The following is a 121,896-nucleotide window of genomic DNA, read 5'->3' on the forward strand; positions in this document are numbered from 1 at the left end:
ATCTTAAGAGGTTCTGCCCTACTCCTATTCCAACCATGGAGATCATGTGAACCATGTGTCAAGACAATCCACTAAAACCAAGAGGTGATAAAAACATATATTTAGGACCTGTCCTGCCAGAGGAATGCAGTGGATGGGTAACTGTTTGGAAAGGAAAAAGAGATCCATTGGAAAGAAACTTGATTTAGGAGGTCACCAATCTTGGTGTGAAGGTAACTGGCCACCCCAGAGGAGTTATTGCCACTTTTGCTCCCACTACCTGAGCACAAAATGGCTGTTGGAATTATAGAACTCATATTTACATGTTAAACAGAATTATTCACTTACAAGCTGTACTAGAAATTATTATTAATCAGACTGCCACAGCCTTTGACCTCCTAGCCATACAACACACCAGATGCAAATATCTAACTATCAAAACCGCTTGGCATTAGATTACCTACTGGTTGAGGGAAAAGAAATATGTGGAGAGTTCAACAGTTCAGATTGTTACATCCAAATGGATGACAATAGACAAGCAGTTAAGAATACAGCCTGAAAAGGTCGGGCAAACGTCGGAGGAAAAGACCACCAAGAGACTGTCTCATGCAACAGCAAAGGGTTTATTGGGGGTCCAGCATGCTGGGGCTCTGAGCTTACTTCAGAGGAGCAAAGAACAAAGAGCCCCAAGAACAATTTAAGCAGAGTATATATACATTCTTTGGAGAGGGGGGACTTCACATACATCATAGCCTCTTTTAGCAAATCATCACACACCACGGGAAAATCAAATAACAACTCTAAAACATGATTAGCACATTCACTGGCGGGAACAGGTCGGGTGGGGGTGATTGGTCAGTACTAAGATAGGGATATATGTAAACTGATTGGTTTAAGCCCTGAGGTGTATACGTGCTGGACTGCACGGTTTCTTTCTGGGAGGGTGGGTTGTTTTTACAGAACAACCAGATAGTCAGGGGAGATTTCAACATACATTTACTGGTCTCTCCAGGAGTTGTTTTAACTGCCACATGAATTTCAGGTTTTGAGTGCGGCTTAGAAGCTTTACAAAGCCTGGTCCTTTACATTTTAACTCCAATTCCTTTCAAGCCAACAACACAAGAGAACTAGCACATGTGTTAGTTCATACCTAGAAGGGCATTAAAGTTTGGGTCCCAACATGCTTTGAGGAGATGGTTTACAACTCTTGGTAGATTTAAAATCTTAACTGGTATAGTGGGTATTCTGCTGTTAACCTGTTTATTGCTCCCATGTTTGGCTCCACTGTGCATTAAAACTATTGGGTCCACTAAAGAAGCTGCTGTTGAAAGGATGACAACAATTAAGTTTTTGGCATTATATAAGACTTTAAGCCAAGATAATGGTAATGATTCTCTTAAATTTAAAGGATTAAATTATGGGGAGCATCATTAAAGGGGGGAATTGAAGTGGCACCCCCTTTCTCCACAGAAAAGCCCTCTTCACCATGGCTGATTTTAGGACTGTCAGAAAAAGAGTCCATTGTAGATAAACTTCCTATTTTCATGTCACCCTGTTTACTTGGCCACTGGCCCAGAAGATAGCAGCACTCCAGGTGCTGGACACCCCCTTACTAGTTTTTCACAAATGTATCAGTATAGTACTTTGAAGAAATGTGCAAACAAGGCCTCTGGCCTTGAGCTGGGCTTCACAGAGATGTCTACATTTTTAAGATAAGTTACAAATGGGCTCCATGGTAACAGCTGGCAGGGGGAGGAAAGAAAGGGGAGAAGAAGCTCTCCCCTTCTCAGGTGTTGTCCTTGAAGAGTTAACTTGCCCAGAACAGTGAAAGAAAAAGCTGCTTTTATGTGAACTTCTGCATACTGTGAACTTCTGAGCCTCTCCCCTTACATGCTGAGTATAAAACTCTAAAACTCCCTGAACTCAGAGTTCAGGGGATTAATTGATTACAGCAAAGGCAGCCAAATAAAACTGTTTCCTGCTATCTTTGGTGCCTTGCTTCGTTTGTCCCTACAACAGTTGAGTACCCCTGAGTTCAATTCCTGATACCAAAAAAAAAAAAAAGAAAAAAGAAAAAAATTACTTAAAAAAAAATCCAAGCCCAGCATATTCTAGACAACACTAATATGCATCTCCAAGAATCTTATTACTTGGTCATCTGGGGTGGGGAATGGTGCAGAACCAAATCAAAAGGTACCATTTTTTCCCAGTATTTTTTTTCCATTCTTTAGACAAAGATCAAAGAGAAGAAATCATATATTTAAATGTAATAAAGTTGTTACATAGAAAAACACCAAAGTGTTTTAAATAACCACAATATCCCATAATTATTCCATTTACACAATGAAATTAAATGTGGATTATTAATTTCATATCCTCCCATAATGCCATAACATGGTTACGTACTCTTCAAACAAATGGCCTTGCTTACAGAGCACCCTGGCAGTCATGGTCATGTCACTGATCACACTATATCACACCCACCTCTTATCACAGCCTGGGATCTCCCAGGGAAGGCGCTCTGGTTAGGAGTAGGGGTGGGAAGCTGCTCATCACAGCTGAGCACAGGCCTCTAATGCCATTATCACCTGAAGAGTATTGAGACAGAAAGAGGCCACCCATAAGTAGCCAGGGAAAGTGTCAAGGTGGAGGGTTGTGTGGGGAGATGGGTAACTCAAGCTTCTGAAGCCAGGTGGCCCCAGCTCAAGGACAGTTCCTTAATAGTCCCTTGACATGACCAACCCCAAAAGGAACAGACCCTCGCCCTGCTTAAAAATCACTTTTCTCCAGGTTTTCTAAAAAAGGCAAAATAGAGTTCTAAACCTTACACCCACTAATCATTTATAGGAACAGATCAAGCTCATTAAAAATCCCTAGACAACAGACACCCATTGGCCTCCCTCTCTTTGGACCTTCCCTCTTTGGGAGCTCTGCTTTCTTCCTGATACTCTAATAAATCCTGTGAATTTGCTTTCACCCTTGTGACTGAGGATTTCATTCTTCAAATTTGCATGACAATGAATCCACCCATCTAACCTCTATATTATAGTATCAGGTACAAAATGTGGACCATGAGAAACTTTGGACAATGTTTTGGTTCCTTGGATATCCAATACTGTAAATAAGTTACTAAACCTGTCCCTGGAATTTTGAAAATATAAATTTTATTTACTTATTTGTTGTTTATTATTATCATTATTATTGCTATTATTATTATTATCATTATTTGTGTGATGGTATTGGGGATCGAAACCAGGGCCTCCAACATGCAAGCCAAGCATTCTACCACTGAGCTACATCCCAGCCCTTTTTATTACAGTGTCTCACTAAATTGCCAAGCCTAGTCTAGGATTTTTTATTCTCCTGCTCAATTTCCCTAGCAGCTAGAATTACAGGTGGGTGCCACTATAATGCACAGACACTGAATTCTTTATTGCCTTTCTGGTCAAATTGTGTTTGGTGCTATTTCCTCATATTATCATTTTGATCTCAACAAAGAAGATTTAAGAAAATTTTGTCCTTGTCACAGTGGCAATCCCATTTCCCCATTTGGCAACCAACATGGACTGAATATTATATAGGACTTGAGATTCTTTTCCAAGGATATGCATGCATGTTACATGTTCATTTATAATACATACAAATGAACACTACTCTGCCTCTGTTGGGGTATAAATGGATAATCATAGCTTACTTTTCTATAAGTTTTTGTTACTTTAGAAAAGTAAATGCTTTATATTTGGTCATTCCATTAACTTGAGAGTTATTAGGAATTATTAATGGAATGTTTTTTGTAGCAATCCTATAAGAAGAGGAGAAGAAAGCTAGGCAAATTTAGCTGGGCACATGGTGCATGCTTTTAATCCCAGTGACTTGGAAGGCTGAGACAAGAGGATCAAAAATTCCGGGCCAGCCTCAGCAATTTAGTGAGGCCCAAAGCAACTAAATGAGACCTTGACTCAAAATAAAACATAAAAAGAGCTGGGGATAAAATCCAGTGGTAAGCCCACTGGATTAAATCCTCAGTTCCGAGAGAGAGAGAGAGAGAGAGAGAGAGAGAGAGAGAGAGAGAAGAGAAGAGAGAAGAGAGAAGAGAGACAGACACTGACTTTGAGACCCAGGGTTTTTTGTTTTTTGTTTTGTTTTTCTTTTTCTTTTTTGACCTAACAGTCCTGCTAACCATCCAAATGATTCCAAAAGTATATTTTATCTCCAAGTCCAAATTTTTACTTAAAATATAATTCAGTTTACATGAGTGATGTACACATTTTATGAAACCATTTGTTGTGTAGATAAAACTTTAATAATCAATTAACACATACAAATTAATTCCTCATGCATCACCTTCATTTTCTGATTCAAGAGGATGGTGGTGGTGGTGGTGATGATGGTGATGATGATGATGATGATGATGTGGCAGCAGCAAGGATGATGATGAAGCCTGATTTAGTCAACAGCATGGTCTCTGGCCAGGCACAGAGTTGCTTGCCTGTCATTCCAACTATTATGGAGGCTGAGTTTGAGGTCAGACTGGGCATTTTAGAGAGGTTCTGCTTCAAAATAAAAAAGCCTGCTGCTGTAGCTCAGTGACTCAGTGTCCCTGGGTTCAATCCCAATGCCATATAGGGTGTGTGGGAATCACAGTTAGTGGAAGTGGATTGTTTGAATTTGAATTACTGGCTCTTACTGCCTATGTTGTCCTAAATTACTTAATCTCTGGACTTCAATTTCCTTGTCTATGAGAGGTGATGATGATGATAATGATGATAATGATAGTACCTGTCTCACAGGACTGTTATGAGGATCAAATGGATTAATATCTGTACAATTTTAAAATAGTGCTTAGCACATAACTTTTTGCTAAGTTAAAACAGTGCCTAGCATGTAGCAAGCACAATGTAAATATTTATTAAAAACAATGATAATTGGGGCTGGGGATGTGGCTCAAGTGGTAGCGCGCTCGCCTGGCATGCGTGCGGCCCGGGTTCGATCCTCAGCACCACATACAAACAAAGATGTTGTATCTGCCGATAACTAAAAAATAAATATTAAAAATTCTCTCTCTCTCTCTCCTCTCTCTCTCTCTCTTTAAAAAAAAACAATGATAATTAATATTCACCACAAGCACACCATATGCCAGATTCCAAATTTAGTACTTTGAACACATTGCTTTTCATTCTCCCAGGATGCTATATGAAGTGCTATTATTTAATCTCCAGCTTATAGATGAGTCAACCTGAAACCCAGAGTGCTTAAGTAATTTGTCCAAAGTGGCACAGCTAGTATATAGCAGAATTGAGGTTGAGTTAACCTGTCTTTATCTAGAAGTCATTTTACTACCCATCACATTTCCCTGTTGCATCTAAACCATTTTACTAATTGATTAAGTTGATTCTGTACAATTTGGGATCTTCTATAACCCTAATGAGTGGCATAAATATTCAACTTTGTCATTCTCTTCTAATTTTTCCTATTGAGATAAACCTTAATTTATTCATGTCTTTTTTATATTCAGATATACAAATTTTTTGAGACACTGTCTTCCTATGTTGTCCAAACTGTCCTTAAACTCTTGATCCTCTTGCCTCAGTTCTCCATATAGCTGGATTTCAGGCATGCACTGATATGCACAGCTTAGATATATTTAATGGCTGTATTTAATAAGCATATGATGACAAAGACTTGTTAGGCTTACAAACATTCTGTCTCTGCTTTTAAGGATATTACATCAATAATTTAATCTATCTGGTAACTGAATATTTATTCATATGACCTTAGATTGAATCCTCCTAAATTAAAGCAAGGCCAGGAGTGTGTATGTGTGTGTGTGTGTGTGTGTGTGTGTGTGTGTGTGTGTGTATAAAATATATTTTTTTCATCTATCCAGGGATTGACTCAGGGTTGCTTAACCACTGATTCATATCCATAGCCTTTTTTATGTTATTTTGAGACAGAGTCTCCCTAAATTGCTGAGAGCCTTGCTAAGTTGCTAAGGCTGACTTCAAACTTTCAATCCTCTTGCCTCAGCCTCCTGAGTAGCTGGAATGGCAGGCCTGTGCCATCTCACCTGGAAAAATCCATATATTTCCAGAAACACTGGGGTCATTATGAGGCTCTTGAAATGTCACAAAGGTAAACATGGCATTCTAATACTTGGGATTTTTTTCCTTTTGCTGGGCATTGAACCCAGGACCTTGTGAATGCTAGGCAAGTGCTCTATACCCCTAGCTCCTTTCTTACATTTGTAAATATTTTTAATTATTATAAGAGAGATTTCAATAAATATTTCTTCATCTCAGGGAGAAAAGGGAAGGAGAAAAGAAGTCTCCTACAGAGTCAAGGTACATTTATTTAGCAACCCTCCCCCAAGCAGAGGTGTTGAATGCTCCCTTACCCCTGCTCCATTGGAACACAGTCTAGACCACATTAGTCATTTTTCCCTCTTGGGGTTCCTGGTGGTGTTGTGTGCACTGGGTACTGAAGTGGACAGACAGTGTTGGTTAGCCAATTGATAGAGGTAGATGACAGATGAATGACATCCTCATGGACCCCAGGGAGAGCAGTTATCATGTCCTGGTATGGACAGTGGAGAATTTTCTTGAATGAAAGTAGAACTGCAGGTGATGGTTCAGTTCCCAAAAAATTCCTGGGCCAAATAATCCTCATAGATGTGCTTTCTGTGATGTGTTCGCTTTCGCTTTCGCTCTCTCTCTCTCTCTCTCTCTCCCCCCCCACCCCCCCTCCTTGGAGGGCGGGGGGGGGGGAATTAGACCTGGGTATGCTTTACCACTGAGCCAAATTCCCCATTCTTTTTATTTTATTTTATTTTATTTTGAGACAGGGTTTTGCTAAATTACTAAGGGTATCACTAACTTGCCATCCTCCTGCCTAGGCCTCCTGAGCTACTGGGATTGCAGGTTTGAACCACAGCTTCCAGCTACTCTTTTCCTTCTCCTTCTTAATCTTCTTCGTGATTCTGGGAATTGAACCCATGGACATTCTGTTATGGAGCTACACACCCAATCCTTTTATTTATTTTTTTTAACATTTTGAGGTAGAATCTTCCTAATTTGCCTGGACTGGCTTTAAATTTGTGATCCTCCTACCTTAGTCCCAAGTAGCTGATATTACAGGCATGCATCACTGTGCTCTATCTACTTGAGCAACTTTTCCTTGCTGCCAACCCTGACACAGATTCCACTTCCTCTTTCCCTCATCCTTGTATATCCTGTTGATCTTAGAAAAAATGCTTGTTTTTTTTTTTCCTTTCTAGACTTCCCTAGAATTCTTCTTTCTCTTCTTCAAACCTAGTCTTTATTCCTTCATGATAGAGTGAAGTACATTAAACTCAGAACCCATTCCTTCCCTTGTCTTTGAGAAAAGGGAGAAATTAACCATCAGACCTTTCTAAGGTAGGAGAAAATCATTCTGTATTAATTGTTTTTCTTATGATGGTTATAATGATATAGCATAAAATTATTTTTATTGCATTTTATATTACTATATTTGGATATTGTTAAATTACAAATGCTACAATATTGTTATTGTCTTGACAATATTGTTACATAATGATTTATAATATAAATTGTTATATTTTAATGTTGTGAGTTTTAGAACATAAGTTTAATATAAATATAAATATTACTTTTATATATTGTTATATTATAGCAAATGAATAATTAAATACACAGATAAATGAATGGATGAAAGGTATGTGGATGATGAAATGACTATATAATCTTTAATTAGTTACACAAGATACTGGACTCCTCAATTCATTAAAAAAAAAAAAAAATCCTATTAAGTTGAGCCCTTTTATCACTGTCCCTCTAGCCACCCAAGAACTAGAGCAGTTGTATCACTGTCAGAAATTTCTGGCTCTTAACTGAAAGTAAAGCTGAGTAAGATACAGTTTTCTAGTGCATGTAGGACAGTAGTCCCTGAGGTTCCTTCTAGCCCTGAATTTCTGCAATCATTCATTTTTAAGATATTTTACTTCAAGAGTATGGCCACTACAAGAAACTGTTAATGTCTTCTTCTTGGGATGGGTTACTTAGTCTTTATTGCACAAAGATGGGGTAGGTTTCTGAAAACAAAAATGTTAGATCAGATATCTGGGGGAGAGTTTCACGGTGCGTCTTCATCCACTGAGTGAGGGAAAGTTCACAAAAAACACTTGTCAAATGTGGCTTTCTACAATCATCAATAGGGAGTCAACTCTCTTTGAATCCCAGCCCTACTGCTTTCTTGGATTAATGATTTAAGAGCCTTTATTGCTCAGTGTTTAATCTGTAATACTGGGGTTATAAAGGCACTTTCTTCATAAGGTTTTTGTCAAGATTAAATGCTTAAATATGTTGAAAAGCCCAAGAACCATGCACATATTGATAGTTTCTTCTAAGCAAATAAACCACACCAGGTCCTCTATCCTCTTAATGGGCATTTGCTTTGTGGCCTGGAGGGTTTGAACTGACTCAACAATGCTGTTTCATCCCAGGACACTAGTGAGGAAGTTGGGATTAGTTAGGGTGGTTGTCTGGACTGAGAAGCTGAGAAAGTTATGGTAACACTTGATGGATTTTCATCAGGTCTTACCTGTTCCCTTATCCCTCTCCTTACAGCTGACTCCTGTCAGGAGGCTCTGTATTACTCCAGGACCAATGCTGACCTGGGCAAAAGGAACTTGAACCAGCTCTTATCTGACATGCTGTTCATGAATGAGCCATCTCACAAATAGCCTGTCCTGACGATCCATGCTTGTGCTCTGTTCCCCATGTCTGTGATCTTCCCAGAGCTTGGTTATTCCATCCCAGCTCCTGCCTCACCCTGTTCATATCCCCCACTCCTACTCCTAGTTTTCCTAAATACTTGTTGGTCACTAGGTCTCTACTACTCATGACTGATTCCCCAAATTCCTCCTGCCTCCATGCCTGAAAATCTTGAGCACTTTGCTTATAGGTTGTATACCGCAGTCTGGCTGGGCACAAATCACGAGCCACTGCAGCAGGAACAAACTTTATTTTTGAACTGCAAGAAAAAACCTCACACACGCTCCTGGGGAAATCTCCCGAATGCCACGCGGCTCCTCCAGGAACCCCGCAGCCGGAAATATCTCCTCCGGAAAACCCTCCTCCTGCACTTCCCCAACCAATGGGAACTCTCGGGGAATCCCTGGAAATCCCCACGAGAGCTCGAAAGTAGTGCGAGAACTCAAAAGTAGGGGCAGAGGCGGATAGTAATGCCTCGCCTGTCAATCAATACTGTTGGCAAAATGCCAGGGGCCATGCAGACTCCGCTGGCTCTCAACAGTTGTATGTCACTATGACCATCCTGTCTTCTGGACACTTTCCTACTCCTATAAACCTAACTACTCTGCCTCATCTGTGGACTACCTTGTCTGCCTATGACATTGAACTTTCTCCTACTGTTTAAAAGCAGTGTGTCTTCTTCACCCCCAGCTGCTTCCTGGTACTGTTGCTTCTTTTAAGTGGATAGGATAGAGTTGCTATGTGTTCACCAAAACTTATTTCTTCTACCTCTTGAGTGTACAGTTAGACTACATTTTCCAACCTTCCTTACAGTTAGGTTTGGTCATGTCACTGAAGTTCAACTGAAGGAATGTGGGCAGAAGTGACGTCCTTCCTTCATGTGACTCCACACATTCTCTTTCTTCCTCTATGGATTGTCTAGATACAGTGTTGTAACAGGGGACTCCAAGGCCATACAGGAAGACAGAGCCAGGATGCAAGGAGCCTGGTTGTCTGAAGACCACAGGCAAGGCTCCCTACTGACTAGGAATTTTTATACTGAGCTTTATGTGAACGAGAAATAAACTTTTATTTTGCTTGGCCACTTTAATATTTTTTTAATATTCTATATAATTGAATGTTGTCCTACTTTATACTGTGGGCCTGCCTAAATCCAATCCTCAGCTATTCTCTAGTTTTCCTGTCCAGTTTTACTATAACTCTCCAGACAGGCCTGACTCGATTCTCTTCCAAAGAGAAATACTTCAAATGCACATCTTTGATTTCATAATCCTCAAGCTTTAACTGACATGGCTGTATCCAATTTTTCTATATGCTTTAAACAACCTTACAATCATAAATCTTGGACCCCTTTGGAAACCTGTTGAGAGGTGATCTCTCTCTCAAAAAAAAAGAAGAAGTCTGTACACAAATACATGTTCAAATCACCTGAGTGTTCAAAGAAACCTTAAGTTCACAGAGCTCATGCTCTAGGTATAAATAATCACAAGAATCAGTTTTATACCAGTTCTCTCCCACTGGGTTGCTTTGTCTTCCATATTGGATAAAAGCATTCACTAACTTGGTTGTAAATGTGCTCATAACGGCAATTTAATCTCTCTGGTCCTTCATTTTACCATTTATGTTACCTTTTTGTTCCCCGACTGGGAACGTAGTTTTTTTTCAGTGGTAGAGTGTTTGCCTAACACTTGTTAGGCTCTGGGTTTGATCACTAGCGCATGCACACGCACACACACACACATTTTTCCAGGGCTGGGGTTATAGCTCAATGGTAGAGTGCTTGCCTAGCACATGTGAGGCACTGGGGTTGATCCTCAGTACCACATCAAAATAAATAAATAAAGGTATCATGTCTATCTACAACTAAAAAAACTATTTAAAAGAAAAAAAGTTTTTCCAGATTTCTCCTAACAGAAAATTTTCCTTTCTTGCTATTTGAACAGGAAAATAATGTTGCCTAGGCTTGTCTGCAAGGCAGAATCTTCATGAAAGAAAAATACACATTTGGTGGACAGGATTTACTTGCAGGCAGTTTGTGTGGAGAAAGAAGCTCCTATTATAGGGTAATCATATGAAATTATATCTGAATATACTCTTCTGTGTGCAGTGAAATATTAAAGAGAAGAGACACACCTTTGTATGTTCAAATATGCAGGTTGAATGGCCTTTGTTTGAATGAGTCATTTGTAATGATTAGCATCCATTTTTCTCTTTATATTTGAAAGTTTTTCCTTTGTGTGTTAAGATAAACTACATTAAGAAAGAAGACTCACATATATGGAGAGGAAATCTGGTAGACAAAAAGAAGGCTTGGTAGAGGGTTTGAACACATAATGAAAATCAAAGTCTCTAAACTGGACTCTGGGCCTTGCTCCTGGTAACTGCCGTGCATTCAATCCCTCTGCAGTTGAAAAATGGAAAACAGAAAGTATCTTGGGTTTGAGGAAAAGCTTTAATTTCAACACTAAGACATAAAGTTGGACTAGACCAAAGGAACCATGACCTTTGTAACTACAAGGTTTATCAGATACTGGGGGTTCCCAATAAGAAGACAGGCTCCCCCTGCTGACTCCCCTCCCCTGCCCAGGTTTGTAAGCAACTGTGTACTGTATTAATGGCTCTGATGTAATCAAGCTGGCCACAGACACAGACCAAGTCAGTGGCCACCTCTGTGTCATTTGTGGGAGAGCAAAAGCCCATTTGATTGAAGATACTGCTCTCTACTGAAATGGCCACCCTTATGAACCTTTTTATTTCATTCCTTAAATAGTACATTGAACTAAACAAGGAATTAATTAGTACCTCATTGTTTAATAGGTTCAAACACTAGGCAATGAACTAACTTACACATAGATAGTTAATTTGGCCACATACAGTATAGCTAATCATTATGTATGACATGATATCAGCTATTTTCTTTTGACATCACTCATTTTTTAAATCTTTTTATATCATTCTGAGCTGGTCCTAGGAAAAAAGAAGGATGTACACAAATTTCTTTTGGCAGTGGGGATTGAACCCAGGGTTGCTTAACACTGAGCTACATCCCCAGCTCAGCCCTTTTTATTTTTTTAATTTGACAGGTAAGTTTTAAATACAGGAGAGGGTCATGAGTAAAATTAAAAGTATGAGATGCTGAAAAAGAGATCCAGATGAATGTTCATTAAAGCTACAGGCAACAAGGTGCAAATGAAAACCTAACTCACCAAAAGTTCATAGAAATAAACAAAACAAAACAAAAAGCTTGTTATGGAGTTGGGATGTTGTCAAAGACAATCTTAGGCTGGGCATGGTAGTGTACTCCAGTAATGTTAGGAATTCAGGAGGCTGAGGTAGGAGTATTGCAAGTACAAGGCCAGCATCTGCATATTAGTGAGGCCCTAAGCAAGAGGAAGACCCAACCCTGTCTCAAATTAAAAAAATAAAAAGGGCTGAGCTGGGGATGTTGATCAGTGTTAAAGCAATCCTGGGTTCAATCCCCACTGCCAAAAGAAATTTGTGTACATCCTTCCTTTTTCCTAGGACCAGCTCAGAATGATATAAAAAGATTAAAAAAACAAGTGATATCAAAAGAAAATAGCTAATTGTTTTGTAACATTAAATGGTGATGCATTTTTTTTTCTTGAAATGGCTTCACCTCTACAGAATTTATTCATCAACTCATTAAAATAAGGTGGCCAATTTGCAAGAGTTGATAAAATAGTAGCTCTGCCTTGCAATCTTTTCAGAGAAAACCAATCATCTACCTATCTCATCCAGTCTCATGAATACGGGCTTCCACAATGCTTCCGTCTCCTTGCCTTTCCCGTGAAGAACTAATGTAGCATCAAGGGCCTCTTTAGGGACATGGAAATGCCAACCCTAGGGTAAAAGTGAGAAGGAGTGAGGCTGGTGTAATCTTCTATAAGACTGAAGATTTAAAAAGCAAAACAAAAACAAACCATAAAACGTATTGCTAAGATCAACAGACATAAAGAAAATGTGTGTCTTTATTGTTAATTTAGATTAAAATTAATGTTTATTGAATTTTAGTGGGGGCTGGGGATGTGGCTCAAGCGGTAGCGCGCTCACCTGGCATATATGCGGCCTGGGTTCGATCCTCAGCACCACATACAAACAAAGATGTTGTGTCTGCCGAGAACTAAAAAATAAATAAATATTTTTTAAAAATTCTCTCTCTCTCTCTCTCTTTAAAAAAAAAAGAAAAAGAAAAAGAAATTTAGTATGATCCTTACAATGTTTTACAAATGTCCCATGAGTTAAAACATTTAAACCTACCTCCACTTTACAGCTGGGGAAACTGAGGCACAAAGAAGGAAATTGCAGAGTTGGAGAGGAGTGGAGCCAGGATCCAGACCTCAGTGATCCCACAGTGGAGCTCGTGCTCGTGCCCAAATTCATTGGGATATTGCAAGCACAGTTATTTTTAGAGGAGTTTAATATTTGAATCAACTGACTTTGAATAATGCAGGTTATGCTCCATGATGGGACTTATCTAATCAGTTAATAGCTTAAGAAGTAGGGGTAGCTAGAGATCTCTTGAGGAAAAGGTTTCCTCTTGGTTCTGTTACTCTGGAGAAACATGACGAACATCAAATACTATTAATTTTCTTTTTCTTTTTGTGGTTCTGAAAGCCTTTTCCTTGTACTTAGCCATAATCTGTGGTAAGCAAAGCTGTTGCTGTATCTCTATTGATCAATGAAGGTTCTGAATTGATTCTGTCCTTTTTTTCTTTCTTTTCAGTCTTGTGATCACAATTCAACTGACTCACAGGAGGACTGAAGGGCAAATTACTGGATGCCATTAGATTCCCCAGCCCTTCCCCATATCCCTTTAGTCCCCTCACCTGAGAACCAACTCTTGAGGATGGCAAGAGTCATAATATCTCTGAAGCAAAAGTCCAGTACAAAAATGGTTGAGAAATTATGTGCCATTTTTAGAAAGAACATAGAAGGAACAGCCACCAATTAATGGAGAAACTGTCCCTGTAACATATGCTCTGAATATATTCCTTGCTGCTCTGCCACTGCAACTGATTTTTCAAATGGACATGTTTCTTTCCCTTCCTCTCTCCCTGCTCTTCCCTAATCTCTCCTGCTCCCTAATCTAGAAACAATAATACTTTTCTTCCCCATTATGCAGAGAGTTTTCTGTCCTTGAGTACACATCCACCATAGGAACAAAGTAATCCAGACTTTGGGGATGGTACCAGAAGATCTCAAATAGCTATTTCCCAAACTAACAAGTGAATTACAACTCCAACAGAGAACACTTGGAATGAACCCTTTGAATCACCTCTTTAAAAGCCCCCTGTTCCTGCTGATGGGTAGAATCACAGCCTTTGAGACAGCAATAAACCTTCTTTTTCCTTTTTCTCAAAACCATGTCCTCGTTATTGGATTGGCATCAGGGGGAAAGACTTTCAGTAATATAAATTCTGAGTGATATTCTATTTATAGCCTATGATAATTAAATGTTTTTCACTTAAGTTTCCTGGTTAACAAAGGTTTTCTGTCTATCATCAAATTTCAAGTGAAAGGCTTTTAGTGCCGCTGTCTGGCTGGGCACAAGATCACGAGCCACTCAAACAGGAACAAACTTTATTTGAAAAAACCGCCAATAGCACGTCCCTGCCCGGGAAGCTTCCCGATCCACCCACGCGGCGTTCCGCCGGTTCCTTCCCGGAACTCCAGCGCAAGCGCCTCCCCCGGAATTCCCTCCTACTGCACTTTCCCAACCAATGGGAACTCTCCAGGAGTCCCGCAGCAGGAGTCCGGTATCCATATGAATGTAATTTTTAACATAATCATATCATCTCAATGGCTAGCTGGCATCACCTTTCAATCAAAAATGCCATGCGTCATATTAATTGGCTGTGGCTCCCAGCATCTCCCCCCTTCTGTTTAATTAAGCAACAAGTAATGTGGCTAGGGACCGTGCCTGTTAGGTTTGTCCAATTCAACATATGGTTCTTACCCGTCATTGGAAAACTGACCTTTAGGCGTCAGCCTCCTGTCTTAGGTTGATACCACTGCAATTGGATCATACCCGTCACTGACTACCGGTCCAGCATATAGCCATACTTGTGGATAGGCCTATGCACCAGTGGGGGGGTGAGGTTCTTTGCCTCACCTCTGTTGGCCCCCAGATTTGGCCTTGGTGCCAGTGGGTGGGTGAGGTTCTTTGCCTCACCTCTGTTGGCCCCCAAAATTAGACCATCACTAGTAGAAGGGAGGAGGATACAGAAATGCCACAATACCAAATCAATTGACGACTCCTAGGGAAAATTGCATCACTGGTGACACATCAGCAAAGATACGCCAGCATTACCATAATTTGTTGTATCAACAGATAGATCACAGTGCATACAAGTGATACATAGTCCAGGCAAGTTTTGTAAGCAGTTCAAAGTGGAGGAATCTATCAATATGTCCATTTCCTCCCAAGATCATTGATGTATCAGTTTATACAGTTTGTTGTGATAATTATCGAAGAAGTTGTAGTTTGGTTTCATCTTTGTCTTCACCGGCACTGGGATGAAAAATAGGAATTCTGACAATGATGTTAAAGAGAGAAAGAAAAAAAGTGTAACATTTTAACAGGTACTAAGAAAACATTTTTTTTTTAGAACAATTTACATTATCTTGAACAGAATTATTAAATATAATGAAAAGGAAAGATGAAAATAAACAAACAGATTTGTTAACCTGCTTATTTGTACACATATTAAAATAATTTTTAACAGCTGTTTACCCAATTTAAATTAAACCATTAAAATTACGTGAATAATAAAATGTACTTGGATCCATTTTTTTTTTTTTATGAGCACTCCTCATATGATCTATGGACATACGCACATATAGACATATAACACAAAACAGAAGTGTGCACATATAACATACAACACATAAGACAATAGTAAAGGCCTTGTAGTTTCACCTAGGTGAAATCTCCATTGCAATGTTAAAAACTCCACAGTCAAAAAATAAAACTGATCAGAAAAATATCAACCTAGGTCTGTATGAGCTCAAAAATAAAATAGAACTTTATGATGTGGGAAAAAGCAATAATAAAATAGATATTGAAAAAAGCATCCTGGTTAATCACTGTCGCAGATGTAAGAATGGCCAAGCTGGAGTTCTGGATATCAGCTGTTATGGATTTGAGTCAAATCATCTTCTTTTCTATCTGTAGCAATCGTTTTGGTTAGTCTTTCTGGAATCCAAATCGGCTGCTGTTCTCCCTGTGGAAACACGCAAACAGAGCCCCGACTCCAGACAATTACTGGGTCGGGACCTTTCCATTGTCCTGTTAGAATGTCTTTCCAAAGAACTTTAGGCTTATGCACATTTTTTGGATACATATGCCTTTCCGCAGCACTAAGTCCTGATGAATCCAAATTTAAAAAGTTTAGAGTAAAGAGGGTTATTTTAAGTTTATCTTTGGGGGATATATACCCCTTTCCAATTCCCTCCTTTTGTTTTAATAAGTACATTTTAATAGTTTGATGAGCTCTTTCAACTATGCCTTGTCCCTGTGGATTGTATGGAATTCCTGTTATGTGAGTAATGCCAAATGATGAGCAGAATTGTTTAAAAGAGGTAGAAGCATAACCAGGACCGTTATCTGTTTTTAACTGTTTTGGAACGCCCACAGTGGCAAAATTTTGTAAGCAATGAGCTATAACATCTTTAGTTTTTTCTCCGGCATGAAGGGAGCCCATCAAAAATCCAGAAGAAGTATCAACTGTAACATGCAAATATTTTAATTTTCCAAATTCTGGCAAGTGTGTGACGTCCATCTGCCAAATATGGTTAGGTATCAGTCCTCTAGGATTGACTCCAAGATTAACTTGTGGTAAAAATGTCACACAATTTTGACATTGTTTTATTATATGTCTGGCTTGTTCTTTAGTTATTTTAAAACGTTTTTGTAAAGTATTAGCATTGACATGGAACCTTTTATGAAAATTTATAGCTTCTTCTATTGTGGAGAAAATATGTATGTCATGTGTAGATTTATCTGCTAAATCATTGCCCAAACTAAGGGCTCCAGGCAATCCTGTATGTGCCCTGATATGTCCTATAAAGAATGGATCTTTTCTGTCCCAGATTAGACTTTGTATAGTGGAAAACAAAGAGAAAACAGTAGAAGAAGGGGAAATCCTACCTGCATCTTCAAGGGATACTATAGCATTAACTACATATTGACTATCAGAAAATAAATTAAATACAGAATCTTTAAACATCATAAAAGCTTGTAATACTGCATTAAGCTCTACCTTTTGAGCTGATTGTTTGGGTACTAAAAATGTAAAAGTTTGATCAGGGGTAACTACTGCTGCTGTACCATTATTTGACCCATCAGTGAATATATTTGGAGCATTCATGATAGGGGTCTTTCTTGTCATTTTTGGAAAAACTACAGGATGCTTAGACCAAAAAGACAACAAAGGATTAGATGGCAAGTGATTATCAAATGAAACATTAGATTTACACATGATTATTGCCCAAGTATTTAACTCGTTGGCTAACTCATCAATTTGATCCATAGTATATGGAGTAATAATTTTATTGGGAGAAATCCCAAACACTCCCTTTGCTGCTTTTATTCCTTTGAGTATTAATTGTCCTACAGCCTCAGGATATCTAGTAAGAATAGTATTAGGAGAATAAGATAAATGTATCCACAATAATGGACCTTCTTGCCAAAATACTCCTGTAGGAATATTTTTTGTTGGTAGTACAATAAATAATAAAGGCAAACTTATATCAATTCTATCCAAGTGCATATTTTCCATATATGTTTCAATGATTTTTAATGCCTTTCTTGCTTCAGGCGTTAACAATCGGGGTGAATTTGGATCTGATGGACCTTTTAGGATATCAAATAAAGGTCCTAGCTCTCCTGTTGGTATGCCTAGATAAGGCCTTATCCAATTTATGTCTCCCAATAACTTTTGAAAGTCATTAAGTGATTTGAGTTGATCTACTCGTATTTGAATTTTTGGTGGACGGACCATGGTTGAGGATAACAGGACTCCTAGATAATTAATTGGAAGATTTAATTGTACTTTATCTATTGCTATCTCTAGATTATAACCTTTTAATAAATTTGTAAGTGTGGCATAACATTCTAGCAGTGTGTTTTTATCTTTATGTGCCAATAACATATCATCCATATAGTGAAATATTTGTAGTTCAGGATTTTGATTTCTAAGTGGTTGGATTGCTTTGTTAACATAAATTTGACACATAGTTGGACTATTAGCCATCCCCTGAGGGAGTACTTTCCACTCATATCTCTGATCAGGACCTTCATGATTTAGTGCAGGGATAGTAAATGCAAAATGTGGACTATCCTCAGGATGAATTGGAATTGAAAAAAAACAATCTTTAATATCTATAGCTAAAACATACCAGGTTTTTGGTAAAGCAGACAATTGGGGAATCCCTGATTGAGCAGGTCCCATAATAACCATCTCATTATTAATGGCTCTTAAATCTTGTAATAATCTCCATTTACCAGATTTTTTTTTTAATGACAAAAATGGGAGTATTATGGGGAGATATGGAAGGTTGTATATGTCCTTTCGCTAATTGTTGTTTGACCAGATCATGGGCTACTTGTATCTTTTCTTTAGTTAGGGGCCACTGAGGAACCCACACTGGTCTTTCTGATTTCCAAGTAATTTTTATTGTCTCAGTGGCCCTTTCTGAAAATCCAACCCATGTCTGTCTGTTCCTTGATCTATTTGAATTGGTGCTGCTATATTTTGTCCTTGTTTTCCTAATCTTTTTTCTTTTTTAAAACCTTGTCTAGCCCTAGTAGTGGGCGCATTAGGATTGATGTTATTTGTTAACGTCAAACCTAATTGATCTAGGACATCTCGTCCCCATAAATTTATAGGAAGATGATCCAATACATATGGCTGTATAGTTCCCTCACATCCTTCAGGATCCTTCCAATCTAATACCATTGCACTTCTATGGGGATTAGTAGCCACTCCTAGGCCTCGAAGCGTTTGAGTGGCTTGTTGTAATGGCCAATGTTTTGGCCATTCCTGACTAGATATGATGCTAAGGTCTGCACCTGTGTCCAGTAGCCCATTAAAGTCGTGTCCTTGAATATTTAGTTTTAGCATGGGGCGAGAATCTAAATTTAAAGACAGCATAGCCCAATCTACACCTGTGGAGCCCAATCCCCTGGTACCTCTTTCTACAGTACGACTGGAAAATTTATCATGTAGGCTGGGTATTATTAGTAACTGTGCTATTCTATCCCCTGGTGAGATAACTGATATACCTCTTGGAGAACTAGCTATAATTTTTATTTCACCTTCATAATCGGGATCAATTACCCCGGGACTTATCATAAGTCCTTTTAGTGTAGAAGAACTGCGTCCCAATAATAAGCCTACCGTTCCTTGGGGAAGAGGTCCTTTTACTCCTGTGGGAATGATTTGAATTCCCATCTCTGGAGTTAGTACTGCTCTTGCAGAGGCGCAGATGTCCAGCCCTGCGCTCCCTCTAGTTTGTCTGATGAGGGATTTAATGGATAATGTGTCCTGGGCACTACCTTGATGGTGCTGCTAGGTTCCTCCATTGCCCCGTATATTTGTGGTTTTGGGCCCCGGAGCATTGGGCCCTCCAGTCCGTTTTTTGGCAATGGAGCCTGATGCCTTTCTCCACGATATCGTGGGTAAACACTTGATCCTTGTCCGTTTTTTGATAACGGAGTGCCCTCTATGGTGGTTTGAGAATGGCATTCATTAGCCCAATGTCTCCCTCTACGGCATCGTGGGCAAATACCTGGTATTCTATTCCTTTGATACCTAGCTTTGTTAAACCCTCCTCCTATGGGGCAATTCCTTTTAAAATGTCCTGTCTGATCACAATTGTAGCATGTTTTTGACCTGGCATCTAAAGCCTGTTGTACTGCTGCTAAGACTTGTCCTTGTTCATTAATGTCTCTACATAATTTAATATATGTGTTTAAATCTTCATGTTTCCATGGCCTAATGACCTCTCTGCAGCAACGATTTGCTTGGTCATAAGCCAGTTGTTTTATAAATGGCATTGCTTGTTCTACATCTCCAAATATTCTAGAAGCTGTCTGAATAAGCCTATCTACAAATTCAGCGTAAGGTTCGTTAGTTCCTTGTATTACCTCAGATAACTGTCCTTGTAAATCTCCATGCCCCTGTAAAGTTTTCCATGCCCTAACTGCATCTGCAGCAATTTGTGCGTATACACCAGGATCATATTCAATTTGTTGCCGTTGACCCTCATAAGGTCCCTTTCCTAACAACATCTCCAGATTTCTTTGAGGGTAACCGGCTGCTGTATTTCGCCTAGCTGTCTCCATGCAGAATTCCTCATTGGCAACCTTCCATAACAAATATTGTCCTCCATTTAGCACAGATCGACACATGTTAGCCCAATCTGCTGGTGTCATGTCTAAGTTGGTAATAGATTCGACCATGCTTATGGTGAAGGGTGCTTGCGGGCCATAGGTTGTTACAGCCTCCTTTAATTGCTTTACTGTTTTGAAATCTAAAGCGCGGTGAATTCGTTGCCCTCCTGCCTGCTCAAGTACAGGGCATGCTAGTCTTTGGGATCTTGCCTTAGGATTTTGTGCATCAACTACGATAGTTGAGGGCCGCTCATCTGTTACGCCCTCTGGTGATAGAACGGAGTTAGTAGCAGCCTCCTGTTGTAACTCCCCAACTGATGGTCGTTTTTCCTCTAAGCTTTCTTTCTTCAAATTTTCCTCTGTCTGACTAGCTGGAGAGACCTTCTCTTTTGCTTGACCTGACATGTTTTCTACCACAGTTTGGACCTCTAACAATTTACTTAACAGTTTTTCGGTTTGTTTTTTACTAGTTTCTAATCTACTATAAAGGTAACGCAACCCAATAAGGTAGCATAACACAAAACCGAAACAGAATGAAACAAAAACGGAGCAAAGAATAGTTGTATCAATTTTCTCTTTCTCCGGGCCAAACAACTTCAAGCCTTGAGCCAACCATTTTTCCCAGTTTGCCTGAGAAAATTCTAGGGATAGGCAGCTTGAAACAAAAACAAAATAAATCAAAAGAAGAACACATTGTTTTTTGAAATGGTCACCCATTCTGTCGCCTTTCCTCAGGGGCGAGCAATTTTACTCACCTCCAAGCTTCAGGCGCTCCCCGTACGGGCCACCAGTTGCCGCTGTCTGGCTGGGCACAAGATCACGAGCCACTCAAACAGGAACAAACTTTATTTGAAAAAACCGCCAATAGCACGTCCGTGCCCGGGAAGCTTCCCGATCCACCCACGCGGCGTTCCGCCGGTTCCTTCCCGGAACTCCAGCGCAAGCGCCTCCCCCGGAATTCCCTCCTACTGCACTTTCCCAACCAATGGGAACTCTCCAGGAGTCCCGCAGCAGGAGTCCGGTATCCATATGAATGTAATTTTTAACATAATCATATCATCTCAATGGCTAGCTGGCATCACCTTTCAATCAAAAATGCCATGCGTCATATTAATTGGCTGTGGCTCCCAGCATTTTAGCTTGCTCATTTCTTTTCAATTAAACCAATTTGGAAGTCTCAGAGCAATGTCTTTAATTGGAAAGTGCTCCCTCATGCATAAATGAACAATGTGTCACCCAGGTCATTGATGAGAACCCTCAGAATGAGCAGGAAATTCTATGGTGGTGCTCTATTCAGGATTGCAGAAACATCTGGAATATTGATCCATAACAAGAGTAGAACATTGTGGAGGGAAGGAAGTCAGAAGATGAATTTTTTTTTAATATAAGAAATGAAGAAAATAATCATTAAAATGCAAAGCACAATGGATGGGTTCACTGATAGGTCAATGAGAAAGTCAGTTGTGAAAGAAAAGTGAGGACAGGACGGAGGAGACATTCAGGCACTGACATTCAGTGATGTTATTAGGTCTTTTATTTCCCTCATTATGTAACAGGGGTTCACTTGATGCTTTGACTACATCCTTGTGGCTTTGAAACTTACATTTTTTTTTTCTCAATCTTCTTTTCCCTAAAATTCTCCCTGATCTTCTGTCCCGTAAATTTCTCCTCCCTGATCTTCTCCTTTATGATCTCTCCTCCCTAATCTCATTTCTCTGAATCACTTCTATAAAAGCCCCCTGTTCTTGGGGATGGTTAGAATCACAGCTTTTGCGACAGGAGTCCTCTGTGTTTCTCTTTTGCTAGCCAAGCAATAAATCTTTTTTTTTTTTTCCTCAAAACTGTCCTCATTAATGGACTGGCATGGGGACAAAGGACCTAGCTTTTGGCAACAATTACAGAAGATGAATATTCTAGATGTATATTCTCAGAAATTTTTCTGACCTTTAAAATGTTTCTCTTAAAAATCACAATCTTAAAAAATGAAAACCATGATGAAATTATGAAGAACTGATCACTTATTAATTGAACCAATGTAGGCAAACAAATTTCGTAAGTAATTCAGGGTAACCCCTCCTAGGCCTGATCATCTTACATGTTTTTTATTTTTTAGTTGTTGATAGACCTTTATTTACTTATATGTGGTGCTGAGAATCAAACCCAGTGCCTCACACATGCCAGGCAAGTGCGCTATGGCTGCGCCTCAGCCCCAGCTCTTACATCTTATTTTTTATTTAATTCCATTTATTTATTCTTAAGCCATACTAGGGATTGGAATCTAACACTGAGTTACATTCCAACATTTTTTATTTTTTATTTTGAGACAGGGTCTCATTCAAGTTGCCCAGGCTGGCCTTAAATTTGTGATCTTTCTGCCTCAGCCTCCTGAGTCACTGGGTAGGCTAGTGTACCTTCCCTGCTTTTATTTTACTTTTTATCTTAACATTTTTTTGGTACTGAGCATTAAACCCAGAGGAGATTTACCTCTGAGCCACATCCCCAGCCCTTTTTATTTTTCTTTTGACACAGGATCTTGCTAAGTTGCTTAGGGCCTTACTAAATTGCTGAGAATTGCACTTGAGATCCTTGGTCTCACCTCCTAGCCACTGGAATGCAAGCATGCTCCCGGCTTATGCCCAGCTCTTGTTTTTTATTCTTAAATAATCTCACACAGTAACTCAGTTTCTCTTTCTCACTTTACTTTTACTTTCTCCTTATTTTCCCCTAGTAGTAGAGATAAACCCAGGGCTTTATGTATGCTTATTTTACTTTTTTAAGTACATAGACTTTAAATTGATCGATAATCATGTTTTTGCACTAACACATTTTCTAGTCCCAGAAATGACTGCATCTCTATATAAGATCTAACATTTATTCAACATTTATTATATATCATTATATATATATATATATATATATATATATTATACACACAGAAAACATCTTACAATGCTCAATAATTATATATTGAGCATTGTAAGATGTTTTCTGTATATTTTCTCATTTTATTTCATAACAATCTAACAAGGTAGGAAGCATTATTTTCCTCATTTGACAAATGAAGAAAGAGGGGAAGAAAGAGCTTAGCTTAAGACATGTCTTCAAGGTGATACAGGTATTCATACATAAAAGAAAAGAATTCACATTTTAGCTCAAGGTTGACTGAAAGAATGACCCATCTCACTCCTATTTATAATCCACTCCTTTGTATTACAATCCTTCCCCTTCTCTTTATTACCACCCATCCTTTTCCATCTTCCCTTCACACAAATCAAATATATCCATGGCCTGGGGGGAAAATATCTAGATAATTCAGTGGGATTCTTTTTGTTATTTTTTCAATAGAAGTATCTGGGGATTTCCTTCTTTCTAATTTCATTATGATTGTAGAGACCTGACTTGTGGCCTTTCTTATGTCTTCTAGGAATGAAGAAAACTCTTTCAAACTTGATGTTCTAGAATGATGGATGTACACACCTGTGCAGAGGAAAGAGATTGCTTTTCGGTATAGCCAGCTGCTGGCCAGATTATGTTTGGGCTGACCTCAAAAGCCCTATTCATAGAAAATTCTGCCTCACTTTCTCCCACCTTGTCACTTGTGCTTGTCACTTGTGGAAGGAGCAAGCTGTAACTTGTGAACAAGAGACACATTAACAAAACAAAGCTCCAGAGGGAGAACCCAAGGCCAGCCTGTGGCCATGACACCAGATTTATGACATCTGGCTGGATGAGGGATGCTCCCTGGAGTAGTTATCAAGTGACATCATCTTAATTACTCATTGAAAAGAGTGCTGCTTCCAGCTACTGGTTATTTCCGATCAATACTCCTGTTTTGTTAAATATGCTTTCTGGCCATTTACAACCAAACTTTCGATGTACTTGTCCTGAGAATCACCTTCTCAGCCATCTATACTTATCTGTAGCCCCATCCCACAGGACCCACAGAAGTTTCTATGTTGAGCTATTCTGAGTGGTTGGAAACTCATTATTTGGTCTGGGACTCTGTGCTATGGTAATCCAAAGGCAGTCATCTTCCCTTATAGAACCTTGTGTTATGCCCCTGAGGCAGGCCTCTAATGGGGGTTCTTGTGAGCCCTCTTTGAGGCTTCCTGTTGTTGCCTAAAGGCCTTGTGGCTGGCCTTCTGATGATGTGCTGAGATAGTATGGGAGGGGAGAACAGCCCTCCCTTCCTCTCAAGGTCATCCTCTCCCTTCTCTCCATGATATTACCTCATTGATTAGAAAGGTTATTGATGAGTACTGGAGGTTGAATGGTATCCTCCAAGAATGTCAGAATATGTCCTTATTTGGAAGTGTGATTAAGATGAGGTCACACTGGCCAGCATGTTGAATTCCCAGTGACTCAAGAAGCTGAGGCACGGGGCTAGGATTGTGGCTCAGCGGTAGAGCGCTCCCCTAGCACAGGCAGGACCCGGGTTCAATCCTCAGCACCACATAAAAATAAAGGCATTGTGTTGTGTCCATCTACAACTAAAAAAAAAAAAAAAGAAAGAAAAAAAAGCTGAGGAGGATCTTCCAGGCTCAGCAACTTAGCAAGGCCCTAAGCAACTCAAGGGACCTGTCTCTAAATAAAATACAAAAAAAGGGACTGGGGATGTGGTTCAGTAGTTTAGTGCTTCTGAGTTCCATCCCATCCCTAATACCAGAAAAAAAAAAATGGTCAATGGGTAGAGGCGCCTCATATCCGACGATCATTGCTGTTTTGATAAGAGGAAAGGACACATGAAGATAGAGGAGACACACAGGGAGAAGCCAATGGAGGCAGAGATTAGAGTACTGCAGCCATAAACACTGCCCTCCAAGACCATCTCTGAAAACTTTTTTTTCTTTATTAGTGTAAATATTGCAGGTTAATTAGATAGATGTATTTTCAGGGTTGCCCAGAAAAAAAGAACCCATGGGATATAGGAGATACATTATACCAGTAGAAGCTGGGGTGAGAACTACAAGCTTTAGCGATGAAGCGGAGAAAAAAGCTAAAGCCCTCCATCTTCCTCTTCCTGTTCTTTTCAGGTCCTAAGGGATTGGACCTTGTCCCTATTACCAAAAGATCAGTCCTTATGCCCTATGCCAATTCATGCCAATTTATGCCAATTTAATAATGAGGACATGGTTTTGAGAAAAAGGGAAAAAAAGGTTTATTGCTTTGTTAGCAAAGGAGAAACAGAGGGGGCTCCTGTAAGGTCCTTGCTTAGCATCTGGATGGCCATCTTAAGTGACAGCTGCCATTTTAAACAAAATTTTGCTTTCCTACCCAAGGGCGTTTCTGAGAAAGGCTCACCACTCCCTCATACCAACCCCACCTTTAACTCCTCACGTTAGGACCTGCCTGGCTCTAATCTCTGAGCCTACCCCATAAAAGTCTGGAACTCCAAGCCTGTTTTGCCTGTCTCTTCTATGGAGAGATGTGCCTTTATCTGTCAGCTCTGACAAATAAACTCTCGAGTGTATCTCTGCCTGTATCAGTCTTTCATTTCTTGTTTGCCCGTCTGCCGGTTCCTCGCTTTCCTTTCAGCTCTAGTCCCAGAGGCTGGGGTTCTGCCCATCAGGGAAAATAGAGAGTTGTTTTTTTTTTAATATTTATTTTTTAGTTTTAGGTGGACATGATACCTTTATTTTATTTTTATGTGGTGCTGAGGATTGAACCCAGTGCCTCATGTGTGCTAGGCAGGTGCTCCACACCCACCCCATATAGAAGCTCTTCAAAGCCTACATTCCTGGTGTGCCCTCTCAGGGGGTCCCAGGTTCATCCTGATGGTGCGCTGAAATTTCCTTGTTAATTTGAAAGACAGTCACTTCCTAGTTCTTCTGGCAACTTTTTCCTGTGGAGCACACATAACTTAAGGTAATCTTGTTCTTCAAACCAAGGTTGGAGAAAGGGAGAAAGAGGAGAAAAAAAAAAAATGTCCCTTTTAAAATAAACAGCAGGGGCTATATTCAAAAGGTAAAGTAGACCACTGTTACACCCCAACTTTGGGAAGAGTAATTCATTTTTTACTGAATCCATTGATTTAAATGATAATCTCATTTGTAGATACCTCACAGATACACTCAGGCATGTTTCATCTGGGCATCCTATGGACTAATCAAGTTAACACATGAAATTTACCATGATATTGATAAGAAAAATACCAAAATAAAATAAAGGCTTATAAGAAAAATCAAAGCAAAAATAACTACAAATATTTAAACTGGTATTACTAATGTTCTTGCAGGTTTTTTCCATATTTACAAATATCATTAATGTAAGAATTGGACTTTTTTTTAGATTTTTTCTTTTGTAGTTGTAGATGGATATCATGCCTTTACTTTATTTATTTTCATATGTGGTGCTAAGGATCAAACCTAGGGATTCACATGTGCTATGCAAGCACTCTGCCACTGAGCCACAACCCTAGTCCCAAGAATTGGATTTTTTGTTACCAAAAGCTTGGTCCTTATCCCCAATGCCAATTTAATAAAGGAGGACATGGTTTTGAGAAAAAAGAAAAAGAAAGTTTACTGCTTTGCTAGCAAAGGAGATTCACAGAGGACTCCAGTTTCCAGAGTTTGTGGTTCTGCCCATTAGGAAAATAAAGGGCTTTTAAAGAAATTCTTCAAAGACTACATTCCAGGTGACCAAGCTGGGGGATTACTATTTACTTGTTAATTTGGGAGATAACAATTCCTTAGATCTTGTGCCATCCCCTAAGGGTGAATTACTTGGTTCCTGTGGTGGGCAAGTGCTCAAATACAGATAACTAGGTCTAGAATGAATAAAAGGTAATCCTGTTCTCTGCCCCCAGGCTAGAATGGGGAAGAGAGAAAAGAGGAAAAGAAAGACAATTAAATTTTAAAATAGGCCTCATGGCAGTGAGGGCTATATTCAAAAGGTTTCAAAAGGTGAAGAAGACCACTGTTAAAATATTGTAAGTATTATAATTTGCTTTTTTTTTAATAATGAAAATTGAACCCATGGCCATGGCATTTGCAAAGCATATGCTATACCACCAAGCTACAGGCATAGCCATACAATCTGCTTTTCTTCCTAAACTATACTTTATGAGTATCTTTTCCTTATCAACAAATGTGCTTCCATATTTATGTAGTCAGTCCTGTGGTACATTTGTACTGTATCAACTTAAATGGAACTGTATTTCCCACAATTCCCTTCCCTGTACGGTTAGAGTTAACTCTGGGAGAAATCTATGTGAGTTAGAAATTTATGGAATGTAGAAATGAAGCTGTAGCCACTTTGTTGCAGACCTGTAAAGGGTGATGTGGGGCCAGGTGCTGTCACAACTCACCCAAATTGCCACTAATCTGCTAGTTCACTTCATTGGTATGTGAAGAGCACCACTTATTCTGCAGTTTATCTGCATCATTAAGGTTGAAGGTTTGAGCAACAGATGCAGTGTTCAGTTTGCATCTTAAGTTTCAGTTTGTCTTGACAGATTCCAGTTTGTTCTTACTTCACATTCATCCTTCTTTTCCAAAATGCTGGGTCTGCTAATTTCAAGTCCAGCATCAGTAGCAGAACTGTAGCCTTATAGAGACTGCTTACCTACCCCCCAACAATTGCATAGTGTCGTATCCTCTGGTTTTGCTTCTCCTAATGAACAGAAAACAATTTAGAATTTGGTACCAGAGACAGGGTGTTCTGGTTATCTATTGTTATGTGACAAAATATTCCAACACTTACTGACTTAAAACAACAGTAAATTTATTAACTCTCATTATTCCTATGGGGTTGGGTATTTTAAAAATAACTCAATGGGGTTATTCTGCTAATGATTTGTTCAAAGCTTTAAAAGACAAAGATTATCAGGCTGAATAAAACAGAATATGAAGCAAAAATGTACACATTTGAAAGTATTTAAAATAATATATTGTGGACTTCCAAGGAAAAAATTAAAGGCTAAAACTGTCTTCATTACCATTTCTATTTATGCAATCTTTTTGTGTGGATGGTTCTGAAAACTGAATCCAGGGCCTTGTGCATGCTAGGCAAGTGCTCTAAACTGAGCACCACCCCTAGTCCTCATTTCTGCAATCTTAAACAAGCCAAGAATTTTCTTTATTACTGTTTTTAAAAAAAAAAGTTCCTCCTTAAGTATAACTAAAATATTCATCTTAATCCATAATGAGGGTGTAGTGGCACCCTCCTCCTCCACAGAAAATCTTAACTGGCTTCTCCAGAAATCTTCACCATAATTGATTTTAGGACCATCAGCAAAAGAGTCTCTACAAAAGAGTTCAATGTACGAAAAACTTCCTATTTTCCTGTCTCTATTTTACTTGGCCACTGGCCTGGAAGAAATCAGCACTCCAGGTGCTGAATGCCCCCTTACTAGTTTTTCACAAACATTTATCCAGTATAAGTAGTTTGTAAAAAGTATGTTTGCAAATGCAAAATGTGATAATAAAAAGATCCTTTAATAAGGCCTCTGACCTTGAGCTGGAGCTGCACAGAGATATCTACATATCTAAAATAAAAGAAGTTACCAATTGGGCTCCAAGGTAACAGCTGACAGGGGGAGGAAAGAAAGGGGAGAAGCTCTCCCCTTCTCAGGTGTTGTGGTTGTCCTTGAAGGGTTTTATTGCCCAAAATAGTGAAAGGAAAAAAAGCTGCTTTTTTGTAATCTTCTGCAGTCTGTGAACTTGTGAGCCCCTCCCCTTACATGCTGGCTATAAAGTTCTGAAACTACTTGAACTTGGAGTTCAGAGGATTAATTGATTACAGTGAAAGTTGTACCCTCTGAACCTGGCTGCAGCCAAATAAAACTGTTTCCTCCTATCTTCGGTGCCCTGCCTCGTCTGTTCCCTACAGCAGGGGAACATGTTAAACATGTCAAAATAAACTTTGGAGGTCCCTTTTGTATCAGGTAGGGAGGTTTGAGTCTCTATATGGTTCTAGTTTACTTTTCTTCCCTCTAAGCCAGGAGGCAGTTTAAAGGTATTTCCTATAAGTCACTGATAGCTCTGTTGACACCACAGAAACAAGATAGAGTTATCAGGTTATCTATAGCTGAAACTGGTTTCTGTAAGAGTAAAAGAAATTGAAGTTAAAGTGTAAAGGACCAGGTATTGTTAAGTTCCTCTGCTACACCCAGAACCTGAAATTCCTGAGGCAGTTAAGACAACACCCTACTGGCCATTTAGCTGATTAATAGCTAATTTCTACATTCCATAAGTAGCAGAACTGTAGCCTTATAGAGACTGCTTACTTACCCCCCAACAATTGCAGCTTGTCACATAGGCATACAGGGCCCGAACCAATCAGTTTGAATGTGTACCCCCTTAGGAGTGACCCCCGGCCCGATCTGTTCTCGCCAATGAATGTACTAATCAAGTTTAAGAGTTGTTGTTTGATTTTCCCGCGCCTCATGATGATTTGTCCTGAGGTATGCAAAGCCTCTGCCCTCCCCAAAAAGTGTACTTAAGCACCGCTTGACCTCTGCTCGGGGCTCTTGGCTGCTCTCCCTTCTTGAGTAAGCCGGGAGCCCCAGAGCGCTGGAATGGAATGGATCCCCAATAAATCTCCTTCTGCAATTGCATGAGCTGTCTCTTGGTGGTCTCTTTCTCCGACGCTTCGCCGGACCCTTACATTTGGTGCGTTGGCCGGGAAATGCGCATCGCCGGACAAGGAGACCCCAACGGACTCCTTTAGGGGGTAAGTAAGGCGCCTCTTGCTTTTTCTTCTCTTGCGATCACTCAGAGCTCTTTGTTCAAGTTTGGTTTGTTCAGGTTCGGTTTTTCGGTTTGGGTTGGCAGAATGGCTGCCAGTGGAGACCGTGAGCTCTCCCTGGAGGTGGTGGACAGATGTGTCCTGAAGCCACAGGCCACGCCCCCAAGGGACGCCTTGGAGGGCTCAGGGAGGGACGGAAGTGCCCTCATCTGGAGGGACAAAAATGCCCTCATCTGGAGGGACAAAAATGCCCTCATCTGGAGGGACAGAAGCACCCTCAGAGGGACAGAGGCGCCCTCATCAGGTATACTCTGCTGCCAACCCATCTGGTTTTGCTGGCAATTCTTTTTCTGTTTTTAATCTTTGCTTCTGAACTCATGTTAAACGTTCACTGTGTGTTGGTGTTTATGTCACGTCTGTATTGTCCCTGTCTCTGTTTGAGTAACTTTCATTATGGGACAAGGCCATTCTACTCCTCTGTCCCTGACTCTTGAACATTGGACTGACGTCCGTTCAAGGGCCCAGAATCTTTCTTTTTCAGTGAAACACTGGACCTGGCAGATTCTCTGCGCTCCAGAATGGCCCACCCTCGGAGTTGAATGGCCCCCCAGCAGGATCCTTCCACCTCCCTCTAATCCGCAAAGTCAGAGATATTGTCTTTCAGGCCTTTTCTTGTCCCTGCCCCCACTCCGGCCCCTTCCCCTCAGAATCCTATCACTCAAACCTTCTGTTCCTCCCCCTCTTCCCTCCATTCTCCCTGAGTCACAAGATTGTAAATCTTGGGGTTGTGAAGGGAAGACCCCAGTTGGCTTGGGGCCAGCACCCACTCTCATTTTTTGACAATTTGAAAAGGAAATCTATGTCTTTGTGTGTCTATTTGTCCGTGTCTGTGTTAAGTGTGATGGCATTGTTTTACTTTGGACCGATGCAGAGTCTCAAATTCCAATCTGCCTTAGATGTGTGGAGATAACTTTAGCTAAATTTTAACCTAAATTGCTTAAACTCTTCTCAAAGCCCTGTCCTCATTATTAAATTGGCATTAATTGGCTTTGGGGATGGGGACCAAACTTTCAGTCATAAATTTTGGCGATCACGAAGGGACTTTAGAGGAGTCCCCACTCTGCTTTCTTGGGGAAGCCTAGCACTCGAAACAACTGCAAGCAGAGGATGAACTTTTTGGGGTGCTGACTACTTAAAAGTTAGGAGATATAGAGAATGCCTGGTGCCTGGGGTCAAACCAAACCAGAGGAACTAATCCTATAAGTAAAAGGTGGGAAGGGACTCCCAGCAGCTGCCAGAGCCATTTTGCTCTGGGGAACTGCCTCTTCCTTACCTGCACTTTAAGGATTACTCCACCTCTGTCTACTAAAGAAAAAAAAGGGGGGGGGGCAATAAATGCAGTAATGTGTTGATATTATAGATTGTTTCTTGGGGATGATCTTGGCTGAATGAGTATCTAAAAGATGATTTTTTTATTGTAACAATCTGGTATCTCAATGGGTTTCTAAAGCATTACACTATCTTGTAGTTAAAAGTTGGGTTTAAGCAATTGTTTAGTTTGATTTCAGATAAGTTCATGCTAGAAAACTTAAATACTTAGGATAAAAAAATAATTAAAGAGTTTCAATTTTGAACTGGGTAGCCTGAAAAAAAATTTCATTAGGTATTCCAGTGCATTAACTTGGACAAAGATAGTAAATTATGATATGGTATCTGTTCCCCTCAGTGTGTAAGATTCAGGAAAAGAAAGTGTTGGACTGGGACGTTGGCCTGGTTTATTAAAATGACATTAATTAGCAACAGTCTTGAAAATTTTTAAAGCTTAATTTTAGATATACATGGTAGTGTGTAGTTTTCTTTCAGATGATTTAATGTACCTTAATACTACTTTAGAAACTTCAGAACAAAGAAAGTAGCTTAATGATCCTAAAGAAATTTCTCCTGATGGTAGAGATCCTATTTTCAGTTTTGTGTGAGCAAGTTTTTCTAGTGTAAAAAAAATAAATAAAGGTATAAAATTTTGTAAATTGTATCCTAAACTTACATCATAATTTTCAACAACCAAACCTGAAAATTATGACTTATGGTTAAAATGCCTTAGGCATGAGGTTTCTGCTCAGAATTCCAGTCTTTCCAGTTTTCCAGACCTCAGCTAGGACTTAAGCTGATATGCAAATAAAAGAAGCCTGCAGCACTCAGCAGGGGACAGATCTCAGGCCCAAGGAAAAAAAAAAAAAAAAGAGTAAAAGTGTCTTTTTACCTGAACTCAAACTAGACCAAACCAAAAAGTAAATTGTATGGTATTTACTAATTACTGGCCAGTCATCTTTTTAGGACTCTTGCTTTTTCTTAGATTCTGTCTTTTTCTGAGCTCATGATTTTGATCCTACAGGCAAGTTAATGTTTTCTGGTCAGTTCTATTTTTGATCAACTGTGGAGTTTTTAAACATTGCAATGGAGATTTCACCTAAAAAAAAAAAAAAAAAAAAACAGCTACAAGGCCTCGTGTATGTGTGCACACTTAAGTTATGTGTTGTATGTCAGTATGTCTATATGTGTATATGCCCATAGATTCTAATAACATGTTGTAATGTCTATAAAATAATCTGCTTAAATTCAAAAATTTACAAGTATTGTTTCAAAATGTGAACAGAAGGAGGTTAACAGATAGAAAAGAAAAACTAGAAGGCTCTAGATATGGATTTAATAGAGGGAAAATGTGTTTCTGGATAAGAGAGTCTATGTGAAGTAATTAAGAGGGTTTAAGTAAGTGATAAAGAAGGTTTGTGTAAGTTGGTTATATGTGTAAGTTTTTGAGCAAGTAATCTTAAAGAAATTAAACAGCTGGTTAAACAAGTGCTGTTGTTTTAGAAAATTGTGCTATGTTATTTCTTTAAAAGCTAAATTTGGTTAATATAAAAACATCAGTGTAATTGTGGTGTTATTAATATGTTCATATTTTCCAGGTATACAAGTCTGTAAGGTAAAAGCTTCAAAAGAGCATTGTGTCAAGCTGGTGTTCTAAAGTCATATGGTAATTTTAGGCTTAAAAGAAAAACATGTTGAAGATTTATTTACATCATTTGTGTTCTATAATTGGACTTGTTATTAATAAGATATATAAAGTTCTATGTTACTTTTTACACTGAGATACAATTTAAATGTATTTTTAAGCTAATGAGAGCCTAATCTGTGTGAAGATTTTGTTGTAAAACACAAAAGTACATTACTACTTTTCTACAAAAGGTTAAAAGCTTTCAGCCTTTCTTTAATTCATGTTTTAGATGTGATATTATGTTTTGTTAGCTAATGTTCATATAAACTTGAGCAACAATTTATGTAGGCTTTATGAAATGATGTATAAAAAGCAAAGATCAGCTTCAGAACTATAGTACTTAAGATTTATGAAGAGCCCCGCCGTACTTGAGATAAGGCTCTATGTCCCACCTCATGTGAAAGAGACCATAAAAAAAGTAGACCAGATTTCAGTACAGTTAAAGTTGTGTCCAAAAGTTGGTTTTTTCTGTCACGATTGCCAGGACCTCAAACAAGGGATATATTCTGACGAAATTCAAGGTAGCTATTATATGAACTAAATGTTTTTACCCTAGTTAATTTTAGTTTGTAGTTTGCTTATAGATGGTCTAAGGATTGCCTGTTAATGATTTGCAGAGGTACTGATTTAAGAACTCACAACCTGGGTTAACTTAAGATAAGGAGTTACCACCTACAGGATAGAGAGATAGACATTAAAGCCCAGTACTCTTAATATAAGACTGTTAAAACTTATTTGCTAGATGTTTAAGATTAAGTTTTAAAATTAAAGTTAAATTAAAGGGCCAAGAGAACCAATATTTGGCTCTTGCCCTCTGAGTCAGTCTGAGTCAGGGAATAGGGGACTTCTCCAAAGAGCTTTGCAACTCTGGGCCACATAACTTCCCGATCAGGGAGATTAATGAGACCAGTGGAGGACAGAAAGCCAATCAGTGCATTTGCTGTGACGAGGAGGGTCATCAGACAAGGGAGACATCCCTGAAGCTTCTGAGGGAAGCCACATGGTCAAACAAGGCCTGGACTCATCCTAGCGTAAATGGCACTAGCAGCGCAAATGGCACTAGCGGAACTGAGAAGCTGCTGTAAGTTCCTCGAGGACTCCCAGGGAAACTCAGCTGACTGTTAACAATAGATAGAAACAAAAGTCAGTTTGACTTGCTTCATCTTAAACACTTAGCAAAGACAGTCAAAGCCAAAACACAGCTGTTCCTGGACATTTTAAATGATAATAATAGTTAAATGTAACTTCCATAAATAAGTAAACTGGAGGCTATGAAAGAGATTCTCAGACAGAAATGCCTGATAGCTATCAAAAGAAACTGCCAGAGTAGTTTTTTAGTTTAAGGCCTTTATTTCTAAACTACACAGGTAGACATAGTGTTTACTAGTATGATCATCCAGCCCTAAGTAACAGAATTAAAGATTTCTCTATTAGGCACAGAGGTCATACTAGTAAAAGGATTTTGCAAGATCAGATGACCTTAAATTATTAGACTATATCTTAAGGGAGAGGACATCTGTAAACCTAAATGTTAATTGTTGTGTTTACATCCCTGACATTTCTGGCAATGTGACAAATATCCTTAAAGATTTACATGCTCAGATAGAAGCCATGTCCTCAGCAACTTTGTCATGGAAACCATATCTTAGCTCCTGGTTCTTGGTACTTCCTGGTAGAAAACATTGTTAGTCTCTGTCTTTGTCATCATACTCAATAATTCTGTGCTATGGCATTTATTGCTGCATCAATCTGGTTCCAGTACTAATGAATTCTTGTTTCTCTTATAGACCACCCATCACTCAAATGGCCTTCCAGTCTATTACTTCTCAATTGGACTTTTATCATGGACCACTCGATAGACCCTATTTTTAAAGGGGGACTCCAAACTGCTTGCCCCACACCGTCCCTTTTCAGCCTAAAGAAGCCAGAAAGATCCTCTTCGCCCCCCTTCCTTACAGCAGTAAGGAGTTCCCAAATTAGAGGGGGAAAATGAAGCCAGATTTAAAGTTAGGTAGTCAGTGTAGTTAGATAAATCGGGGTCTAATACCGAGTGAAATCTAAAATGGAGGCCATGCTGAGAATGATTCCAGGGAACGCAAAACAACTCATGAAATGTGAAACCCTTCAATAATTATGATTCATTACTTTTAAGATTAAAAGTAGTCAGAAAAAGGAGTGGGGAATGTAAGAGTAAAAGAAATTGAAGTTAAAGTGTAAAGGACCAGGTATTGTTAAGTTCCTCTGCTACACCCAGAACCTGAAATTCCTGAGGCAGTTAAGACAACGCCCTACTGGCCATTTAGCTGATTAATAGCCTAGGGCCCTGTGCAGCTTGTCATGTAGGCATACAGGGCCCGAACCAATCAGTTTGAATGTGTACCCCCTTAGGAGTGACCAATCACCTCCGCCCGATCTGTTCTCGCCAATGAATGTACTAATCAAGTTTAAGAGTTGTTGTTTGATTTTCCAGTGCCTCATGATGATTTGTCCTGATGTATGCAAAGCCTCTGCCCTCCCCAAAAAGTGTACTTAAGCACCGCTTGACCTCTGCTTGGGGCTCTTGGCTGCTCTCCCTTCTTGAGTGAGCCGGGAGCCCCAGTGCGCTGGAATGGAATGGATCCCCAATAAATCTCCTTCTGCAATTGCATGAGCTGTCTCTTGGTGGTCTCTTTCTCCGATGCTTCGCCAGACCCTTACAGTTTCCACATAAAGATCTACTGAGTCTAGGCTCAGGAATATGAATCCTGAGAGAAACACCTGTTACTTTGGTTGCCTTATGTCTGTGTGTTTGTGTGTTCAAGTGTGTGCTTGCTGAAAATGCTTATTTCTAGGCTTCACAAAAGATTTATTGAATAGACTCTCCAGGGTGAGATTACATTATCTTTACCAATAATACTTTTCACTAAGAATTCTTATTTATAAAATCACAAATTGCATAATGAAACACTATCTAGAGTGACTAATATTTACAGATATAAAATACACATACCTTTGCTATGGAAGACTTGTTCACTCTCAACAGGAAATATCTAGAAAAAAGTTCTGTCTATAATGATATATCTGCACTGAACCTAAAACAGACTCTATCATACATTCTCACCTAAGTTTCTTTGATGATCCTAATGCAAAAGTTGAAAAGGGTAGTCCCAGGGTTTGAAAATCAGTGAGGCTAACAGGGACACCACAGACACCACAACTTTGGTTTTATTAGCTTGAAGTATATATGGTAAATCAGTCTCAGATACCAAACAACCAAAACATTAGAATTAGACATACTCTATTAAGTAAAATATTTTAAAATAATAGATTAAGCATATGAGAGTAAAAGAGTTAATAAGACCTTTTTCCTTGCTGTATTTAAATCTCACCTGTAGTTAAGCTTTCAAGCTCTTACTATGTAATTAATAAAGCTAAGAATGTCAATTGTATTGCTAAATGATTCCTGATTGCTAAATTGTGCCTGGACTGCTAACAAAAATTTGATGATGCCCTACACCCTGGCTTCTATTCTAGTTTAATATTCCTTTGAGTGGTAGCAACCACAGCAGTCTTGTGAGCTTGAGTGTTCAGCCTAAAGACTATTGGTAATAGTCACAAATAATTGCAGACATATTAACTTTATAATTATCTTCCAAATATTTAGTTAAGTCTAAAAAGAACACTTTAGTGGATGTAGTAGTATATCATTTCATAATATGTATTAATTTCATACCTTATTAATTTTCATCTTATACTAAATTTTAATTTATTTCAATTTTACACAAAATTATGAAATTATAACACAAAAATTCTATATTCACTTCAATTATAAAACAAGATTATCACATCAATTTAATCATTATAAGTAATCATTATAAGTAATTTACCCATAATGCATAATAACTTGAAAACAAATTATTATTATTAATTATTATTCACAAATTGAATAAAATACTATTGAATTCTGGGCATTTCTGTGATAGTACACAAATAAAAAATTTTATAAAATATTTTTTTTAGCAAAAAATTCCTTAAATCAGATTTTCTTCTCAGTTGTTTTTCTAAAGAATCATTTTATTTACAAATTTAGTTACAAATTTCTTTTTAGCACACACAGTATGTACTACATGCTAGAATCAAATACCTGAAGGAGTTGGAATCTTATGAATACAGCCAGGACAACAATGGAGAGAGTCATGAACAAAAACATCACAGTCCACACAGAAAACATTTTGGCACACAGTACAAACATAGACCTGCAGCAAAAAGAAAAAATACTTAGTGAATAAAACTATAGTTTCCTAAAGTACAGCATAGCTAGAAGAAATTCAAGTTGCTTTGCTCTTTTATATCCCTATATTTTCCCTTACCCATCTATTTTATGACTTCCAATGTACCATGCAATCTCAAATCTGGGGCAATTTATTTTTTTCCCCAAACCATCCCTTAGAAATGAGGAAAAGGGCATGGTGGCGAGCACCTATAATCCCACAAGCTAGAGAAGCTGAGGCAGGAGGATCATGAGTTCAAAGCCAGCCTCAGCAACTAAGTGAGGCCCTAAATAACTCAGCAAAACCCTGTCTCTAAAAATTTTAAAAAAGGGCTGGAAATGTGACTAAGTGGTTAAGCGTCCCTGGGTTCAATCCCTGGTACCAAAAAAAAAAAAAAAAAGAGAGACAGAGAAAGAGCCAGGCATGGTGGCACATGCCTGAAATCCTAGTTAATAAGGAGGCTGAAGCAGGAGCATCACAAATTCTATGATAGTCTGAGACACTTAAGAAGACTTTATCTCAAAATAAAAAATAAAAAGGGCTAAGGATGTAGCTCAGTGGCAAAGTACCACTGGGTCCAATCGCCAGTACCAAAAAGTTTTAAAAAGGAACTTTGTTATACAAAATAGGACTGGGGACGTGACTCAGCGGTCAAGTGCCCCTGAGTTCAATCAGAAAGAGAGAAAGAAAAGAAAGAAAGAAAGGAAGGAAGAAAGGAAGAAAGGAAGAAAAAAAGAAAGAAAGTGTTCTACATTAAAAAAAATTAATACATTTAGTTTTAAGAATGAACTTCTAATTACAAGTTATATCTCCCTTTCAATTAAAACTTTAAAGAATATGTCAATGACACATAAGACAGAAAAAAACTCATCTTTCTATAAAATTGAACAAAATCGTTTTATGAAACATGAAAGTAGAATAAATAAGAGATACTTTTTTTGTTGTTGTTGTTTTCCTTTTTCGTTTTTGTTTCTTCTTTTTTATAATTTATTGATTTTTTTTAAGTAATACTTTTTAAAAAATTTTTCTGTGGTGGAGATCAAACCCAGCATCTTATTAGCATGCAAAGTACAAGATCAACCACTGAGTTATGCCCTTGGCCCAAAACAAGCAACACTTCTAATTAAGATTTAATATAATTTATAAAGTACAGTTTTAAATGTCAACATGTAGGTTAAGTAGTAAAAAAACTAAAGCTAGAAACAATTTATATTATATATTTGCATATATAAAAGTTTACATATTCAATTTGGCTATATTCAAAAATATTTAAATTTGGGCTGGGGATGTGGCTCAAGTGGTAGCACGCTCGCCTGGCATGTGTGCGGCCCAGGTTTGATCCTCAGCACCACATACAAACAAAGATGTTATGTCCGCCGAGAACTAAAAAATAAATATTAAAAATTCTCTCTCTCTCTCTCTCTCCCTCTCTCTTAAAAAAAAAAAAATATTTAAATTTTTAGTTGTAGATAGAACACAATACCTTTATTTTATTTATTTATCTTTATGTGGTACTAAGGATCAAACCTAGTGCCTCATACATGCTATGCAAGCATTTTACCACTGAGCTACAACTCCAGCCAAGAATTTTTTTTAAAGTTTCTTTTTGTTGTTTTGAGATGTAGTCTAGCCACACTGCCCAGGGTAGCCTCAAACTCCTGGGCTCAAGTGATCCTCTTGCTTCAGTCTCCTGAGTAGTTGGGACTATAGAAGCACTCTACCATACCTAGCTCTGTCCTTAAACTTTTTAAAAAATATTTTCTCATTAGCACAATATATATATATATTTTTTTTTTATTAAGTTTTTTTTATGTGGTTCATTGGCACAATTTTTTATCTTTGGCAACTTCAAAATGAGTTATAACAAAACCTAAAGTATAATATGAAAAAACATCTAAAATGCTTCCAAGCTTAATGCAATATAGCTTGAAAGCAGAAGACAAGGTACTAAAGTATCTTTAGAGCAAAGCTTAAATGCAGAATGATGAAACTACTATTTATTTTCCCATTCTAAATTTACCTACTGTAATTATATTTAGAGAGTAACTTGATAAAAGCCTGATCTTCAACAACTATTGAAAACTTATTATTGTACCATTTTCTCAGTATTTCTCATATATTACTTAACTTTTAGAAAGCCATGAACTTACATGTTGGTCTTTCAACTCCCCCTGACATCCATAACAAAATCTGAAAAAGAGAGTTTAAGAATCAATTTCTTTCTTCCTTCCTTCCTTCCTTTCTTTTTTTTTTTTTTTTTTAAGAATTCACTCATTAAAGTAATTCAGCAAAGTCTCAATAATTAGAATCTTTTAATAAGTAATGAAAAATCAACAGTATTTAAAATCTCACAGTATGTTCCAAGGTCATTAGATAGCCTAAAATTTTGTTTTTTATTAAAGTTAAATATATGCACATGCTTTTTTTAATATTTGAAATATATGCACATACTTTTTAAAAAATATTTGTTTTATAGTTTTAGGTGGACATAATATCTTTATTTTACATTTATGTGGTGCTGAGGATCAAACCCAGTGCCCCAAGCATGCTAGGTGAGCACTCTACCACTGAACCACACACAACCCCAGCCCCCTGCACATGCTTTTTGAACTAGGATTCTGTGAAAGAATTAAGCTCCTCAAAATAAAATAAAATAAGAAAGAAAGAAAAAACTTGAACGAAATTATGTCATTTGTAGAAAAATGGATGGAACCTGAGAGCATTAAGTAAAATAAGCCAAACTCAGAAAATCAAGGGCCTTATGTTTTCTCTCATATGTAGAAGCAAAAGTTTTAAAAAATTAAAAAAAGAAAAGAGAAAGAAAGAAAAGGAAAAGAAAAGGTATTCAGGAGGATCACATGTAAACAGTAGGGAGACCAGAGAAGGGAGGAGGTAAAAGAAAGAGGAGCTACTAGGGAATGATATCAACCTAATTATACTGTCATATTTGTGCATGATATGTAACAACAAATCCCACTATTATGTATAATCATAATGCACCAATAAGAAATACAGAAAAAATAAAAAGGGCTGGGGATGTAGCTTAGTGATAGTTCACTTGCCTAGTATGTACAAGGCCATGAGATCAATCCCCAATACCACATACACATACAAAGATCTAAATATGCTTATATAAAATGAAATGACTTCCAAATGTTTTTTTACATGTAAAAGCAAGGAGATGGATGGATACATAATTGTCTGCTAGTCAGTGGTTTTTAAATCTTGGAATTTTTACTTTTATGTGTGTGTGTGTGTGTGTGTGTGTGTGTGTGTGTGTGTTACTGGAGATTAAACCCAGAGGCCTTCTTCTATTACTGAGCTACACCCCAGCCTTTCTTCTGAAACAGGGTCTCATTAAATTACTGAGGCTGCCCTCAAATTTGCAATCCTCCTGCCTCAACTGACCAAGTCAAGATTACAGACATGTGCCTTCATACTTGTACTGGATGGTCTTAAAAGTAAACCTTTACTTCTCTGTCTCTCTTTTTTTTTTTTTTTTGGTACCAGGGATTGAATTCAGAGGTGCTTAACCACTATCCCACATCCCCAGTCCTTTTTATTTTGAGACAGCATCTCACTAAGTCGCTTTGGGCCTTACTAAGTTGCTGAGGCTAGTTACGAACTTGCAATCCTCCTGCCTCAGCCTCCTGAGTCAATAAGATTATAGGCATGCACCACCATGCCCAGTTTACTTTTCTAAAACTGTTCAATAACAGACCACCTTTACTTCAGTCTTTACTAGTAAGATTTCATAGAAATATCACTAATGAAAATACTTACAGGTTCCAGATTAATTATGTTCTGCCAACCTCTTATTTTCATTAGTATGCTAGAGTTCAAGATAGTCAACTATTAAGTAATCAGAAATTTTGAAAGTTAAACTGTTAAACTGTTGTAGTTAAAAACTGGATATGATGAGAACATTTTACTAAAAAAACATGCTTTTTCTTTTTAAAGAACTGATTTACCAATATATCATTCTTATTACAATTAAGTGAGGTTAGAGAGATTAATAGATTAAGATTCAGATCTATTCAATAATGAGTCAGTCAGTCAAGTCATAAGGCTACATCTCATTTTCTGTTTTAGAAGTAATCTTACTCAGATTAATATGACTATCTTTTTAAAAGTAGTAATATTATATAGACTAATTTACTCAGTACTTGTAACAGATAATAAGTTAATTAAAACTCATATACCTTTCTCCTTTAAATTCTTCCAGGGGAATTTCTTGAAAAGCATCCAAAGGAAATAAATGATGGTAAGACCGTGCCAAATGGGGAGCAGAAACCAAAGTAAGACCTAACACATAAAACAATGACATGTTTAATAACCCAAACCTCATGAAGATAATGGCTGAAAAGCCAAATGTCACTAAGTATGTGACCTCTGTTGGCCTATCTGCTTACTCATAAATTAAATAAAATTCTATAATTCTGTTACTTTAATTCCTTATTCTACATACAAATATAAATTATATGATATATATGACATATATATATCATATATATATATATATATATATATATATATATATATATATATATATCATAAAGGTAGGTACTAGAAAAATGTCTTCTACATCTACTGCAATAGCTTGAAAAAATACACTTTTTTTTTTTTTTTTTTTCCCAGAAAGAGAATCAGGAAACTCTTCATAATGCTATGTTTATTCGTGGAAGTAGAGTACTGGGTACTCAATGAAAAACATAATCAATTTCTCTTAGCACATATTAAATCCAGAAACACAGGAGTCAACATTTACATTTATTTTAGCAGCAATATAGATGAGGAAGTTATTTAAAATTAATTTACCAAATAATAAATAATTGGTGTCTTACCACATATTTTACATTCAACAGGAAGTTCACAGTACTTGGCACGACACTGTGGGCAAAAATAGCCTCCTAATGTAAGTCCTGGCTCAGTGTTGTTATCCAAATGTCTATGGGGGAAAAAAATTACTTTGGAAAAGTGATATATACATAAAGATGAAAAAGTTGGAGCTAAAAAAAGTATATTACCTTTCTTTATCTTCAACTCTGGATTCTAATTTATAATCTATTAAAATTTATTTGAAAATATGTGAGTATATCTTATAGATCACTTAATGCTATATTCATTTTTTTGTCTTTTTTTCTCTTTTTTATCTTGACATTTGACTGTCTTTAAATTCACTAATCCTCTACTGTGACTAATCTGTTATTAATCCTTATCCTTTGTATTTTTTCAACTATCCTATCCAATCTAATGTATTCTTCATTTCTAAAATTTTGACTTGGACTTTTTTTATATTTTCATATCTCTTATCATTCTCAAGTTCTCCTCTACTTTCCTGAACTTATAGAGTATATTTACAATTGCTATTTTAATATCTTTGCTTACTAATTCTATCAACTGTGTTTTTTTCTAGCTATGTTTCCAGTCTATAATTTTTCTCATTGTTATAGGTCATATTTTGTCTTCTATGCCTAGTCATTTTTTTGTTTTTGCAGTACCGGGGATTGAACCCAGGGCCATTCTATCATTGAGCCTCATTGACCCATTCCTTTTTATTTTTGATTTAGAGACAGCATCTTGCTAAGTTGCTGAGGCTGGCCTGGAAATCACTATATTCCTCCTCAGCCTTTCCAGTTGCTGGGATTATAGGTGTGTACTACTAGGCCCAGAACCTAGTTTTTCTTTCTTTCATTTTTGATTGGCTGCTAGACAATAAGAATTTTACTTTGATTTGGGAAATAGATTTTTTTTAATGACTTTAAATATTTTGGGCTCTGTTCTGCAATATACTTAAGTAACTTGAAAATAATTTTATCTGTTCAAAACCTGCTTTTAAGCATTGTTTGGCTGGTCCGGAGCAGCCATTAATCTATGATTAATGTGGTTCTGTTATTGTGGACTCTATTAAATGTCTTCCACAAAAAGAGGTCTTTCCACAAACTGGTGAGAATATGAACTGTTCTTTGCCCTGTAGGAGCTCTGGGGATTGTTCTATTTGCTGGTTTCCAGTGGTTTCCCTGGTTTCCAACATTTTCCTCATACAAATATACTGATCAACACTCAGCTAAAGACTGATGAGCAAGTCTCTGCTCATGGGATCTCCAGAGAGTTCTTCTGTGCAACTTTTTCCTCTCTGACAAAATCATAGCTATCTCAGCCTCCCCAAATGCAGAACTTTGTCATTTAATGCCCAAACTCTGCACTACAACCTGGAAATTCTAGGTAGTAAGCTGAAGCAGGCATAGGACCTACCTCACTCATTTCCTTTCTTTTAGGAACCATTACCTATACTGCCTATTGTCTTATGTCTGAAAACCATTTTTTTTATGTATTTTGTCTGGTTTTGTGGGGAGGACAATAAATATGGGTAAATCTAGTCTGTTACTCCTTTATGAGGAGGTCTTGACTATGACTCTGAATATTCACTTTCCTAAATTTAAAACAAGGTATACTCAGAAAAGTCTATGTTCTATGACCTTGCCTTTTCCCACACACATCCACCAAGGTAAACTTTTTTTTTTTTCTTGAGAGAGAGAGAGAGAGAGAGAGAGAGAGAGAGAGAGAGAATTTTTTAATATTTATTTTTTTTTAAGTTTTCGGTGGACACAACATCTTTATTTTATTTTTATGTGGTGCTGAGGATCGAACCCTTGCGCATGCCAGGTAAGCACGCTACTGCTTGAACCACATCCCCAGCCCAAGGTAAACATTGTTTAGTTTTCACTTTCTATTTCCATTATTATTGCTTTTATTATTAACATGAACAAGTGTGTATATCTATTCACATCTCCACCTTATTTTTAGATGACTGGTAGCATATTACACACCTCTCTCTATCTTGCTTTTTAACTTAGTGATATATTTGAAAAGGTCACACCATAGAAGCATATAGTCGTTCCTTTTTATGGCAACATAGAAAGCAATCTTCTATAGAAGTCAACATATAAAGTAATCTTCTATAAAGCCAATCTTCTATATCTCAGATGCATTTAAAAATTTATAACTTAGCAGAAGGAATTTAAAATATTAAAATATCACTGACAATAGATCTTTACTTACGCCATGCTGAAAGAGGGTTTTGCATCTTGATCAGACAAAGAAGCAATGGTGTGCTGAGGAAACCCTTCATAGAAAAAAAATGTATTGATTTCTTTCTCCAAGCAAAGAACAGAATTCTAGGACTAGAAACTAAAAATGTTTCTACCAGAAAATAAAGTTGTACAAAAAGTCTCTTTTCTGCCTCTTAAAAACATACACTTATTTTAGTATAATACACTGATCATATTTCCAAGCTACAAATAATAGGTGAAAAACCTGTCTGTGTATGAAATCGAGTCTAAAGCTCACATCTGGATTTTTAACTTAATACTAATTATACTGCTTTTTAAAAAGAATACTAGTTCATAAGTTTTATATACTTTAACAACACAATGCAAGCTTATATTACCTAGTTCTTTTTCACTTTATCTAAGCAAATATTTTTATGTTTAAAATTTTGGAATGTGGGGCTGGGATTGTGGCTCAGTGGCAGAGCACGTGCCTTGCACATGAGGCACTGGGTTCTATCCTCAGCACCACATAAAAATAAAGAAAGATATTATGTCCATCAACAAGTAAAAAGTTTGTATGTATTTTTAAAAAATTTCATGAAGTTTGCTTTATTTATATAATACTAAATTCTGAAAACAGGAAATGCAGAAACTATTAAATTATTATAAGTTATTATAAATTATACATTATTATAAATTATTTTTAAAAAGTTCTCATTACATAAAACTTTTAAATATATCTACAAACAAATAAATCAGCTGGGCAGAGTGGTGCATGCCTGTAATCCCAGCAATTCAAGAGGATCATCAGTTCAAGCCCAGCTTCAGCAACTTAGCAAGGCCCTAATCAACTCAGCAAGACCTAGTCTCTAATAAAATTGGAAAAAAAAAAAGGGCTGGGGATGTGGCTTGGTGGTTAAGCATCCTAGGTTGAATCTCTGGTACCAAAAAAAAAAAACAAAAATACAAAAACAAATAAAATCAACAAGAGAGTAGCTGAGTGGTAGAGCGCATGCTTAGTATGCAAAAGTCCCTGAGTTTAATCCCCAGCATCACAAAAAACAAACAAAATACATAAAAGTAAAGGTGGCACAGTGGAGCATGCCAATTTTCTTAGTTACTTGGGAAACTGAGGCAGGAGAATTCCTTGACCCCAGAAATTCAAGTCCAGCCTGAGCAATATAACAAGATCCTGTCACAAAAAAAGAAAAAAAAAAAATGTAAAGATGAATGACTAACTACAAAAACCTGTGCATCAGGTGATTAAAGGACTCTAAAGTCCTAAAGGACTCTAACAAATCAGTTTGAAGAACAAATTATAATTTCAAACAATAATTTTAAAATGGAATAAGAAGCTATATCAGTAAATCAAACAAACTTACCCATTATAATATCTAAAATGTACTGAATGTTACATCAAGCAATATTCTAAATGTTTTATTTGTATTAATTCAGTCTCTGCAACACACAGGTAGATACTAATATTATATTATAACTGAAAAAAATAGGAAAGACAGGTTGGCCAGTTATGGACAAAAATAAAGTAGAAAAGCATTTCATCTCATTGACATTTAAAAAGCATATTAAACAAGAAAAGTTATATTTAAAAAGTTACATATTTTTTCAATGAAAGGGTAACAAACTTTATTATAAAATATTTGGAAGACACAGGAAAACAAACTTTTACACATACACACACACACACACACACACACACACACACACACACAGGATTGAACCCAAGAACACTGAACCACCAAACCATATCCCCAGCCCTTTTTTGTATTTAATTTAGAGACAGGACCTCACTAAATTGCTGAGGCTGGCTTTGAACTCTCAATCCTCCTGCCTCAGCCTCCTAAACCACTGGGATTACAGGAATATGCCACCACACCCAGCTACAAAGCAATTTTTTTTAAATGACCCAAAACCAAACATTTTATCTCTCCAGAAAAAAATGACTGAGCAATCTAGTGTATTTCCCTGTAATCCTCTGTCTTTGCACAATTTATATTACACAGTTTTTTATGTTTGTTTGTTTTTGGTACAAGGGACTTAACCATTGAGCCACATCCACAACCCTTTTTAATTTTTGAGACAGGGTCTCACTAAGTTGCTGAGGCTGGCTTTGATCCTCCTACCTCAGCTTCCCAAATTGCTGGGATTACAGATGTGAGCCATCCTTGTATTAAATAGATTTAATAACATAATCCAGAGATTTTGTAGCTTATTTTAAAAATGTCTTAATGCAAGTATTTTTCTTTAAAACACAATACATTCATACCTTTCCAGCTAAATGATAAAGAAAGCCAGGAGTATTGTGTAGGTGACAAGAACTATGGGTAGTTTTAATTTTCTTTACTTCTCTGTATTTTCCAAAATTGTTATATTAATAAGTTTATTTTCTTAAATGTTAACTTACACAAATGAAAACAGAAAGCCTAGTTTGAAGCAAAATATGCATTTTTAAAATTACACAAAATAAACACATACCCATACGAATGAGTGAGCATTCAGAACTTGAGCTGGCAGGAGGAGGACTAACATGATGTGTTAGCAATTCTTTGTAATGGCTTTCATCTAAAATAACATGGTATGTGCCTAACATGAAAAGCAAAAGAAAAAATACCAGCTTTGTAGACATAAGAACAAATTATAATTTCTATATAATTCTATAAAAATTTTACCATCAGAAAATGTAATTTTCAAAATAATGATTTTTAGCTAAATTATCATTTTTTTAAAAACTTATTTAAGTAATATCTCTAAATCAACTTTTCTAGGAATAATAGTAATTATAATTTAGAACAGTAATTATAATTTAGTAAAAGCAAAGTTATGAAATCTTTATAAAGATTTACAGTGAAATTTTAACTTTTCAAGAGTTATAATACTTTCTCTAAACACTGACATAATGACTAAAAATTCACTGCATTTTGAAATGATTTCTTATAGAATCAATAATATATTTCAGATGACTGTTCATATATTGGGCATGGGATAGGAAATTATATAAGTTTAGTGGTGTAAAGCAGATTAAAGCACTCCAATTAATGTTATTTCTTTGACAGTAATTATGAATAAATATTGAAGACAATAGATACATACCACCAGTTTCACGAGCAAGTACAGTGCAAACTCGAACCTCAGCAGATAACCCAATAACAGACACTCTAATTTTAGCTGCCTTTAAGGTCTTCATAAAATTCGAGAAAATAAAAGATTTTAAGGGAAGAAGAAAAATAATTAAGAATTAATGTATTTGGAAAATAATGCTCTGAAAGCTAATAATAAATTCACTACAGAATTTTCTTTAGAGCTGTAACTTCAGTTTTGATATATTGGTTCTACCTTGATTAGATCATAAATATTAGATGGATCACAAGTTGTAAGGCTGCTAAAAATGATTAGGACTTCTCTACTTGTATGTCCAGGCATGTGTCTAAAGAAAGATAAAATATACTCCAATTAGGTCAACAAATAAAACTAGCAAAAGATTTATCTAGAGAGAACATTACACATAGCTTACACATTTAGACCACAGAATACCTAATTTGTTTCAACACTGCATAGTAATGAATTTTTAGTATATTTTGAACTTTTTTTTTTTTGGTACCAGAGATTGAACTCAGGGGCACTTGACCCCTAAGCCACATCCCCAGCCTTTTTTATGAGACAGGGTCTTGCTAAATTGTTGAGGCTGGCTTTGCACTCCTGATAGTCCTGGCTCAGCCTCCCAAACCACTGGGATTACAGGCATGTAACACCATGCCCAGCATTTTAAACACTTTAATATAAATTTTTCTTTCTCTTTTCTCCCCCAGTGCTAGGGATGGAACCCAAGGCCTCATACATGACAGGCAAGCCCTATACCAATAAGCTATATCCCAAGCTCTAATATAAATTCTTCAAAAATTAGGTATACCCAGTTGTGGTTGTCACAGACCTGTAATCCCAGTGACTCAAGAGGGTGAAACAAGAGGATTGCCAAATTTGAAACCAGCCTCAGCAATTTAGTGAGGCCCTGATTGTCCTGCCTCAGGAAATTAGCAAATTAGCAAGACTCTGTCTCAAAATAAAAAATAAAAAGTACTAGGGATGTGGTTCAGTGGTTAAGCACCTCTGGGTTCAATCCTCAGTACTAAAGGAAAAAAAAAAGATATAATTCACCTACTAAAATGTAAAATAAAAATTACTAACTAACACTAAAATAAATATCATACATGATATTACATATTTTTCCTACTTAACTATTTTGTCATAACTGGCTTTACAGAGACCCATGTTAATATATTATCATTTCAATTTAACTGATTCAAAAAACTTTTAAGCCAATTATAAATAAGAAATATAAAATACTAACTTTAGAGTCTGCATAGCCATGCTTAGGGAATTATAAAGAGATGGTTCTCCATGACAGGTCATATCAACAGCTTTCTTCAAAGATGTTATATGTTTCCTTGGGTTTCCTAAAATAAAAATAGAATAACCTAGTTTTAATAAAATGCTATGTATATATAACACGGAAATATATACTTTTTCTAAAATTTACATATTTATGATATTAAATAACCGACTGCCTTCAAAAAAAAAAAAATATATATATATTTATCAAGTTGCACTTTTATCAAAAATATTTGGTAGATAATCTCACTTCCTATTGAAAACCAGAACACAAATAATTGTCTCTTTATATCCAACAGCACACATATTTTTAAATAATATTAACCAAGAGCATATGCATACTTTTTTTACTCTTCATATTTCCATAGTTCATCTTTTTTTTTTTTCTCCCTAGAATTGGAAACCGAACCCAGAACTTTGTACATGCTAGGCAAGTGCTCTATCACTAAGCTACATCCCCAGCCTTTTTTATTTTTATTTGAGACAAGAACTTGTAAAACTGCTCTGGTTGGCCTCAAAACTGTGATCCTTCTGCCTCAGGCTTCCAGGTAGGTGAGATTACAGATGTGTACCAACACAAGGCCATAGATCATCATTTTAAAGACCAATATATTTCCACATTTAAAATCTCTGAAATCAGCATGTCTTATTATCACTGGTAGGTGAGCAGCTTTCATGACATAATTGTTGCTGCCTACTCAAGTGTAAACCTATGAATAGCTCTTCATATGATTTTGCTTCAATTACACTATATACAATACATTGTGCTACTCAGGTCAAGTACAACTGCCACAAAAATGTTTTTCGAAAATTTATTAAGTAGAGTATGGTGGCCCAAACCTGTAATCCCAATGACTCAGGAGGCTGAGGCAAGCCTCAGCAACTTAGTAAGGTACTGTCTCAAAATAAAAAATAAAAAAAAGAATGAGGATGTAGTTCAGGAGTAAAGCACCCTGTTTCAAGCCTCAGTATTAAAAAACAAAAAATTAAGTGAAAGATTAAGTGGATTTTATGAATGGTTATAATGAAGTTATTTTAATATTTTCAGGATAAGAATATACATGTCTTAAACACATTTACATTTAACATAATATTATTATTCACTACTGTGGAGACTTCAACGTAAAATAGTTCATCCTGGCTGGGGGTGTAGTTCAGGGGTCCAGCACTTGCCTAGCATATACAAAGACCTGGGTTCAATCCCCAGCAAAGCAAAAAAAAAAAAAAAAAAATTAAATTAAATCAAATACAACAACAGTTAATCTTAGATCCCAAGAGATTAACAGGGGTGGAAGGTGACATTATTAAGTTGTTTCACCTACAAAGCACAGAGGACAACCTCATATTACTTAATAGGCAACCCCTATGAACAGGATTAAAAAAATTGGATAATTAAAGCAAAGTCCTTGAGTCCTGTAAAGGTTGTTTTATGCATACCTGAGAGTTCAGTCAGTTTTTCAGCTCTTTTACTCTTAGTTACAATTATTCCAATCTCAAAATAAAAACAAAAATGATTATTAATTTCATATAAAATTATTTCCTCTTGATAAGAATTTATTTAACTAAAATTAGTACCTATAGAAGAAATAAGCAAAACAGGAGAAATTTTTTCTCAGTGTTCTGACAAATAAATTTAGCTATAAGTTCACTGTATATTGTTTAACTTATAGAGTTATTTTGTTTTTCATTGATAAGTGTATCAGAAATGGATACACACTCTGAATTTCTTAATCATAGAATAGTCCTATTTTTAAAAAATATATGTATATGTCGCAGGAAAATTGGATTTTTATTTGAATTCTTGCACTTGTCTACATACCTGACTGATAGGATTTTGATCAAAATACTCTTCTATGAAGTATTCCAACAACTGTTTGAAGAAAACAAAAAGGAAATACTACATAAGGGAAAAATAACAACCACAAAGAACATGTCCCATTAATGTTCGGTGAAACCTATTTATCAAGCATCACTTCTCATGTTTTATTTTATTTTTAATTTTTTGAACTGCTAGGAATGGAACCCAGGACTTTGCAGACTGTAGACAAGCTCTCTGCCTCTGAGCTATATCCTCAGCCTACTTCTCATGATTTTTAAACTTATAGATGCTATCAAAATAGTAAATAGTAAAAACATGTATTTGAAATGGTGGATGATAAGATAGAAATGAGCTAGGTTTTAAAAGATGGATTCAGGCCAGGCACAGTGAAAAGTACCTGTAATACCAGTCACTGGTGAAGCTAAGGTAGGACAATCTCTTGAGGCTATGAGCTCAAGACCAAGCAAGATCCCATCTCAAAAGAAAAGACCCATTTGGACATGTTAAAAACAATGCAAACAAGGAAAAGATCCAATGAAGCCAGGGAAGAAAAGCACAATTGATAGTAGGCTTTTATAAATTAGGAAAGATATGAATGTGTTTGTAAACTGACAAGACAAATTCTATTAAGTCAAAGGAGAATGAAGACTCAGTAAAGAAAATGGAGAACTCACAAAGCAAGATGCTGATTTGGGGAGGGAGGGTAGAAATTAAACACACAAATAATTAGCTATTTTGTTTTATTATTTCCCAAAATGACCAGATAGCACTTCTACTTAGTTATCATTTATATTAACTAAAAAAAAAAAAAAACAAAAAAAAAACTTATTACATTCTTAAATTTTTTTCCTTTAGAATTTCCTACATTTAGTATATTAAATGATTTTACAATACCTTTAAAGTGCATGTCAGTCTATTAGGCTTTAAATCTTGGTCTTCCATTGTCCTTGATGCATCCACTACCACATAAAGGTGGCGCATCTACCCAAAAAAAAAAGGGATAAAGTGTAGGAAAAATTTCCAAGTACATTTTTGAGTAAGAAATAAATGTGGCATTTAGGAAGGGCAGCAGAATAGATATTATGATTGCTGTATGTATATAGGTGATGGTATGACCAATGTGATTCTGCAATCTGTACAATCAGAAAAATGAGAAATTATACCCCAATTGATTCAAATGTATGAACTGCCAAGATCATTGTAATGTCATGTATAGCTAATAAAAAAAAAAGAAATAAAAGTGGCATTTAATATTCACGTATTCTGTACATATATTTTTAATATATTCTTTTATAAGGTTTGTCTTTTACTATTGTTTAGTCTATCAAGCCAGAATGTTCCTTTAATCCAAACTATTCCATATTAGTAAAGGAAAAACTAATAACATACCATTCCAAGTCGCACTTGTCCATGGTGCTCAAATACTCTGTTAAAATTATACAAACATTTTAATGGAACACCATATACTATCAAAAAACTCAATACAACTTTCCAACAAATATGTACCTTTTAGTGAAGTAAATTATTAATTTTTTAATATAATTATAAGCATTATAGATAGTTCCTGAAGACCATTTCCCAACTGATACAGACTAGGTTGCTAGTTCTTTCTCCCTATTCAGACAAGAAGTTAGTTTCTCTGAAACACAGCTGAAAGGAAGTATTAAGTATGATTATAGATGGTGAAAGGCTTTATGGAATGCATTTTCCTTTTCTAACACACTTAGAAGGATTTATATACCTTTTTCTCTTTGCCTTGAAGAGAATGTCTTCTATTGTAGCTTTAAGTGAACCAGATTCATCTTCTTTAAGAATTTCCCTATAAGAAATAATTGTTTGAAAAGATAAGCTGAAGATATTAACTAGAGAAATGAAACATATATAAAAGATGTGTACATTTTTGCATGTTTTATAGCAGCACTATTCATAATAGCCAAAAACTATTATCAACCTATATGTCCATCAACTAGTGAATGGATAAACAAAAATGTGGTATAACAGCAGGTGCTGGGGTTGTGGCTCACAGGTAGAGCACTTGCCTAGCATGCATAAGGCACTGGGTTCAATCCTCATCACCACATAAAAATAAAAAATAAAGTCCATCAACAGCTAAAAAATATTAAAATAAATGTTTTAAAAAATATTTTTTTAAATGCGGTATAACAATATAATGGAATACTATTCAGCAGCAAAAAGGAATGAAGTACTAATACAAACTACAACATAGATGACCCTTGAAATAGTATGTTAAATGAATTCTAGACCCACTACACCACATATTGTATGATTACTTATGTGAAATATCCAGAAATAGAAAGTAGATTAGTGATTGTTTACAGGTGGTAGAAATGAAACTAATTATAAGTAGGAATGAAGGATCTTATTGGAGTGGTTAAAATGTTCCAAAACTGGGTAGGGGGCGGTGGCATTCACCTGTAATGCCGGCAGCTCAGGAAGCCAGGCAGGAGGAATACAAAGTTCGAGGCCATCCTTAACAACTTATCGAGGCCCTAAGCAACTTAGCAAGACCCTGTTTTAAAAAATAAAAAGAACTGAGGATGTAGCTCAGTGGTTAAGCACCTCTGGGTTTGAGCCTCAGTATCAAAAAAAAAAAAAAAAAAAATCCAAAACTCGTTTCTAGAAATGGCTCCACAACTTAGTAAATTTTCTAAAACAAATCACTGAATTATATATTGGAAATGGGAGAATTATAGCATATGTAAAATACAGTTCACTAAATTAAAAGAGAGGGAGAGAGAGACAAAGAGACAATGTCCAAAAGAAAAAAGAGGGCAATAATGCCCTACTTACCATGTCCTCTCATAGCCTCCTTCCCACCGCTTAGTTCTTTCAGGTTCTTCATCCATATTTTTAAAAATGTATTATTCAGCATTCTGTAAAAAAAAATTATATCATGAGTTTTCTAAAGATATTTACAAAAACACATCCACTTATTTGAAAGTTCAAGAGAAACTTTAAAAAGTAAAAAACTGAGAATTCAGGGCATCTTATTTTAGTTTCTAGTCTATTCAATTGCTATAGGATGAAAGTACAAAACCTTCATGGAACTCTTTTTTATTTTTCTATTTCCAATAAGGAATATGAGTATTTATAAATAAACTTGGCACCAATAGAAATAAGTATCTTTTTTGTTTATTTATTTTTATGTGGTGGTGAGGATTGAACCCAGTGCTTCACATGTGTGAGGCAAGCATTGTACCGCTGAGCCACAACCCCAGCCCCTTGAATCTTTTTAATTGTAAAAAAAAGAAATGCTTTATAGATTTATTACTGGACAAGATCACAGAATTATGGGAAGTAGGTACAAGGGTAGCTAAAACAAGATTAACCACAACTGAAAATTATTATGGCTGAGTGATAGACAATGACAATTCATATACTCTCTCTCCACTTTTGAGGAGGCTTGAATTTTCTTATAATCAAAAGTACTTATTCATTTAGGTACTGAGAATTGAACTCAGATAAGCTTTAAAGTCTCAGTGCCCCACCCCACCTTTTTTTTGAGCCAGGGTCTTTTAAGTTGCCCAGGATGACTGAACTAACAATCCTTCTACCTCAGCTTCCAGAGTAGCTGGGATTACAAGCATGTGCCATACACCTGGCATAATCAAAAGTTTTGAAAAATGAAAGTTCATTACTTAAAGCTCATAATTCATAAGGTCACAAATTAAACATACAATATGACCTCAAATATTTAAGAAAAAAACAAAGGAAATACTGATATTCAATAAATGGGACAAGTGGTATCAACTGCATGATAGGATGAAGAGTAATTGGATTTTTTTGCTTATTTATTCTTTTCTGTATGTTCTTATTACATCAATTTCTTTCATAATTTAGGATAAAATCAATGAACAATAACCCATGAACAATAACAAAGTAATAAACATCCCTAATACCTTTATCTCCACCTTTCCCAATGCCATCTCTCTTCCTAGTGCATGTTCAATTTCCTTCCTCCATAAATAAAGGATCAAAGGATTTTGGGGGTGGGGGTTGGTACTGGGGGTTGAACCCAGGGGCACTTTACCACTGAGCTACATTCCCAGTCCTTTTTATTTTGAGACAGGGTCTTCCCAAGTTGCTGAGGTTGGACTAGAACTTGTGATCCTCATGCATCTACCTCCCAAGTAGCTGGGACTATAGACATTTGCTACCATGCCAGGCCAAGGAATCTTTAAGTGCCAAGACACTGAGGACAATAGCATATCCTCTGAAATTGGCAGAGACAAAGATTATTTTTTGCAATAAGGACCATAACCAATACTTTATCCTCTGTGTATTCACTGCTTCTATAAAAAGCTATTTAAAAAAAAAAAAAAAGTATAACTGCCAGGTATGGTGGCACACACCACTAATCCCAGTGACTGAGTCTAAAGAGAAGGATTACAAATTCCAGGTTCAACTTCAGCAACTTAGTAAGATTCTCAACAACTCACTGAGACCCTATTTAAAATAAAAAGGACTGAGAATGTAACTCAGTGGTAAAGTGCCCATGGGTTCAATCCTCAGTACCAAAAAAATAAATAATAAAATCTGAAGACCTGACCTATAAGTAGACATTTGGAATTAAAATCTACTGACAAGTTGTATGGAGCCTGCTTCTAAGGCTTCACTTCTTTTTCTGGCACCTACTGCAACAGATGTTATTAACTAAAATTCTGTATATTTCCCACTACATAAATAAACCACTCACTGTTACTGAAAGAAATCCTGAAAGTTCATCACTTAAGGCTCATAATTCATAAGGACACAAATTAAACATACAATATGACCTTGTATTGAAAGGAAACTTGGTGACCGACTTTAATATCATGAAGAACTAGACAATAGTTTTAACATTTGTGCTATTTCAGTACCCTATGTTGGTGCCTTGTAGATTTGATGATGCATGTAGGAGCATAATATAGAGACTAAAGTGAACATTTTGATCCTGTGTTATCTTGATTTATTGTGAACATCAAGACCAGAAGGGTTGGTGTTGTGGCTCAGTTGTAGAGCACTTGCCTAGCACGTGTGAGACTCTGGGTTCAATTCTCAGCACTATACAAAAATAAGTAAATAAAATAAAGGTATTGTGTCCATCTATAACTAAAAAACAGAAAAGATCACATAATGTTCTCAATATTTTTAAACTCCAATTTTTGAAAACATGGCTCCTGCCATTCATCACATCAATATTTAAATTGCATTTTATTTTTAATTGTTTATAATTATTCATTCTCTGAAATTCATAAACAAAGTGAGAACCAGTGAGTAGAAACTGGAAGCTGGAAAGTCATTGTGTACAAGGACATCTTCATTAGAAATATCTGCAATGGTAAATCAGAGAAAGAAAAGGAGCACCATCAAACTATAGATGTACAAAAGTAAGTTGGATGTTTAGAATTCATTCTATTAATAGAGAAGAGTTTTATGCATCTTGAAGAAAGAGGTACTCTGGAAGATCTCCAATGGCTTATGAATTTCCAATAGTTCATCATCTTAAATATGTCGCTGATCCATTTCCTGGAATCCAACCCCAGAAAATCCATATCCCCCAAAGTGAGCCTAGACTTGTGATTGCTGTTAATATGAATTCGGAATGCTGCAAACAAATGGGAGCTTCCCCAAACATCACAATTTGTAAAGCTTTCCCTTACACCTTACTCTGCCAAACAAGTGATGAGACAGACAAGGGAGATTACTGTCCCCGTTTTTCAGATATGGAACTTGAGGCACAGAAGCTGGTAACTTTTTAGAGAACACAGATGGAGGTAGGTCACCAACTCGAACCGAGCATAACTGCTAAAACTCTGCCCTAGGTTGAGAGAACCATTCCCGCAAACCGCAGCTCCGATGCTTCCCCACGGCTCCCGGCACGGAAGCCATCCTCCTCCGCCTTCACACGCTCCCTGCTACCATACGGAGCCAGCCAGGGCAATTCAACACGACCTGGGCCCGAAGTCCCCTACTAGCCGCCTCACTTGACAGCTTGCCCGGGCAAGGCGCCGCAAGAACCTCAACCAGCCAACTCACCAATCTTGCGGGCACGATTCTCTGCCGGAAGCGCCGCCCAGTCCTAAAGGAGCACCACCAACGTTCTTCCGCAGCACGCTGCAGTCACGCAGAAACGTTCCGGCTGGGAACTCGGCTGCCAAACATTCTTCCCTGAGCGGACTAGCTGCTTCCTAGCTGGTCTTCACAAAGAGGCGGGAAGAGCGGTCACTATTCACTCCTGCGAGTTCAGAGGTACAGCAACCGTCCGTTGCGAGCTCTGAGGAGTTTGATTTTGTTGATTTCTAAAGGTTGGGATGAAATACTCTGATCACGGCAGCAGGGCCAGGACCTTGCTGTGCAACGGTATTTTATTAAGCGCTTACTTTGGGCCGGATACAGTTCTAAGAGCCGAGAAAATGGTAATGAAAACTCAAAAAATCTTTGTCCCAGTAGAGTTTTTTTTTTTCCTACTTGGGGGAAAACTATTAAGAAAAATGGGCGCGGGGCATACTCCTGTAATCTCAGCCACTCGAAGTCTAGCCCAGCCTGGAAATATTAGCAAGACCCTGCCTCAAAATAAAAAATTAAAAGGGCTGGGGATGTAGCTTAGTGGTAAAGCATCCTGGTTCAATCACTGGGGAAAGGAAGAAGAGTGAAAAATGTATCAAATGGTGGTGGTACTATTCAGAAAAAATAAGATTATAGAGGGAAAGGGTTGCAGTTTGAAACAGTGTGGTCAGAGGAATTTTCAGTGAGAGCCATAACCCAAAGGAAGGAAGGAGTTAACATTACCTGGGGGAAAAGCTCTCCAGACAAAGTAAACAGCAAGCACAAAGGCTCTGAGTAGAAACACGCTGGTGTGGTTTAGGGACTGTTGCAGTGGGGCAGTGGGTGGAATGATGTCATTGGAGTTTTTAGGGCAAGAGGCCCAAACAGACTGGGCTCAGTCACCTTCCCAATATGCCAATCAAGGAGACCAGCTGTGGTGAAGAAAAAGCGCTTTTATCAGCCTGGCTACACTGGGAAGAACAAATAAAGATGTTCAGTGACCTAAGGTGTTGACAGGAACGCTGAGATTTTACAGCAAAGGTAAGGATCGGAGAGAGCCTTGGTCAGGCCATGGTCTGGTTGATCATTTGGGGATTGGTTCTAGGAAGCTCCTGGAAAGCCATTGTTGCTTGAGGGGGTCAGTTCAATTCCCATCATGATTGCTCCTGCTTTGCGGGCACAGCCTTGGTTCCATCATGGGGCATTGCTCCTGCTTAGTAAGGGCAATCTCATCAAGGGGTGATCTGCTCAGTGGTGGCATTGCTTGGAGGTACTGTTGGTTCCTTGTCATAAAGATGCTTATCCATCAAACCTGTTCCTGGAATCCAAAGTAAATACCAAAGAGTGGCTCAGAAAGACAAAAAAGTTGGAGGCAAATGGAGGCAGAGATGGACAAAATGGAGTATGTCAGTGACTGAGTCCTCCTTCAGTGGCAGCTGAAATCATAAAGGGGTGGAGGACTAAGAGCATTGTAAGAATTCAGGAGAGGCCAGGATGGCTTTGACCAATTTAGTATGGCAGTGCAGCTCATGATAAGTGGATAGACTGGATGTTATAAAAAAAAAAATCCTGATCATGATCAATAAAAGTCATTGATCATAACTCCAAAGTTTTGAGCTGAAAGGGTATAGTTGCAATTGCTGAGAGGCCATGAGTAAGTACAGTTCAGTTTTGGACAAATTGTTTGAGATATATACTGATACATATGGAGTTACTAGAATTTCTCATACTTGAGAAATGGAGAGGCAAGGCAACCCCCAAAGGATCAGAAAAGAGCCAGGGACTGAGAGAGAAATAGCAGAAAGGAACCTCATGAGCAATGATCTCTTTCCTTCTCTTATCAGTATATTCATCCCTTTGTCTTTATTGTTTTGTTGGTACCCAAATTTTCCTGGTCTGCATTCTACCTCCCTCAAAATCATAAGACAGGTTTCCTACATTGTAGTAGAAAGATCACAGCTGGATTTAAATTACCTGTCTGCAAAATGATAGCTACAGGGTTTGGTGGCAACTCTAATGTCATTTCCTCTGGAATGACAAGGTCTTATTTTTCAGTTTTTATGTTGTCTCGCATTAACAAAGTTTTAAAGGGGGAGAAAGGGAAACTAGCATTGCTGAGTGCTACTCTCCATTTCCATATTTACTTTTTTAAAAAATTTTTTTAGAGAGAGAGAATTTTAATATTTATTTTTTAGTTTTTGGCGGACACAAGATCTTTGTATGTGGTGCTGAGGATTGAACCCGGGCCGCACGCATGCCAGGCGAGCACGCTACTGCTTGAGCCACATCCCCAGCCCCCATCCATATTTACTTTTAGACAAGGATATATTACCTTTAAAATTAGGTCATTACAAATATCTTTTACAGATTCAAAAACCTGAAGAACAGGAAGGTTAAGTAACTTGAGTAGCTGCTGAAGGGCAAAACCAAGAACAGAACAGATGCTTTGCAGGCAACAAATGAAAACTGTGAAATACCCTTCTACATTTTGTTGCTGTCATATAAAAACATCCTGGCCATGTAGCTGTATCACTTTTCTAACTACAAAGGGGCATAATAATTTACTGACACAATATTTTCTAAAAGCTTCCCTAATTATTCAAGCATTTTGCTCATTTCTTTTCAATAGAAAAAATGTTAACAATATAAAATAAGGGATTACGTACTTCTACATCTATTTTTCCTTTCACCCAAGAGGTGGTATAGAGCGCCAGGCACAGTGGCACATGCCTGTAGTAATCCCAGCAACTCAGGAGGCTGAGGCAAGAGGACTGAAAGTTCGAGGACAAAAAAAAAAAAAAAAAAAGTAAGAAAAGAAAAAGCAAAATGTGAGGACAGCTTTGGCAACTTAATGAGACCCAGTCTCAGAATTAAAAATTTTAAAGGTAGGGATGGAAGGGGGGAGTGAGACTGGTGTAGTGTAGTAGAATCACGAACACCCAGGAGATCAAGTATGTATTCTGATTGTTCCAGCTGAGCCTTTGAAAATATCCAGAGTGGAGACACTTCCATCCTGATGCCTAAGCAGGAAGAATGCCTGGGTGAGAAACCCTAATCCCAACTGATGCCAGAGCCCCTGGATCCATGATCCACAGTCTTCTGATCCTGGCTTCCTGAAGTGGTCTTTATTGCTACGTACTGCATTTCAACAGTTATTTTCTTATTTTATTTCAAAGTCCAATTTTATGGCACAGTTTTACAATCCTTCCTATTTCATTTTCTGTGTTCAGTGGAAAAGTTGTTCTATGAGAACACTGACAAACTTGCTTTCACAAACAAGGTAAAATGATTTCCAAGAACATAATTAAATGTTTAATAAAAATCAGTGAAGGTGGGCTAGTGATGTAGCTCAGTGATAGAGTGCTTGCCTTGCATGCTTGAGGTTCTGGGTTCAATCCCCAGTCCGACCAAATAAAAAGAAAAAAAATCAGTGAATGTGCTCATGCTCATTTCCATTTGATGTGAATCTAAAAACTTTGGAAATGCCTTTTGTATAATATAGAAACATATTACGTAGCATATAGGAAGATAAGAATTTCTTCAATTTGAAGAAGTGAAACAGTGTTCCATGAAAACATTATTTAAAAGTTTATCTTTAGAAACTAATGCAAAATTGTACACAGAAAATTATAAATTTCAATGCCTGAATTGCATACTGAAGATTATTCAATTGTCAGAAAAACAATCAAAACTGGGATGGATAAACACAATCAACTTGGTTAGCATAGTATTAGGAACTAATTTTACTTCTAATAAGAATTTGAAGTTTTTAAAGAAATGATGAGATTTAAAGGAACGGTTTGAAATAATTTGGTGTTTTATGGAATAGCATTCTATTTCCAGACACATTAGCCTTCTTACAGCCAAAGATTGGGAAATTGCCAACAAACACAGCACACAAAATAGTTTAAAACAAGGGAGAACTCCTGAGTGTAGTTTTCCACAGCCTAATATTAACCATACTAATGACATCAAACTGTATATTACAAAAAGAGAATACCAGGTTTAATACCTTATGAAATATGTACAGAAGTTGAACATTCCTGTATGATATAATTCAAGTTATAATTCAATTATGAATGTAATGAGACATTCTGATATAGTGAAAAAGGTCTAGTTGATTACCAAAAAATGCATGTAAACCATAAAAGATAAAAACTACTTAAAAACACAAAATTCTAACCACTAGGTTTAAGCTTTCATTTTTAAAAAGTATATATATATACACACACACACACATATATATTTACAATCTTTAAATTTCATACATTTGTTAATTTTACATGATCTTAATTAACAGGTAACAAAAAGCAACAAAAAAAACCCTTTTTAATCATTTTTATAACATAAAAAAATCAATAGGGATGTTGGCAGAATGTAGTATATACAGTAGCTAAAATTCCAAAGGCAGGGACTTTATTATTAATGGAGTCATAAAATAGACATAACCAAAAGCATATGCTAGTACACAAGCAGTCTCACTTCAGAAACTTCATTGCAGGGACCCAGTTTTCTTATTTAAAAAGAAATGATTATAAATAATAATCATCTAAAGCATTGTTGGGAAGATTAGATGCTTTCTTGGGTGTGAAAATTCACAACACAGTTCATACCAGGACCTTCCTTTAAGGTTTAAAAACCTCAAACAGCATTATTTTGTTCTTAATACGAGAACCAGTGTTTAAACTATAAAATCCTTAATAGGAGTGTTCAGCCCAGTTGATTAACAAAAGTTATTTATAATGCTTCAATACTGATATGAAACTGATGATATTAAAGCTACCAAAACTTTGTAATGAACACCGAGTTTGGCTTCCTAGATAAGAGTCCGAAGTCATTTGCCTTCTGAGAACATTTCAGAGATATCAGATAGATATTCCTTAATTTCTCCAGCACTGTGGCATCTGCCTTCTAAGTTTTCTGTCTATCATAGTCTCCAACCATCTTCTTGATGTGTGACAATTTACTCTTCAACTGTTTGCAGTAATTTCTCTTTCTTTTGTAATCTGCAGACTAAAAGGGAGGAAAAATGAATCACATGAATTCAACACAATTAAAATAGGTCTGCTGAGAAGGCAGAGGTGAACAAAGGGAATATTAGTCATAAAAAATTGCTGAGTGTTAAATGAATATATTTAAAGTATCTGGTGGTACTGCCAACCATATAGGTAGCTGATTCACTTTACTCAATTTTATCTTCTAACCTGGATTTCACAAAGCATAGGCTCATTTCTAAAAATTCATTAAATCACCAAGAAGACTTATTGGCCTTTTTTCTATCAGATCATCTACAAAAATTAGTGAAATAAGAAACTGGCATTATCGAACAGGGGATAAGAGAAGTTTACTACATACTATTTTAAAACTCTTATTTAAAATCATGATGCTTCATAATTCACAAAAAATTTAAAGTAAAATCTTAAAAATGTCAATGATTGATAATACCAAGTGTTAGCAAGGACACAGAACAACGAGGGCTGCATTGCTCAGAGGGAATATAAATGGCACAACTATCCTGGAAAGCTGTTTTACAGTGTTTACTAAGGCTAGATACACACATGCCTTCTACTGCATGCCCAATGACTCTGTGATTTCACTTCTGAGTTTGTACCTATTAAATGTTTGCACATTTACAAAAATATTTCATACTGCCTTATTTGTAAAAGTCAAAAATCAGGAACTCAAATGTTGATTAGCAATATAGTAGATGAATAAATTGTGTGTATGGTTTTTTTTGCCATGCTGGGGATAGAACCTTGGGCTTCATGCATATTGAGTTTCATCCTAAGTCCAAGTTGTGTTTTAATCATTAAACACACAGCATAGCAATAAAAATAAATGAACCAGAACTACATGCCAAAATATGAAAGGAACTTGGAAACATAGAAAAAGAAATCCCACACACAAAATACATACTGTATTATTCTATTTATATAAAGTTCAAGATATCAGGGAAAAAAAGATGGGGTGGGGGTTGCCAGGTCACAAGGAAATGTATTTCTTGATTTGGATGCCAGTGCATTGGAGTGCAGTCACTGTATGAAAATTTACCAAGTTGTATACTTTGATTTCAACACTTTTGTCTGTATACTTAAAAAAAAAAAAAAGTTTTCAGAAAATCAGTATGGACTGTAGCAGCAAACAACTGAAATTAAAGTTCCAACTACTGAGTTATAGTATTCCTATCAAAATTACAAGGCTTTTTCTCAATAACCAGTGCATGCGTAAGAAGGTATTCTTAGTCATCCTAAAGGTTAAAAAAAAAAAAAATAGAAAAGATTTTCCTGAAAGAATCTTACAATTCAGGATACTTACTCCCTTGACTTGCTTCAGTCTATTGTATTCATCAGCAGCAGCCTATTAATGAGAAACACAAGGCAATGTGTTTAGTGGGGCATTTCGATTTGAAGAATAGCATTCCTGATGTCACACTTTGGAGCTAAAAAGACCAGTTTATGATAAGAATATAAGGAATTAATGAAGCTTTACAGCTTTTAAAAATTTACCAAGTTATAGTCAGCAGGAAGGTGTCTAGTGACAACATTTGGTAGGTGGCAGTACTGGGGATTGAACCTAGGGATGCTCTACCACTGAGCAACACCCCTTGCCCTATTTTTAAAACTTAAAACAGGGCATCAGTAAGGCTGGCCTCCAACTTATGATCCTCCTGCCTCAGCTCCCAAGTAGCTGAGATTACAGGTGTGCACCACCGTGCTCAGCTGAAGAAACGTTTCTGATATTATTTTCATGTGCATTCCATTCATATGGGCAGGTAATAATTTGTTCTGAAGCTTCTCATCTTTCCCCCATGCCAGGCCACATGCAACACTGACATCAGAAAAGTCTTCTAAATTGTAATGCAGATCTGATCTGGTTATATCCCACTATGAAACTGGCCTGAGATTCCCATAAACTTTACTCATCTAATTTCCCAGTTTGGTGTCCACCATTAGCAACTCCTTTTTAAGAAAAAAAAAAAAAATTAGGCAGGCTAATGCATCAATATTTCTACCATGATGTTTTCCTTATGGACATCTAATCCTGCATTGTACTCACTGTACACCATTCCCTTCTATCCGTTTTTTGTTTTTTGTTTTCCAGTACATAGAACACTTTACCACTAAGCTACATCTCAAGCCCTTTTTAAATTTTATTTTGAGACAAGTTCTTGCTAACTTGCACTCCTCCTTCCTCAGCCTCCCAAGTTGCTGGAAGCACAGACATACATCTCTGTGCCCAGCTCTATCTAGAAATTTCTTTTTTGGAGGGGCACCTTACCACCAAGCTACATCCCAAGTCCTTTTTCCTTTTCTTTCTTTTCTTCCTTCAAGACTGGCCTTGCTAAGTTGCTGAGGTTGACCTTGAACTTGTATTCCTCCTGCCTCAGCCTCCCAAGTCACTGAGATTACATATATGTGCCATAGGTATGTGCCTTGCTAGAAAATTTGTGACAGACACAGCTCAGTGATGCTTCCTCTATAAACTCACTAGGCCTTTAGTTGACTTTATTCTCTGAGCACTTAAATGTGCTTTCTATACATAATGTAAATACAGCAGTTACAATAATTTATTTACATGTCAGTTTTTCTCTTAGTATATAAATTCTTTGGTGAGGAGGGAAGACATGCATTTTGGTTTTTTTTTGTTTTTTTGTTTTTTTTTTTTTTTTTTTAGAGAGAGAGAATTTTAATATTTATTTATTTTTTGGCGGACACAACATCTTTGTTTGTATGTGGTGCTGAGGATCGAACCCGGGCCGCACGCATGTCAGGCGAGCGCGCTACCGCTTGAGCCACATCCCCAGCCCTGCATTTTGACTTTATAATCTCAGCACTTCCACATCAACAAAGATTCAAAAAGTGACCAATAAATGTTAACTGAGAAAGGTTTATCACAATACCATATAGAAACCACAAAACAGACAAATCAAGCTATAAAAGCAAATACTTCAAAACGGAAAAGCAGATGGCCTTAATTGAAAACTTGCAAAGAATATTTAATAAAATGAATATGAAATTCCAATAAAAATATGAAGTGATGAGAAAGTATTTAATTAGTAATACCTAAGACACAAGGTAGTTAATTTTTCAGGCACTAGAGAGATGTGGGTCAACTGAGCCCCCTAGTGCATTACTAGGGGAATGCAGTTGGTATAATTCTAGAGGACAGTTTTATAGTGAAAGTTAAAATGCAGATACCCTATTGTTCACCCATTCCACATTCTGGCATTTGTTTTAACTAGACAGCAGACAAGAATGCAAAACTGGAAAAGATCGCCTGTGCCTTCCAAGGTGGAAGAGACATACTGAATGTCTATCTGCAGAGGATTACTTTTCTTTTTTGTATGAAGGATTGAACCCAGTGGCAGTCAACCTCTTAGCCACATCCCACCCCTTTTTTATTTAGTTAGTTATTTTGAGAAAAGGCTGGCTTTGAACTTGCAATCCTTGTGCCTTAGCTTCCCAAGCTGCAGGGATTACAGGCATGCACCACTGTGGTGGCTGCTGTGGATTACTCTTAAGTAAATTATGGCACAACCTTAAAATTGAAAATTGTGTAGCTATTTTTACAGGTAAAAAATTTAAAAGTAGTTTTTTGTTGTTGTTGTTTGTTTGGTGATGGACACAATACCTTTATATTATTTATTTATGTAGTGCTGAGGATCAAACCCAGTGCTCCATGCATGCAAGGCAAGTTCTCTATATCACTGAATCACAACCCAAGCCCTAAAAGTAGATCTTTATGAGCCCAGAAAACCATTCACAATAATCTCAAAAAACAAACTAAGAAATACACACACATTTGAGAACAAATCTAACCAAGGAGGTCAAAGACCTCTACAATGAAAACTACAGAACCCTGAAGAAAGAAATTGAAGAGGGCCTTAGAAGATACCTCCCATGTTCATTGAAAGACAGAATTAATATTGTCAAAATGGCCATACTACCAAAAGTTTTATATAGATTCAATGCAATCCCCATCAAAATACCAATGACAGTCTTCACAGAATTAGAAAAAACAGCGCTCGCTTCAGCAGCACATATACTAAAACTAGAGTGAGACAGAGAAGATTAGGATGGCCCCTGCATAAGGATGACACCCAAATTTGTAAAGCATTCCATATTTTAAGAAAAAAGAAAGACACTAGAAAAAAACAGTTCTAAAATTCATTTGGAAGACCCAGAACAGCCATAGCAAACCTAAGCAAGAAGAGCAATGCTAGAGGCAACAGCACAGTATTGCCACCAAAAAGACAAGATCACTGGGATAGAACAGAAAACACAGAGATAAATCCACATAGATACAGTTTTCTGATAATTAACAAAGGTACCAAAAATATAGACTGGAGAAAAGATAGCCTTTTAAATAAATATGCTGGAAAAATAGGGTATCTATATGCAGAAGAAGGAAATTTGATCTCCATCTCTCATCCTGCACAAAAGCCATCTCAAAGTGGACCTAGGAATTAGAATAGAAGCTCTGCAACTGTTAGAAGAAAATGTAGGCTCAACACTCCTCCATGTTGGCAAAGGCACCAACTTCCTTAACAAGACTCCCAAGGCATAAGAAATAAAACCAAGAATAAGTAGGATGGCATCAAATTAAAAAGCTTCTGCACAGCAAAGGAAACCAGAGTATGAAGAGAAAGCCTACAGAATGGGAGAAGATCTTTGTCATCTGTTCCTCAGGGAATTAATATCCAGAATATATAAAGAACTCAGAAAACTTAACACACATGCAAAAGGATAACCCAATCAATAAAAGGGCAAAGGAACTACACAGACACTTCTCAAAAGAAGAAATACAAATGACCAACAAATATATGAAAAATGGTCAACTTCTCTAGCAATTTGGGAAATACAAATCAAAACTACACTGAGCCAGGTGCAGTGGCCCATGTAGTTTGGGAGGCTGAGGCAGAAGGACCGAAAGTTCAAAGCCAGCCTCAACAACTTAGTGAGATCCTGTTTCAAAATAAAATGGGCTGAGGATGTGGCTCAATGGTTAAATGCCTCTGGGTTCAATCCCTGGTACCAAAAAAAAACCCTACATTGAAACTTTATCTTCAGTCAGAATGGCAATTATCTAGAATACAAATAATAATAAATGATGGCCAGGATGTGGAGGAAAAGGTGCACTCATGCATTGTTAGTAGGACTACCAATTATGCCACTCTGGAAATCAGAATGAGAGTCTTTTAAAAACTGGAAATGAATCACCATAAGATCCAGCTATCCCACTCTTCGGTAGTTATCCGAAAGATCTAAAAATCAGCATACTACAATGATAAAGCCACTTCAATGTTTATAGTAGCACAATTCACAAAGGCCAAGTTATGAAACCAACCTAGGTGTCCATCAACAGATGAACAGGTAAAGAAAATGCAGTATATACACACAATGGAGTTTCTCAGCTATAAAGAATGAAATTATGGAATTTGCTGGTAAATGGATAGAACTGGAGAAATCATGGCAAGTGAAATAAACCATACGCAGAAACTCCAGGGTCAAATCTTTTGTCTCATATGTGGAAGCTAGAGCAAAATAAGGGCTGAAAGGGTTCCAGATGACCCTTTCTGATCCCCCAAAGATGGAGAACTAAATCTCCCCACCACACTTCCATGGGGGGCCAGATTATAAGGTGAAAAGCACACTATTTTTTTTCCCCTGAATCTCAGGTATTAAACAGGAAGAAAAAGACAAAGCCCTCAACTATCACTAGCTGCTTATCAGGAGAGCTAGGTTTAGGTCTAACTCTGCCACTTGCTTGCTGTGTGACTTGAGACAAGTCACTTAACCTCTTTGGGTCTTGGCAAGAAAGCAGACAAAATAAACTTCACAGTGTGCCTTTTGAAAAAAAGAAAAAAGAAAAAAAATGTGGGGGTGGAATCCCATGAATATAGAAGAGATCAGTGGAGTAGAGGTAGGGGATTGAGAGAGAGAGAGGAGGGATGGGAAAAGGGAGGAACTGTGGAATGAAATGAACAAACCTATTCTATGTCCATAAACAAATATACCACAATGAATTTCACCTTTATGTATATCTATAAAGCACTAATTAAAAACCAAAAAGTAGAAGACAACCAGTAAAGTAAAAGAAGGAGAAAAGGGAGAGGGAGGAGGGTAGGGAAAGGGGAAGTACTGGGGACTGAATCAGAGCAAATTATATTCCATGCTTACATAATTATGTCAAAATGAACCCAAATTATGTATAACTATAATGCACTAATAAAAAATATGAAAGGAAAAAAACGTAGATTTAAACAATAACCACAAACTTTTTTTTTTCTTTTTCTGGTATGGGGACTGAATGCAAAGGCATTGTACCACTGAGCCATACCCCTAGCCCCTCCCCATTTTTTTTTTTTTATTTTGAGATAGGGTCTTGCTAAGTTGACAAGACTGGCCTTGAACTTGTGATCCTTCTGTTCAGTTTCCAGAGTCACTACAAACTATTGCTCAGCAAAAACAAGAAATAAGCAATGCTAGAATATATTTTTTAAAAAGGACAAGATGGGGCTGCGGGTGTAACATACTTCATTAGTATGCATGAGACCCTGGGTTCTACCCTTAGTATGAGAGGGGAGGGGCCACAAGGATAAAGAATATCCAAGAGTCATAGGAAGCAATTGAAAGAGTTCTCAGTGGTTAAAACTGAAAAAATTTAACCACAAAATAAATTCTACTAGATCATAACTCAAAGTATGAAAAAAATACTCATGAATCCACACATCAATGATAAAATTAATTAACAAATAGATGGGAGACAGACTAGTCTCTTTAAAGAGTGACATATCTATATAAATTTCAGTATCCATACAAAATGCCATATAGACAGCTTAAAAAGAAAAAAAAATAAGCTCAGTGTGGTGGCACACACCTGTAATTCTAGCTAATAGGGAAGCTGAGGTAGAAGGATTAAAAGTTCAAGGCCAGCCTGGGCCACATAAAGAGACCCTGTCTCAAAATAAAAATGGCTGGGGGTATAGCTCAGTGGTAGACTGCCCCTAAGTTCAATACTCTGGGATGGAGAGAGGGAAAGAAGGAAGGCAAGAAGAAGGGAAGGGTGGGAAGGAAGGAAAAAAAGAGACAAAAAGAAATTAACTTTATATGGACCAACACTACCTTAACTGGGTGATCAAGGGAAAAATAGTTAATTATTTTACTCTTGAGTAAGAAAGGAAGAAAGATAAAGGATGATTCTGTACTAGAGACTATATGTGCCTACATCAGTCCCTCATAAGGAGGATATGCTAACAACTAGTATTGTGGTGACAAGAATTTTTTGGAGATAGGATTAAGGTGATATATTTTTCTATATACATTCCTGTATTAAATTTGGGGGTTTTTGTTTGCTTGAGTTACTGAGGATTAATCTCTAGACCTCACACAAGTATTCTACCACTGAACTATATCCCAGTCATTTACTTTTTATTTCAAGATGGGGTCTCACTATGAAACCAAGGAGCCTTGAATTTGTGACCTTTCTGCCTCAGCCTCCTAAGTAGGTGTGATCACAGGCATGCACCACCATGCTTAGCTCTATATTTTTTTTTAATATTTAGTTTTTAGTTGTAGTTGGACACAATACCTTTATTTTATTTATTTTTATGTGGTGTTGAGAATTGAACCCAGGACCTCACACGTGCTAGGCAAGCACTCTACCTCTGAGCCAAAACTCCAGCCCTCTGTATTGAGTTTTTTACGGAAAGCATACATTATGTTTACAAGTAGAAAAAAATAATCTGGCTATTTTCTTTTAAATTGAAAGGAGTAGAGGTACATATAATACGATTTTATAATTCTTAGTACAATCAACAATTTGGAAAAACTGTCATCCAAAACTCATTTCAACTATGAAATTGTGTTTTAGCAAAAAAAAAAAAAAAAAAATCAACTTTAGCATACAGGATGCTATTTCTCCATAGATTAGAAATCAAATTCTATGCAATATATAAATATCAGGTTTGAATTTACCATGTACTCTTCACTTTCTTCTCTATAGTCATCCAATTCTTTATCTAGACGAGAGAGTTCTCTATTGACCTCGTCAAGTTCTGCTTGTAAGCTCTTGTATTCCTGCAGGCCAGTGTCAAAATTTCGCTTGTAGAGTTGTCTTTGTTGATCTGAAGTGATGGGTGGATATTCCCTAAGAATTAAGAGAGAAAATGACTACATATTTATCCTTAGCAGACATAAGATCAGTATCCTTCAAAGACAATAAAGCCAGTAGACTATAGAGAATGACCTTCCCTTGTTTACTTTTTTTTTTTTTTTTTTTTTAATGCAGGGGGGAGGGAGATGGGATACAATATCTTCCATTAAGAATGATGTTACTTTTTGGGCTGGAGCTCTGGCTCAGCAGTAGTGCACTTGCCTGGCATGTGTGAGGCACTGGGTTCGATTCTCAGCACCACATATAAATACATAAATAAAATAAAGGTCTGTCAACAACTAAAAAACAAACCAAAAAAAAATTTAAAAAGAATGATGTTACTTTTTATATTACTGCTTGTGGTTTTTCTCTCATAAGTTTTAGAAATAAAGTAGAAAATCAGTTATGAAATTTAAGGTCCAAGTCATAAAAACACATTTGCTTTTAACCCAAAAATCACATGATAATAGAATGTTTGTGTTTATTGTCTTAAAACAAATTCTGGAACCCAAAGCCTATTTTGGTCAATGCAGCAGCACAGTGGCTTACTGGGAGTGGCTGCTTCCTGCTACCACCTACAGTCTTCAGGCTAGCTTATTTAATTATTTTTTGGTCTTGTTTTTCCTAAGTGGAAATAGCATATCTTGTATTAAATATAAATGTCCCCAGGGAGTAGATAGGAACCAGGGCCCTGATCCCAAGGCAGCTGTGCTGAGGAAACTTCCAGCATTTGCCTTGTTCCCCATCCCTCTTTGAACCATCTACAGTGCAGATCTGGGGGGAAGGGATGTAACTGTAAGAAAAATCCTAAAATGACAAGGGTCTGTTTAGTAGCTTTGGAAAGATGCCCTTACCAAGTGTTCGAAAAGGGATGGGTGGGTCTTCAGGGACCCCCTGTACTTTTCAGACTCCTAAAATCAGCCATTGGTTGTTTTCTTACCTTCCCACTGGCCTCAAGAGAGCCAAGAAACTCACACTGCCCTGTCTTCCCCCCCCCCCAGTTCCACAGGTGAAGATTGATAGTCTAGCTTCCTTTCTAAGATACTATTTTAATTTTTGTGAGGCTTTGTAATAAAATGGTACATTTCTATAAAAAAGAAAAGAAATAGCATATTTTGTTCTTTTATTATAATAGTAGATATTACCCCCAAAAAAGAAACAACATGCTCATGTAAAAACATATGCTCAAGAACACAGCCCCTGGGGCTGGGGTTGTGGCTCAGTAATAGAGCGCTCGCCTGGCACGTGCAAGATCCTGGGTTCAATCCTCAGCACCACATAAAATAAAAAACAAGTGAAATAAAGGTGTTGTGTCCAACTACAACTAAAAAATAAATATTAAAAAAAAAAATCATAGCCCCTGGGACAGGAATTTCTTGTTTCTCCTTTGCTAGCAAAGCAATAAAACATTTCTTTTTGTCAAAATCGTGTCCTCATTATTGGATTGGCATGGGGGACAAGGGCTAAGTTTTCAGTAACAAATTGAGGACACAGATGGGACCTGAGAGCAGCTCCTACTCCAGTTTTCTTTTAGATCTGGCACTCCAAGCAACCCCACTTCCATGAGGAGGAAGCAAGGGGGCTGGTGAATTTCTTGAGAGCAAACTGCTGGGGAGTTAGAAGATGATTTGCTCCATCTTGGTCCACTTCGAGAAAAAGGAATCTGAACCCAGTGAAGTTGTTACACCCTTGGCCATCTGCATGATCCCTGCCCTATGTATGCCTTGTCTAGTCACCTGCCAACTGCCACCATGGACCTCTAGACTACCCTGATGCCAAATACCCTTAACTGTCCATGTCCTATCTGTCCTAGGCCTTCAGGTCACTTCCCCTAACTTTGCCCTCTCTCAGCAGAAAGAAGCTTGGAGATGTTGACGCACATTTTTCCTTAGAAATTGACAGTGGGGAAATATAATAGTGGTTCACTTTATGGTTTGAATATAGCATTGCTATTCTGCTACTGCAACTTATTTTTTAAATGGACATGTTTCTTTCTCTGCCTCTCTTCCTCCCTCTCCTAGTCTTTTGCTCCTTAATCTCAGGGAAAAAAGGATTACCTTTCTTCCCCATCCTAGGCAGAGGTATTTGTCCTTGAGCACAGCCCCACCACAAGAATGAAGTAATTCAGATGTGGGGGTGGCACCAGAGGATCTAAAAAATTACTATCTCCCAAATAATAATGAATTATAACTCTGGGCAGAGAACATTTGGAATGTAGCCTGTGAATCACTGCTTTAAAAGTTCCCTGTTCCCTCTGATGAGCAGAATCACAGTATCTGGGACTGGAGTCCCTGTGTTTCTCCTTCGCTAGCAAAGCAATAAAACTTCTTTCTACTTTTTCTCAAAAAATAAGTGAATAGGGAGGGGCTGGGGCTGTAGCTCAGTGGCAGAGTGCTTGCCTAGCACATGTGAGGCACTGAATTTGATCCTTAGCACCGCATAAAAATGAACAAATAAAATGAAGTCATTCTGTCCATCTATAACTACAATTTTTTAAAAAATGAATAAAAAGTAAAAAAACATGCTCATTGGACAAATAATCTGGCAATTCATTACTGTATCAGGAAAACAAATTCTATCATCACTTATCTCTCTGAATATACCGCAACCCCTTGCAAATGAAGATGATGCTATCAACTCATGACACATTGAGGAAAATACTCTGAATTGTTTATCCTAATATGAAATTTCAAGTTCTAAATCTAATAGTTTAATATTTTCATTTTTCATGGGGGGAAATTAATGATTTGATCAAAAGGGAAACAAAAATTTAGGATTTCTGAGTTTTTAGTTAGGCAAATATTTTACAGCTAGATGGCTGAAGCATGTCAAAAAACTCTTGGGGGAAGGAGAAGATGAGGTGCCAGAATCACCGGTGAGCAAGGGATTTCGAGCTATCCCTGTCTCACCTGCCCCTACTAAAACCTGGAGAAGCAGTGTTTTCATTAACCACCAAGCACACCACAACTGTTTCTGCCTGGTGTCCCAATCCTCAGAACACTGGGGCAAGAAAAGGTTTTGCACTCTGTCCATGTGTACCTAGTGATAGGCTAAAACCAACAGTGACACAAGTTAACCACAACATTGGTCAGAACTCTAAACTGTTACTGCAATTGTTTACAAAACTGTTTGCCCGAGTTCTTTGGATTAACCTTTAAAAGAAACTCTGGTTTTTATCATGAAAGCTTAATTTAAGGGGAATTGCTAAAGGAAAGCCACAACACACTCACTGATCTGGGCGGGAATTTTATAATCAGTACAACAGAATTCCTTTATACTTTTTTTTTTTTTTTAACTTGAAAAAACCTCTCTTGGGTAATTATTGTTAGAGGACACTGGAGGAATTCACCAGCCATTTTGTGGGGAAGTTGAAAGTATGTTTAAGACATGGTTACAGTCAAGCAATTGCCTCCATTTCCATCTTGATCACAAAAAGACACTAAGGAAAAACACAACATAACACAACACAAAAAACTGTCTCCAGTCCTCACTGGCAAAGAATAAAATCACACCACGGAACCCAGTATCAGAAGCAACAACTCCAAACCTGGCTGGCCACGTTGATATTCAGAACATGCAGTGTCTGTAGGAAGAGGAGAGGGACTCTACCTGATCCAGTCCTCCTCCAGCTCATCACAGGATTCTCCACCCGTCGTGTAGTCTGTCTCATAGTGGTCTTGCTCTGTTCTCTTGGGCTTTCCTGCTCTTCCCTTAGTGGGAGCCCTTTTTGAAGGTGTCTCTAAGTTACCACTGCTGCTGTAGCGAGGCTGTCTGAAGTCATCCAAGGGTGAAGTGAGGGGAAGCTCCTGAGCCACTTCAGGCACCCTAAAACAGAGGTCAGTGTTCAGTGGCCACTGAGTACACTACAGCTCGGCCAGTATATCATAACCACAAAGGGCAGCAATAACAAGCACTCAGCAATACCTGCATGCATACACAGGCATTCAAGAGTTTACATGCTCAGCACTGAGCAGATGCCTAGCTTGCCGCATTCGTTATGGCACACTCTCAGGATCCTCTGATACACACCAGCAGTTCTAAAGGTCTGACATGGGTTGGAGGGGGGATTTTAAACTTCTAAGTAAAATGGATCTCAGATTTCATTTCAAGCTGATCTTAAGAGGTGTTTATCTGCCCCATGCTAGGGACTTGCTCTATAAAAAGCTGTCAGGAAAATGATGATGATGGTGATTTTGTACAGGTTCTTCCAGTTCCATGAAATGTTATGTGGGGAAGAGGATGTAGCTTATCTGACTCTCAGAGATAAGCTCTTTGTAATATTAATTTTATACTACCATATAATAATTCTCTTTTTTAAGATAAAATTTTGAAAAACTAGAAATGATTTAAAACCTTAAAACCACAAAGCTTTATATTGAAATGAATGAAAGAGTTCATTAAATATTCTTTTAAAAATTGCTATGTTAATCTTGAAGCCAGATAGAATGAATGGAAGGATTACCATTATACTTATTATTTTTCTAATGCAATTATTTCTTCTTGCATGAGAAATGGAATTGCATATACTGTTCCTGCCACCAGCATGAAAACAAGCCTAACACAAGAATAAAATACCAAAAGCTGGGGCAAACATAAACTACTTCTAAGCAACAAGTACAAAGTCATCTTCCTTTGTGGTAGAAGGGCAAGAAAAAAAAAAATGAAAAGATCAAAGAAAGGGGCCGAGACTTTCTGAATATAAGTCTGGCTATCCAAACCAACTATTAAAAATGTCAAAAGAAAATTGTTTTTCTTCCTTCCTACTGCTTCCAACTTACAGAAGTCACAATTTTGAGCTTTATCTTCCAGGCTTACCATTTTCCAGGTGATTTCTCATTGTTATCAGAGTCTGAGATTTCTAATCTCACTTAATTTCTTGCAGAACCCTAAAGCTTTGGAGAATGTATGTGTAGTTGGGGGTGGAGGTGGTATTTATTTTTTCTCTGTAAATGTATTCAGGTATCAAGGTTTTGTATGCTATGTTAATGCTAGTCCTAGTAGAGAGAAAATGTGACTTTCTCCCTGAGTCAATGATTAACAAGTTCCCAGATACTCTGCCAAGAATTAGCTTCTGTGCTTCTTGCTTTGGGGTAGAAGATAAAACTTTTTGAATGCAGTGGATCTACTTGACGGGTAGGGAACAGAGAGGGAAGAAGGTAAAGGGCAAATAAAATGAAAAAAAGGGAAAAAACATATAAAGCAAGTGTCTTGGCCATAATTTTATGATATTAGTTACTAATATTATAAATCTTTGACCTTGAAAGTTTTCCACCTCTCCTTTTCCTATACCCTTTAAAACACTACGCAGTAACGTACCTGTTTTTAGCATGAAGGCTAAAAACAAAATACTTAGCAAGAGAAGTATATATAAATTCAGAATTATGGATGGGGTTGGGGGTATAGCTCAGTTGGTAGAGTGCTTGTCTAGTATGCACAAGGCCCTGAGTTCAATCCCTAGCACCACTACCACCACAAAAAAAAAAAAAAAAAGAATCATAGAATATGTATAGACTAAATAACCTTTAAACCTACTTTTAGTATAAGTCATATTAAGTCTAAATACATACAATGCAGATGAGATAACCAGCCCTGTACTTCCCAGCTACCTTCTTCACTCAGATATTCTCAACCTTACTGGATCACCAGGTCTGGAGGTTGGTTGACCCTTTTGTAGATTTGAATTAATCCTTATTCCCATACATACCCTTCACATGCCTTTGCTGTTCTTATTTTGGCCTCTCAGTGTAGTCAGGCACTTTCTTCCACCTTTGTTTTGCAATGTCTGTGAGAACACAGACTTCATATACCCAAGAGCACTTGGCTCAGTATTGTACAGCTATTCAAGATAATTACTGAAAACAGATGCACAAGAATCCTCCTTTTCAGAAGACACACAGTATCAGTGAAGGAAAAGAAACAAACAATACATGATCAACATCAATTCTACAACTCTTAGAATAATGTTCATGATATATGTGATATTTCAGAGTTGTCACCATAATTATGAAGCATATCTAAACCTTGTCCCAGCAACATGAAGGACTCAGCATGGTAAATGAGAAATCAGATGCTGTGGTGTGGATATATGGTTTAAGTGTGTCTTCCAAAGACCCACGTATTAGAGGCTTGGTCCTTATTGTGGCGATGCTATGTAATGTGGAAACTTTATGAGGGGTTAAGCCTACTGGAAAGTCTTTAGAACACCAAGAGTGATCTCACTAGAGTTAAGCTGATGTCAGTGTCATCCCCTTGATCTTTCAGAACTGTGGGCTAAATAACCTCTTTTCTTTATAAAGGTATCGTGCTTAAGGTATTTTGTTACAACAATGAAAAATGATTAATACACCAGAAATCTGAATTCAAATGAAACTTTCTAGTTTAATAAACATGTATGTGGATAGGGTTAATCGACATTCAATTTTTCCCTTCTATTCAAGAGATTTAATAATTATTGTCAAAAAGAGAAACTGAGAATTATACTTAGCATTATACTTAATAACTTCTTTCCACCCTCCCCTAAACTTCACAATTAGAAATAGTAGCAAGAGCATACAGAACCACATTTCTAGAGTGAAGACCACAATGTAGGTGCTGAATTAAATCAGCAAATAAAAAAACACATTTTCAACTTAGAAGAGGAAAAGGACCTCATCCTCCCCATCCAAATCTTCCAAGTCATATTTAGGTCTCTACAAATAAAGCAAAGATCATTGTAATACAAAAGAAAGATCAGTGTCTGGTTTTTATGAGTACTGTTGGATATTTTTGAAGGAAGGTAGCACAAAAAAATTAATTTTCAATATATGCTAATACTCATTTGTAGACCCATTCTATCAAAGTAAGGGAGAGTCAACTTACGGTGGTGTTGACTTATAGGAAGACTCTGGATATGACCGTTTGCCATTCACTTTGTCATTGGAAGAGTACACCATGGAACTATCCACTCTCTCCACATAGTCAGATGGGGGTGGAGGTATGTCTTGTGTGCCTGCAGACACGTTTTTAACCTAAAAAACAGCCCCAAGAAATATAGTTATTACTATACCCTGTAATTTAAAGGGGAAACAAAATTATCATATACATAAAATTTCTAATATTTATTTGGGTCATTAAAAACTTGTAAGGATTGTTGTTTTGTTATCAGCATTAACAATCAATTCAGTATTTTTCATAAATACATAAAGTGCAATTGTTAGTTTGAATAAGACCTGAATGCATTATGAAGTAGGAAAAATCCTGCCTGATTTTTATCTGGATATAATTAGGTAGAATAATTATCCATGGTCATTGTTCCACCTCACCCCACCTCCACATTAGGAAAACCAAGCTTGTCTATCAAGGCTAGTTCTGAGTCAGGGCAAGGAAAATCTGCATTTCTAACAAGTTCTCTGGGTAATCCTGTTGCTGCAGTCTGAACACTGCACTTGGAAAATCACTGATCTAGGACAAAGGACACCAGCTCTTAATCCATTCATCCCTAAACACGGAATGTTAAAACACAGAAGAAATTAAGCAACTCAAAATTATTTCCGAGACAGTTCTTTGAAGAAGAGATTTGTGTGGGCATGGTGGCACACGCCTGTAATGCCAGTGATTCTGGAGGAAGTTGATGATTAAATGACATGACAGGGTGCCTCAGGGGTATCTCATTTACCACAATGCCTTCTGAACACAGCGCAGACTCCTAATGCTAGATTCTAGAATTAAGGCCATTGAGCCCAATCAAAGAATTTGCTTAACAACTTTCAGGAAACAGCAGGTGTATAATTGAATTATTTTGCTATTATAAACCTTTGCAATTAGGTTCAGCTTCAATGTAGTGTATTTCTCTGCAAAACACACACACACACACACACACACACACACACACACTTCTTAGGCTTTCCACTCTTCAAAGCATTAAAACAAGGGTAAGTACCTCTCATATCATTGCAACATCACATACCCAAAGATGTTATCCACTCCTCAAAGTACACAGAGGTTTTCTAGACTATTTAATACTCAGAGTCAGAAAGGAATGGGATCATTTCCCTCTGAAAGTGGAATTTGGCAGTAAATGCCAAACCAGTGGGTGGGTTTCCAAGGAGTGTACTCAGATCCCACCACAGGGGGGACCAGATGGGAACCATTCCTGGCTCCCACTGAATTCCTTCTAACAGAACACAACACCAAGCTCCACAGGCAAATATTCCAAGCCAAAGGCCCATTCTTAATTCAAGTCTTCACAACTTAAAGAGACTTCCTTTTCTTAAAAATCCATTTTCCACTTCAGGTCCTGGCTTCCCCTCTAGCGGCAACTTTTAAGAGAATGGGCAGGCAGGGGTCCTTTTAGAGACTTCTTAGCACCTGGGCTGCCCTTCCCCCTTTCTTTGCCAGCTCTGCATTCACTGGGCTTTAAGACTTGGCTCAAGTGCCAACACTTCCTATAAGCCTTCAAATCAAGTTCCTGCTGGGTGAGGCACTAACCTGTCCAATCTCCCCACACCTGTGCCTACAAACCTCCCACCAGAGCAAGTGCCAAACAATCGCTTGCTCACAGCAATGGCTTGTTCACTTATCTCTAACTTTAGTAGACAATGGAGTGTTCTTAGCCACCACTGTGACTGCTTACAATACTAAACTGACAGGTCATTTACTAGGCACAACTTTACAGGTATTACTCCTTTTTCAGAAATGAGGAAGTTCTGGCTCAGGGAGATGGACAACTTTCCCAAGGACCTAGATCTAGTAAAATTGGTCATATGGCCAGTCTCCTACTTCCCTCTTCGAGTCTCCAAAGCTCTGCACAATGCCTAGATTCAAAGAAATAATCAGCAGCCTTTCTTCTCAAAAGGAGTTTAAGAATGATACAGAGGCAAAATGTATTTATAAGAACAGGAGGAAGATAAATATTTTTTCCTTTTTAATGCTTTACTCCCCAAACTAAAATATTACTTTTCCTCTCTCCCACTTCATGGTCTGAATGCAAAGTGAATATAAACCTAATACTATTGCTTTTGGAGGACAGTAGAAGCAAATAGGGAGGCCAATGCAGAGTGATTAGGTATTAGTAATTTATGGAAGGAGTCCCAGCCTGTATTTCCTATAAGAGATAAAGCATTCCTGAGTTTCATTGTTATTATTGACAGGATCCCCAGCTGACAAAATGGTGGTTCTTTAAAGGAAAAAAAAAAAGAAGAAGAAGAAAGAATTACCATTCTAATTGTCCCAGTAACACTCACATTCCCCATCTAGGATAGAACACAGGATTTCAACATGCTAGGCAAACATTACAACTGATCACATCTCCAGTCCTTGCAGTAAATCCTTAAAGATTTAGAACCTGAGAAAAATAACTAGGCTTCATTCTGCATAGTAAATGATGAACATTTTCCATTAAGTAACTTGTATAGCCTTAAGAAATTAAGACAGAAGGATGAAAATTAAATTTTAAAAGGTTGTCTTAAACTGAGCATGAAGGGTGAAGAAAAGTTTGAGTCAGTTCTCCCCAAAGCCAAATGATGAACTTTCTGCTCTGAAGCAGGGGGAGCCACAGGCTGACCTCAGCCTCCTACAGAAGAGTCTTCAAGCCTGGAAGAGACTCCAGTGCTGAAAGCTTCCACAGGCGTGTGGAAATCCACTCGGCAGAACCCAGCTAGCCCCTCTGCTGGGATCTGCTTCAGGAGTTCCTGGCGCCACTCTCCCCACTCCACATTTAAACTTTACAAAGGCAACAAAGACAGATATGCTGGGACTGTGGGAGTGGAAGAGTGGGGGAGAATACATCAAGCCAACCAAAGAATGCCTCAGATTCACTCGAGAGTAAATTCAAAAAAGGACAAGCACTCAAGCTGGCCATGTTTGAGGAGTATTAACCACTAATTTAAGGGGAAGATTTACTAAGACTCATATTCCAACCAAAAAAGAACTAAGCACCTTTGAAATGTCAAAATTAGACGAATATGTTTTCAGAATATCTACATATGAGGTAATTATAATAAGAGCAATTGTCACTCAAAATTTAATTACACTTATTAAGAGGGTTCTGACTTTGTCATGTGTGGGGAAAAAAATCTTTGTAACAACATCTAATACTACTCTAACCTCCTTGGAGAGTTACTGAAAACATGTAAATCCCAGTAGGCTGCCAAAGGAAAACAAAGAGGACAGTTCTGCTTTAGAGAGCTCGATGCTCTCCAGACACCTACCAGTCTTCTGCCTTCCTCACAGGACCCAAGAGGAAGCTATAGAATCATAGGTGACCCCCTTCCCCCACCTGACTCTCTGAATTCAGAAGAGGAGGTAAAAAGGTCAAGAAAGTTTTAGGTCACTTTGAAAAAAAGACTTTCTCTAGCAAAACAAAGTTTGGAAGAAACACTCACCCCTATTGAAATTAACTTCCTTTCACTTGGAATTAGTAAAAGCAAAAAGCTGCCATTAGCCCAGGCTGGTGGTGCATGCCTGTGATCCTGGTAATTTGGGAGGCTGAGACAGGAGGATCTCAAATTCAAAGCCAGCCTCAGCAATTAACTGAGGCCCTAAGCAACTTAGCCAGACTTTGTCTCAAAATAAAAAATAAAAAGAGCTGGGGATTAACTCAATGGTTAAGCACCCCTAGGTTCAATCACTAGTAGCAAAATAAATAAATAAAGAGTCTGGCTAGAGGTACACTCAGCTGGTCTGGTAATGAGACGAACCATCCACTTCTAAGAAGTAAAGGAAAATTTCTCTGTTGAGTATCTACCATGTGCCAGGCAAAGGCTAATTTGTTTATTCATCACAATTGCCCAGTGAGATAGGATTATCAGCATTCTGATGGGAAATAGAGCCACTAAGGTTAAATTAACTTGAAGGTCACAGAGAAGGTGATATGGTAGAGAGGAATTTTAACCCTGGTCTATCCAACTCCAAAGCCCAGCTCTTTCTGGCAAAATGAACTTCCACTTCAGAATTAAATCATGGCACAAGGAAGCCCCTGTAGCTAGGTTTTCTACTTTCTGTAACAAAGAGTATTATTATTATTATTATTTGCCTTAAATTCCTTGCTGCACCCTGAGAAACCCCTATTTATCTAATTATGTGAAAGCAGCTGTCCACACACAGTTGCTATGAATAGGGTAGATGCTTTGTCACCAGGTGCCTTTGTTGGGTTCAGAGTACAGGAAGACTACCCTCAAGAGGTTAACAGAAAGGCTTTCCTGCCTGCTAAGTGGAGAAATACCTTGGGAATATGGAAGAAAAGGTTAATCTCAAAGTATCATCTCCAGTTTTACAACCAGCCCATCCCACTTCCATCAGCCACAGGCCCTTGTACTACAAGGGCTCAATGCAAGTCGTCCAACTTGTTTTTCCTGTTTTCTGGTGCTTTACACCTGCAGATGCTCACCCCCAATAAAAGCCTCAAAATTGAATGGGGAAAATTCTCTTAGTCTCTTTTTCCACCTCTGGCCACTAGAAAGCAAATGCTCCCACATGTACTAGTGTCAAAGATCATGGACCATGTTTGAGCAAGTCTGATTAAGTTAGTTTGCTCAGATGATAGTGAGGACTTTGAAGCATGCTGCCCCCAACTGCATGCTGGCCAAAGAAAAAGTAATATATGTAAAGCCACAATGAATTCTGAAGAGTCGATAGGGTTTTAGAGCTTGGGAAATAAGTGAGGTGGAGAAACCTTATACTCACAGAACAAACCTCAATTATCTTATTCGAGGCCCCTTGCTACAGACATGGAAATCCTGGAGAAGAATGTACTCTAGTTTAATACACTTGTGCCTCATGCCACACCTCAACAGGTATGCAGAAAGCCATGAAGTCCTTAGAGCCCAAGCAGATATCACCTGCAGTTCCAAACCCCCTTTAGTTTACTCCAGTCTGGTATACAAAGTATACCATCATGTAAAAAGGCTTCATGCATACAACAACTCAGCATACAACAACTCATGCAATGCAAGAGCGCAGCTGGACTCCAGGAACAGTGGTTTTAAAGAATATGCTCCCTAGACCAGCAACAGCACCATCACCAGCTCAGTCAGACCCACCCCAGCCCAACAAAACAAAGACACTCCATCAAGCTCTGTAACAAGCTCTTCGGGGGGATTCTAATGTTGGCAAAGTTTTCAGAGCCACAGATACAGACACAATTCTTCTCCATCTGGCAAACAAGTGATCTGTGTTTAGATCATTGTACCTATACACATAGTTAAGCTTAGAAGTGCTACCTCTTGGTACTGGAAATTCCTGCTTTCAGAAAGCTCCAGCCCAAGCTCATTCTCCTTCAATAAACTGGCTCTCAGGAAACCCTGAACTGCTCTCGCATCTCTCTCCATTCATAGTGGTGCTAGAACAGTCAGTGCCTACTATAATCCACCTGGGTGGTTTTGAAAGTGAACAGGAGGCTTCCACTCTGGTCCATTTTGTTTATTGGAGGCCACAGATAACAATGTAATCTTGCCTATATATTAAAGAATGCCTGTACAAGTTGAAAAACATCTATTGGTGGAATGTGATGGACATTATTATCCAAAGTACATGTATGAAGACACAAATTGGTGCGAATATACTTTGGATGCAACCAGATATGAAAAATTGTGCTCTATATGTGTAATAAGAATTGTAATGCATTCCATTGTCATATATAAATAAAACATAATTAATTTTTAAAAAAAGAAAGAAAAACATCTATACAAGTTTCATTAGAAGTCTGATGCTAATTACCCAAACCACTCTGTAGCTGGACCATTAACATCTCTCTCCCTGTGTGCATCTGTATGCAGGGGGAGATAACATGCACAACCTGCCTATACCTTTGAGGAAAACACTTATTCTTAATGTAAGCTTGTAGCCAAATGGGTAAGAGTAAGTTAAACTCCAACCAATGTTATATGTATGTAGTTACATTTTGGAAACTTTTACCCAAGCTCACTTATTCAAGTTCATCACTGCAAATACCAACAATTACTATTATAGCTAAAATTTATTGACTGTGAATATATTACATGCTGGCCCTGTTCTTTACTTGCATATTTATGGATGGAACATTTATTTTTCCCATTTTCAGGAAAGTAATCTATTAAATGAACAGCCAAAACTGCCCTGGAGTAAAGTAAAACCTTCATCAGAAGTCAAAGAAACCAAAAGCTATCCTATGTAGGCTGACCACAAATGACAAGATCCAAGTTGCTTAGCAGAGATCCTGTCGCATCTGTACACTTGTGATTTTTGTTTTACTTTTAGCTTTTCTGCCAAAAATATTAAGTTGTGAAGCTCAAACCCAAGTCAACCTGATGTCCTACATTGGAAAAGGCAGTGAGTAAACAGAGTCTAAACTCATCTGTCACCACTGGCTAGCTGTTATCTTACTACTGTAGTGAGTCTACTCAGATCTCCGGCTTCCTTTGTGTGAGTTCAGAGAGGCAAATCAGATGACCTCACCCCAATCTCACTCTTAGATCCTCTTTTTTGTGTTGTGTGTTGCTGAGGATGGAACCTAGTGCCTCACACATGCTAGGCAAGCGCTGTACCACTGAGCTACAGCCCATCCCTCAGATCCTTTCTTTTACTTTACTGCTACTAAATTAGGCACACCTAAAACTGAAGCTCTTAACTTTCTTTTTTTTTTTTAATCTATTTTTTTTATTGGTTATTCAAAACATTACAAAGATTGCAGAATCACATCGGTTACACATCCACATTTTTACATAATACCATAATAGTAACTGTTGTATTCTGCTACCTTTCCTATCTTCTACTATCCCCCCTCCCCTCCCCTCCCATCTTCTCTCTCTACCCCATCTACTGTAATTCATTTCTCTCCTTATTTTTTTCCCATTCCCCTCACAAACTCTTATATGTGATTTTGTATAACAATGAGGGTCTCCTTCCATTTCCATGCAATTTCCCTTTTCTCTCCCTTTCCCTCCCACTTCATGACTCTGCTTAATGTTAATCTTTTCCTCCTGCTCTTCCTCTCTGCTCTGTTCTTGATTGCTCTCATTATATCAAAGAAGACATTTGGCATTTGTTTTTTAGGGATTGGCTAGCTTCACTTAGCATCATCTGCTCTAATGCCATCCATTTCCCTGCAAATTCCATGATTTTGTCATTTCTTAGTGCTGCATAGTACTCCATTGTGTATAAATGCCACATTTTTTTTTATCCATTCATCTATTGAGGGGCATCGGGGTTGGTTCCACAGTCTAGCTATTGTGAATTGTGCTGCTATGAACATCGATGTGGCAGTATCCCTGTAGTACGCTCTTTTGAGGTCTTCAGGGAATAGTCCGAGAAGGGCAATAGCTGGGTCAAATGGTGGTTCCATTCCCAGCTTTCCCAGGAATCTCCATACTGCTTTTTCAATTATGACTTTACCAGAATACTGTAGGTATCAATAAAAACTAATCTCAAGCACATAAGTTTTATAATCAGTCCTTAATATTGACTGTAAAGATATATGTTTTTCCAAAGCCAGGCGCCAGTTTCTATATATTTAAGCTCTAAAAAGATGTGGCAAAGGAATTCGAACAGAAAGATTAATATGAATTATTCAGGGCTGAGGTTGTGGTCAGTGGTAGAATGCTTACCTAGCACATGTGAGGCACTGGATTTGATCCTCAATACCACATAAAAATAAATAAAATAAAGGTATACATACATGGAATGATAGATAGATATATATATATATATATATACACACACATATATACATATACACATATATACATATACACATATATACATATACATGCACACACACACATATATATGAATTACTCATCTCCATGGACTCAGAGGTGTTAGTCCCTCCCAACTCAATTCTGGCACCCATAGCTGAACAGTCCCACATCTGATATTCTCAACTGCTTAGACCATAGTCCCTTGACCTTATAAGAAACCCAGCTCAAGCAGACAGAAAAGGATTTTTATTTATTTATTTTTTATTCCCCTGAAACAGGGCCTCACTAAGTTGCTTAGGGTCTTACTACATTATTGATTGCGGCTTTGAACTTGTGATCCTCCTGCCTTAGCCTCCAGAGACACTGGGATTACAGGTGTGTGCCATTGTGCCTGGCTCAGAAACTCATTTTATTATTTTTTTATACCTCTATTTGTTTATTTATATGTGGTGGCAGGGATTGAACCCAGTGCCTCATACATGCTAGGCAAGTGCTCTACCACTGAGGCACAACCCCGGCCCCTCAGAAACTCATTTTTAACTGTTCAATTTGCACTTTGAATGTAAACTTGGTCAGATGACCAGATTATCAAAAACAAGGGACAACTACAGTTAATTCATGCAACATATTTATAGTACATGAGGTTTACACAGCACCTTTTTCTAGAAGTCATTTCCTCATTCCATACAGTTAACTTTGGGAAGACCATATGCCAGGCTATGTGAGGGGAACCCTGGCCACAGTGGACCAGTGTAAGGATGGTCACCAAATCCACATGACTCTGACCCAAATGATTCAAGGTCCCTTCCCAGGCCAGTGTCAGATGAAGCACCAACATGAAAATTCTAGAGTGCTAATTGGCTGCTTCCTGCTTGTGTTCCCTGAGAGAAAATAAAGACTACCCAGGCAGAAAGAAAGTCAAGGTGAGAAAGCAAATCCCTTTAGTTATTCCTGAAACAGTCACCATTCCTGTCTTCTAAGGCTAAGTCGTTTCAACTCTTTCTAGGATTTCAAAATCTTGCACATAAATTCCTCTTTTTCACCTAAGTAAATTCAAGTTATATTTCTGCCACCTGTAACTAGAAGAATGTCTATTTATTTATTTATGGTACCAGGGATTGAACCCATAGGTGCTTAACCACAGAACCACATCCTCAGTCCTTTTTTATATTTTATTTAGAGATGGGGTCTCACTGAGTTGCTTAGGGCCTGGATAAGTTGCTAAGGCTGGCTGTGAACTCACAATCCTCCTGCCTCAGCCTCCTTAGCCACTGGATTACAGGCATGTGCCACTGTGCCTGGCGAGAATGTCCATTAAAGTGACATCAAAATTCTTTTTGTAAGGTCAGCTATTTTCCTTTCAGTATCCCCGTCAGACAGACAGGATAATTTCACTGTTTGTATCCATTTTCTCAGATGCAGCTCACATTAGTCTTGAGAGGCAGACAGAATAACACTGGCTAGGGCTGGGGATGTGGCTCAAGCGGTAGCACGCTCGCCTGGCATGCGTGCGGCCCGGGTTCGATCCTCAGCACCACATACAAACAAAGATGTTGTGTCCACCGAAAACTAAAAAATAAATATTAAAAAGGAAAAAAAAAAAAAGAATAACATGGGCTAATATAAGGAAACTGAGATCCATAGAGTTTAATCAGCTTGCAACAAGTACCGGCATCAGTGCTATTGCTCCTATATTAGGCACTCTCTCCAAACAAACTTCCTTGACATATTTTTTGGTTAAAAATATCACAAATGAGCTGGTAGTGTAGCTCAGTACTACAGCCTTGCCTAACACATGTGAGGCCCTAAATTTAATCCCCAACACTACCAAAAAAAAAAAAAAAAAAAAAAGTACATCCATTAGAAGTAAAAAAGACAGCGTTATCCACCAAGAATGGAAAAAAAGGGGAGTATTAACAATCCCATTAGGCTATTTAAGAACTAATAGCTACAAATGAAGGCTATTCTTTGCCTACTGATGCACAAATCAGGCAAAGCTTAGTTTTTGGCCTGGTAACAAAACAACCTAGGCAATTATGAGCATGTTCACTCAGTGTAAAGGGTTTGTACTTTTTTTCTTTTTTTTTAAATGGGATCTTGCCCAGGCTGGCCTCTGCATCCTGCATTCAAGAGATCCTCCTGCCCTAGCTTCTAGAGTAGCATGAACTACAAGGGGCATACTGTGCCTACCCCAGGGTTCTGCTGTTATAAACACCTCCATGATACAATTAAGACAATGGTAACTCAGGAGGCTGAGGCAGGAGAATCACAAGTTCAAAGCCAGCCTCCGCATTTTAGCAAGGCCCTAAGCAACTTAGCAAAACAGTCTCAAAAAATTAAAAAACGACTGAGGATGTGGCTCAGTAGTTAAATCCCCTAGGTTCAATTCCCAGTACCAAAAAGAAAAAAATTATTTATTTACTTAGCAATGCTGGGGATTAAACAGAGAACCCTCCTCATAATAGGCAAGCAACGTGCCTGGCAATGCAGTTTTTAGTAATCCCAAAGTTCATCAACAAGAGAATGGATAAACTGTTATGGAATGTTACAAAATAGAGATCAGACAATGGTGACACCAGGTAGATCCCAGCTACCTCCAACAACACATTCTAGAGATGAAAGCTGAGGCAGAGACATGAAAAACCTTGTCAAGTCTCCCAAAAGTAACTGGCAAGGTAGATCATAACCCAGGCAGTTTGGCTCTGGTCTAGAGCCCCTCTGCTCTACTATACTGAATTTGTATATGTGATTAGACACCTAGAGTTAGAGGTAGGGGGAAGCCACCCAACATCAATTAGAACCTTCTTTCAGAATGACTGAATTGGTAGAACAAGGTCTCAGAACGTATTAAGTCAATAATTTTACAAGAAAAGAAACAATCTAGAAGGATACAAATCTATCTGTTAAGAAAGGCCCCAGCAGAAAACTGAAAAAGAGGGAGAACACTTTTCATTTTTTTCCCTCATTTTTTCTTATTTCATTATGTCACAATAAACTAGTATTGCTTTTATACTAACAACTTCTTACAAACCACAGCAAAAGCCATTAGTCAATATAGCTGAAACTGAAAAAACCTACTAAGCAACAACATGGGTTGGCCAAATACATGTCTGTAATAGAATGCTACTAGCAAACATGCAGGAACATAAATTTCACATCCCCAGGCCAAGTATACAGAATTTTGATCATATAATGGAGTATAAGAAAAATTCTATTCCCTCTAATTACCATTCTGCTATATTTTCTTTCTCTTTTCTTTTTTTGGGGAGGCGGGGGGGCGGGGTACAGTGGGAGGCCATCCTGGGGATTGAATCACACATGCTGGGCAAGCACTCTACCAATGAGTTACATCCCCAGCCCCTTATTTTTAATTTTATTCTGTATATTTTAGGGGCTGGGATGTGGCTTAGTGATAGAGTACTTGCCTTGTATGTATGAAGCCCTGGGTTCAATCCCCAGCACCAAAAACAAACAAAAACAAAAACAAAACAAAAAAACCCTCCATACTTACAATCATATTTATTGGAATTGGGGATCGAACCCAAGTCTTCACACATGCTTAGCCAGAGCTCTTCAACTAAACTACACCTCCAGCCCCTAAAACACATTTTTTTAAATCTGGGGAAAATAAATAGATCTGGGGTTTAAGGGCATAACAAAAAATAAAGATTCATAATTTTAAAAGAACCTTAGAAGACTTAAAAGACAACTGAATTGGTAGGCATTTATGAGTGCCTATAAAAGACCAGGTTAACAAACAGTGTGCAAACATGGCCTGTTTATACAAAAACAAAGTACCCAAAAAAGGGAGTGGGGGAAAACAACTAAAAATCCCTGCAGAGAAACCATTGTGTTATGCACACTGGGGCAGGAAATAAGGAAATTGCAAGTTTTCTCAGATATTACAAAAGGGCTAAAACCTGTTTAAAACTCTGAAATCTCAGCTTTTGACATGTCTTTGCTGGGGAAGGAGAGGTGATCTTAAAACCATTAAAAGTCCAGAAGAAAGGCAATATTTAATATGGTAGTACATTTCTGGACCTATCCCAACTTGTAAGGAGAAAGTAAACTAACACTGAGAAGCTCCTTGTTACTTTAGCTTTTCTTTTTGTTTTGGTATTGGGGACTAAACTTTACCACTGAGTTAAATTTTTGGGGGGTAGTGCTGGGGATTGAACCCAGGGCCTTGTGCATGCAAGGCTAGCACTCCACCAGCTGAGCTATATCCCCAGCCCAAGTTAAATCCTTTTTATTTTGAGAGAGGGCCTTGCTAAATTGCTAAAGCTGGCTTCAAACTTGCAATCCTCTGCCTCAGCCTCCCTAGTCATTGGGATTACAGGTGTGCATTACTGTGCCCAGCTCTCCATTAATTCTTTCTTCTCCCTCAACAATCAACCATGATTAACTATGTGCAGAGTCTCTTGCCTTAGCATTCCACAAATTTGTGTGTGTGTGTGCATGGTGTAGGGTGGGTGGTGTATTCTAGGAACTGTACTCAGGACCTCACACATGCCTAGAACCAAAGTTTTACTCTGCACACAGCATAAGTAGTTAATTCTAGATTTTTTTGGTTTTGGTTGGGGGTGGGGGGATACCAGGGATTGAACCCAGGGGCACTTAACCAGCCACATCACCAGCCCTTTTTATTTTTTGAGACAGGATCTTGTTAAGTTCTTGGGACCTCTCTAAATTGCTAAGGTTGGCCTTGAACTTGTGATCTTCCTGCCTCAGCTTCCTGAGTTGCTGGGATGACAGGCATGCACCATCACACCCAGAAATTCTAGATTATTTTGATGATACTAATTTCTAAAAAGAAGAAAATCACTGATGCACTCCACAATCACAGATTTCAGATGTAGGGTTACATTTGCAGTGGGACAGCCCATGACCACAGTGAAACCAAGTTCAGCAGAAAGGTGTAGAAAAGCAGAGAAATTAAGAATAATGGCGGGGGGCAGGGAAGAGAATGTAAAAAAAAGAAAAAATAATGGGCCTCCTGTGATGTTGAAATTAAAGAAGGGGAACTTGATATTGAGTTCAGCAACAAGAACTCGGGCAGCCAAGGGGAGAATAGATGGCTACAACCATCTCCAAATCACTTATTTCAAATAGAGTTTCTAAAGGCAAACTGAAAGAAGAGGGAAAAAATAAAGAATCTGCCTAATATTAGGTTATCACAAAAAACATAAATTTGGGAAGTCATATATCTGTTCTTCAACAGGTTATTAAGTTTCAAGAAATGAAAAACATGTTACAGGACTGGGGTTGTAGCTCAGCAGTAGAGCACTCACCTACCATGTGTGAGGCCCTAGGTTTGATCCTCAGCTCCACATAAAAATAAATAAGTAAAATAAAGGTATTATGTCCAACTACAACTAAAAAATAAATGTTTAAAAAAAATGTTACAGACAGAACAATGAAGCTTTCAAGAAACAACTCATAAACTATCAAATTTCCAGGAATTCAGAGGAAGTCGTATAAAAAAGATGCCTTAGCCAGGCATGGTGGTGCACACCTGTAATCCCAGCAACTAGGGAGGCTGAAGCAGGAGGACCACAAGTTCAAGGCCAGTCTCGGCAACTTAGCAAAGCCCTAAGCAACTCAGTGAGAGATCCTGTCTAAAAATAAAAAAATCTTAAAAGGGCTAGGGATGTTACTCAGTGGTTCAGTGCCTTGATTTCAATCCCTGATACCAAAAAAAGGAAGAAAAAAAAAATGATGCTGTTTTCAAAAAAATTTTAAGTAATACATAAAAAAAAAATCATTCATATTTATTGGGTACTATATGTGATATTTCACTACAAGGACACTGTTTAAATCAAGGTCAACATTATCTCAGGCTGCGGTTGTGGATCAGTGGTAGAACACTTGCCTAGCATGTGTGAAGTACTAGGTTCCATCCTCAGTGCCACACACAAAAAAAATAACTAGATTAAATTAAAAATAAAAACACTATCTCCTCAAAAATAATTTTCTTCCTTCCTTCTTCCCTTCCTTCCTACCTCCCTCCCTCCTGCCACCTCTCTCTTGCTATCTTTCTTTCTTGTGTGGCACCAGGAATTAACCCAGAGATGCTCTACCACTGAGCTACAAACCTGAGTCCTTCCACACCCCCTACTCCCAAGACCAGGTCTCTCTAAAATGCTGCATGCTCGCCTCAAACTGCAATCCTCCTGTCTCAGCCTCCAGAGTCATAGGATTACAGGTATGTTAACCATTCCCAGCTTGAAAATAATGCCTTTTTAAAAAAAAAAATTTTTTTAGTTGTAGTTGGACACACTACTTTTTATTTATTTACTTACTTACTTATTTATTTTTATGTGGTGCTGAGGATCGAACCCAGTTTCCTCACACATGCTAGCTCACATACTGCTGAGCCACAACCCCAGCCCGAAAATAATGTCTTTTTAAGAGTCATTTTCTTCAGTTTGTCATCATCATCGCCATGAGTTACTACGGCCATCTTTTGCCTCATTATCAAAAGCAGATAGAACTAATTAAAGTTTCATGACAGTAAGCTCAGGTGAGAGGACAAAGTTCACTGGGACTCTAATATTACTGGCACTGGTCTCCCTTGAGTCAGGATTTATTTATTTATTTATTTATTTATTTTTTTGGTCTCTCTCGAAACCTTAAGTAAACAAATACAACAGCCAGTGAAAATAGACACACCCAGAAACTCTGAGTGAAACACTTACTTCATAGTTCACATCAGACTGTCCTACTCCATCTATAGATGGCCTTGTCTGAAACAAAAGATGGCAAGAAAACTCATCCTCACACTTCACCCTTAAAAGGGGAATGAAGGAGGGCTTTCCTGGACACAGTGACCTTCATCCAGGTGGCAAACACATGCCACACTCATCTGGCTTTCCTGTTTTTTGCTTTATTTTTTGTTTTGTTTGCTTTTTGTTTTATTTTGTTTAGGCACCTTCATTAAATAGTTCAGTTACTCATTTGGCAGATATTTTTGGACCAAGGGACTTTCTGGGCTTTCAGTAAAGCTGGTAGGATTACTAGTATATACTAAAACTAGAACACCAGTAGGACATGCCTGAAATACCACCTACACCGAAGAACATCAAGTTCCAGGTCAGACTGGGCAACTTAGCAAGCCCCTGTCTGAAAATAAAACTTTAAAATAGGGCTGGCAGCATGTTATATAAACCCTTTCTAATTTGCAAAGATTTTGTCAGGAAATGATACAGATAGATATATGTTTGCATCTGTATCTATTAGGACAGAACTGGTATGTAATTTCTTGTACTGTCTTAATCTGGCTATGGGTAACAGTGACTTCATAGAATGAAGTGTAAAGTGTTACCTTCTTTCCATTTTGGAAGAGTTTACGAATAACTGTTAATTTTTAATTAAATAAATGGTAGAATTCACCAGTAAAGCTAAAAGAAAGAAAAAAAAAAAAAAAACAGGGCCAGCAGTACAGCTCAGTAGTAGTTCACCTGCCTAGCATGTTCAAGGCCCTGGGTTCAATCTCCAAATAAAACAAAACAAAAAACAAGTCTTTAATCTCTCTTTGTGGAACAGAAGTATTTCATAGATAACTATCAGTATAGAATTAGTCACTGTGGTTTGTCATGCTTCTATTCATGTAGAAAGTTTAAAATCCTCCCAACTGGACTGGAGATGCAGCTCAGTAGTGGGGCACTTGCCTAGCATGTTCGAGGCCCTGGGGTTCCACCCCAGGTGTGGTAGTAGCCAACTGCTACTATTCCAAAACATCCTTGCCAATCTTGACTTAAGACAGCACCCAGGGTGATATTATTTCCTTCAAAGTGATAAGCAGAGAAACAAAAAGGGGGTAGGAGGAAGACATTGTCTTTCTTTTGCAAAGATCAAGCTCTTTCTACATGATTTCTTTAGAAGTCACTTCTTTTCAGATACTAGACCTGTTCCTTGAAAATGAAAACCTTTTTTGGGGGAGAGGGGGGAAGTAGGGTACCAGGGATTGAACTCAGGGGTACTCAACCACTGAGCCCATTCCCAGCCCAATTTTGTATTTTATTAAAGACTAAGTCTCACTGAGTTGCTTAGTGTCTCAATGTTGCTGAGGCTGGCTTTGAGAGATCCTATCTTAGCCTGCAGAGCTGCTGGGATTACAAACATGGGCCACTGCACCCAGCTGATTTTTACCTTCTAGTAAAACAGTTGCCATTTATCCCATCCTTTCACAGTTCTGAGTAAAATGGAAAGCAACAACTTTTGCAATATACACAGACAACAATTCTAAGCACACAGTTTAACCAAATACCCAAAATTTAGAGTCAGAAACCTGGGGGTTAATAAAAGATTCAAAGTTTTGTTTTGTTTTTTTCCTTTACACTTACCCATTCTTCCACATTGGGTGGCTGCTCCTCATAAATGTGTTCTTTGTCCCACAAAATATTGGACTTGTCATACCGGTCCATCTTTCTTCGAGTTTTCACAGCAAAGAAAATTATTAAAGCAAAAGCCACAATAATCATGAATCCTAGCACAATGGCAATAGCCTAAAAAGGGATTTGAAGACATTGCAAATTAATTTTTATTGCTTAATTAATTACAATCTGCCCTCTACAAGTTAAAATCCTTATCTACCCTAGGACCTACTAAATATTCATGGCTTAATGGATACAATGCTGAAGCAAAACTAACCCACACCCACTAGGCTAACTGGTAAAGCATGGGCATGCACTACTTGACAAAATCCTCAGAATGTACTTAACCCATTCAGTCCCAAGTTTTCAATTCAGTGACAGTTTTAACAAAATTGACAAAAGTGCATTGAAATAAGTTGGAAATCATAATCTAAAGCTGATACATATTATTACATTAATTAATCAGATTAAAATTAATTACAATTTATATATTAACATTATTCTATTATAGTTCTTATGCTTAATATTAATTAATATGATTAATTATATTTATATTTAAATTTTTGTAGGTGTTTCACATCTGGGACAATGGACAAAATGGCTTAAAGCTAGGTATTCTCATCACCCTAGTTTAGAGCTGTAGAAAACTAGTTCTAAAGATTGCCCATGTAGGGAATTTTTTGTTGTTGTTGTTGTTGTTTTTAAATTTCTTTTTAGTTGTAGTCGGACACAATACCTTTATTTATCTATTTTTATGTGGTGCTGAGGATCGAGCCCAGCACCTCGCACATGCTAGGCAAGCGCTTCACCGCTCAGCCCCAGCCCCAGCCCCGGGAATGTGTTTTTATAGACAGTTTTGAGGATGGCCAGTAAAAGGAGTTACAAATATACTTCTAAAGGGCTGGAAAATGCTAATCTCAAAAGTAGCTTTAAGTACCCAATTGTGCTTACAATCCTGTTCATAACACGTTTGGCAAATTATTTTTACACAGAATGTAAATTTTAGTGCATAGAGGATCTGTATACCCATAAATGATCAAGACATGGATCCTGCCAAGCGCAGTGGCACACACCTGTAATCCCAGCTACTCAAGAAGTTGAGGCAGGAAGATTGAGAGTTCAAAGCCAGCCTCAGCAATTTAGGAAGGCCCTAAGCAACTCAGCGAGACCCTGTCTCAAAATAAAAAATATAAAGGGCTGGGGATATGGTTCAGTATTTAAATGCCCCTGGGTTCAATTCCCAGTACCAAAAAGACATGAATCTAATCAAACCATAAATTTGAGCCTTGAATTAAAGGTTCCTTAGGTCTGACAGATTCCTGTTTTCAGAGTCTCATATACGTACTAGAAAGGGCCTTGTGACAAAAAACTTCCTATTCTGGATGGTTCTTTCTGTATCTGATAACTATATTAAGTGGTGTGTTGGACGGGAGTCACTTGAGGTTGAGGCAGGTACCAAGTCTCTGTCCTGGATATCTACTCAAGGGTAATAGAGGCTCACCTTTCAGCTACCCATCTGACAGGGACATCCTTTTTCAAAGAATATAGGTTTCAAATAGAGGGATGGGAATGTGGTAAGACAGGAGTACCAATTCCAGAGCTAGGTCTGAATGGCAGCAACAAACATTCAGAAATACTATATTTGCAGAGAAAACATTCAGTCTTCAAAATAAAGATAGACCGTTACTGGAGAAAGTCTAACCCTAAAAGAATGACTCGGGTAAAAGAATGGGAATTCCTAAGATAGTGTAAGGAGGAAAAAAAGAAAATAGAAAAAAGAGATGAGTAACTCGGGAAACATTTCAGATACTAATGTAATTAGGATGATTCATTGTTACTGAACAGCAGGGTTCTCAACCTCACCAGTAAATTTGATCTAGGGAGACTCTGAAAACTACAAAACACTTAAAAAAAAACTGAAGGGAATTTATGTAAACGGAGAAACATTCTATGTTCGTGGACTGGAAGACTTATCATTATAAAGATGACAAAATTCCCAATGATCAATCTACAAATTCAACACAACTCTTCCAAATCCTAGCAGAATTTTTTGCAGAAACTGATAGAGATTGGTCCTAAAAATTCATATGGTAATGTGAGAGGAACCCAGAATCTAGCCAAAACAATCTTAAAAAATAAAGTCTGGTACTCCCACTTCATAATTTCAAAACTTACTATAAAATTAATGATAAAGTAATCAAGGCAGTGTGGTAGTGGCATAAGGATAGACATATAGATGAACCAAATCAACTAAGACTCCAGAAATAAATGTTCACATCTACAAGGTTGGTTTGTTTGTTTTTCGGTGCTAGGGATGGAAGTAAGGGCCTTGTGCCTTCTTGGCAAACTATACCACTGATCTATATCCCCAGATCATAGGATAAATTCTTTTCTTTTTTCTTTGACAATTTATGAATAACATTTAATGAAGAAACAGTACTTTCAATAAATATTATGAAAACTGGATAGTTATATGCAAAGAATTTTGAATCCTTTCTTTACATCATTAACTCAAAATGGATCACAGCCCTAATTGTAAGAGTTAATTATACAACTCTGAAAACACAGAAGTTTTTGTGATCTTGAATTAGGCAAACATTCTCAGATATAACATCAAAAGCACAAGCAATAGAAAAAAAAAAACTGAATAAATTAAACCTCATTAAAACTGAAAACTTGGGCTTGAGGATGTAGCCTTATGGCAGAACACTTGCCTAGCATGCACAAGGCCCTGGGTTTAATCCCCAGTACCACAAAACAAAAATAAAAGCTATTATGCAAAAGACACAAAAAAGAAAATAGAAAAAGAATAACAAAATGAGATAATATTTACATGTGGATATAAGCGACACATCCAAATATATAAGAATTTTTAGAAGTCCAATTTGGGCTGGGGATGTAGTTCAGTGACAAAGTTCTTGTGTAGCATGAGTGAGGCCCAGGGTTCAACTTCAAAAAAAAGTCAAATTTAAAAATGAGTAAATATTCTGAATAGCCATTTCTCCAAAGATCATAAAGAAATGGCCAATAAGTACATGAAAAGATACTCAACGACTTAGCTATCAATGAAATACAAATGAAAACCACAAGGACATCTATTAGTACGGGCTAGAATCAGACAGACTGACAATAACAAGAGTTGGTAAGAAAATGGAGAAATCTGAACCCTTACACCTTTCTGGTGTGAATATAAAATGATGCAACCTCTTTAGAAAAATCTGGTAGTTCCTCAATAGGTTAAACAGAATCACCATGTGACTTACTAATTCTACCCTTAGATTTACGTCCAACCCAAGAGATATTCAAATACAGGTCACATCAAAACTTGAACACCAACATTCAAAACATTATTTGTAACAGCCAGTGAGAAAAAAGCCTGAATCATTATCAACAAAGGATAAACAGAATGTGACATGTACATATACTGGATTACAATAAAAGGTAATGTAAGACTCACACATGCTAAAAACAAGGCAAACTTTTAAGACATCATGCTAAGTGAAAGAAGCCAATCACAAAAGACCACATATTGTGAGAATATATTAAATACACAGAAAATAGACAAATTAGTGATTGACCAGAAGGGTTAGAAAAATGAAAACTAACTGCTATTGGGTACTAGGGACTTTTATTTTTTTTTTTTTTTAGTTATAAGTGGACACAATATTTTATTTTTATGTGGTGCTGAGGATCAAACCCAGTGCCTCAAGCATGCTAGGCAAGTGCTCTACAACTTAACCCCAGGAACTCTTTTTGAGATAGTGAAATTATTCTAAAATTGACTGTGGCAATAGTTGCACAATCCTCTGAATAGACTACAAACCAGTGAACTGTTCTTCAAATGGGTAGAGTTATACAGTATCTTAATTATATATTAATAATGACACCCAGTATTTCCACCACATTCTGATATAATTAGAAGAAGAGCCTTGGCATCAATTGTTTTGGGGGTGGGGAAGGGCAGGTACTGGGGATTGAACTCAGGGGCACTTTACCACTGAGCTACATCCCCAATCCTTTTCGTTTTTCATTTTGAGACAAAGTCTTGCTAAGCTGCTGAGGGTCTCACTAAGTTGCTATGGCTGGCCTCCAATTTGTGATCCTCCTGCCTCAGTCTCTAAAGTTGCTGGGATTACAGGCATGCACTACCACACCTGACCAAAGTCAATATTTTTAAAACATTCCCAAAGTGACTCTATTACATATTTCAAGTTGAAGCCCTTTGACCCAAGTGGATAGGGACAAACAAAACATTATTCATACCTCCTGGGGATCCACCACACAGTAGTGATACAAATACTGATCCACATAGACTCCAGTAACTGCAGGTGTATAGAACTGGTTGCAGAGGGCATATATTTGTGAACTATATAAAGATCCAGAAGCCTGGGCAGTTGGGTTGACTCCCATTATATAGACAATTGTGGCAATAAACACCAGGATACCTAGGATAGCACTCACTATTATCACAGTCAAGTAATATCCTCTTGTTCTGGATATTTCAGATCTTATAACACTGGTAACAAATATTGCCAATGAGGCAATGAAACAAAAGGCAGCCATGGCCAACAGGAAGCCCTTGGCCGCTCTTGGATCCGTATAGCCTCCTCCATAGCCATAACCGTAGCCATAACCATAGCCATAGCTGCCTCCGTAGCCACCAAAGCTACTTCCTCCATAAGGGTAGCCAAAACCACCTCCTAGTAAGCCAGTTCCATAGCCTCTGTCCCAGGCAAGTGTGGAGGCAACACAGGCAAATATAGCAATACACATCACAATAATGAGCATAGACAGAATACGAATCACTCCTGGAGGAGATGTCCATTTGTAGAAGTGAAGAATTTCATCTTCTGGGTAAAAAGAATACGCAGGCTGAGAGAGCATTGGCCGAACATGCATTTCTCCACCATATATGTCATTGCTTGGTGCATAATGATTCGGTTTACTGAAATACATATGAAAAGAACTTTATTAAGCATTTTTTAGTGTAAGCACAAAGAATATACAAAGCACTTGGAATAATTTAAACAAACCATTGGTAAATGAAACTATTATTATGGCCCACTGAATCAGCTGAAAAGGATTGTTAAAAGATTTTTTTTCCCAGTTGTAATTGAACACAATATCTTTATTTATTTATTTTGATGTGGTGCTGAGGATCGAACCTAGTTATTCATACATGCTATGCAAGCACTCTGAGCTATAACCACAGGCCCAGTTAAAAGATTCTTGGTTCTAGCCTGAGTTACTAATTCTGCAGTTCTGAGATAAAACAAGTTTCCAACTGGTACAGATGTTACCAGCCTTGGAAACATACCTGGAGAATGACTACTCTGTATATACTACAGAGCAGAGGATCTCAAAATTTGCTCCATCTTAGGATCACCTAGAAAATGTAAAACTCTCAGATGATGGGCAGGGGATGTTAACTCAATCATTTTTGTTCTCATTCTCATATACTAGAGCACTTGCCTAGCAAGTTCAAGGCACTGAGTTCAATACCCAGCACTGCAGGGAAAAAAAACATCTCAGATGGTACACACCATAAATTGTAATCCCTAGGGTTGAGACCCAGACACTTTTAGAACAATGATATCAACCTTTTTTGCCTGTGTGGCACAGGACAGGTGCAATCAAACATAACAACTACACTGGCCTATTCTGGTAATTCCTGGCAGCCTCATTCTCCTAGTTAAGAAAACACATTCAGGGGCTGGGGATGTGGCTCAAGTGGTAGCACGCTCGCCTGGCATGCGTGCGGCCTGGGTTCGATCATCAGCACCACATGCAAACAAAGATGTTGTGTCTGCCAAAAAATAAAATAAATATTAAATCAATCTCTCTCTCTCTCTCTCTCAAAAAAAAAAAAAAAAGAAAAGAGAAAAAAGAAAACACATTCATTCTTTCATTCAGTTAATAACTGTTTACTGGAGCTGTCAGGCTGACTTGTGCTGGGCACTGTTCTGGGCAATGGAGTCACAAAACTGAACAGGATACTCTCACTCCACAGTTCAGTGTGTCAAGAGAGTAAGACATTGAGCAAATCACTATACAATCTATAGTTATGGCAAGGGTCACAAAACAAAGTAACTATGCAGCGAGAGCTCATCAGAGTAATGCCTAAGAGGATCTAGAATCTCTCTTTATACAAAATACTCTGGACATCTCAGTAATTTAACCATAAATAGGCTCACTGTGACAGACACACTAAAGTGTGGCTACACTGAATCTTAAGAACTATAAGCCTGGGAGGCAAAACTCAATTCGACACTGATGTCAGCCTCTTTTGGTTTTAACCATCCCCACAAACCACCTTCTACTCCCCAAAGTAAGACATCTTCCTACCAGCTGCTGCTACCCATGATAATTTGAAAAAAATCTGAGTATATGGGAATGAGAACAAAAATGATATGGCAAAACTAGAGAGGGGCACTGATAAGTTGGTCTTTGAAAATGCCAGGAGAAAAATTCTATAATCCATTCTACTTAAACATTTGGATTGTTTCTGTGTGGGGTATTGTGAACAGTATAGCTCTGAACATCCTTGAATATGTATTCTGGTACAAAAATCACTTATTTTTCTATGGCATATATCCAGAAATACATCTTTGTGCATTTTTAACTTGACTAGACAATGTCAAACTGTTTTCCAAAGTGACTGTTGTGATTACACTTTCACAAACAGTATAAAAGTTCACAGTAGCACTGCTTATGGTAAACCCAAACTGGAAAAAGCCCAAATGTTCACCTACAGTGGAATGAATAAATTGTGATATTTCCATATGATGGAATCCTACAGAGCTATGCTGTCCAACAGGGCCTCTCCTAGCCTCAAGGGTCTATCAAGCACTTGAGTAATGCTAGTCCAAACTAAGAAGTACTATTAGATATGTAAAATACACAGTGGATTTCAAAGACATAGTATGAAAGAAGAACGTATAATATCCTATGAATCTTTTGATGCGTGTGTGCACTACCGAGGATTGAACCCAGGGGTGCTATACCACTGAAATAAATCCCTAGCCTTGTTTTTCATTTTGAGACAGAATCTCACTAATCTACCCAGACTGGCCTTGAACGTGCAATCCTCCTGACTCAGTCCCACAAGTCACTGGGATTATAGGCATGTGCCACTATGCATGGCTCATGAATCATTTTTTTTTAATTTTTTAGTTATAGATGGACACAAACTTTTATTTGTTTTTATGTGGTGCTGAGAATCAAACCCAGTACCTTACATGTGCTAGGCTAGCGCTCTACCACTGAGCTATAACCTCAGCCCCTCCTAAATCATTTTTTAATGTCAATCACTTATTTAAACATTTTAAATACACTGGATTAAGGAAAATGTATTATTAAAAGTAATCTTTCCACACACACACTTTTTTTCTGGTACCAAGGATTGAATACAGAGGTGCCTAACCACTGAGACAGGATCTGGCTAAGTTGCTCAAGGCCTTGCTAAATTGCTGAAGCTAGCTTTGAACTTGGGATCCTTCTGCCTCAGCCTCCTGAGTTGCTGGGACTACAGGCATGCACCACCATGCCTAGCTAATTGCATTTTATTTCTATAGTGCTATTATGATGCAAAAAATGATGAACTATGAATATATGCATCTATGTGAACAAATCTTACAGGTAATGGCTGAAAGAAATGAGAGAAAATAATACAGCATTATTATATTCATATGACATTTTAAAATAAGTAAAACTAAACTAACTGTCTGGTATATATTAGGGGTAAAATAATAAAGAAAGTTATTATTTTTCTTTATTAATTTTCAGAATTAATAAGTGAAAAGGAGAAAACCCCAGAAAACATTTGAGGTGTTCTGTTTCTGGACCTGGGTGATGACTGTAGGGATGTTTGCTTGTTTTTATTCATCTTCTCATATATATGTTCTGTGCCTCTTTCCATGTGTATGTTATAGTCCACCACCATTTGCAAAAGCAACACAAAATAAATATTTGGTAAATGAAGCACTACTCAATTACAATATCCTCCTACATTTATTTATTTACTTACTTATTTACTTACTTACTGTATTGGAGATCAAACCCAGGTCCCCACACATGCTAGGCAAACACATGCTAGATAAGCATTCCACCAATGAGCTACTCTCCAACCCTTCTCCAGTATATCTTAAGGACTTCATGATCATAAAAAACTGTGTCCCTACCATGTTCAAGTAACAGTAAGGAGTCTGCGGAACAGGAAAACAACCCACATGTGATATTGTGAAATATATATATTTGGTTCCATTCCTTGTTTCCTGGCATACAACTCCTAATTCCTTAGAATTTACAAAATAATAAGTGTTTTTTGTATGCTAATGAGATGACGCATGGCTGACAGCTCCTAGGTAGCTGTCAGGGTCAGGGCTGGTCACATTAAAACAGAGGCATGATTGTTTTTTTTTTGTTTTTTTTTTTAAAGAGAGAGTGAGAGAGGGAGAGAGGGAGGGAGAGAGAGAGAGAATTTTAATATTTATTTTTTAGTTATCGGCGGACATAACATCTTTGTTTTGTATGTGGTGCTGAGGATCGAACCCGGGCCACACACATGCCAGGCGAGTGCGCTACCGCTTGAGCCACATCCCCAGCCCTAGAGGCATGATTGTATGTTGTATTTTTTAGCCCCACTCCCTACCAGTAGAGAAGGAAAAGGGGGCTGAAGGTTAAACTAATCATCAATGACAATGACTTAATCAATTGAGCCCACACAATGAAGCCTCCATAAAAATCCAAAAGGACTGAGTTCAGAGAGCTCCCAGAAGCTGAACATGTGGGAGTTTCTGAAGGAGACATGCCTGGAGAGGTAGTGAAAGCATCATACCCTCTCCCATAATTCACCCTATGTATCTGTTTATCTGGTGTTCACGAGTAAGAGTAAGGGTTTCCCTGAGTTCTGTGAGTCACTCAAGTAAATTAATCAAACCCAAGGAGGGGGTTGTGGGAACCCCAATTGATAGCAGGTCAGTCAGACCATAGGCCATTAAGTGTGCCTAAGACACATCGGAAGTGGGAGGCAGTATACTAGGACTGTGCCCTCAATCTGTAATCTACGCTGTCTCCAGGTAGATAGGTTCAGAGCTGAATTGGAGAACACCCAGCTGGTGCCTACAGTTGATGCTAGTGAGGAACAATCCCCACACATTTTGATGACCAGAGGTTATACAGGCATTCTCTAATGATTGTGTTGTAAGAGTACAGGAGAAATGTGTTTTTTCCTGTTATGATGTCAAATTTAAAATATAATCCACTGATAAATCCCCAAATGACCAAGGACCCAAGAACCCTCAAATTGACTTGTTTTATATAAAGGCAGGAATCATTTTTAAAGTTCACAATATGGAAAACATTATGCTAAGTGAGGAAGCCAGTTACAAGAGGTCATTTATCATATGATTCCATTTACATGAAATATCCAGAGTAGACAAATACAGAGACAAAAAGTAGGTGGTGGTTGCATAGGACTGGAGTACGGGAAGTGTGAGCTAACAGGAAGGTTTGGAAGATGATAAAATGTTCTAAAATTAATTGTGGTGATTGTTTTTTAAGTTTATGAATATACTAAAAACCAGTGAACCGTCTATTCTAAATTGGCAAATTCTATGGTGCATGAGTTATATCTCAATAAATTTTTAAAAATTGTAATATGTTCCCAATAGCCATTTAAATAGTTGTTAATATTGAAGTTTCATATCATGTGTAAAAAACAAAAAGGAATAAATGTATACACACAAATATAAACCTAGACAATCCTTAGGCAAACATTAAAAATGGGTGTTAGGAGCCAGGTGTGGTGGTACACATCTGTAATTGCAGCTACTGAGAAGGCTAAGGCAGGAGGATCACAAATTTGAGGCCATCAAGGGCAACTTAGCAAAACTCTTTTCTCAAGATTTAAAAATTCAGTGATAGAGCACCCCTAGGTTCAACCCCCATACCCCCCCCCAAAAAAGAAGAAAGAATTAAGGAGGAAGAAAAAAATGGGTGACAGTAGTTGCTTCTGGAGAAAGAAGCTGTCATGCTAGAACTTAAGATTAAAAGAGAAATATACTTTTCACTCTGTGTTCCTGGTACAGTTTATTTATTTATTTATTTATTTTTAGTTATAGGTAAACACAATATCTTTATTTTTTTTTTAATGTGGTGCTGAGGATTGAACCCAGTGCCTCAAGTATGTGTGGCAAGCGCTCTCCCTCTGAGCCACAATCCCAGCCCTATAGTTAAATACAAGTGCACATATTGTTTAATTTTTAAGAACATTTAATATCCACGTGTTGTGCATTCCAGTAATCCTAGTGACTCAGGAGGCTGAGGGAGGAGCATCATAAATTCAAAGCTAGCCTCAGCAACTTAGCAAGGCCCTAAGCAACTTACTGAGACCTTGTCTCAAAATGAAAAATAAAAAGGGCTGGGAATGTGGCTTAGCGGTTAAGCACCCCTGGATTCAATCCCCGGTATCAAAAAAAAAGAACATTTAATAGATCAAAGTTTCAACATACACATTTTTTTTTCACATGTGTCAGACCTTACTAAAATGAAAAATCTAAAAAATGATTTACTTACAATTCATCAGGTCTATAAGGAGGCGGACTTTCAAAAGGCCTGGATGACATGGCTGATGTCACTGGTCACCTGCTTTAGGATGAGCAATTCCCTGTAGCTCCCAAGATCAGCCAATCTAAACAAAGACAATAGGGCAATGTCATTACTATTGAGGTTAGTTTTCCTGCATCATGAAGAAAATCTGACTCCAACCCAAAGCAACCATTCATGCTACACTGCCACTTTTACACTATGTAATCACTGAGTATAAGAACTATTTGCCCTGGTATTCCTCATAGCATTATGCTCTGCGCATCCAAAGGACACAAGCATCCTTAAATCCCAAGTTCTATTACAGTAATGAAAATTTCATAAATTAGCCTTTTATAACATAAGTGAAAATATTTTTAAAGTAGTCACCTCAAAGAACAAGGAACTGTAAAGAAAATTTCTCAAAAGTAAATTATTTCATATTACTTTTGAAAGCTTATTAAAACAAATGCATATGAAAGTACACATAGTCTAGCCCCTCAGTATAAATTAAAGCATAATCTAATTGATTAAAAAGTTTGCCTTTAGCTGGGTGTGGCAGTGCAGGCCTGTAATCTCAGCCATTCAAGAGCGTGAGGCCAGCCTGATCAATTTATCAAGACCCCATCTTGTTGGGTGTAGTGGTGCATGCCTATAATCCCAGCAACTCAGGAGGTTAAGGCAGGAGAATCTCAAGTTCAAGACCAGCCTTAGCAATTTAGCAAGGCCCTAAACAACTTAGCTAGACCCTGTCTCAAAATATAAAAAATAAAATAAAATAAAATGGGCTGCGCATGTGGCTCAGTGATAGAGCACCCCTGGATTCAATCCCCAGTACCATTAAAAAAAAGTCTTTTTCTAAGAAAAAAGCAGAAAGATTGTTCTAAAACTCCTCAGAGCACAAATCCCTAAACATCTGCAAGGAATTTCACTCAATCAACACATATTTATTAAGTGCCTAAATATACAGAGAAGAATGTGAAAGTTAAGTTTGGGATACCGTTCTCCTTAAGTCACACACACAAAATAGTCATCACTTCAGGAATTATTCAGGGCTGAAATACATGATAAGATACAGTACAGGTATAAATATAAAATACTTAAAGATCCAGAAAATGGGATCCTGGAAAGAAGGAAGGACACCAAGCCTGGGTAGATACTGACATGACTGTGGATGGTTTTGTAGAAGAGAAGAAACCAGGTGGGAACATGTTAGCATGATTAACCTCTTAAAATAAGGCTCTGGTGAGAAAAAGGAGTCAAAGTCTGATAGGAGTTTGCCACCTCATTCAAGTAGGAAATAGGGAGCCCATTCAAGATTCTCTTCAGAGGAGAAATTAATAAGTTAGAACAAAGAGGCCAGAGTTAAAAGGAGCACCTGGACCAGCTATAGCAAACCCAGGAAAGGTAATGAAGGACTTAGGAGCTAAGAGAAGGAAAAAAACAAACATATCACATAAGTACCAATGTGCCAGGCACTCTACATGAAATTCTCATTTCACCCTTAAAACAACCCTGACTAGCCACTTTACATATAGATGCAGAAAGGGTCAGAAAGAGATGTGAAGTAATTATGCTAAAGTCCAGAGGAAGGCAGTGAGTCATTTAGATGTGACTTGAACCCACAAGATCTCATGGGCTTTCCACTACCACAGCATTTAAAAATGAGTTCCATTTGTGATATGCTAACTTTTGGGTGGTGTAGACAACTGGTAGTATGTCCTTGAGGCAGTAAGACTAGATATCTTCTGCCTAGGTCCCAGGTGAATCCATGGGCACTAAGAGCTGTCCTGGAAAGACTAGCTACTCTTACCTCAATATGATGAGGTAAACACACAATCCCCAAATCCAAAAAGCTTGAGGTTTCTTTTTAGAAAATCCAGTGCTGCAAACCCCAGAAGGTATACAGCACATTAGCTATAGCACTTCATGCCTCTCAGGTATAAGCAGTAAGTTATATTCCTTAATATAGCAGCAATCAATTCTTTCCAGGAGGCAGGACACGGTGACTCAGACCTGTAATCCCAGTGATGTTGGGAGGTTGAGGCAGGAGGATTGCAAGTTCAAAGCCAGCCTCAGCAACTTAATGAGGCCCTAAGAAACTTAGTGAGACCCTGTCTCTAAATAAAACATTTTAAAAAGGACAGGGAGGACTGAGGATATGGCTCTGTGCTTAAACATCCCTGGGTTCAATCCCAGGTACAAAAAAAAAAAAAAGTTATTTCCAGGGGACACCAGTAATTACAGAATAGGGAATTCTGAGATCCACCAGAAGGTAAATTCCATGAGCAGGAATTTTTGCCTGTTTCACTGATTAAAACATGACTAACACATGATAGTTATACAAATATTTGTTGAATGTTTAATGAGTCAGATTGGACCATGGACATTTTTACCTGCAAAGCTTCTTGTGCTTTCAAGATTGAAAATAATAAGTATCAGATCAAATGAATTTTCTAAGGCATTATCCTCAAATGACACTTGAGCAAGATCTATACTCTGAGTATATTAAAGTGTAATATTTTTTCCTTTTCAAATAAAGTATGTGCAATTGTACATGACTTTATTGGGAAGAATAAATCAATTCAAATTCTTTAAGCACTGTTTTTTAGAATCCATAACAATAGCAGGGTATGATGCTACACACCTGTAATCCCAGCAATTCGGGAAGCTGAGGCAGGAGGATCAAAATTTAAAACCCAGGGGTGTTTAACCACAGAGCCATATCCTGGATTTAATTCCCAATATCAAAAACAAAAAACAACTCCACTTTCCTGAAGTACAACATATAGAAAAATATACAAACCATATGTAACACCCAAATAAATTTCTTCATATTCTAATGGTGAACATACACATATAATTGAGTATTAGGCCAAAATATTATGGTGCTATGAAAGGTAAAAGTCTAATTTTCTTCACAATTAGTGTTCAGAAAAAGGACTTTATAAAAAACTGAATTTAAACATTAAATATGGTAGCCTATTTTAGAAGCTGAATGTAAAATAGTAAATATTGACCTTAGATGAATCTTATCCCTTCTATACCTACAACTCAGTCATTCAAGACTATCCCCCAAATTCCAGGCTCAGTGGTAGGTAGATTTTGAAAATTCTAAATTAATTCAGATTAAGCTGAAGTTGTCAGAAATTCAAACAAAATTCCTTTTCAAACCACTATTTCCTGGATTCAGAGTTTATTCGTCATGTCTCCTCTAATAACAGAGATTTTAGGTTGTGAAACAAATAATTTTAGAAAGCTCATTAAGAACAAGTCATGCCACACCTTTGTTTCTTTTTTGGAGGTTACCAGACTAGTAGATGAAGGAAACACAGAGAGAGAAAGAATCCTGGGAATCTTGAATACATGCTTGTGTATTGGGCAGATTCCCAAGGGGCTAAATAATAGCATCTACTTAGTACAAAAGAATGGGCCATTTATGCTTACCTGAAGGGAGGTCTATAGTGGTGACCACAGACAAGGTCAGCCAGACAAACTTATTCAGATTTGCAGCTGATCAAACACTGAACAGGAATAACTAACACACTGATTAGGGACCCATCAACATTAAGCAACATCTCCATAAAGTCAGAGTTGTAGCAAACTTAGTAGTTTTAACAGCCCCTATTTACTGGTTCACAACCTGAAACAAGTTCCTTATCTTCTTTGAGCTTCAGGGACCTACCTCCTCTGTCAAAGTGGGTCATAATCCTGACCATTGGGCTAGGATAAGTAAGATAAGGTATTAAAGAAAAGAAGCAAATGCATTCATAGTAAGGCAGTTATTTTTCAGGTGAGAAACTTAAGGGTTTAGGCAGTAGGTATTTGGAGGCATGAATACTAATACAAAAAGGGAAATTCAGGGCTGGGGTTATAGTTCAATGGCAAAATGCTTGCTAACATGTGCAGCGCCCTGGGTTTGATTCCCAAAGCCACCAAAAACAGTGTTAGGAGTGTAGCTCAGTGATACAGTGCTTGCCTAGGACATGTAAGGTCCTGAATTCCATCCCCAGCACCAAAAACAAAGCAAACTCAATTCAAAAAAATCAAGACTATATAATACAGGATAAAGGGGACCTGGCTTAACAGATGTTCATTTGAAAAGTGCATTTCCTTAGTGAACACTACAACAAAAGTTACAAAATTATCCTGAATTTTAGGAGCACTCACAGAAATAATGCTCAGATCTAGGAATGCTACAGTTATTAAATAAAACAAACAAAATTTGAAATCCGTTTAAGTTGTAAACTAGGTAACTCTCCAGGAGGGTAACTAAGATTGTTAGGAATCTTTTAAAAATATATAATTTTAAAAAATGAAACATGTCTGATTGGAAATAATTAGAAAAACAGGAAATGTTTGGCCTGGAGAACTTGACATTAGAAGAATCACTCTGGCAGCCCTGAAATATCTTAAGAGCTGTCTTTGTAGTTCTAGAAATGGTTAAAAACAAAAACAAGCCAAAACCACAGGGGCAGATTTCTTTTCAATGTTAGGAAGTCTCTCTTTCACCCTGACTCCATCCCTCTTCCAAGAATAACAAATAATGATTTACATTCATGCCACGTATGCAAAACATGTTATTTGGTGTTATTTTTTGGAGCCTAAACTGGGTTTGGGGGGGGGGGTGTCTCTTACAAGGCAAAGTCTGCAACTGTGGTTTACAGAAACAGCTAAAGGAGAAGAATTCCAGCATAGCAACACTAGGTATGTATTGAGTGAAGGAAAAAATAAAACAAGTGAAAAGGCCACTGGACTTGCCCACTTGCCCACTGATCACCTCTACTAATGTGTCTAGATTGTGAAAGAGACAAAATGAGAAAGCTATTTTAGAGGCAGGGGCAAAAAAACAAGCCAAGAGGGCTGAGGCTGTGGCTCAGTGGTAGAGCACTTGCCTTGCATGTGTGAGGCACTGGATTCCATTCTCAGCACCACATATAAATAAATGAATAAAATAAAGGTCCATCAATGTCTAAAAAAAAAAAAAAGTTCAAAAATTAATTAATTAAAGGTATTATGTCCATCTACAACTAAAAAATTAAAAAAGCAAGAGAAGAGCTGGGTGCAGTGGTGCACCTGTAATCCCAAACTACTCAGGAGGATGAATCACAAGTTTGAGGCCAGGTTGGGCAATTTTTTGAGACCCTGTCTCAAAACAAAAATTTTAAAAATGGCTGGGGATGTAGTTTAGTGATAAAGTGAGCCACTTGCGGGGGGAGGAAGGTAGTCTCAAAATGCTATGCCCTCAAATTATTCTTTAAAGAAAACTATCTAAAGATCAGGGTAATGGGTTCAATTCTCAGCATCACATATAAATAAATAAAAAAGTTTAAATTGGGCAGGGCACAGTGCACACACCGGTAATCCCAGTGACTCAGGAGGCTAAGCCAGTCTCAACAATTTAGCAAAAGCCTCAGCAACTCAGGGAGACCCTGTGTCTGGGGTTAGGAGGAACTGAGAAGGAACTGTAGCTCAGTGGTAAAATACCTCTGAGTTCAATTCTCAGTACAAAAAAAAAAAAAAAATTTAAATTGTACCTGATGTTAAATGATTCCATCTGGATTATAGGACATCATTAACAAATTGTCTTTTAAAAAATGTGAAATCTAAGCTGGGGATGTGGCTCAAGTAGTGCACTCCCCTAGCATGTGTGAGGCACTGGGTTCGATCTTTGGCATCACGTAAAAATAAAATATTGTGTCCACCTAAAACTAAAAATAAATATTTTTTTTAAAAAAATGTGAAATCTGGCTGATTTTGAAATAGCCTAGCTTTGTGTCAGAATTGCATTTTTAATAAGGTTTCCAAGGTGATTCTTTTAAAAAACCCACATATTTTAAGACTCCGCCTAGAATGAAGGAGTCAATCGAGGAGGGCATTGATCTTGCAAGTTCCTGTCTAGACAGCTCTCATATTCAAGTCTCAGTTCAAATGTAACCTCAGAAATGCTGTCCAGGTCACACCAAACTTGCTTTATATTTAGCCCAAATTTTCCCCCACACCTAAAACCATTATTCATTCTCTCCCTCCCTGTCTCTGTCTGCCTCTTTCTCTCTATTGCCACCATCTCCACCTCCCTGGAACACAAGGTGAGACAGATATGAGTCTCACAAGCACTTGTTGTGAGACTCATATCTGTCTTGACCATCACTTATCCCTGATTTGTAGGACTAGTTTCTAGCACAAAGAAGTGCTCAGTCAAAATTTGATTAATAAAATCCATAGTCCAGAATTTTCAACCCACCGATAAACTAATACCCTAATAAATACATTTTATCAAATTCAGGTCAGTTAAAGTAGTTAAGTGCTTACTTTCTGAGCAAACACACAACAGAATGGGTACCACCTGGGAACAAGGCAGAATCCCAGTACCCATTCCAACCTATTAATCAGAATATGTACTTCAGTAAAATCCCTAAGTGATTGGCACCACCGTCAATGGTAGAAGCACTAATCCAAGTAGCTTGGCAGGCTGAGGCAGTAGAATCAAGAGTTCAAAGCCAGGGCTGGGGATGTGGCTCAAGCCGTAGCGCGCTCGCCTGGCATGCCTGCGGCCCAGGGGTTCAATCCTCAGCACCATATACAAACAAAGATGTTGTGTCCGACGAAAACTAAAAAAATAAATATTAAAAAATTCTCTCTCTCTCTCTTTAAAAAAAAAAAAAAAAGTTCAAAGCCAGCCACAGTAATTTAGTAAGGCCCTAAACAACTTAGTGAAACCCTGTCTCAAAATAAAAAATTAGGTTTTTTGCTGCCTGACTGCTGCCATCATGGGTAGTATGTATGCTCCAGGATGCTCCCAACATGCATGCATGCTGTCCCAGTCAGCTCTGCCCTTTCACCCCAGCAACCCCACCTGATTGAAGTTGCCATCTAATGATGTGAAGGAGCAGATTTACAAACTGTCCAAGAAAGGTCTGACTCCCCCCATAAATCGAGGAGATTCTGAGGGACTCACAAACATGAGTGTTACACAAGTACGTTTTGTGACTGGCAATAAAATCTTTGAGAATCATTAAATCCAAAGGACTTGCTCCTGATGTTCCTGAGGATCTCTACCATGTAATTAAGAAAGCAGTTGCTGTTCAAAATCATCTTAAGAGGAACAGAAAGAATAAGAATGCTAAATTCCACCTAATTCTGATAGAGCCAAATTCACCGATTGGCTCGATATTATAAGACCAAGCAGGTTCTTCCCCTAAATTGGAAATATGAGTCATCCACAGCATCTGCCCTGATGGCATAAATGTGTATATGTACTCAAGCAATAAAAGTATTAAAATAATAAATAAATAGAGCTGGGATGTGGTTCAGTGGTTAAGTATCCCCCCCCAAAAAAAATGTAGTAGTATTAGGTAACAGCTGGAAGCCCAGAGCCTGAAACAAAGTTACCACAAAAACCTGCATAGTTTTTTTACTCTAATACTTCCATTAACAGTAATTTCCCAATAGGTTGGGGAGGCTGAGACAGAAAGATTGAGAGTTCAAAGGCAACCTCAGCAAAAGAGAGGCACTGTCTCTAAATAAAATACAAAATAGGGCTGGTGGTGTGGCTCAGTGGTTGAGTTCATCCCCTTACCCAAAAAACAGTTATTTGGAAGGAAATAATCTTCTAAATATTCTAATCAAGTAAGCCTTAAAATGCAACTGGAAAAAGATATCCCTCTGGGAGGTCCCTGGAAAGGTCAAAGATATCCTTTATATGGTTAAAAACAACCCTTCCCTCCCTGGACCTCTTGCTGGGAATCTAACCCAAGGCTCATGTATGCTGGGGAAAACACTCAACCACTGAGCTATACACCCAGCCCTAAAAGTAATCTTTTATCATACTGAAAATGCAGTAATTCCAACATTATCTTTAGAAGAAAGTATAAGAAATTTACCTTTACATGAAACAGGATTCGGAAAACAAACCGGGCCAACAGTAGTCAATTCTAAAAATACCTTACCTGATTAGCTGAAGCAGTTTTCAAAGCAGCCCATTTGTAACAGGTTTCCTCTACAAAAGTTTACCTCCTTTAAAATGCAGTTCTAATGGGATCTGCCTTTAGTACACAGACTCACAGAGAGGCACTACCTCTTCCCTAATTAGCCAGAAACCTACCTTAAGGTAAAGAACCCACATCACCTACCACTCTATCCTCTCCTTCGCCTAACAAAAGAAACACCTAATTAAGTAAATGAAAACACCCCCCCCCCCCAAAAAAAAGCGCCACTTTCTTGAAGAAAAACCTATTCGTGTGGCTCCACTATTTAAATGCCTATTTTAAAACATCAGAGGGAGAAAATAAAGATTCCTAAGTACCACACGAAGGAACTATTGTTTTACACTTGGAGAAATGTAGTTTGAGAAACCTACTTCTGTCTAGAAAAAAACTAGCTTTCAACTTCAGCAGGATTACAAGCAGTCCTTACTGGAAGTATTTCTCTTTTCCAGGGATCCCAATAATACACCTGTTGTGCTTGAGGGCCACACATTAACCTGCCTGGAAGGTTGCCTTCTCCCCGCCCTAGATAATTCCCCAGGTGGGCAGTGCGCCCAGTGGGTCCTGGGCTGGCCTGCGGATCCCGCGGCTTCTCCTCGGGTTCAGGGGCTCAGGGTTGCGCCCAGAGTCAAGATGTAGAGGCCATTTTGGCCCCCTATCCACTTGCTCTCAGCATACTTCCTCCGACGAAGGCAACAAGTCACTGGCCGAGCGCGGGGCTGGCCCCGCCTAAGGAGGTCTCGAAAGTCCGCGGCCGGCCTCGGGTCCCCGTGACCGTGCGCCCTGCGGAACTCAGGAGCTGCCGGCCCAGTGAGTGCTCGTCCAGCAGGTACTGCCCCCGGGGCAGATTTGCCCACCTGGCAGCAGCCTTTTGGTCACTGGTGAGAATCTAAAGCTCGAGTAGCTTCCCTCGAAGTCCAGCCTCACTCGAAATTAACTCCCCACCCCACCCCCCGGCTTAAATCGACACGGGTTCAACCAGCTCCCACTAAGTGGATTCAAAACAGCCGGTGTGACCCACACCTTGACTCCAGGAATATTTCAGAGTAAACCCAGCCACCCGCTCTCCCCGGGATACCCCAAAGGATGGGGTGGGGCGGAAATAGTGTAAGGTCCCGGGGATCTAAGCCGGCAGGGTCATCAAGTGGCCCACTCACTCCCGCTCCCGGGCTTAGGACCCGAGGAGCAGGGCGCCGAGCGCCTTTGAGGACCTTACAGAACTGTAGCACCCTGAGCTGAGCGCAGCATTCTCGTAGTTCCCGAATCTCCCGTCTCCATAAAAGCGGAAAGTTGCTTGGGCACTGGTAGCTTCAAGCCTTTCAGGCGAATAAGACTGACCTGCCGCTCCAAGTCGCCCCTCGTCCGGGGAAACAGTCTCCCAAGTTCCCTGGCGCCGCTTTCTTTGCCGACCCGAGCCTCTCAGATTCCCGCGAGCCCCAGCCCAAGGCGAAACCACCACCGAAACCAGCACCAAGCGTCCTCCCCAGATCCTCCTCTACCAGCCCAAGGCACCGAGACTCCCTCGCGGGGATCCTCGGCAGCACCGCGAGCCCCTGGCGCCACACCCAACTCTCACCCACTCACCTCAGCCAGGCCCGACCCACATCGGGCCGCAGGAGCCGAGAAGCGCTCACCTGGCGGGAACACCTGACTCCAAGTGGGCAGCCAGCAGGCAGCCAGAGACCGAGCGGGGGACTCAGCCTTCCTCCTCCTTCCCCTCACCCCAGTCGCCCGGCCCCGAGGCATGCGCACCAACGCCAGGCGGGTGTGCCGGAGGCCCGCACCCCTGAGCCCGCGCGTCCCACCTGCTGCGTCCTTGGCCAGCTAGCTCCAAAGCGCTCGAGTCGGCTTTCCCCGGACTCCAGCTCCTCTGCCGGAGGAAGGAGGGAGTGGGAGGTGGACGCTATCGAGAAGGTGTGGTGTGGCCGGCCTCCTCCCTCCTTGACCCATTCACCTGAAACTCGGATGGGAGGGGGAAGGGAGCGGTGGAGGAGGAGGCGGGAGGGCCAGGCCGGTCTCCGCACACTCTTGCAGCACGCGGAGTTAAAGGAATAGCGTCGAGTTTTAGTCGAGTTTTAGTCCGAAGGAGTGGGGGCGGAGAAGGGGTTCCAGGCAAGGAGTAGTCCTGGCACACTTGGGGGCGTTCTCTGAGCTCCGCCTGCTGCTGATAGACGGTGGAGTGTTTGTCGGGGAGACGGGGTGTAAGGTCTGGAGGTGACTGTTTTCCTACTGAAAGAGGGTCCTAGGGTGCCCAGCACTTTGACCAGAAAGGCAAGTCCTCGAACTTAACTGCTCCCAAAATCTAATTAAACGTTAGTTAGAAAACAGTAGACAAATGCGTCGCTCCAGCGAAAGAACGAATTTTTCTCGAAAACTTTGCATTAATTTAGGACCGATTCTTGAACCTGTGAATTTAAAAAAGGAACATTACTCATAGTGTTGAAATGAAGGTGAATTACTGTATATATTGGTGTCAGTCAATCCTCAATTAAACAGGAACAAAGGGCATATGGCATTTTACATATCACCAGGTCAAGAGCCTCTTCCCCACCCCCGCCCCGAATATAATTGTGGTGTGACTGAAGGTCTAAAGGGGATTTAAACTATTGCAATATTTTTTGGCTGAAATAATAATAAAATCTTAGTTCTGTTTGCTAAGTTCTTTTTCTTAGTCATAATCTAGAGTTAACGATGTAGACTTTAACATATGTATGTATGCTGTATTTTTCTTAAAATTGTGCTCCCGTCTATAGTAATTTTAGTTCTTGCAAACTGAATTACTTCAAATCTGCATTGAAGACTAGAATTTCAATTTCTTAAATCCTCCTTCTTTTTGTCTTCCAATCTGGAATGTCAGCATTGCTAATAAATTTCTTTCCAATCCCACCCACTTCTCTGTCTTTAAGTGGTTAAAACTGTGACTTTCCCATACATTAGCTCTTAGGGCTTAAGGCACAATTCAATGCTTCAGGAAGTAAGAGCATTATATAAATACAAAATATTTTAACAGCCTACATAGATAACTAATCTAATTGGTTTCTTTTTTTCACAAAGTCATTGCTACAATTACTTCAATATTACTGTGTAGTGTTTTTAATGATGCAGCTTAAATTGATATTAACCCTGGGGAAGTCAGGTTAATCCTCTTAATATTTGTTGTTAGATTATTGAAATCTCCAAACATTCCAACTTGGTTTATAATTAAACTAGGGAACATTTCCTAATACTCTCAGATTGGTAAGCACATGTCTATTGTTTTATAATGTTTTTTGTTGTTATAGTACTGGGGATTGAACTTTTGAGTTCTTGGCAAGGACTCTACTACTACTGTGTCCCCAACCTTTTATTTTTATTTTTTTAATTTTTTTTGTAATTTGAGACAGGGTCTCCCTGAATTGTTAGGGCTTTGCTAAATTGCCAAGGCTAGCCTCAAACTTGCCATCCTCCTGCCTGAAACTTCCCAGTCACTGGAATTACAGGGGTGTACCACCATGCCTGGCAGTTTTTTTCACTTTCAAAGAAATATAGGGGCTGGGGCTATAGCTCAGTGGCAGAGCACTTGCTTTACACATGTGAGGCACTGGTTGGTCCTCAGCACCACATAAAAATAAGCAAAATAAAGGCCAATCTACAACTACAAAAAAAAGTAAAGAAAAAAAGAAAGAAAGAAAAATATAGGTGCTAGAGTGTAGCAGAGTGGTAGTGTTGTTTAGTATGGGTTCAACCCCCAGCCACGTGTGTGTGTGTGTGTGTGTGTGTGTGTGTGTATATATATATATATATATTTTTTTTTTTTTTTTTTTCCGCATACCAAAAAGTTCACCCTTTTAAAGTTTACAGCATCTGGATGTGGTGGCGCACTCCTGTAATCTCAGTAACTAGGAAAACTGAGGCAGGAAGATTGAAAATTCAAGGCCAGCTTCAGTAATTTAGAAAGACCCTTTCTCAAAATAACTAATGAAAAGGGCTGGGGATATGGCTCAGTGGTAAAGTGTCTCTGGGTTCAACTCCCAGGAATGAGAGAGAGAGAAAGAGCTACATACAGGGCTGGGGATGTGGCTCAAGTGGTAGCGCACTCGCCTGGCATGTGTTTGGCCCAGGTTCTATCCTCAGCACCACATACAAAGATGTTGTGTCTGCCGAAAATTTAAAAAAATAAAATAAATATTTAAAAAAATTCTCTCTCTCTCTCTCTCTAAAAAAAAAAAAAAAAAAAGAACTACATACAATTCAGTGGCTTTTATATATTCACAAGATTTTATATCCCATTACTACCATGCTCTAGTTACAGAACATTCTCATCACTAAAAAAAAAGAAAGAAACCAATACCCAATAGTAGCCACTCCCCATTTCCTCATCTTCCCCATCAGCTCCTATCAACCACTAGTATACTTTCAGTCTCTATTGATTTGCCTATTCTGGATATGTTATATGCATGGGTAATATAATATAAGACCTTTGTGTCTGGCCACTTTCATTTAGCAAATGGTTCTCCAGTTTCATCCATGATGTAGCACACATCAGTGCTTCACTCCTTTTATAACTGAATGACATTCCATTCATGGATATAGCACTTTTTTAATTCATTCATCAGTTGATGGCACTGGGAGTTGTTTCTCTTTGGGGCTGTTATGAGCATTCATATACAAGTTTTATGTGGACCTGTTTTCAATTCTATTGAGTAAATTAGTTTTTAAACTCAACTTTTTATCATTTTAATAGAGTAACATGCATGCCAGATTAATTTTCTTATTACTACACTAAACCTAAGTTCAAAGACACATGGTACTGGGGGGAAGGTTAGTTCTTACATTTACTTGACTTTCTAAATCATTCATTCAACAACTTTCTTTCTTCCCTTTTTTCTTCTTCTTTTTGTGGTACTGGAATTTTAAACCCAGTGGATTAATCACCTGGTGTTCCATCAGTGAGTTACACCCCCAGCTCTTTTTTATTTTTATTTTGAGACAGGGTCTTACCACGTTGCCACAACTGACATCAAATTTGTGATCCTCCTGGGCTGGGGCTGTAGCTCAGTGTCAGAGGGCTTGCCTGACACATGTGAGGCACTGGGTTCAATCCTTACTGCCACATAAAAATAAATAAAATAAAGGCATGTTTTTAAAAAATGTGAACCTTTTACTCAGTTTCCCTAGTCACTGGGATTACAGGTGTGTGCCACTGTGCCAAACTCTGTCTTCCTGTCTTTTCCAGTACTAGGAACCCAGTACTAAAACCCAGGGCCCTGCACATGGTAAGGACGTGTTTTACCACTAGCTGTACCACCAGCTAAATATTTTCTAAGTGCTTACTTTCTGCATAGTAGTGAACAAAAAACAAAAACCCTTATTTTAATGAAACTTACTTTCTAATTACTGCTGAATTCATGCATATGGAATAATGGATTTAAGTTGAACTACATAAAATTTGCAAAGGTTGATCTTTTTTATTTTTAAAAAGACAACTTTATATGGCAACTAAATTTTTTAAGGGTAATTTTGTTTGGTATTTCCATTTATACTAACTGAAATAATATTTTATAATTTTATAAAAAGGGCATGAGTTGAAGGCTGGGGCTGTAGCTCAGTGGTAAAGCACTTGCCTTGCATATGTGAGGCACTGGGTTTGATCCTCAGCACCACATAAAAATAAAATAAATAAAGATATTGTGTGTTCATCTACAACTAAAAAATATATATTTTTTAAAAAGGGCATGAGTTGATAAAGTATAAGACTTCTAATGTCTATTTTTCCATTTTATGAATGTTACTGAACAATTTGGTACTATGTCTTCAGCATAGCCCCGCTAACACTATAACACATGATTCAGAACTTCACATAATCTAAATGGTCCCATTCATAAATTACTCATCTGGAAATATTTTACATAAGCAAAAATGAACCTGTTTAAGTGATCTGTAAGAGGCAGGGAAACTAAATTTCTGTTGAAATATTGTATATCATTTTTTATTCAATTCAGATTAATTTTTCTAACAATGGCTATGACATTGAACCATCTAAAAGCTCTGTTCTTTTCATGATTGCCTAATATGAAGCATATTAGGTAGAAGTTGAAAGTATCTAGAAAGAAAATTCAGCCAAAAAACTTACACATAAGTTTCCTCAATAGCCAAAAAAATGCATCCTAAATGGATGTCAAGCTCAATTTAATCATATTACAAAATCATAAATTATAGCAAAATTTTTTGTAACCGAACTCTGCTTCTTGGTAACTCACAGTAGTATTATCCAGTCTTGAAGAACTATATGATCAAAATCCATATTACTCAGAAATGAAGTAAATATAATTTCAAAAGACCTGTGATTTAAAAATTGTTGATTTTTACCTTCAGTCAAATGAATAAGATTAAAATAAAATTTTATTTTTTCCCTCTTTAAAGAATAAAGTTAGAGCACACTTCCTGGGGCTGGGGTTGTGGCTCAGCTGTAGAGCAATTGCCTAGCACGTGCGAGGCCCTGGGTTTTATCCTCAGCACCACATAAAAATAAATAAAAAAAATAAAGGTTGTATCCAACTACAACTAAAAAATAAAAAATAAATATTAAAAAAAAAGAGCACATTTCCTGGTGTCAGAAATCTGTATTCAAATCTCAGTGTTGCCACTTAGTAACTAGGAAAGTAAATTATGTAAACCAAAGTTTTCTCCACTAAATTTCTTTATAAATCTTCATTATAAAATTGTTGGGATACATGTGGAACATTTCCCAAGACAGACTGCATGTTGGGCCATGAAATAGTCTCAATAAATTTAACTAGTCATTGCTGTTTCGATTTGTGACAGTTCCTATCACCAAGGCATTCCATAACTATTTGCTGAATGAGTGAGTATCACCCTGATTCCCAAAACCAATGTTCCTGTAAAGTCTGCTCCATCACTCAGCTAGCCTCCCGCCATTGTGAAACCAGCACATTCCTTAATAGCATTTCAAGGCTTAGATTGCTATTTCCAGGGTTTAGAGGAAAAAAGAAAGGAGATTAAAATATTTCCACCCTATGGCACCAGCTTAGTGAATGAATTCAATGACTGGTATTTGTTTAAGGGCAACTCAGTTTGGAGTTGCTGAGGACCTGCCCTGAGAGGCCTCTATTATCCTCAGCAATCATGAGGGAGGCTCCTGGTCCTCTTAGGACAGTTTCTTTAGACATGTTTATAGAAGAATTTATGGGGAAATTATCAGGAAGGAAATTTCTAAGACGGTGATTATATGAGATGAGTAAATCTCAAACTCTTCAATTCCTATGTATTAAGTAAGATCCTCCTGGGAGGAATCACAGTTAAACAAAGAGCATCAGTACCTGAACAGGAACTTCAACAAATGAAATAATAGATAGTCATTGTCGGCTCAGGGATAAACATGTGCCACACACTGTGCTATGTTTTGTGGGGTTTCTTTTTTTTTTTTTTTTCCTGCGCCACATCCCCAGCCCTTTTTATTTTTTATTTTATTTAGCGATAGGGCCTCACTAAGTTGCTGAGACTGGCCTCAAATTTGTGATCCTCCTGCCTCAGCCTCCTGAGTTGGGATCACAGGTGTGCACCTCTGTGTCTAGCTACTTTTTAATTATTTTTTACTTTACAATAATCTCATAATGTTGTACTAATTATCTCCCCCATTTCACAGAGTAGAAAACTAAAGCTCAGACAGTTTCAATAATTTACTCAAGTTATCTGCTGAGTTATAAAGTCAGGATTGAAACTCAGGTCATCTGATTCCTAAACTAATATTCTTAACAGTTTTGTTCTGTTTTAGGGCTATTTACTGTTTATAGGCAATATTCCATGATTAAGCAATATTCTGTTTCTTCCCCTGATTAGACCTGTAATAATTTATGGTTGTTAGACCTATAATAATTTATTAAACTGTTCATAGATGTTTCATACATTCTTGTGTAGAAATTCTATGTTTGTTTGGGGTACCTGGGATTGAACCCAGAGGAGCTTAACCACTGAGGCACATCCCTGGCCCTTTTTATTTTTATTTTTAAATTTTGAGATAGGGGTATGGGGTGGTGATGCTGGGGTTAGGCTCAGTGGTAGAGCATTCGCCTAGCACGTGTGAGGCCCTGGGTTTGATCCTCAGCACTACATAAAAATAAATAAATAAAATAAAGGTAGTCTGTCCAACTACAACTAAAAAAATAAATATTTAAAAAAATTTTGAGGCAGGGCCTCATTAAAAAACTTAGGGCCTCACTAAGTGGCTGAGACTGGCCTTGAACTTGCAGTCCTCCTGCTTCAGCCTCCCGTGTTGCTGGGATGACAAGTGTGTACCACCATACCAAAATTTTTGTTTTATAATAAGAAACTTTTAAAGATTAGGGTTTAGAGATATTTTTAGAAGATGGTTGGTCAGGGGATGGGGATATAGCTCAGTGGCAGAGTACTTGCTCAGCATGCAGGAAGCCCCTGGGTTCAATTTTTAGTATCAAAAAAGGAAAAAAAAAATACAGTGGTTGGTGATCTGTGTGCAGGCGTTTTTTTTTTTTTGTTGAAGAACATTCCTCCAATACCTTCAGAAAACAGCTTCATAGGATCAGAATAAGTATGTAATGGCACCCCCTTTCTCCACAGTAAAGTCTTAACTGGGCTTCTCCAGAAATCTTCACCATGGCTGATTTTAGGACTGTCAGCAAAAGAGTCTCTGCAAAAGGATTCAATGTAGATAAACGTCCTATTTTCGTGTTGCCCTGTTTTACTTGACCAGCAGCCAGGAAGAAATCAGCACTCCAGGTGCTGGACACCCCCTCACTACTTTTTCACAAATGTATCCAGTATAGTAGTTTGTAGAAATGTGTAAACAAGACCTCTGGCCTTGAGCTGGGCTTCACAGAGATGCCTACATTCCTAAGAGAAGAGAAGTTACCACTTGGGTTCCACAGTTGGAAGAGGGAGGAAAGAAACGGGAGAAGCCGCTCTCCCCTTCTCAGGCGTTGTCCTTGAAGGGTTAACATGCCCAAAAACAATGAAAGAAAAAGCTGCTTTTATGTGAACTTTCTACAGACTGTGAACTTCTGAGCCCCTCCCCTTCCATGCTGGGTATAAAATTCTGAAACTACCTGGACTCGGGGTTCAGGGGATTAATTGATTAGAGCAAAAGCTGTGCCCTCTGAACCTGGCTGCAGCCAAATAAAACTGTTTCCTGCTATCTTCGGTGCCTTGCCTCGTTTGTTCCTACAACAAGTAGAAATCATCCTCTGAGAATGGACTAAGGAGTTTGGTGTGGGACTGAATATTGTCACAATTACATGCATGATGTAGAGAAAGAGATCTGGAGATGATTTTATTCTTAATTGTATCAGTCATCCATTGCAGTGGAAAATTCGCCTCCAAAGGTTTTTCAGGACCTGACCTTCCTGAATCTTTTAAACTCAAAAAAGGAAAGAGGAAAAAGTAAACATTAACCAAATACTGTGTTCTCATATCTAATTTTAACACAATAGAGCCCTTTTTTGTTTTGTTTTTAGTTTTCTGGGTTTTGGTGTTTTGTTTTGTAACCAGAGGCACTAGATCCCCAATCCTTTTTATTTTTTTATTTTCAGACAGGGTCTCCCTAAGTTGCTTAGGGCCTTACTAAATTTCTGAGGCTGGCTTTGAACTTGTGATCCTCCTGCCTCAGCCTCCCAGGTCACTAGGATTACAGGTGTGTACCACTACATCCAGCTCAAGTTGGTTCCCAAACTTAAAAAAGTAATAAGAATAATCTTGTAATTTAGCATTAGCAATCCCAAACTCTAGAAACACTTAAATTGGATAAGTATGAAACCAATACATTTTAAGCAGATGGCAAATGTTTTTTTTCATTCTGTTGGTTATGAGAGACAATTCTTTTATTCATTACAGAGGCTTCCAAATGGCAGTTTTTCAAGTTTTAGTTGCAGATATTCTCCTCCTGCCCCCACTCTCTTCTCTGTATTCCAGGCAAAAGTTCTGACAATGAGCTTACCCCCCTTGATCCCTGTTTGGAAATTCTTCAGGAGAAACTTTAGGAACCTGCAAAGACAAATTCACTTCGCTTCTGAAATGATGGTGATCAACTAGGGTCTGGTCTAAGTGGCACATATAGAAATTGTAGATTAAAGTGAATATTTATTCAGACACAAAATATTTACTCAGTGGGCCGGAGGTGTATCTCTGTAGTAGAACAGGTGTTTGGCATGCATGAGGCCCTGGATTCAATCTCCAGCACAACAGCTATATATTCAATGCCTACTACTTATTCTAACCCTTAGAGATACCGTGGGTCCCTTATGGAAGTTTGTACTCTAGTTGAAGGAAGACATCCAACAAAGATAATTAGACTGAAAATGAACAAGACAGTGATGAGTGACTTGAGAAAACAAAATAGGTAAAGGGACAGAGAGGGCTTAGAGAAGCAGGTTGGAGAGAAGTTGCCTTGGGCAGGGTGATCATATGCAGCTGCTCTAAAGAGGTAACATTTGAGCTGAGGCTTTAATGATGAGAAGGAGGAGTCAGCCATGCAAAGAACTGGACAAAGAACATACTAAGGCTGGACCTAGGACTACACTGGAGATTCAAAGTACTTGTGGGAGGCCAGTAGGAAGGGAAGAGGAGAGTGTGGGAGAACTCTCTGAGGACGACAGAGGTCTGTCCTGAATGTTGTGCTGCTAAGTTTCACTGAAGATG

At 38.0% G+C, this 121,896-nt stretch overlaps 2 protein-coding genes, 1 non-coding gene and 1 pseudogene across 6 annotated transcripts; 2 read left to right on the top strand and 2 right to left on the bottom strand.

Moving 5' to 3' along the window:
* Positions 1-36,710: 36,710 nt before the first annotated feature.
* Gtf2h2c (GTF2H2 family member C) lies at positions 36,711-56,521 on the bottom strand. Of its 3 annotated transcripts, none has more exons than XM_076856097.1 (16): positions 56,470-56,521; positions 53,242-53,324; positions 52,172-52,249; positions 51,820-51,856; positions 51,325-51,411; positions 50,431-50,481; positions 50,049-50,103; positions 48,571-48,676; positions 47,559-47,649; positions 47,316-47,403; positions 46,701-46,808; positions 44,218-44,281; positions 42,000-42,103; positions 41,358-41,460; positions 39,306-39,345; positions 36,712-37,140 (listed from the first exon to the last, which is right to left on the bottom strand). In XM_076856097.1, the coding sequence occupies exons 2-16, from the start codon at positions 53,295-53,297 to the stop codon at positions 37,021-37,023; spliced, it is 1,188 nt and encodes a 395-aa protein (XP_076712212.1). In that variant the 5' UTR covers positions 53,298-53,324; positions 56,470-56,521; the 3' UTR covers positions 36,712-37,020. The 3 variants fall into 3 exon arrangements, with proteins under 3 accessions (XP_076712214.1, XP_076712212.1, XP_076712213.1); XM_076856098.1 differs by lacking the exon at positions 56,470-56,521 and adding an exon at positions 56,386-56,469; XM_076856099.1 differs by lacking the exon at positions 39,306-39,345 and having other exon boundaries at positions 36,711-37,140.
* Positions 56,522-61,351: 4,830 nt separating this feature from the next.
* Positions 61,352-103,297, bottom strand: Ocln (occludin). 2 transcript variants are annotated; one of them, XM_076856100.1, is made up of 8 exons: positions 103,235-103,297; positions 96,923-97,604; positions 92,630-92,791; positions 76,492-76,640; positions 73,243-73,458; positions 69,456-69,627; positions 62,794-62,835; positions 61,352-61,491 (listed from the first exon to the last, which is right to left on the bottom strand). In XM_076856100.1, the coding sequence occupies exons 1-8, from the start codon at positions 103,282-103,284 to the stop codon at positions 61,390-61,392; spliced, it is 1,575 nt and encodes a 524-aa protein (XP_076712215.1). In that variant the 5' UTR covers positions 103,285-103,297; the 3' UTR covers positions 61,352-61,389. The 2 variants fall into 2 exon arrangements, with proteins under 2 accessions (XP_076712215.1, XP_076712216.1); XM_076856101.1 differs by lacking the exon at positions 92,630-92,791.
* On the top strand, positions 65,500-65,606 carry LOC143400637 (U6 spliceosomal RNA). The gene has a single exon (XR_013091534.1). It is a non-coding gene; the product is annotated as a U6 spliceosomal RNA (small nuclear RNA).
* Positions 103,298-110,013: 6,716 nt separating the features above from the next.
* LOC143400483 (small ribosomal subunit protein uS15 pseudogene) lies at positions 110,014-110,489 on the top strand (annotated as a pseudogene).
* Positions 110,490-121,896: the final 11,407 nt, after the last annotated feature.

This window comes from Callospermophilus lateralis, chromosome 5 (genome assembly GCF_048772815.1).
Source record: "Callospermophilus lateralis isolate mCalLat2 chromosome 5, mCalLat2.hap1, whole genome shotgun sequence".
NCBI lineage: Eukaryota > Metazoa > Chordata > Mammalia > Rodentia > Sciuridae > Callospermophilus > Callospermophilus lateralis.

Excerpts from the sequence above, each read along its gene's own strand:
- Gtf2h2c (XM_076856097.1), bottom strand. The coding sequence starts at position 53,297 with ATGGATGAAGAACCTGAAAGAACTAAGCGGTGGGAAGGAGGCTATGAG. Across the intron at positions 51,857-52,171 it reads TTCAAGGCAAAGAGAAAAAG|AGTATTTGAGCACCATGGAC; the intron begins GTATATAAATCC and ends TAATTTTAACAG. Across the intron at positions 48,677-50,048 it reads AAAACTGACTGAACTCTCAG|GAAACCCAAGGAAACATATA; the intron begins GTATGCATAAAA and ends TTTTTATTTTAG.
- Ocln (XM_076856100.1), bottom strand. The coding sequence starts at position 103,284 with ATGTCATCCAGGCCTTTTGAAAGTCCGCCTCCTTATAGACCTGATGAA. Across the intron at positions 69,628-73,242 it reads CTGGAGGAGGACTGGATCAG|GGAATATCCACCCATCACTT; the intron begins GTAGAGTCCCTC and ends CTTAATTCTTAG. Across the intron at positions 62,836-69,455 it reads AAGAAAGTGAAGAGTACATG|GCTGCTGCTGATGAATACAA; the intron begins GTAAATTCAAAC and ends TCTCATTAATAG.